Source organism: Notechis scutatus, chromosome 1, assembly GCF_049901735.1.
Source record: "Notechis scutatus isolate UNSWTSFEM ecotype Mainland chromosome 1, rNotScu1.2, whole genome shotgun sequence".
Lineage (NCBI taxonomy): Eukaryota > Metazoa > Chordata > Lepidosauria > Squamata > Elapidae > Notechis > Notechis scutatus.
In genome coordinates, this window is record NC_142009.1 from 277,765,326 (window position 1) to 277,909,504 (window position 144,179).

The following is a 144,179-nucleotide window of genomic DNA, read 5'->3' on the forward strand; positions in this document are numbered from 1 at the left end:
ATTTTTGAATCCCACCCCTGCACAAAGGACACTTTAACAATGCTCCCATAGTGAAATATCTCCTCCCACTATCAAATACAAGCTACATCTACTTTTCAGGAACAAATGAGGACACTCCAGATTATTAGTTACAAGGTAGGTATCAAGCACCCAAACACTCAAAGGTACAGATGAAGTCATGGTGAGATAAACATACATGTTAGAAATGCTAGTAGAAAAAAATGTGCTAAGCAGTTTCTTATCACTACTGTGTGAGGTGTCAGATTTTATCAAGTGCACAAGCTACTGTCTTTTCCTGCTTATGCTAGATACAGGTGTTAGGAATTGTAGTCCCAATACAACAGAAAGACACAAAAGTAGGAAGGGCCGCTGAGTTATATTAGCATTCCAACCAAGAGAAATCAACCTTAATATATTTGGAAGAGCTTTGTGTGTCAATTATTAGAATGTTAAAGCTTTACCATTCTAATATACAAATCAAAATGCATTTCACTAACAATCCTATACATACTTAGCAGAAACTGAGCTTCTTGGAATTCTATGGAACTGGTTCAGAAGTTTACATTGATGGATTTGGTCCCAGAAATTGCATATCAAATGATATATTCCTATTTAAGAATTAATCCTCTGGAATTTAAGGAAATGATGGGTTTACATTTATATCTTAAGGCTGTAGATCTTAATATATTGAGCATAGTAGCACTCCCTGTTGCAGAAATGGGCACAGATTGCTTAGCAAAGAAGGTCCCTGGTATTGAACTGTATGTAGCTGTGGAAAGCTGGGTAGATGCCAATTTTGGACAATTACAGTAAGTGGAAGTTCAAACCAATTCATTTCCTAGGAAACATTATACCGTTCTGCAAATATATTGCATATAGTATGTGGCAGCTGGTTAGCAGGAAATATCTGAAAAGGGAAAATGCAGTATTACCCCTACATATATTGTTTTCTCTTGCAGGAAATTCTTCTGAGTGCAGAGATTATTACATCTTGACAAATGATTGTCACATGTAGGGAGAGAGCTGAATAGTTAGTTTTCTACTACAGATATTTCAAAGTGTACAGAATGGTATCTACTCTAGGAATGGTACTCTCTCAAAGCTGTGTAGTGCTACGTAGGGGACTGTCAGTGAAACTGAACAAAGTCAACTGTTCTACTTTCTAAATATATTTATGTTTTGAATGCAGAGGAATGGCTATCAGTGCAATCCTGCACATCCCTTTGATTTAAGTGGTTTTTACTTCTAAAAAGGTATAAGATTTTAAAAAAAATCTTTTCTTTCTCTACCTCTTACTACCACCAATCAACATTTTTCTCTTTCCTATCAGTTGTCCCATTTTTCTTTATGAAGAGTTGTACATGAACTTTGTGAGTGCAATACTACATACCGGTAGTCCTCAGCTTACTTTAGTTCGTTTAGCGACTGTTCAAAATTACAACAGCACTGAAAAATCTGACTTATGACCATTTTTCACAGTTACGACCTTTGTAGCATCCCCATAATCACGTGATCAAAATTCAGACGCTTGGCAACTGACTCATATTTATGATAGTTGCAGTGTTCCAGGGCCATGTGATCACCTTTTACGACCTTCTGACAAGCAACGTCAATGGGAAAGCCATTAACTGGCTTAACAACCAAGTTATCAACTTTTCAACTGCCGAGTTTCGCTTAACAATTGTGGCAAGAAAGGTCATAAAATGGGGCAAAACTCACTTAACAAATGTCTTGCTTAACAACAGAATTTTTGGGGCTCATTTGTGGACATAAGTCGAGGACTACCTGTATAAGGAGCTGACTGGATTCTGATTATTTTGCTACAGTCTTAGAAATAAAAGAAATACCTGGATTGTTATGTCTAGAAGATAAAGCAATCATGTTAGCTACCTATTTCTAATTATATTGTAGGCTATACCTGGGATAGACAAGAACCCCCCACCCACACCCACCCCGTTTATAACTACAGGTTTTTCTATAGTTGTTTTATGACAACCAAAATTCTTGACACAGCATCATTTATTTCCATGGGGACATACCCAACTCTTATAAAACATGTGCAAAGGTTATTTCACAATGAAGATCTGATTAATGATTGACATACGAATAATAACTATTAGCTCATATGCTTGCATAGAAAGTCACCTTTAATAAAGTTATGCTCTAGAAATATTAACAAGTGAAAGCAAAAGATTTCTATCAAATCATGCAGAGAGTATCTTCACATAATTTTGTAAGCAACAAACTAAAGGACTCAAGATCCATCCCACCCCTGAAAGGACCTAATGGTAAAGACTGTAACGATGACACTATTAAAGCCAACCTCTTTAACACATTCTTTGGCTCAGTATTTTTAAACAGCAATGGATCATGCCCAGTATTTCCTAGTCGAACCACAGACAACTACAATGATCTAATAAATAGCAATTGTACAGAAGATAATGTTGAAAAAGCACTGTCTATTGGACTGGACGGAATATGTGCCTACTTCTTAAAAAAGCTATCCACTGCCATAGCCGAACCTCTAAGCATAATCTTTGAAAAATCTTTCAGGACCAGCTCCTTGCCAAAACTATGGTCACAAGCCACTGTCATCCCCATCTTCAAAAAGGAAGACTCCAGCCTTGTTGAAAATTACAGACCAATCTCCTTATGCTGCATCACCTGTAAAGTCATGGAATCAATTATTAACCAATCCATTATCCTCCACTTAGAGACAAATAACCTACTCTCTAATAAACAATTTGGTTTCAGAAAAAAACTATCCTGTAATCTGCAACTCTTACACTGCAAAAACATATGGACTACACAACTTGATCAGGGCAAAACAATCTACATAGACTTCTGTAAAGCCTTTGATTCAGTGGTACACGACAAACTACTATTAAAGCTAAAATCTTATGGTATCTTATGGTATCTCTGGACACCTGCATAACTGGATAGAAGCATTCCAGTCAAACAGACAACAAATGGTCAAAATTGGAAATGCCCTATGAAATTCTGTACCTGTCAACAGTAGTGTCCCTCAAGGCAGTGTTCTAGGATCAACTCTCTTCATACTCTACATAAATGACCTCTGTGATCATATTAAGAGCAATTACGTTCTCTTCGCTGATGATGTAAAGCTATTCAACACCACAGATAAATCTGCTACCCTTCAAAAAGACCTCAACTATGTATCAGAATGGTCAAACAAATGGCAACTTCAAATCTGAACAAATAAATGCTCTGTCTTATGTATTGGCAAAAAAATCAGAAAATAAAACACAAGCTGAATAGTCAAGACCTTGTTGATGATCCAAACTCTGTCGAGGACCTTGGAGTACTCATCTCTAATGATCTAAGTGCTAGAGCCTACTGTAACTACATAGCCAAAAAGGCATTAAGCGTTGTTAACCTAATCCTACGTAGCTTTTTCTCTGGTAATATCACACCACTAACTAGAGCATACAAAACATTTGCTAGACCAATACTTGAGTACAGCTCATCAGTCTGGAACCCACATTACATGTGTGATATTAACACAGTTGAGAAAGTCCAGAAATATTTCACAAGAAGAGTTCTCCACTCCTCTACTCATTGTAGAATACCTTATGCCACCAGACTTGAAATTCTAGACCTAGAAAACCTAGAACTACGCCGCCTTCGGTCCGATCTAAGTATAGTATATAAAATCATACATTGCAATGTCCTACCTGTCAATGAATACTTCAGCTTCAGCCATAACAATACAAGAGCACACAATAGATACAAACTCAAGGTTAACCGCACCAAACTTGATTGCAGGAAATATGACTTAAGCAACAGAGTGGTCAATGTCTGGAATACTCTACCTGACTCTGTGGTTTCTTCCCCAAACCCCAAAAACTTTAACCTTAGACTGTCTACTATTGACCTCACCCCTTTCCTAAGATGTCTGTAGGGGGCGTGCATAAGCGCACAAACGTGACTACCATCCCTGTCCTATTGTTTTTTTTATTTTTCTTATATGTATCCATGTATTCATAACTATGCTTATACTTATACCTATTATCTTGTAAGCAGTTGACAAATCAAAATAAATAAAAAATAAAAATAAATAAAAAGTTAATTCCTAATTTCTGTGACAATGTATGACATAGTCCCCATAGTCCTAAACCATAATTGAAGCTTCTGTAATGTATCTCTTCTGTACCTAAAATCATTTTTCTCCTAATGATCTGCTAGCAGGATCCTTCAGAAAACCAGATTTCCCTGAGAGCTTCAAGGGGATGGTTTTTTTTGGTTGAGTGAGGTCTAGTGAGCCTTTGTGTTCTTCAACTTTCTCCACAGATTCACAATGTCTTGGCTCTGTTCTTAATCTCCACTGAGATAATTCCTCATATCAGGGTGAAGCTTTTTACTTTTTTCATTTTCACTTCTCTCTAACACCAAAGGATCTGCAGTCTCCTCCCCACTATCTAGCCAGGTTGCCCTACTTGCAAAAGATGGGAGTTGCAAAGTCCTTGGGGTTCTCTGAGCTTGGTTGTTTGCTTGCAGATCTTTCATTACCTAAAGAGGTAACATCACCATTAACATTGATGATGTTAACTAGTTGGGGAATGAAATGTGTGCAAGCAAACAACCAAGCTCAGAGAGCCCCAAAGTCTCCACAATTCAACTCTGAACTACGAATATAATATAATAAATATTTGCAGTTGATGAACAAACGAGGAGCAGGTGTTCTATGCAAGCACAAAATACTGTGTCTCCTGGCTCAGCCCCAAACTATTTCAGAAAACTTTGCAAAAAGCTACGTAGTTACCAAGGTACACATTTGTATTTTTCTATATACTAAAAATGAACATAAAATGTAGTATGTATAATAAACAGCTTGAACTAACATCATGCCTGATGAATTTTTGAGAGCAAAAGAAACTTCTTGAGAACAATTCTTTGAGAAGGTATTACTGAGCTATGGATTTTCTCTGAATTACAACTTATTTTTAAATATATAACTTTGTTACAAAGCTACACAATTGGCTGAAAAGTTTCAGGAGACTTGTTAGTCCTCCAAAGAAGTGAGTCATAAAGACTCATCACACAAAGAAAGTTTCACACAAAGAAGTGAATCATAAAGACTCATCACACACTGTGTGCTCCTGCAGTATGGAACTGTCCTGAGCAGTGGCAACTTCTGATAAAGCATCAACCCTCACAGTATTAAGGGGATTTCTGCCTATAGATAACAAGTGTGAAAAGAGACCCTAAATATATGACTGGTCAGTGCTTGACTTACTAAGAATTATAGGTTGCTTTCCACAGTCTGCTGTTCTGGGAATCAGATGAGCCAAAATTTTGAGCCAGTATAGGCCAGGGGTGTCAAACTCATGGCATCACATTGTTGTCATGTGACGTATCATGACTTTTCCCCCTTTACTAAAATGGGGGTGGGCATGGCCAGCATGTGATGCATCCGACCCATGGGCCATAAGTTTGACACACCTGGTATAGGAGGACTATGTCCAACAAGGTGGCTCTTTTTAGGCTGAAAAAAATATATATAATTTTTGAACTTATTTTATTCATGCCTCAAATTCCACTTGAATAATGTACCTTACTTACTTTCTCACAAAGAAAATGATTGAAGATTATTATATAATAAAAGGATGAAGGAGTTGACAACATAATTGGAGGAAGGGCTCATTACCACGCTTCTCACTTCTGGATTTCAAATTATAGCCTTCCTTTCTACCTGCTAGACCTGCCCTCCTAAAAAAATACAACTATTATGTGATATCTAGGTTAGAGAAGCTTTGTGTTCTACTTTACAATGAGCAGTCCTCTACTGGATCGTTTTCATTGACAAAAGGAGTATATTTTTTAACAGAAAAATATGTGTTGGAAAGCATAAATATTAATGATGAAGAGAAAGGGAGTAGAAATTGTCCATCAAGAGTCATTAGTTCAGAATATTCATATATATATATATATATATATATATATATATATATATATATATATATATATATATATATATATATATATATATTCTAGCTATCATTTTTTCAGTGTTGTATTTATTTTTTGTGGCAGTGATGACCACCAATTGAATACTGTTCATCTACTTCTCTACCTTGAAATTAAACTTCTTTGATCAATATTGAATTTTATATTTCTATCAGTTAATAGCAAAAGAGCTTTTTCTTCAATTTATCTGCATCTTAATTTCTAGCTTATCCTCATTATCTCTATTTGTCCTGCATATTTCTGTTGAGCATTCTATAATGAAAGTATCTTTTTTGCACTTGAAATGTCTCTTATAGGTAAAAGACAGAAATATAATTTAGACCAGTGTTCTTCAAAGTTGGCAACTATGGACTTCTATTCCCAGAATGTTTCAGTCAACATATTATTAAGCATACTATTAAGAAATAGATTTCTGAGGCCTGATGATATTGTCATCCTCAGACTTTACCCAGTTTAAATTTTACACCTGATGCTAAAATCAATGAGAGTCAATGGGGAAACTTAACAACTCTGTTGCTAATTTAAGAACTGCAGTGATTCACTTAAAAACTGTGTTAAGAAATGTCATAAAATAGGGCAAAATTCACTTAACATATGCCTCATTTAACAACAGAAAATTGGGGCTCAATTGTGGTCATAAGTCGAGGACTACTGATATTTAAAACCCAGATTAAACTATTTCAAGAAGGTTGTTGATTGATTACTAAAAATATTGCTAAAATCTGTTTTCAGCAGATCTAGAAAAATATTCACACTGCTTGCATTTTTGCACCACAGAGGAACTGGAGTTTAGAATTCAAAAACACTATGCTGTAGCAATTCCTAACAGCTAAAAATGAAAAACAAAGGGTAACAAAAGCAAGGTATAGAACTGTGAATTTCCTTTAGCTATGCATGTCTCTTCATGTAATTATAGGGTGAGGCTTCCGGTCCCTTTTTCCTACCAAAGGGAGCAGGTCATGAGTTCTTCTGAGTAAGAGGATTGACTTCATCTGAAAAACAGTGTTTCATCTCATTTCAGTTCTGGGTCTTCCAATTGCTCTTTCAGTCTCCACAAAGGAGGCATATTTATTTATTTATTTATTTTATTTGGTTTGTTAATTGCTTACAAGATAATACCCTGTTTCTCCAACAATACGGCCTCCCCCAATAGGAAGTCCCAGCATGTTTTATAGGCATGAAATGAAATTAAGCCCCTCCCCCCAAATTAAGTCCTATATTAAAACATGTAAAATGGGGGGAATGGTGGGGGGGCTTGCCATTAGGAAGTACTTTTGTTGCACACCCGGATATGGTGCTGCCTGCATTGACCCCGATACGAAGTGCCCCACCAATGCCGAGGTCAACATCCAAGCGGTTGCCACCTGCCCGAAGATGCAAGGGGGGGGGAATTAAGTCACCCCCAAAAAGATGGCCTAGCCATTTTTTCGGGGCTCAAAAAAAAATAAGACCCAGCCTTATTATATGAGAAACACGGTAGGTATAAGTAAAAACATAGTTATGAATACACGGATACATATAAGAAAAATAAAAGAAACAATAGGACAGGGACAGTAGGCACGTTGGTGCGCTTATGCACGCCCCCTACAGACCTCTTAGGAAAGGGGTGAGGTCAATAGTAGACAGTCTTAAGGTTAAAGTTTTTGCGGTTTGGGGAAGAAACCACAGAGTCAGGTAGAGTATTCCAGACATTGACCACTCTGTTGCTGAAGTCGTATTTCCTGCAATCAAGTTTGGTGCGGTTTACCTTGAGTTTGTATCTATTGTGTGCTCTTGTATTGTTATGGTTGAAACTGAAGTATTCATTGACAGGTAGGACATTGCAATGTATGATTTTATATACTATACTTAGATCGGACCGAAGGTGGCGTAGTTCTAGGTTTCTAGGTCTAGAATTTCAGGTCTGGTGGCAAAAGGTATTCTACGAGTAGAGGAGTGGAAAACTCTTCTTGTGAAATATTTCTGGACTTTCTCAACTGTGTTAATATCACATATGTAATGTGGGTTCCTGACTGATGAGCTATATTCGAGTATAGGTCTAGCAAATGTTTTGTATGCTCTAGTTAGTAGTGTAATATTACCAGAGAAAAAGCTATGTAAGATTAGGTTAACAACTCTTAATGCCTTTTTGGCTATGTAGTTACAGTGGGCTCTAGCACTTAGATCATTAGAGATGAGTGCTCCAAGATCCTTGACAGAGTTTGGATCATCAACAAGGTCTTGACTATTCAGCCTGTATTTTATTTTCTGATTTTTTTTGTCAATATGTAAGACAGAGCATTTATTTATTGAGATTTGAAGTTGCCATTTGTTTGAGCATTCTGATACATAGTTGAGGTCTTTTTGAAGGATAACAGTATTGTCTGTGGTGTTGAATAGCTTTACATCGTCACCAAAGAGAATGCAGTTGCTCTTAATATGATCGCAGAGGTCATTTATGTAGAGAATGAAGAGAGTTGGTCCTAGAACACTGCCTTGGGGGACACCACTGTTGACAGGTACAGAATTTGATAGGACGTTTCCAATTTTGACCATTTGTTGTCTGTTTGACTGGAATGCTTCTACCCAGTTATGCAGGTGTCCAGAGATACCATATGATTTTATTTTTAGGAGTAGTTTGTCATGTACCACTGAATCAAAAGCTTTACATACATACATACATACATACATATGTATGTATGTATGTATGTATATATGTATATATGTATATGTATATGTATATGTATATGTATATGTATATATATGTATATATGTATATATATATGTATATGTATGTATGTATGTATGTATGTATGTATGTGTATGTGTATGTGTATGTGTATGTGTATGTGTATGTGTATATATATATATATATATATATATATATATATATATGTATATATGTATATATGTATATATGTATATATGTATGTATGTATGTATGTATGTATGTATGTATGTATGTATGTATGTATGGCATTCAGCTTTGTTCGGGTATTTTTCCACGTCATAGCAGTTGTGCTTTTAAAGTTGTAGCGACGTTTCAGCAGAATCTCATCTGCCATCATCAGGCTTCTGTATAGTGAAGCCTGATGATGGCAGATGAGATTCTACCGAAACGTTAAAATTCGATCTCTGGTATCTCACCTGAATAATTTCTCACAATCACAAATGTAATTCTTTCCACCAGAGATTATTCAAAAGTCAGATGCCCTCTCCAGATTAATGATTACCTTCAACAAGTTGTTATTAATTTTTGCTCTGTCCTCAAACCAGCATAAGCACAGGCCATTTGAACAAGGACGATTTCATATTTTTTGTGACATGGTTGACAATAGTACAGGAGGACATGTGCATCAACTTTTGTTATGAGAACACAAGCAGTGCACTGCTGGATTGGATCCCTGGCCCATTCCAGTCCAGCAGTCTGTCCTTGTAATGACCAACTGCACAAGAAACCCAAAAGACAGTCAAGGCTTAAAGGATTGATTCCCATGACTTCAGTGAGTTGGTCCAATCCTTTGCCTTAACCACTAGACCAAACTAGCTCTCTTAGGAATGGACCTTTTTGTATATCTTTCTAAATCACTCTCCCAGTAGAAATGCTTGGTACTGATGTTATCTTTTTTTGGAGACCAGAAAAAAAATGTTTTTATCATCTTAAATCTTTTAATATAATGATTATATGCTTTATAATGCTATATGCTTTGTTCTAGTTTTTCTTTGATGAAAGATCACAAAGTACAGCATACCCAAAAAGTCAAACTGAAGAAGAAAAGTTTAAAAAAAAAGGGAAGATAATCCTAAACGATAACATACAGGCTCAACTTGCACAAATAGTTCTGGCTATGCAATCTTTATAAAATGTCTGTGGAGATTCTCAGTCATACGCGTCATACTTGTCTCAAAGCTGCTTTTTCAAAAGACAACTGGACTGTTTTTTCTGTTGAGGAGGAAGAAGACGACATTTCACTTCTCATCAAAGAAGCATCATCAGTTTTGGCAGGATGGTGAGGCAATGGAAGGATTAGTTCTGACAGGATGGGGGAGGGGTTGGAAGGATCATATTTCTTTGCAGTCATCTGGTTGTGCTATCCATTTTGTCAGAACTAATCCTTCCAATCCTGTCAGAACTAATCCTTCCATTGCCCCCACCATCCTGCCAGAACGGATGAAACTTCTTCGTTGAGAAGCAAAACATTTTCAGTCTAATTGCCTTTTGAAAAAGCATCTTTGAGACAGAGGTGGTATTCAGCAGGTTCTGACCAGTTCTGGAGAACCGGTAGTGGAAATTTTGAGTAGTTCGGAGAACTGGCAAATACCACCTCTGACTGGAGATTTTACAGCATCCTTCCACTGCCACGCCCACCAAGCCACGCCCACAGAACCGGTAGTAAAAAAATTTGAATCCCACCACTGCTTTGAGACTATTGGAATAAAAATTTTGAGATTCCCCTGGTGATCTCAAGACACTGACTTTAAAATAAAAGGCTGATAATGTACCTTTCCTCTGATCTAGCCGGTTGATTACATCCTTTTATTCTGTTGAGGACAGAACATTTAAGAGAAAAAAATTCTCTGGTAAATAGATATTTAGGGGGAATGAGCAACTTGTATTAATCCCCAATCCACAGACACAAACGGAAGATCCTTGACTTTTTTCGAGGTTTCTATCTAGAGCAGTTTTTTTAAAAATGCCTGAATAGTCCCAGAATTAACAGAAATGGCCACAAATAGTCACACTGGCATCTGTATATTATCTTGCTTCAGGATGGTATATTCTGCACTGAAACTTTTAAAGGATTTGGCGCTGTTTTTTACTCATTTTATACATTTTCATTCATCTGGCTGTTTATTTTTTTCACTTTATTATGGAAACTGTTGCGGTTTAAATCTATTATAATCTATTAAATCTATTATATATATATATCGTAAACTTAAATATTGATCTTTCTTCATCATTGATCTCTCTTGCATTCTGTTATGAGCCTGTTCTCTATCAGACAACTATGATTGTGATTATCACCTGTTGCTTCAGTGGTGGGATTCAAATTTTTTTACTACCAGTTCTTGATGGGCGTGGCAGGGGAAGGATACTGTAAAATCTCCAGTCAGAGGTGGTATTTGCCACCTCTCCGAACTACTCAAAATTTCTGCTACCGGTTCTCCAGAACTGGTCAGAACCTGCTGAATACCACCTCTGTGTTGCTTGTATGTACATTGAGAACTTATGCACCAGAGACAAATCCCTTGTGTGTGTCCAATCACACTTGGCCAATAAAAAAATTCTATCTGTGAAAGTTATCAGAGACTCTGCTCCAGATGTTCCTGATAATTTAGGGATTTCTTAGGAAGACATTTAGGAGGACTACCACCCTCTTGTGGTAGTGTCTGAGCTGTGAATTCAAGGTATTTGCAAGGCTTCTTATTACTGGACCTACATTACAGCTTCAAGTAAAATTCATTTCTTTTTTATTTCCATACAAACCTCTTCCTGCTCTCTGACAGGCAGTCTTATTTTCGCAAAGCTGAAAACCTGGTGTTGTGAAGTTATATTTCACTTTGTTATCTTTTAATTATTTTTTTTAATGTTGTGGCCAGCCATTTCGAAAATGTATATTGGTGTATGCATATAACTGTCAGAAGTGACTTGTTGCTGCTGAAGGAAATGAAGAGACATTTGCGGTTTAAAACAACTATGGAACATGTACTGCTTATTCACAAGTGGGTTATAAGTGTGCAAATGCTAATAAGTTTCTTAAATTGTTTTCTACTGTGCATTTTCTATCATACTTGTTTGACCAGTTCTTCAAGGCTGTAAAACTTTTTATTTTGACACAAAGGGTCAAAAAGAGGTTGGGACTTGAGGATAAGATTTGATGTGATTGGAGAAATAGTGTAGACTGACAAAAGAAGTTGAAAGAGACTTTAGATCTGAATATGAGCCTGGAAGTGTTTTTCTCCTGAGAATGTCTTTCTTCTACATTTTTCTGGCTACATATTGTAAACCAAACTCATAACTGAATTCTGAGTCTGAAAGAAACAAAATCTCTATTAATCCTAACCTCTACTTTTCCTATTTTATCATTATGTACATTCTCATGTAACAGTGTTCGGTGTACCTTCAGCGTTTAGTCATGCTGGCCACATGACCACGGAGACATCTTCGGACAGCACTGGCTCTTTGGCTTTGTAACGGAGATGAGGACTGCCCCCTAGAGCTGGAAATGACTAGCACATATGTGCGAGCGGAACCTTTACATTTTCAAAATAAGGTTTCACGGGCAGACTAACCTGAACAATAGCAAAACCATCAAAGCAAGGATAGAACATATAAGTTAAAACAACAACAAACACTATTATGGAAAAATTCAAGAATCTGTATGATATCAGATCTTCTGCCACTCTTTGGAAGGAATTGTCAAATTGGGCAATGCAGTTCACAATTGCCAAAGTAAATGTGTCTGCAAAATTGATAAAGCCAACTTCACTTAGTTATCTTCACTATCTTAATCTAAGCCCATGTTTTTTCATACTTGGCAACTGAAAGATGTCTGGGCTTAAACTCACACAATAGGAATTGGGTGGAAATTCTGGGAATTGATATCCATACGTCTTAGAATGAGAAAAACACTCTTCTAAGCTGTAACAATTATAGGTAGTCCTCATCTTATGACTACAAATGAGCCCAATATTTCTGTTACTAAGTGAGACACTTATTAAGTGAATTTTATGACCTTTCTTGACACAATTGTTAGGTGAATCACTGCAGTTAAGTTAGTAACACAGTCTTTAAGTGAATCTGGCTTCCCTAATAACTTTGCTTGTCAGAAGGTAGCAATGTCCCCGGGTCACTGCAACCGTCATGAATATGAATCAGTTGCCAAGTGTCTGAATTTTGATCATGTGAGCATGGGGATGCTGCAACAGTTGTAAAACGGTGAAAAACAGTCATAAGGCTTTTTTTCAAACAACCATTTGTAAATTCAAATGGTCACTAAATGAACTGTTGTAAGTTGAGGGCTACCTGTAACTGACTTGTCCAATTTTGAAAAATTAAGTAGGGCTAGATTTGGTTAGTACTTCCGGAAAGATTGCTAGGCAATATCAAGTCTCGATAGAAGAGAGTATTTGTAGCTGAGGAGTGAACTGCAGCCTGTGCTCTATGAGCTTGGTTGTTTTCTTACAGATGTTTCATTACCAAATTAGGTAATATCATCAGTTGTAGTACAGAGTTGGGTTTGCTTTCATTTTATATACTAATGACTTGCCCTGTCAGTGTTGGTGGTTCCTTTATTAGATAGTTGTTTACTATTAGCTTGTTTGTCTGAGTTGGTGGTTCCTTAATTGGGGCATTGTGTACTTCTTGATTGCTAGTCTAATGTTAATCTTAGTGATAATCTCCTTTTTTGGCTTTTAGATTGTCTCTTTTGAATGGCATGTAGATGTTGTTTATCTCCATGTGCTATGGATGGCCTATATGTCTACTGTGTCAGGCTTCCAGGAATTCTCTGGTGCTTTTGGACTTGGCTTGATCTTGAATGCATACTGTTTCCCAAGTGAAACTATGTTTGAATCTGTCCATGTGTTAAATATTAAGGTTTCAAAATGTCTACTGTTTGCTAGTTGATATTCATGAATGTTCTCTGCTAGTCTTCTCCCTGTTTGTCCTACATAGTGGCTATTTACAGTTCTTACCCTGTATGTTGTAGATGATTCATGCTTTTTGGGGGGGGTGCTGGTGGGTTTTTTGTTTACTTAGGATATTTCTGAGGGCTTTAGTTGGTTTGTGTTCTATGCTGATAATAGTTTGTAGATTGAAATAGACTGTTGGTGTTTTCTGAGATGTTTTTGACGGATGGCAGTGATATCCTTTTCAGAGTTTATATTGGTTGTGCTATATTGGATTGAGTGGTCAGGTACTTTGTGATAAAGTTGTGTGGAAATCCATTTTGTTGGAAGATGTTGTTTCTTTCCTGTTTCATATTTCTGATGTTCAGGGTTGTTGCAATGTGTTTGTGTTTGTTTAGTGTTCTTGCATAGCTTCCCTTATGGGAAGCTGGGTTGTTACTTTGGTAGAACAGCACTTGGTTGGTGTCAGTAATTTTACAATAGACTTGTGTTTCTAATTTGCCATCATTACCTCTGTTGTTGATGATATCCAGGAACAGTAGTGTGTTGTTGGTTTCTTCTCCCTTGTGAATTTTATTGTTCTATTTTAATATGAAACCATGCCTGTGTTATCTTTCCAAAATAGAATAGAATAGAATTCTTTATTGGCCAAGTGTGATTGGACACAAGGAAATTGTCTTGGTGCAAAGTATACATAAAAGAAAAGATACATACATAAACTCAGTGTAATTACTGTTGATTCTTTTGAAGGTTTATTTATTGGTTTCCTGGGGGATTTCAATGATTTGCTCTTTGATTTAATTTTTGGATATACTTTTAGTGTTGTAATGTGCTTAAATGTGTAAGTAAATGATTAACTTTCAAAATAGTTTCCACAAGCATTATAAAAAGTTTCCATTATTTCCCAATACAGAACCATCTATTAAATATTTGCCATTTTCATGTGAAACTTAAAACTTGCTGCCTTTTGAAATATTTATTGTACCTTTGAAAGGTATCCAAACTTGGTAATATGTACATTGCTACAATGCTAGAAATTGTGCAGGAATTACTGGATTTTTTATCCTGCAATTACCATAGAATTTGGGACAATTTCAATGAATCTCTTTGTCTGTTCATATCTGATTGTATTGAGATTCTTGCCAAATTAATGACTTGGCATAGAAGGTTGTCCTTTAATTCACCCGTCACAATTACATCAGCCCGCTTAGAGAGGGCTGTAAAGCACTATAAAGCAGTATATAATAAGTCTACATGCAATGAACAAAAGTTTCAGTGAGGAAATTATTACCAGATCAGCTACTGATAGACATAAATTAATGCCAGAGTGGGTTTTTTGTTTGTTTGTTAGCCCTTTAATTTGCTTAACACAATCCTAATTTCTTAAAACAGATAAGAAATTTAGTTTCTGCAGACCTGTCAATCTGGGGACAAAAGCCATTTTATTGCCCTAAAGTCAGATATGTAGAATAATTTGGCCATGTGGGTTCATGTATTCAAGACTAAGTTAATTTGGAGAAAAGCAGAACAATAAAGGAGAATGTAAACTCTAACATTTATTATTTTGAGTGATTATCATCTGAACAATCCTTTTTAAGGGCTGCTTTAACTTTTGAGGAACATATTGAAGACCTTACCATAAGAGGGGAGAGGGTAAAGAAAATTTAAAAATAGATAAAACAATGAAATTTAAATAATTGAAAAAGAATATGACTTAATTTAATTATTTCAATTGCAAATGTATTGTATATTGGAAGTCATACACTTATGGAGATCATTTATGTAGTTTCCCAAGTTTAAAACAAGAAACAAATCAATAACAAAACATATATCCCATTCTGTTCCATAAGCTATACCAGGCATGATATTCCCCTCTGAAAAAAAAATCGGGGCCGGCCAAAAGAGACCCCCCACCGCGCGCCAAGAAATCGCTGCCCAGCTCCCTTTTCCCAGCTCAGCGGCCTCCGCTCGCACCACCCGCCCGCCCAGGCTCTGCTCGCACCTCCCACCGCCCACCCGCCTGGGCTCTGCTTGCACCGCCCGCCGCTCACACCGCCCGCCGCCCGCCCGGGCTCCGCTCGCACCGCCCGCCGCTCGCACCGCCCGCCCAGGCTCCGCTCGCACCGCCTGCCGCCCGCCCGCCTGGGCTCCGCCACACCGCCCGCCGCCCGCCCGCCCGGGCTCCGCCGCACCGCCCGCCGCCGCACCGCCGCCTCGCCCCCCGCCGCACCGCCCGCCGCCGCCGCGCCCGCCCGCCCGCCCCGCACCGCCCGGGCGATTCCCAAAAAAATCGGAATTCCGATTTTAATCGGAAGAATATCATGTCTGCTATACCTACAGAGAGAACCTCTCATACAGAAGTGATGACAAGATGAGGGAAGAACAACAGCAGTGTGAGGTTTATGTTTGATTGTCAAGAGAATTTGGAAGGGTATCAACAGCCATCTTGGCCTCTCCCACCCCATCCCAGGGAAAAATGAATCTATCCCATATATTGTGTATGCAACATAAGGCCAACACTGAACATCAATGAGGTAGCAGTGGGATGAATTAATACCGTGTTTCCCCAAAAATAAATCCAATCGGAAAATAAACCCCAGCATGATGTTTCCGGATGCTCATAATATACGCCCTATCCCCAAAATAAGCCCCAGTTAAGATTATCAGCCAGACACATTTAATATCGTATTTCCCCCAAAATAAGACCTAACTGGAAAATAAGCCCTAATACGTCTTTTGGAGCAAAAATTAATATAAGACACAGTTTTATTTTGGGGGAAACATGGTAGCTAGTTGCTCATTCCACCTGAAGCCTGAAACCTGGAGGAGAAAGGCAAGTGGACACAATTCTCTCCGCCAGGTGCTCCAGGAGGAACAATTCCAATGAAATCTGACAGTGAGGAGAGGAATGACATACACCTGAAATGAAAAAAACGATGCCTCAGGAATGAAGTATCTAAAAAGTCTCAATTTCATAGTTTCTTAAGTACCCACATTTCAATTGCCTTGCCCCCATGTGTATTTCAACAGACTACTGGTATAACTGAAAGAAAAATTAGTGAATGGGCATAGTTGGATTATGAGATCAGCATAAGGCCACAGAAGCCCTTCTGCAGATATCAACCTGAAATGGTACCTTCACTGACTGCTTGGCTTGGTCTCTGCAAAGACTTTTCCATATGCTTCATGATCCCCAAACCCTTCATGATCTTAGGAAGGAGCGACAACGGGAGGCATACTGGAATGTACATGATGCAGGTGTGAACCTCCATCCAATTAGACACCCTTAGGAATGTCCATGGACTGCATAAAGCAACCGTTTTTTTCCTGAGGACAGAATATAATTTTTAAATTATGACTTACATTTTTTGATAAGCTGCTAATAATCAGAAATATAAGGCCCTAATTTTTTTGTAGCAAAGAAACAGAGTACAAGTTCATTGCGCTATTTTCTTTGTATCTTTTATTATCTTTTTAAAATATTCATATTATATTTTTCCACTAATCATAGTCCTCAGGAGCACAATAACCTTCCTATTTAACCGTATCATTCTTCATGGCTTATTCACAAAACAAACCAGCTTCAGTGTCTCATTTAATTTCATTGCAACTTCTTGTTCTTGCCAAGTATAGGTTTCTCTTTCCTCGGTATCCAGAATTGATTTTTATGCCCAGCTGATGCCCAGTGGAAAACATTTCTGGCCGATGCCTTTTTTCAAACCTTTCCCATCCTGCTCTTTGGGCTCATTTTTGCTGGCGGGGAGGACGATAGCCAGATGTTCTGTGCTCCTTCCAATCATACTCGTCGTGGCTTTCCCTAAAACCAAAACAGGAAATTTAGCCAAGGTTAAGCAAAAGTTAGCTATGCCAATCAGGAGAATCGAGCACTATAAGCAAGTAACCAAGTTTTGACATAGGAGATAGACATATGAAGGTATTTTCCGGCAACTTCCCTTTTCAACTGCACCTCTTCTTTTCCTCACAGTGCTTACCTGGGAGATTCCCCATCTCTTGGGAAAACCATTTTAGTGCTACAGGAGACTTGTCATGCCCAAACAGTCTTTATATACTGTTGTTGCTCTCTAGCCCCATCTAGTGGCCTGATGGACAAATATACCCTAACATATGACCTTTATATATTGTTGTTGCTCTCTAGCCCCATCTCCTGGCCAGAGGAACAAATGCCAAGTATATTGTTTGAAGCTGAACCCATCCCACTACCCAGCAGCCTGAACTTTCAAAGCAAATGCATGCTGGGAAGCCAGACTCCATTTCCTTTAGCATTTGGAGAAAGGCAGAAACACAAAGAAAAATCCATCTTAATCTGTGGCACATGGTCATCCAAGGACAACTCACATCCCCCACACAAGAGCATCACTGGTGAGATTTAGATTGCTTGCATTTATTAATTGTTGTGTTCAGCAGGAACTCAATACTGCCTATCTTGTACTTCGCTCTCATTTTATGTATCCCTATTTTCCCCAGTTTCACCATATCCTGTTCTTTTAACAAAGCATTCAGGTCTATGCAACACGGTCTGTTTTATTGGAGGTTAGGTGGTTTTAGCTGCATGTCAAGCTGCACAGAGACTAAGGCGTAGTGAGGACAGAACAAGGCTGCTATCCAAAAGGGAATTCCTCATAGGATCCAAGACCTAGGGTCTATAGCTTTAATACTATATATTCTACCAATTATGCTGATTCATTTATGGTGTCTTCGGTTCAAAAGGTTTGCTTCAGACTTTCTGTTTCCTAAAGAAATAGCAAGGGAAGTTGCGTCTTACCCAATGACATTTTGTCTTTTACCTGAAGCAGCGCTGACAATAGAGGTCATCATCACAGCTGTGGCAGCGCACACTGGCATCTTCATTGCAGATACAGCACCAGGGTAATTCTTCTTCATCGCTGTTTGATGTTCTGGCAGGCCAGATTAGATGTTTAGCAACAACTGGAGCTTGTGCCTAGTGGAGGAGATACAAACATGCAACCACATTATGAAAAATCCATAGTAAGAGTTCCAATGCAGTTGTAGGATTACTAAAATACCTATAATAATTCTTTGAATAACTGAAATGTACTTGTTTTTAATGCCTGAAAATTCAAGAATGTATTCCCATTCAATTTCCCTTGTTTATGTGAACATCACCTCTACTGTCCAAACCTGGCAGGTTGCTACCAATTTTGCATAAAAAACTGGCCAGCCCTGTGCAAAATTATGGGTAAGTATTAAGTTTGGGGCAAACTGACCCCGGAGAAACCATTTGTCTTTTAGTTTCAGGATAAGATCCACAGGTATTTGCTTTTTGGCCTGGCATCTGGGAGCAGTTGATAAATCCTAAGGGAACACAGTTTGAGGGATCTGACTTTTTGTTGGGCCTTAGCTGCAGCCCTGAAGATACAAGCTTCACAATGCCGTGCATGCATGTATCCAGGGGTGTTGCTCACCTTGGTTTTCTTAGTGGAATTCGACTGCACAGTTGCAGACTGATTTGGGGAAATATTGAAGCCACTTGCTTCATCCAAAGCTGCTTCTTCAGTAAGCTGGTAACAAAAAATAAAATAAAATATACAATAAACTTATTTATTAAATAGATTTGCTGTTCGTCTCTCTTTCAAGCAACAAGTACCCTCACAGGCTGCTTTCTTCTACTCTCTTAATTTTCAGTTTAGCAAGCATCCATCTAAATAAAGCATTTCAAATTTCCAACCCTTACTCAGCTACAAAACTTACAAAGCCACATTTTATCCTCTGAACCCACTCAGAAGGTTAAAAAGTTTAATCCATGGGGAAAACCAGGCTTGGGTGTGAAGTAAAAGGTATCAATCAGATTAACTCTGCATAAGTAACATCAGCTGCAAGAGACCTGTTTCAAAACTCTCTGGATGGCTTCCTCCTCTTCTTCATCACTATTGGGGAGTTTGTAATCATCCAAAGTAACTGTTGAAGAAAGAAAAAGAAAACTGAACATGTAATAACGATTTCATAAAGGGAGCTTTTCATCATTTCAAGTTACTACAAATAACCACAGATCATGCTGTACCACATGCAGTCTTGCTGTCAACTTCAAAATGGCTACAGCCGAGGCCGTATTTATTTTTGCTTCGTTTCTTAGTTGCCACTCTTTGGGAGGAAGGAGGGGGAGTTAGAAGGAACTGGAATGCAGTGCCTGAGTCCACTGGACAAAACATCCACCAGATCAGTGGTGGGATTCAATTTTTTTTTACTACAGGTTCTGTAGGCATGGCTTGGTGGGCGTGGCAGGGGAAGGATGCTGTAAAATCTCCAGTCAGAGGTGGTATTTGCCGGTTCTCCAAACTGCTCAAAATTTACGCTACTGCAACTGCTCAGAACCGGCTGAATACCACCTCTGGTATCTAAAAACCCAGAAAACCCTAAAGTAGAGATCCATGGTTTTTAAAATGTAACTATGACGTGAGGACGGCAGGAATTAAGCCCTCTTTGAGGCAATAGTGTATATTTATTAGTCTAATTAAACATTTAAAAATACTTATACATGGCAATGAACATCTGCTGAGACTGAGGGGGAAGATCCTGGTGACCCAAGACACCTGAGGGGTGGGTGGGAAGTTTCTATTCTTTTTATTACTCTGAAGGGTGGGAATTACCCAGAGTTAGCTTCAACTTTCTAAGTGCCGATAGGATGTCTCAATAAAAGGTCTTCCAAGCCTGAATGGAGCTTCTGAGTCCTGATTCAATTGGGTTCATTGCTTGGAACCATGATATTTGCCTTCCTTAAGTTCTCCCATACAGTGGAATTAATTTGACCATTAATCTTTCAAGTCCTTAACAAAGCAGAAGAGAGGATAAGTGACAATCCAACTTCTATCACTTTTGATATGGAAGGTCCTGAAAGACGGCCAAGTAATCTCCACCCCATCCTTTGATATGCATATTCTTTGGTCTCAAGGCAGCCAGTAGGCCATCCTCCTCATCTTTGTTCTCCTTGGTCCTTTTCTCAAAGACATTCGTTTCTCTTCTCAGTAACAAAGATCTGTTCGGATTCATCCTCCAATGTGTTAAGTTCTCTTTCTGGGAGGATTCGGAGCTGTTCATCACTTCTGACACCACCTTCTCAAAGCCAGCGTGATTTCTAAGCATCAGAAGTTTGTCTTTTTCCATTGCCAGGGCTAATCTAACCTATTAATGCTGGCAGCTCACTGTGCATGTGCCACTCGCAGCAGTTTACCTGCAATATCACAATTCATTTTAGCTCTGTATTAATAATAAAAAACCCATTATATACTGATTTCTACATATTAAGTTTCTACTAAAAGGGCCAGCTTTGGTTTTCTTTCGTTCCTTTGCTTCGTGAGAGGCATGAGTGTGTTAGTGTGCTGCTGATATGCCATGAGCAATACTAGGGGTTAATACTGAAGTGGGGCTATTTTAAAAGAAAGTATACTCGAGATATAAAAATGGATAAACTTTAAAGTGGAGAAGGCCTCTACAAAACCTCCTGTGGAGGATTAACCCACGGTCAGAACCTCCCATCTGGAAGCCCTAGGGACTCATCCTACAGACAACAACAGCAGTGAACCAATCAGTTGTGCCATCATTATCACTATGCCCCAGACTGATACTACATCAAGATGACTGCAAAAATCATCACCCAAATCAAGAAAAGCAAAAACAAAAGAACCCAGCGGCCCATCAGCTGCTCAGCGGTGTCATATGCTGGTGCCAGGCTTGGAGAAACCCCATGAATGTACCCTGTTTGTCTAGCCTGTTGGGACAAAGAGAGCTTTGGTTTCACAGCTTTGCTTATGAAACAAACGAAGTATTTCCGTTCACATTTCTTCCCAGCTATCAATCCCTATTAATTACCCGCTTTTAAACGAATCAAAATCCTAGCCCCAGGAAATAGAAGTTCTTCTGAGAATTATGACTTGGGCTTTTTCCTATTAGTCAACCAAGATTCGTTGTCAAATAAACTAAAGTTTTCCTGAGATGGCCTGAATACTTTTTGTTACATACTGTACCTGTCTGAGGATCTTTGCCTTTCAAAACTGCCAATCGCTTGGCCACTTCCAAAATCTTTTCCTCCCTGGTGTTTTCCTCCCTGAGTTCAGCCGCCGCCTGTGCCAATAGTTTCGTTTTCTCCTCCTCCAACTGCCTGAGAGACAGATCGGAAATGCCTGCAGTGGCATCTGTTTGATTCAAATCATTCCAGTTCTGTGTCCTCACTTCTGAAACAGCAAAAACCTAGAGTGAATTCACAGCTGGCACCACAATCACTCAGCCATTAGAATAATTTGCCAAAAATAAAACAGGTCCCAGCCTAAACACTCTTAATTATGCCACAGTGTCTGGAGTCAGTTTATCCATTCAAATTGCTGGTTGTCCTATAATAAAGAAGTTTGAATAGAAGATTTTAAAAGATGTGAGATAATTCAAAGGTTTGTTGCTGGTTCACAAGTCTCTTCTGTCTTTCCCATGCAAATTTGAGTAGTGTTTTTTTGATCTTCAATCAGCCTCTGATCTAAGAGGTTTCCTCCGGTCAGCACTCAACACTCAAAAAGGCTGTGTCAAACAAGGCAGGAAACAAGAATCCCTAGAGCCTACAGCAGGGGTCCCCAAACTTGGCAACTTTAAGACTTGTGGACTTCAACTCCCAGAATTCTGGAAATTGAAGTCCACAAGTCTTAAAGTTGCCAAGTTTGGAGACTGTTGAGGTATTCCCCGTTAGGAGAATGAGTGCACTCAGGGAAATGCAGTGAGAGTGGTGCTGAATAACACACAGCCAGCAAACAGATACACTGAATAGTAAAATGTAGGTTTTACTTCCAGTAAACGGGTAAACAAAGTCCAACAAACAGTCCAAATCATACATGGTTAAAGCAGTTAGTATTCAATACAATCAGTCCAGGGATAATCCAAAAACGAAGCCCAGTATCATAAACAAAGTTCAGTTAATGGAGTTTGTTAATAGTTGCAAGACTCACAGCAATTCCAGCAGAATGATGATCAGGCAAAAGGCAATAGAGAAATGCAAGAGAGAACAAACCAGGTTTTTGGCTCCATCTTATGGCTGTTGGAGGAACCTCAGCCAATCACAATTACAGCATTCTCTTAAAGATACAACAGTATTATATGACTATCCTGGTTTATATATAGCCAACCCAACTGTTAGGTGACTATCATTCCTAACAGAGACCTCTGGCCTACAGAAAGATTTTGTCTTGATTGGGGAATAAGAGTATTAATATGATACCTCTTTTCAAATATCTGACAGGGTGTCACACACTGAAGAAAGTAATAATCTACTCACTACCTTTCCTGAAGGCAAGCACCAAATAATAACCATGTTAGGGAAATGCAGATTTCAGATGAACCAAAAGTTTTTGACCGTGAAGTGCTCTTTGATAATGGAGCACAAGATGATAGATTATTTTCTTGCTGGATCTCTTAAAGCAGAGACCGAATAGACAATTATTTGATTCATCCATTAATAAATAATGACATTATGTCAATACAATCAGAAGACAAATAGAAACTACAGGATTTTAGTGGCAATTTTTCACCAAAATTGAACTGGGTGCTAAGGAGGAGGGTTTGGAAGCAACGCAAGGTCTCTGGAACGGGCATCCTTGCAGCCCCTTGATCAAGAACAGTAGATAACAGATAATCAGAATTGGAAGGGATCTTGTAAGTCATCTAGTCCAATCCCCCCCACCCTAACGGGAGACCCTATACCACTTCTAATAAATGGCAATCCAATCTCTTCTTGAAAGTCTCAAGTGATGATGCTCCCACAACTTCCGAGGGAAAAGTGTTCCACTGGTTGATTGTTTTCACTGTCAAAAAGTTTCTCCTTATTTCCAGGTTAAATCTCTCCTTGTTCAGTTTCCATCCATTATTCCTTGTCTGGCCTGCAGGCGCTTTAGAAAATAGCTTGACCCCTTCCTCTCTGTGGCAGCCCCTCAAATATTGGAAGACTGCTATCATGTCTCCCCACATTGCTATCATGTAGTGGGGGCTCACTTTGTTGCATGAGATTTCAGGACCTACTTGCTTCCATTTCTACGTCAAAACTAAGAATGCGTATTAAAGCTAAAGAGAAACCTTGAGATGTAATTGTGAAGCCTCCACTCTCATCAATGGCAACTTCTTCAGCCATCTGGTTCAGCAAGTCATCTGACTGCTCCACCTGAGTCTTGCTGCTGGGGACCTGGTGTACCTGACCAAAACAAGAGAGGTACAGGTAATTAAATTTAATTCAGCTAAATTAAATACAGTTAAAATAATGACTGCCTGTATATTAATGATTTTCCTTTCTGTCCCATTTAAACATTGCAATCTGGGGGCAAATCAGAAGAGTCAGGTAATGTTCAAATATTTTCTCTAGCTGGAAAAACTCTGGGAAAAGTCTGTTTTTAAGCAAAGGTAGCTTACGGGTCTGGGGGCTGCAGATGGAAGTGTTCTGCCTTGCAAGGCTGCCAAACGGTCTTCCATCTCTTGGGTTGTCGGAATGGCTCTTCCAGAGTCTCCTTTCAGTGCCGCCAGCCTAGATTCTATCTCCGCCTGGGATGGAATAGACTCTGTGCAATTTAAAAGCAGATTTATTTGCTAATAGTGACCAAAAGAAGCATAAAACTATTTCCATACATATAAACCAATGGCAAAATGGCACATTTTCAAATGCAGAAACTGGTAGTGTTGATTCAGGGTTATGGAACCGTCAGTATTGGCCTCACCATGCACCCATCGAAAATCATCTCTGTTAAATAGCAAATTGCTCAGAAAAGGGCATCTAATCTTTTCCTCGTGAGCAGAAAAACTACTGCATTGTTCTCTTCCACTCCCCCTGCACCGATGATGTTACTCAGCCCGGTAATAAAAGATCTGCAGAACGAAATGCAAACTTGGAGAATAGCAACGACCCAGCATTAAGCACTTGTAAGCCAGAGTTTGGGGAGGGGAGGGGAGGGGAGGGGAAGGAAGAGAATATATGTATCTATTTTAACATGCTCAATGTTAATCTACTATGGAAACAAAAATCGAGGCATTTGGTGCTCACGTTGCCTTCTTTTAGAAACCGTTTCAAGAGCGTTGCATGTATAAATGGAACATTAAGAATTCTGTTCTTGAATTCTGATTTGTTTTCTATTTTCAGCAGACCCCAGCATGAAAATATGAGCAACTCACTAGGCTTTGCTGCCTTCTTGAGCCTCTCCAGTCTCTCTGTTAGAATCTTATCCTCTTTTGATAACCCTCGATATCTGGAGTCCGTCTGACTCTGAGATTTCACCAAGCCCTTCTGAGGACTCTGCGTCTGGTTCTGCTTAGCTTCAAGAGCTGCAATCCGCCTGCAAAAGCAAGTCCTGGGTGAATTAACAGGATTATCGTAAGTGCTTCTCTAAGACTTGATTCGCATACTACACAGTTTAATCACTGAGGCACCAAGTGACAATGTGAGCCTTGCAAGACACAGAAACAGAGAGAGGTTTGCCAAATTCATCCACACGTTTCGCTGAAATAAAACAGCACTGATTCATCCAGCAACCTACAAGCACAAGTGAATGGACCAGTCCTTACAGATAGCAACAGCAATTGCACTTAAAATTATAGACCGCTCCATCATGCTTTACAGAATTCTTTGAGCATTTACAATGTCAGGCAACAATCTGGGTCCTCATTTTACTGACCTCGGAAGGGTGGAAGGCTGAGTCAACCTTGAGCTGGTCAGGATCAAACTCCTGACTGTGGGCTGGAGTTAGCCTGCAATACTGCACTCTAACCACTGCACCACCATATCACCACAGAAGTTCAGAGGAAGATTATATCAGGATTGGCAAACACTTTTGATACCCTCATTATCCTGGATGTATAGATTGGCCAGAGTTTAAAATTTGACTCTTACGCTGAAATCTCTTAGTTATTGAACTCTGTTCCACTGCCATTAGAAACCAATGGGTTTAACCTTGCTTAGGGCAGAAGCAGTTGCTTGTTTATAAAGGTACTGTTTCCTGTTTTACTATTATTTTAGAAGGAGAGTAGGAGGGAATAAATATACGAGAATTACATTTACAAAGGCAGACAGGCAAAAGACAGGGGGTCAAATGACTTCAGTTAAGCATCCCTAACATATTCATCCTAGGTGACATCACAAATAATGATTTTAATGCACCATTTTTCAGTATCACAATATTAAACTGTCATGCACATCCTAGATATATATACTCCTCAGTGTATGCATATTATTCTTAGTTTTTCATATTATTGGCAATTTTTTATCTCTGGTGCTTGCTTCCTGATCAGGGGTTCTTGGATTATTATTTTTTTAAATTAACAAGATCTATAGTGAGAAAATTGTTGAAAAGTCCTGCTGTGGTTATTTTGAGAAAGAAATTACATTTTTGGGATTGTTAATATAAAGAAGTGAAATCCTGCAACAAGTAAAGGAATTTGAAAAATGGCTAAGGCCATTGGTGATTCATCATAACACATATATATACTTTGCTTTACAGATATATAAAGATCATGAAGGAAAACTAGTTTTGTGATTATTGGAACTCACTTCCTATAGTTCTCTGGTGGAGACCATCTAGCTGAATTTGACTGAGATGGTGCACTGAAAAGAAAAATAAGAATGTCACAAAATAGAGACTCAAACTGCTACACTATAAAACGAATAAATTGATTTGGGACTAATTATCAATGTTTTATTTGACTGAATCTATCCCTCTAACATTTGGAAGTCAGAATATATGCAAAATAAATATATTTATAATCAGTTTCATAGTGCATTAGTATCGTATGTAGCACAACCCTGTCTACATTCCTTATGTGACACTTTTAAGTGTCGTGAGAGAAAGAAACTCTGGGCCAATAAGGTCAGAACTTAATAGTAATAGCACTTAGACTTACATACCGCTTCACAGTGCTTTTACAGCCCTCTCTAAGTGGTTTACAAAGTCAGCATATTGCCCCCAACAATCTGGGTCCTTAATGCCAGAATTCATCTCCCAGAAAAATCTTTTAGCATTGTAGAATAATGAATATGGTGGTACATTTCCTAAATAATTATGTGGATTTCAGCTAATACACAAAATGCTAAAATAGCAACTCGCTGTTTATTGAGCTCTGCAATTTTACCGTGTTTCTCCAACAATACGCCCCACCAATAGGAAGACCCAGCATGTTTTCTAGGCATAAAATGAAATTAAGCCCCTCCTCCCAAATTTAGGCCTAGTTTAAAACATGCGAAATTGGGGGGGGAAGGCGGGGGGAACTTGCCATTAGGAGTGTCCAGCAGGTAGCTATGCCTCACCATCAGCTGCTCTTAACACCATGTTGGAGCACGGAGGGCTCCCTTACCCCTCCCTTACCCGGGTCAGCAGGTGGGCGGCGTCAGCGTGGATGTCTGGCAGCGTTTCAGCCGCTTCTCAGGCCTCTGTAGCTTTCATGGTTCCGACCAGTGCTGGCGCCTCTCTTGCCAGCGCCGTCTCCAACAACAGCATCTGAGTCGCTCCAGCTTTCCCCCCGTCCCCGTAACAACAGGAAAAAAAAAACATTTTGAGGTACCTGGGAGTGCCACGCGCTGAGTTTTGGTTTAATCCCGGCGGATGGGTGGGCGTGAGAAGAGCCAAGCGGCGTCTCTGCTGCTGCTACCCTTGGTGCTCCAGCCTCGGGCTCTGCAAGTTTGCAAAGTCCGGTGCGCAGCCCGTTCCTGCATTCCAAGCGCCCAGGCTGAGCTGCAGCTGTCCCTCTCTCGCCAGCGCTGTCTCCAATAACAGCAGCAGCAGCGGCGGGAACTATGGAAGCGTTTCAGCCACTTCTCGGGTGGGGGAGCCGCCTCCGTAACTTCCACGGTTCCCGCCGCTGCTGCCGCTGTTATTGGAGACGGGCGCTGGCAGAGAGGGACAGCTGCAGCTCGGCCTGGGTGCTTGGAATGCAGGAACGGGCTGCGCACCGGGACTTTGCAAACCTGCAAAGCCCGAGGCTGGAGCACCAAGGGTAGCAGCAGCAGAGACGCTCGCTCCGCTCTTCTCACACCCACCCAGTCGCTCGGGATTAAACCAAATGCAGCACGCGGCACTCCCAGGTACCTCAAAATGTTTTTTTCCTGTTGTTATGGGGACGGGGTAAAGCGGAGCGACTCAGACGCTGTTGTTGGAGACGGCGCTGGTGCACGGGGGGAGAAATTAATTTACCCCGAAAAACTTCCTAGCCGTTTTTTCGGGGCTCAAAAAAAAGGCCCGGCCTTATTTTGTGAGAAACACGGTATCAATCCATCACTTAGATCAGAATTCAGTTCTGTTCTTACCTTAACTCTCCATGACACTGCTTGCAAACCTTCTGCTGAGTGTCCCCACAACGAGGAACAGTGGCACTGAATCCAAGGCAGCTTGAGCAAAATCCTCGACCACAACCCTTGCAACCATACTGAGAGGGGGGGGAAAAAATCAACGGAGGAAAACACGCTTAGCAGACAACTGCAGGACAGCTGGAAGATTCCTTCTTCTATAAGATTCATAAGGGAGATAGTTCCATACTGTGGTGGTTACTGGGGCTGGGTCTAGCTTGGTTATCTGGGGAGAGTTTGATCCTATTTGATCCTGAGAAAGTGGCCAGGGTCCTCAGGACTGATAGGACCTTCACATCACTCCTGGCTGCTTAAAATCTCCTGGGGAAGAAAGTGTGGGTCTTTGTGCCTGAGCCAGGGGGCCTGGGCAAGGGTTAGAGCTCATTTGCTGGTTGTGTGGGGTGATTGGTTAGATCAGGGGTGTCCAACCTTGGCAACTTTAAGACTTGTGGACTTCAACTCCCAGAATTCCTCAGCCAGCATTGCTGGCTGAGGAATTCTGGGAGTTGAAGTCCACAAGTCTTAAAGTTGCCAAGGTTGGACACCCCTGGGTTAGATTATGCCCGACTGCTTATGTTGTACTCTTATTTTTTACATTGCGTATTTTACACATTTTATTTTGATTTATTGTAAACTGCCTAGACCATGTAAAAGTGAGATGGACACGTATAATAAACAAACAAACAAATAAGCAAGCCAGCCAGCTTGAAATTGAATTCTCTTGTTATAGAAAGCCAATATGAAAACAAGGTTTTTATCTCTAGGCTCCTTCAAAACACACGTATGACATGCAAGAGCACAGAATATAACACCTGTATACTATATCATTTATTCTGTTCATATCCTACTATTTTTTAAAACAAATAATGGCAAGAAATATTGAAACAGCAATGCAAACAATAAACAAAGAGTAGGGAAAACAAGAGTTTAGGTGCCATAGCATATATTATAGTGATCATTAATTAATCAAAGTTCCCCAAGACTTAAGACATTTTTGGGCAAAAGCCTCTTCATATTTTCCTTAGGAAGAAGTTGGTGTCATATGCTATTTTTTTAAATTATTTCCCCCCACCATTGGTGAGTTCCTCCCATCCAGTTTTAAGATTGATAAAACATCATCAGTGATGCACTGGCAGATAAAACATCAATATCTACTGGATAACTTCTTAAAAGCAGTAATGTGCTTTCAAACACTTCTCAAAATCTAAGTTATTTTCATCCATGTAACATAAAAAAATGACATGGAATCATGCATCAGCATCACACATTTTCCACATTTTAGCATTAATGTATGAGTTTATCATTATATTTCATGTAACCTGTTTAATTCATTTTATGTGAATTCTCCACTCACTATGCATCAAAATAGACAGATCACTCTTCAAAGTGAAACCATCTTCTGAGACCTTTTAAGAAAAAATCCCTTATGGGTTATTTAATTATAGAAAAACGAAACAATCAAACAACTGAAACTGAAAGGCAGAGACTTGCTTAGCATCCATCATTTATATATTTATTCAAATTTGTTACAGCTGCACAACTCCAACATACTCTGGGTATTATACAGGACCAAAAATAATCAATAAAAACAAATAAAATGTACACTATTAAAGTAACGGATATATTAAAAGATCTAAAACTGATTACAGGAATCAAAAGCATGAATCTAAAACATGAAATCTGAATGAATTCTACCAGAAGAGAATTTCACATTTTACTGTATGAGATCACATTTCTCTCAACACAGATTTATCAGGTTCAGTTTTTGTAAGTGCTGACACTGAGTAGTGAAGAAAAACTTACCTGTTTCTTGAAGACAGTAAACTTTGATGCACAGCCATAACACCTTTTATCCATGATGCCAGCTGAGTTGGTTCTTAGAGTTTTCACAAAAAATACTAGTGGGGACAACGTGATTCTATTTTGTCTGCAAGCAGCTATCCCATGGTTTGCTTTTCAGGGGTAGAACAAAGAATTAGAGTGAAGTATAAAATGCTGATAATGATTCAATGAAAACATGATCTACTAAAGAGGTGACAGTGGTACTTGACTTTGCTTTCATAATAATAAAAAAACTATACATTTGGTTACCTAATAACAATTAAAATCATAGAGAAAGAAACAAAAATTCAAAGATTAAGCTTTCCCAACCCAGTATCTTTCAAATGTGTTAATCCCAAATTCCCTAATTCTTAACTAGAACAATTCTTATAATTCATTTTATCTTTACAATATTCAGAAGCAGACCCACAGCAGATCAACATACAATAGTTTCTTCCAAAAAGTAGGTTCTATTCACAACAGAATAAAACAGCGCAAAACTTTATTGAATGGGGAAAAATTTATGACAGTTATATTAATTATTTTGAAAAGATACCAGTTTACTTTTGGATATTTTTTCTCTCCCTTCCTTTCTTCATTGACTGCCATGGTGAATTAGGGAAATAAATCAGCATACTCCCCTATAAACACTTTTTCAAACCTGTCACCCCTTAAAGATGCAAACCAAACCCCCACCGTGTCCAGCTAGGTATGGAAAACTACAATCCCATTGGGAATTATCCGAGTTGTAGTACAACACATCAGGAGGGCATTGGATTGGGAAAGGTTACCCCAAGATGCTTACGAAAAAAGGAAAAGGTTAAGGAAACTTTATGAAAGGAAGGCTAGTCTATCTTGATAATCTGATATTCTAGTCTAATCCAGTAGGCCTTTTCTGCCTTTTTCAAAGTCTGACTACTGCTCCTTTTACCGCAAGCGACGACCAGGTGTATATACTTACAGCCCTTCTACGACCCTGATGTATAACTGGTACAGTACTGTTCTGTAACTACCTTTCCGAGAGACTCTTCCCCGCCCACTATCCCTGACGCAGCCCTTGCTGGCGTTTCGGCGATTTGTCCAATCACGGCTCCGGAAAGCTGGCGATTGTCCAATCACGGCTCCGGAAACCACGATGACGAGCGCCGATCTGGCATGCTGGGAACTGTAGTTCGCTCGACTTCCATCTTCCGTCCGGAGAAGAGAGGTTCCTAAAGAGAAAAGTCCACGTTTCCCAGAAGCCAAATCGCTGTCGGGGGAAACGAAGGAGTGGAGGGAAGGGAGGAAAAAAAAAAAAAAAAAAAAGCTCGAGCGAGAATCATCCCGGTGGGGAATTGTCTGAAGAAGCGAGTCTTGAGGGAAATGGCGGTCGATAAAGAACTGCTGGAGTTGGACCTCTACGCGCTTTTGGGAGTGGTCGAGAAAGCGACGGATAAAGAGGTTAGGGAGGCCTGAGCTGGGGAAAAGGAAACCGTACTTCTCAAGCCCGTTTGATAGACGTTAGAGGCGGTCCGGGTTTCGTTTCCCAAGCCATGCATAAAACCAGGCGTATTAATCTCTCTCTCTCTCTCGAGGTCCCGCTGATAAGTGAGCTCCGGGGCCCGGTGTCTGAGGTTGGGGCCCTCCCGATGTATTGGATTCCAAGTCCCATCGTTCTCAGTTGTGATGGGGGTCGCGGTCCAATGCATGTGGAAACGGTCCACGGGGTGAAAAGCGGCCCTGAATGGGTTTTACTACAGGAGTAAATGGGGCTATTCTGCAAACTTGTTTAAAACGTGCCAGGACTCATGGCCTGTCCATTAACCAGGGTAGGGATTGTTCGTTGGTTATTAGTTTCGTCGTTTGCTGGTGGTTTTCCTGTCTTCGCTAAATGGAGATTCTCAGTCATCCAGGTCATGGTTGTCCCAAAGGTGCTTTTCCAAGAGGCAACTGGACTTTCTGGTTTTTATTTTTCTTTGAAGACGTTTCGCTTCTCATCCAAGAAGCTCCGACTGGATATAAAACTTTCCCCGCCATCCAGTCAGAGCTGAAGAAGCTTCTTGGATGAGAAGTGAAATGCCTTACAAGAAAAGAAAAAAACAAGAAAGTCCACTTGCCTCTTGAAAAAGCACCTTTGGGTTTTCCTGTCTTCCTGGGCCAATATTTGGTTGTGCCTTAGAAGGCTTGAAGAACAAGAGCCAGGACAAGCTTTGCGGAGAAGGTGTTAGCGGTTGGTGGGCGTATGGGTACAGGGCTAAATCCAATATTTACTTGGTCAAAACTGCAGGGTGATGGCCTCGTGTTCCTATGATGCCCTGCACTTGAGATTATGATGCCCTGCGCTTGAAATAAGTATTCCTGCAAAGCTGTGGTCGATCCAGATTTCAGTGGAAAACATTTATTTAGCAAATTTATATACCCCTCCCCATCTCATTGAACATGGCTCTGGGGCGCATACAACCCTCACTGACAATTAGAACAATAGAACAATGATTAAAACAATTGAACACATTTTTAAAAAAAGATTAAAACTAAGCAGAATAACAACAGTCACTAAACAAAGTACAGTCACCTCACCAGGCTCCCTGTGGGATCCCTAAAGGTGTAGGAGAAAACTCCCATTTTAAGAAAAGTTGGGTGGCATCAGATCAAAAATCTCTGTGGTCCAACATCCTGTTACCACAATGATTGATGATGATTGATAAAAAGACTGTAGGAAATTTAACCTTGTGTCCTGTAGAAATTGTGTCCTGCGGTATGTTTCTTGACGTACTTATAAAACTGGCAAATTAATGTAAATTGGAATATCTAACAGTCATTACCATTAGATGTTGTACAGTGTTGGTGGTTTAATGAAATGAAGTAGATCTGCAAAAATATATTTGTTTGGGTTTAAATTTGCTTTAGGATGGGGAAATCAATTTTTATTGAGTTATTCATTAGGAAAAGCTGTCTGTTTTTCTTATCTCCTTTTTCACTAACTATATTCCATGGATATATCATTAAAAATAAGCTTTACTGAACATTGAAATATTAAAATCTAAGAATTATTTTACTAATTTCATCTTTTAAGCATCAAAACAAATGCAGGAGAGATAGATGAATGGACAAACTTTTTAATTCTTTTTGCCATGTTAGTTTTTTAAATCCAATTTCTCCTGTTTCTAGCAGCCCTGAAAATTTTATATTTGGGGGGGAAACCATGTAAGATACCTGTTCGTTTTATCTTCCATAAAATATGATTCTATTATTTTATCTCATCAGTTCATTGAGTCCTCATCAGATACATCTCAGAGCTCAGCTGCCTCTTTTTTGGATTTCACTAAATTGGAATACGTCTGTCTGCAATCACATTTTGTTCCACTACTCAGTTCTGTCACTCCCATTTGGAGGTTTTTGCACTTGCAAGAGCTTCTGTTCTAATAATAATCTGGACATAAAATGGTGATATGCTGTCTTCACTATTTCTACGGTAGTACAGAGCTGGAAATCTCGATTGTTCTCTGATTTAGGCTTCTCCCTCTGTCCTGTTGCAAGTTACTAAAGTGATGGAGATTATGCAAAAGATTTTGGCTTGTAGCTGACTTTCTCCTGAACCTTTCGCCAGGGTTCTTTTACCTCTGAACATGTAGGAGAAGAACAGTAGTGTGATTGATGGAGTTTGAAAGAGAGGATGTATATGACTGTACAAAAGAGATTCACATTCACTCCAATATTAAATGCTTGCTTTGAATTGTTACAACATATCATGATCATACAAGTAGTCTTTGTTTACTGACTATTGAGTTGACCATTGCAGTTACAATGGTGCTGCAGAAGTAATTTCGTGATCCATTTACGACCTATGATACTTATGTTGTCCGCTAGATGGTGCTAAATTACCATAAACATTTGGATAGTATATTGGTAGCTGGGTATTAATATGCCATTTCTGAATAATTTAATTTCCTTTCCTGTTAGCTGTTACATTAGAGAATATTACAGGTAATAAAATAAATAGAAGTAAAATTTTTAATTTATATCTATATTTTAAAAATCATAGTTTTTAATGTCAGAGAAGCGTAATGCTGGAATTTATTTGATTTGTCAATCACTTACAAGGTAATAGATATAAGAATAAACATGAATATGAATACAGGAAATAGGTACAAATAAATGGGGACAATCGGACAGGGACGGTAGGCACGATTGTTCACTTATGCACATCCCTTACAGACCTCTTAGGAATGGGGTGAGGTCAATAGTGGATAGTTTGAGGGTAAAGGAGTTGGGGGTGGGTGGGTTTGAGGATGTAACAACAGAGTCAGGTAGTGCATTCCAGGCATTGACCACTCTTGCTGAAGTCGTACTTTCTGCAGTCAAGTTTGGAATAGTTTACATTGAGTTTGTATCTGTCGTGTGCTCTTGTATTGTTGCGGTTGAAACTGAAGTAGTCATTGACTGGTAGGACATTGTAGCAGATAATTTTATGTGCTATGCTTAAGTCCAACTGTAGGCGGCATAGTTCTAGGTTGTCCAAGCCCAAAATCTCAGGCCTGGTGGTGTAGGGCATTCTGTTGCAAGCAGAGAAGTGTAGTACTCTTCTCATGAAATACTTCTGAATTTGCTCAATTGTATTAATGTCTGATACACAGTGTGGATTCCAGCTGAGCTGTATTCGAGTATTCGTCTAGCAAAAGTTTTTCATGCCCTTAGTTAGCAATTCAGTATTACCGGCGGAGAAGCTTTGTAAGATTAGATTTACAGCCTTAAAGCCTTTTTGGCAATGCTGTTGCAGTGAGCTCTGGCACAGGTCATTTGATATGAGTACTCCAAGGTCCTTGACAGGGTGTCAACGAGGTCATATCTGCCTAGCTTGTATTTGGTGTACTGATTTTTTACCATTGAATTGAGATGAAAAATACAATCAGATCTATCAGCCTAAATTGAGACACAATTCTGGACAGACATAGAAATTCTAAATTCTTCTGTATATTTCTTTTATAATTCTTTAAGCTGCAGTCATGGCCTTTGCTTGTGGATTAGGAAACTTGAGAGTATCTCTCTTATAAAAATCAATAAAATAAACCTGATGTTGAACACTTCCTGATTTGCCCACAGATGTGTAACTGCAATTTTTAATTTATTTACAACAATTAGATTCAAAGAGCTGATCCATTATTTGCCAAATATATATTGCAAAACACTTCCTAAATTTCTTTTCAGCAGATACAGTAATTCTAAAAAGATATGTTGAAAGCAGAATAGATTGAAAATTATTCATACAAGTATAGTGAGCCTTCATTATTCACAAAAGCTGTTCCAGACAAATATGAAATGAAACTTATCAAATATAGTACCAGATAAGAAAGTTGCCTTGTCAAATATTTTATGTATTTTCCTAAACAATTACAGTCTGCATGGTTACAGCTCAGTTATGCCCCTTTGCTCTCTCTGCAAGAAACATTTATATAAGATAAATAAGTCATACCTTCACAAATATTCAGTGATATTTATCATAGATACTTAGTTGATTCCATGTGCCAAAGACGTATTTTCTAAAGAACAGATTAGTACAGTTTTGCCTTCCCTCCCTCTCAGGGATACTGTTTGAAACATTAAGAAAAAATGTTAAGTAACCTTTATGGAGATTGACATGCATGTGATTTGTCCACCTTGATTCATCCTATTGTCTCTCTTTAAGGAGTAAGAGTAAATATTAAATGTTTCAGTTTATCCTAAATATTGTAATGAATCTAAATACTAATCCATTTCAAAAGTAGATTTTCCATTGCAATGAAATCAGATATTTGTAAAATGTTGGTACTTTTTTAAAATTATGCAGATATACTTGGGCAACAACAATACATATTTGCCAATTTTTGAAATTATATCATTTTTCTGTGAGTTGATATTATTTACCATTACTTTGAAAGCTGATACAGTTAGCTGCTCACACTGTTCACTCTATCTTCTTTCTGCTACAGATTAAGAAAGCCTACAGACAGAAGGCCTTGACCTGTCATCCAGATAAACATCCAGATAATCCTAAAGCAGGTATGGAGACTTGTGATAAAAATCTGTCTGGCTGTTTATCATGTCCATCAGAAGAGAATAGATTTTTTTCCCTCCAAACATATAATGATATGTAACAAATCTGAAATCAGTTACAGTTAGGCAAGATGGCAGTTTCTGTGAGACAGGTTGCAAGATATAAACTGGATATAAACTAGTTTTCCCATAGCATTACAGATCCGGTACTAATCTCTCTCTTAGAATTAGAATTCTTTTATTGGCCAAGTGTGATTGGACACCCAAGGAATTTGTCATGGTGCAAGGGCTCTCAGTATACATAAAAGAAAAGATATGTTCGTCAAGAATCATAAGCTACAACACTTAATAATGGTCATAGGGTACAATAAGCAATCAAACCTTACTCAACACCATCATTTAGGTGTTTACATTCTCCACATGTGGACAATAGGCAACCTAGGGTTGTTGACACTTTTGCTACAAGTTTACTCTGAAAGGAGAGAAACTTCCACTGTTAAGAGCAGAGCCCGTCTCACTGTTGCTGCAGTGAAACTGTTGAGCAGCAGCAATTATCTTCGTAAGTGCCCTGAGTCAAAGTGAATTGGGCAGCCATATAATTTTTCATAAATTAATAAAATTAATCTGCATTGCTGAACAATTGATTGTCAATAGTTTAGTTGATGTAGCTCCATAGCTTCCTTTATTTATGAGGGAGATCCAGTTTGGTCCTTAGAGTAGGTCTTCCTAATAGATTGCCTCAAAGGCCTACCTTACCAATGATCTTTACCACAGATACTGCCATCATCATTACCAAGGAGCCCATCACTGCCAAGGAGCCTGTCAGATTAGTCTTTAATCTAGCAGTACACATACTTGTATTATCACTAATGTACCCATATCTTTTCAAATGGCCTGTCATAAAGGCAACTCTGGCCTCAGAGCCATGCTGGGGGAACAAAAGGTTATGGATTAGAGGACCTCCTGTATTTCATTGGGGGCAGGATTAGTTTTCCTCCCACTCTCTGCCTTCTACCTGCAAAGTGTAGTGCTTTTAACCTTCTAGTTCAGAGATCAGCCAAGGCAGTCTTGAATTGTTCATACCTGTGAAGGATGATCCTTTTGGTCCTTTTAAGTGAGAATTGAATTATTATCTTTATTTTTGAAAAATAACTGCAATATTTAAGGATGTAGAACTTTGGAATCTTTGTCTTTAATTAGATATAAACCAATAATACCAAATTGATTTTTAAAAGATAGGGCAAGTTTAAATTTTAAAATAAGCTTAATTTCTGATGTTATATGATGCTTGGTCCTATTGTGTTAAATCTTTTATCCAAGTAAAGTGAATAAATGATACGTACCTAAAATGATACAAATTTCCCTATGTTTTTTTTTTTTTAATGTTCTGTAGCTGAACTCTTCCATCAGTTGTCTCAGGCATTAACAGTTCTAACAGATGCAGCAGCAAGGGTAAGGACTTTGGTTCTGTGTTACTAATGCAAACAAATTTTGGTTTTGTCATTGCAAATTAGTGCTTGAACAAGCAAATACCTTTATATGCACATTTTTCAGCTGCTGAAAATCTACCTACCTATTGCTATTATACAGGAATATCCATTTTCCTATAGACATTTCAGGAAAGAATATTAGTTAGAGAAAGGCTCAGAAAAATATAAAACAGGTAGACAATTTTGTTTACATCTCTTCCCTCCACCAAGCTTTCCATATTTAATGTTTTCATATGTGTAATACTTGACATTCAGTTCTGTGTCAACTCCCATAGATGTCTAAAACTAAATTTATTAGTGAATCAAATATGTACTTAAACACCGTATAAAAATAACATTGTGATTTTACTTCTCTGTGCAGAGAATACATCTACTTCCCTCACTAATATATTCTGGATCACTTCCTTTTTCTTCTTCTTTTGTCTTTGGTAATGAAAGATACCGAAATATATAGAACTATCACAATTCAAATAGATAAATTTAATATTTTAAATAGATGATTTATCTTACCTTCTTTCAGTATGTTTTGTCCTGTTACTTTTTTTGTAGGTAGCCTATGATAGAGTGAGGAAAGCAAAGAAACAAGCAGCAGAAAGGACCCAGAAACTTGATGAAAGAAGGAAGAAAGTTAAACTTGGTATGTTATATTAGACTGTTTTTATTGAGAAAATAAATTCCAAGGTTACAGGATCTTTATAATAATATCAGATGTACAGTTCATTTACAGACTGCATATTTATATATCATTAAGGCTATAGGTGCAGTGAAATATACTTACAATCAAAATAGTTTTATCTTATTCCATTTTTTTAAAAAGGTAAGTTAATTTTCTATACATTTTGAAAATATTGTTATTGAACTTATTGAGATTATTAAAAGATAAATATATCCATATAAAGAGAAAGTAGAAAAGATAAAAGTGCTAGATACACGTAAGGAGAAAATAAAGTTAAACTTATGACTTCTAATCTTTACCACAGATACAAAACAATTTTTTTATCATATCTCTCCCTTTAGAATTATATGAGTCCCATGTTCAACACTTTTTAATCCAGAAATCATCACTACCATTTTTGTCCATTTTCGGCAAAAAGGTTTCCAATCTTTTATAAAAGTACAAACTGTTTTGTCCCTAAACAAACTGTTCAATTTTGCCATTTCTGCAAATTCTGCCATCTTCACAGCCTATTCCTCCGCTGTTTATACTTCTATATTTTCTCATCTTTGTGGTATAATAACCTGCTATCGTTATAATATAGAAAACTGATTGTCCATGAATCTTTTCTAATTGTGTATTAAGAAATCATAGTAAAGTTTTTACTCGGTTTTATGATCTGAATATTAAATTTTAAAAAATTGCATCATATGCATGTGTTTCCAGTACCTTTTCATTTTTTCGCAAGTCCGCCATGTTTTTTCATGCTTTTCACATTTTCAACTGTAATTAAAATTACTGTTATCTGTCCTACACAATTTGTCTGGTGACATATAGCAACAGAATATCATTTCAAATTATAAGATACTGAATTTCAAACCTTTTTGACTACATTCTCTTTCATTGATCCATTGTAACTCAAGTTCTTTGCCCATTTTATCATACACTCTTTAATTTGTACTTTTTCAGTTTCAAATCTTAATAAAAGTTTATGCATTTTAGCAATTACATGTTCATCATTTATATAGTATATAATTCATCTTTAAATTCTGTTTTATGGTCTATATCTGGTACATATCTGTATTGAATTTTTCTCTTAATTATATTAAAACCATTGAAACTAAATCCCTCTGCAATTAATTCTTCTACTTTGCTGTAGATCTTGAAACTCGGGAAAAAGAAGCTAACTCCCAGGTTAGCAGGGCAGAGGAGATTGAGATAACTAAAACATTAGAGCAAGAGGTAAGGTTATTGTGGTAAACAGATATTATTTTATATGAGAGGCTTCAATGCACAGGCAAACAAGCACAGTATTTAATTCAGTGGAAAGCACTTGCTTTGCATAGATAACATTTCAGGTGTCAGTTTTTGCATCTTCCAATATAACTTTTGTTTGCAACAATCTAGGAATTCTCCAGTAAATGTAGAGATTGTTAAGCAATATTATAAAATAATATGGTATAGACAGTTTTCTATGTTCATACTTCACACATTAAAAAAACTTTTAGTTGGTTTAATTTGATCGATAAATAGAATGTGGAGCTAGAGAAATGATAGGTCAACTTCTTATGACAGTTCCCCCCAAAATTGTAAGTATATTTTTTTATTAGAGACAGTTCTTAAAGCAATATTGCCAGGATTTTTCTTTTCTGCTACTCATCCCAGATCCAAAGGTTACGTGAAGAGGGATCTCGGCAACTGGAGGAACAACAAAAACTCATCCAGGAACAAATCCGGCTTGAGAAAGAGCGAATACGAAGTAAGGCCAAGCAATATTTTGCTTGCTTTTTAGAGATTGAATGTTTTACGCTAATTCTGACATGGAGCTTTTTTTAAAAAAGAGTTAAACTGAATTCACTAAAACGTTTTCCAAACTAAATGCACAGGATTGCATCTTATCTTGTAACATGACTTTAGACAGTTGTTTATTTTCCAAGAACTTTATACCTATCATAAAAGTGAGGAAATGAAAATTAGTTTCATGAATGTTAATCAACAGCTTTGTGATTAACTGTTTGTTGCAATATCTTCAGTGCCGACTGACATGACAGATTTGCTTTTCAGTCTTTCTACCAAGGGTTTATTTTTCTTTATTCTTACTGACTATGATGCTTTATCTCTGGGAGTACAGAGTAAATTAAGACACCTGTTGATTTGTATATCAGGATAGTATAAATTTTGTCTGTAATAGAATACTTTAGATTGGGAGATCAAACAGTGTAAACTGAACTAGAACACTGGACTTTGTTCAGCCAAAAGTTAATCTTTTTTAAGTTCAAAACTATTGCAACCATAATTTCATTTTATTTGATTTCTTTGAGGTAAACAAGATGGGTATGGAGGGCATGGCACAGGAACACCCAAGCTCAAAGTAAGACATCCCCAAAAATTTGAGCTATGAAGAAAGATGAACAACTAATTTATCATTCCATCAGTAGAAGCCACATGGATCGCCTGCAGCCTCCCACACACAGTTGGACTGCCCTTGGCATCCTCGCTCCTTATGGGAATTGTCACTTACTTCACCTTAATGTGTTCCTTGCACTTTAATCTAGAATCTAGGCTCTAGGATAAAGGTAATTAGAAGTTAAGTCTCTGTCACTTGGAATATTGACAGATTTCCAGATGCTACTTGGTGTATGTAATAAGTTTTCGTTATTCTAAAATGTTATTTATTATGCTTCCATATGCCTCAAAGTGAAAGTTCATTCAACATTCTAATTCATTACACAGTATTTATAGTAACATTAGACAACCTGTAACCTATTGTGTCATTGTTTTCTCATTCTGTGGCTTTTGTTGTCGTTCTGGAGATGTCCAGCCCTTTCATCCTTGATTTCTTCATCTCCTTTGCGCTTTGCTTTTTGTCTCTGTTCCTGAAGATATGCATTTTTTTTACTCCTTTGTCTCTTTCTTCTGTGCCTTTTGTTAACATTCTGAAGACATGCATGCCTCTCGCCCTCTGACTCTCCCTCCTTCTCTCATGTTATTTGTGATGACTGATCCTGGAGACATACAGCCCTGCCCCATCCATTTTTGTACGCTCCTTCTTACAGTTTCTCAATGACATTTGATGTCATCTGTTGACCATGTTGTTCTCCCTCTTTCCACATGGCATAATGAAACTGACAATATTTAAAACAAAATATTTTATTTTTTAACCACAATGCTATATGGTACCCATCATCACCTCAGAAGAGTTCCAACATTGTGCTGGCTTGCAAAAAGCCAGCAGGGAGTTTTGGAAATGACAGTCATATGACTTTGCCTGATTGTGGCAGTGCAGCAGCACAGCTGACTACAGCAGTGTTGCAGTACTGAAGTGACCACAACCTTGCCAAATTTCATTCCCATGGGTCCCGGATTTTGGATACATTTCTTTAAGTTAACCTGTTTGAAGTACATTGGTCCAAAAATTGTTGCTCTTACGATGCACCGTTTTCCCCAATTGAGGGTTGAAACAGACAAACAGGAGAGTTTTTGGAATATGTAGATAGAAATGAAAATAAATTGCGAGTTTGATATATAGTAGGCCTTGGACCTTGTACTATGTGAAACTAATGGTGGCTTTTCTCCATCAGCTTCGATGGAAGTGCAAGAAAGAAGATGAAACTAATGGAGGTTACTCAAAAGAAATTCTACTGCAAATTCTACAAAAGGTCCTGTCTAAAATGCCTTACCATAATTGGCATTGCTTAATATTATTCAAATTCATATGGAACAATAAAGTAAGCTTGTGGTACATTCTACTTTGGCTTGAATGAGCTATATGCAAGTGCATTCAGTTTGACCTATCATTTGAACTAAAAATCCTGGTTTATTTTCTTCTACAGCTGAAGTCCATGATTTGGTCTTGTATTTTGAATTATAGTTTTTTTGGTATCTTGATTAGAACAGCACTGAGCAATCTGGGGATTATTTAACTATATATGCAGTAGTAGGAATAAACAAATGAAAGCAGACAGACTAAATTCCTTAGCCTGTGTCTATTCATTGTAGAAGAGTCACCAGAATGCCACGTTCTTACTCTGTATAATTATGGCCCTTTTGTAGGAATGAGCAAATATTTTTATATAAATTATTTCATAAACCAATGAGATTATACCATGAGCATTATAAATCTTTTCCAGATAAGTTAACAAAGGAAGGTATTGCTTAATATGTATTAATATCTAATGTCACTTTGGTTAATACAAATTCATGATAGGCCTGCTCCATAGAATCCTTTGCTTAATCTAGCAATTTCTCTTTAACCAAATATTCTAGCTGTTGATACATAAGATTTTTTTTGTTTTAAAAGCATTAATAAAAACATGATCTCATATATAGGCTTTATAACTGTCCCATTCAGTATGTAGAGTGGGTGAATCATGATTAATCTCAAAAAATTAAGTTTAATTATGTAATATAACTCAAAAAGCTATTCTGTTATAACAAAGAAGACCTAAAATACCACCTTCCTTGAACTGACTTTACCTTTTTTAAATTGAAGGGTTAATATGACCATATATACAGTAAGAAGAGGATGAATAGAAAAACTTAAAACATTCCAATCATCAAGAGGAAATAAATAATAATTTAGTCTAGGACACATCCTATGAATAAGAAATAAACGTAAATCTCCTTCCCCAAGGGTAAAATCAAACATATAAATTACGCAATATGATATGGACTGTTAGTGAAGCAGAATTATCAAACATTAAGGTAAATAAAACTTTATTTACATAATATCTTGCTTTGTTCTTATTAATACTTAAGGAGCAACTGCTCAGACAACTTATAGTCTTCCTGATAATATATGACTGTCCCTCTGCCCTAGCTAGAATGATCAGTAGGAGTTGCTGTCCATTCATTTTTGAAAGGCCACTTATTGCCTATCCTTTCATTAGAATAATTTGGCTGGTGCCTTTTTTTCTTAGAGTCTGTATCATTTCTGGAATATTGCCTGTGTGAATCAGTGTCCCCTATAATAAAATCTCTGAAAAACTCAGCCTACATCTTACATTACATTTCTTCTTGATTCTGATAGTATGGTGAAGTTCTTAATTTGCTGATCTCTAACAAGAAGTCTGGAAGTGCAGTTGTGGAATTTGCTACAGTGAAAGCTGCTGTAAGTTATTTTTGTTTGCATTTTAACTTAGAAATATGGAGGTGTATTATAATGGCTACACTAATGCAAGAGGTTCTGCAGGCAATTATTGAAGAAGGTAGCATTATAAAATACGGATAGTTCATGTTTAACAACCACTCATTCAGCAAACATCCAAAGTTACAATACACTGAATGAGACTTACGACTAGTCCTCAAAGTTGCAGCTATCGCAGTGATTCTATGGTCATGTGATTGCAATTTGGATCTTGATGACTGGCCTCTAATTATGATAGCTACAGCATCCCATAGTTATCATCATTTGTGATCTTCACCAGCAAAGTCAATGGGAAAGCCAGCATGAGGTCACAAATGGTGATCATGTGACATCACACACCTATCAGAAGAATATAATGCCAAACGTTGAAGAAGGTTTTCAGAACTCAATTCACAAGGAATCTGGTTAAAAGAGCAAATCCTATAGCTCTTTCCCCCCTCACTTCCCCATCTTTTGGTATGTTTATTCTGCTGCTAGAATAATTAGCAAGAAGAGAATTAATGTTTGCATTTACATTCATTGGAGAGGAAGATATTATAACAGACGGGCACTCAGGAATATACATTGAAAGGAATGTACTAGCACTGTTGTTTGCATAGTGTGCTGATGGCTACAAGCAGTGAGTTGCTTAGGAGGCAATCGAAAGCATTTTGTAAAACTGATTAAAGGGTCCCCCTCTGTATCAGACAGCTGTGCAAGCTAGCTGGAGGGTTCTAATCAACTAATTAAGGTCACAGCTGAGCTTATTAATTTGTCTTTAGTGCAGTTTAGTTATGCACTACACAGAGAAAAGCAGCTCTGGGGGAGAGATAGCTTGCTTAGGCAATCTCTGTTATGCCAGAGAGGACAAGAAAAAAATGAGTCAGGCACAGGACAAGGCCTCCTAACTGACTGTAAGGGTGAACACTTGATTGAGAGAGAGATATTGCAATGGTTGTAAATATAGACATTGGTTGCAAAGTTTCCTCAGTGTTGTAATTGCCAGTAGTCACTGTCTGAGGTAATTGCTAATTGAAGACTGTGTATAGGACTGGTCTTTGGTAAAGATACTGCATGTAAAATACAAAATGTTTACAATAGTTGAGAAACCACTCTCCAGTTCCTATGGGGGTGAATGTCATTATTATTATTGTTGTTGTTGTTGTCATTTTGTTGTTGTTGTTATTGTTATTCTATGTAAAATGCCATTTTTGGTATGGGTATCTATTGATATTTAAATGATAGATATTGAGGTCTATTGAAAGAATTACAATATATTGTAAAATGATGCAATCAACTATATCAGGGGTCCTCAACCACCAGGCCGCGGACCGGTCCCGGTCCATGGAGCACTCTGTACCGGGCCGCAAAGAAAAAAAAATTAAAAAAAATGGCGGCTTTCTTCGCCTTCGGTGAATGCTGCTGGGATCAAGGACACAAATGAAAGAAGGGGAGGGAGGAAGCAACCGAAGCCTGTCCTGCTCTCTGGTCAGCAGCTTCGGTTTCCTCCCGCCTCGTTCCTCTCTCAGTCGCTCTCTCGCTGCTCCACCAGCCCAGGAAGAAATTGCTTCAAAGAAGCCGGGGGTGTGGCTTTTCCTGTCGCCGCAGCTCCTCCGAAGTGCCCATTTACCCCCACCCCCGTCAGCTGCTTCAGTTCAGTGCCCGTTCTGCCTGCCTGCCTGCCTTCTTCGCTTCGGAGCAGCTTCGGCTGAGAATAATAACTATTCGCCTCTTTTTATCAGCGAAGCTGCTCCAAACGAAGAAGGCAGGCAGGCAGGCAGAATGGAGCACTGTGGATTGAACCGCGGGTGGGCGGGGTGGGGGTAAACGGGCGCTTTGGAGGAGCTGCGGCGACAGGAAAAGTCACCCCCGGCTTCTTTTGAAGCAGTTTCTTCCTGGGCTGGTGGAGCAGCGAGAAAGCGACTGAGAGAGGAACGAGGCAGACACCTGAGGGAGGGAGGGAGACACCTGAGGGATGGGGCTGAGGGAGGCAGGGCCGAGGCGCCCCTGAACTTGGTGGTTTGCTGGCAGACGTTTTATTACCCGACTAGATAACAACATCAGATGTTACCTAGTCAGGTAATGAAACGTCTGCAAGCAAACCACCAAACTCGATTCTCCCCCCGGTCCTTGAAAAAGGTGTTTGTGCTTGAAACTGGTCCCTGGCACAAAAAAGGTTGGGGACCACTGAACTATATTATTCTCCTTCTACTATCAGTTGATATGCTATATCAAGCGATATGAATTAATTTGGCAACTTGGGAGGGAAGTCAAAACAAGCCTGGACTGAACTTCTCAGTTCCTTTGCACACAGCTATTCAATTATTTGCCTGCAGCTATTCTTCTTTTTGCTCAAGTTAATTACTGAAGCAGGGATCAATGAAATACAGATGATCACACAATGTTGTTTGATTTTATCTGTTAGGAGATGGCAGTGAAGAATGAAGTTGGCCTAACATACAATCCTTTAAAAATCACCTGGCTGGAAGGTCAACCACAGACTAGTACAGTGTTTGCTGATGGCACTATTCACCCACATATATCCCAGGTAACAACAATACAAACTGCTTTTATTCTGTTTTAAAGTATAATTTTATTTTACATGTATTTGAGTGCTGCCAACGTATTTCTCACATTTCTGATTTGGAAGCCACATGTTTTTCTTTTCAAATTTATTCTAACTGAAATAAATATAAGTTTGTTTTTAGTTTGAGATTCATGTATACTCATTAGGCTAGAATTAATACAATTGCTGCTAATTAGGAATGTGGAATGAAATATCCACAGCATTTACTTCGTTGGGGTTGGTTACAGAAGAAATATTATTAGCAGCTGAAGAAATGGGAGCCTTGGAAATAGATAAATGTGATAGTTTTTTTCTGGTAAGGAAATTAGGATAAACAAGTAACCCTCAAAGGTTCCTTATACTGGGAACTCATGCTTTAGGCAGAGGTTGGGCAATCTATTTAATGCTGAGAGCTGCTCATGTTCTCAGATTCAGAGCTGCATGCACGTGCATGTGGATTGCAGATTTACCTCCCCCTCCCTTCCCAGCTATCTCAAGCAGAATTGCCAGAAGGGAAACAACACAGCTTCTCTATCTTCTATGGACCACACCTTTTGCAACTATGGACCATAGTTACCTTGTCCCTACGCTCAAAATAAAAATTATGCCTCTAATTATTGGGAACGCTCAATATTTTTAAGCAGCTCATTAATTTAATACGTAATTTTTGCAAATATGCAGTATAAAATATCTCAGATACAATCTCTCTGAAATGTAATTTCTCTTAAATATCTTAACTATACTTTCAAATCTCCAATTAGGCTAGGTAGACTTGTAGACTTTTAAATAATATTTAAAAAGACACTTTTGTTCTGTGGTTTATAATGTGATCATTTTTTTTTCTGTTTGTTGATAGCAAAAATGTGTTTTTGTGAAATATGAATATATCTGCAAATAGAATATTTTTAAAGTGTTCATTTATTTTGATTTTATGTCTTCCATCTATTTGACACAATTAGAAAATAATCTGTTAAATAATTTACAGACACAAAGCCACATGGATGGATCTAGGTGATGGTAGGAAAACTGAGGAAAATCTGTAGATACATTGTAAATGTGATATTTGTTATATTATTGTAAGCCGCCTAGATCAACCACACAGCGGGATAGGTAGCAAAATAAATAAATAAAAATAATTCTACAGTAGTCTCCCCTCCCCCGCCCCATCTTGACCCTTCCTTGAGTACAACTCCCATCATTTCCAACAATTATTGTACATATGTGAACTGGAAATATGTTCCTGTCCCCATTTCCCACCCGAAGTGTTGTGGCCTCAACTCAAACGTAAATAAACAAAATTAAGAGACTTTGGCCTTAGGTTGGCCTCATTTTTCCTTTGCACTTGTCCTGAATACAGTTTTCTGGCAATATGTGGGTGAAAAAAAATAGCTGTTGTGTACTTAATGAGCAGGTATATTGCCAGCTTTTTTAAAAGAAGCATTTGTTATGTGTGATAATAAGTAATAATTACTTACTACTTTGCTAATAGGGAATTCGATAATTTGGGCTTAATTCACAGTGGCTGGTCCTGAGAAACTGCTTTGCAGTAACTCTGATGTTTATTGCGCCTGTGTAGCTCCACCTTGGACATATTTAGAGTTCTTTAGAGCAATTGCCTTTCCACTCCTATTCCACAGGGCTGCGTTTACTGACATAGTTTATGTCGACCAGAATGCATTAGAGAAAAATGCTATAGCCGGCAATACTCAACTGGATAGAATCCATCAGAAAACCCAGGTTATATGGGTTATTTGTTACTAACTTAACAACTGTAGTTATTCACTTAACAATTGTGACAAGAGAGATTGTAAAATGGGGCAAAACTCAACAACTACACTCCTTTGCTGATCAATGGAAATTTTGGGCTCAATTTTTTTTTAAATGCTCACGAGATTGGTAGAGCTATTGCAAGCAGTCCCAATATATATTATTGGTACTAAATCCCGTTCCTAAGAGTGAAAGAGAATCAACTGACTACAATTAAAAGTTGTTGCTCATGTTTTGGTAACAGAACCCTGGTGTTAAGTAGAGATAGTCCTTGACCTATGACCACAATTGAGCCCAAAGTTTCCATTGATTAACAAAGTAGTTGTTGAGTTTTGCCCCATTTTATAATCTTCCTTGCCACAATTGTTAAATTAATAACTGCAGTTGTTAAGGTAGTAGTATGCATATGCACCAAAGACAAATCCTTTGTGTGTCCAATCACACTTGGCTAATAAATAAATTATTCTATTCTATTAAGTAAATCTGGCTTTCCCATTGACTTTGCTTGTCAGAAGGTCGCAAAAGGCGATCACATTATCCTGGGGCATGTAACTGTCATAAATACATGCCAATTGTCTAGCATCCGAATTATGATCATGTGGCCATGGGGGTGTTGCAATGGTCATAAGTGTGAAAACTGGTCATAAGTCACTTTTTTCAGTGCCTTTATAACTTCCAGTGGCCATTAAAGAAATGGTTGTAAGTCAAGTACTACCTATATTGCTTATTATGTCATTGAAGATGGCAACATCTAGCTAAATTGGCCTGATTTCAAAAAGCTAAGCAAATCAAACTTGATTAATATTTGAATGAGATTTTACCAGGATATCAAGAGTACAGTTTAAAATGACAAATTAAAAAAAAAACAGTACGGAAGAACACAGAGGCAGATCTCTTCCGTATGTTGCCAAAAAACATGGGTGTCACCAGGAGTCAAGAATGATTCAGGAGAGACATTACCTGTTGCTTCTTATGAAATATTTTCTTTCTTACTTATTTTGTCTTTTCTTCTTTTCAAGGGGCCATTTGACATGTCTTTGCTAAAGGGTTAAAAAAGAAATAGGTGCTCCAATTAAGTATATAGCTTATAGTGGTGAGGTAGTTGTACTAAATAAATGAAGTCCTTATTAGATTGCAGAGTTTGGGCTGTTGTGTTCCAATATTAATAGGTGATCCATTGCTGAATTATGTTTTTGACTACACAGCAGCAATTTAATGCAATTATATTGCAATTTATATCAGGTCATGTACTTAGTGTTCATAGTAGATTTCCTGCTAAAAAATAGGAAATAAATGTATTTTATATCAGTATATTTTTAGATTAAAAGGATAAGAGAAAGGTATTTTATCCTGAAGGAATATCTTGCAACTGAACCAACTGAGAATAATTAAAGAGATAAGCATCTATTCAGTACGCAGTTAGTCTGAAAGAAGATTGTGGGTCACTTAAAATTGCAGAATGGCTCTACATTCAAGGAAAACATCCGTTCATCACATAATACGGACTATACGTGCGAGCAGTTTCTGAAATCCTTAAATTACAGGTAGACCTCAACTTACAACGTCTCATTTAGTGATCAAAGTTACAACAGCACTGAACAAAAGAGGCTTATAACCAGTTTTCACACTTGCAGGATCCCCAAAGCCAGATTCGCTTAATAACTGCATGATTTGCTTAACAGCTACAGTGACTCACTTAACAGTTGTGGCAAAAAGATCATACAGTGGGATAAAATTCACTTAACAACTGCCTTGCTTAGCAACAGAAATTTTGGGCTCAGTTGTGATCATAACCCAAGGATTATCAATATTAGAATAATTGAAAAATGTCTTGGAAGACTCGATACCTATTGTTTATTTTTCCAGATAATTGAAGAATATTATCTTGGTAGGAATTAGTTTTGCAAGAATTTAGGAAGAAATAGCTAACCCATTCTAACAAATTACATAAAATCGATAAAATAATTAAAGACTAAAAGGTGGCAACTGTGACTAACCAGATGGAATTAAGTGAGGGGGTCTCAGTTTCTTTCACCAAAGGCCTGGATGAACAGCCGAGTCTTCGTGGCTCTTTTGAACAATCACAGAATGAGGCCATCTGGATCTTGGGAGGAATCTTTTTCCAGAGGACAGATGCTGCTACAGGGGAGGTGTCCCTTCTAGATCCTGATATAGGACTTAGTTTAATTGAAGGAACTCATCACCTCTGCTTTGCAGAATTGAGTTGGCTGGGCAGATGCTATGAGTGACAGATAATGTAATAGCCAGATACTATGTCATACAGGGTTTTATAGGTAACTAACACCTTGAATGACACCCAGAAGTAAATGGCAACCAATGCAACTTGAAAAGCAGAGGTATTACATGGGTATATCAAGGCATTACTGCCCATATCATTGCATTCTGGACCAGTGGAAGCTTCAAGGGCAGTTCCATGTAGAACATGTAGTAGTCAAGTTCTGAAGAGATTAGAGCATCTGAAGGGCCCTGTGATATATAAATACGTATATTTTTTCTTTTGTGTTGTTTTGTCTCGTTTGTGTTTTGCTTTTTATATTTACCCTGCTTTGTATGTTGCAAGTTTTTCCTTCAGTCTGTTAAGTATAATGGCAAAAAAGAATGAAAACTAAAATAAAGAGAGGGCAACAGAAGTCACCAATTGGTTTGGACTAAACCGCATTTAGTCGTGTTTATGATAATCAGTTTTGTGGAATAGGTGAACATCCCCTATGGATTTATTGTGATCACATGCCACACAATATGTTAAAAGAGCTCAGTAGCTAAAAATAATACCTGCCCCCAAGTCTGTCATTTCTCCTCTGGGCCTGCAATTTACATTGTGCTCGGAACTGGAGCAGTTTGTTCTATCTCATTGATTTAATGAGAGGAAAATGTTTTACAATTACACTGCTCAAAGAAACCAGTGGGAAAGTACCTTCCTACAACTTCCTATTCTAGATTTTGTGAAGTAGTTTCTCTTCAGATTCCTCCTATGTACCTCCCCTTTTCTTGTCACCCATTGGGTTGATTTATCCATTTGATGGTAATTATAGGCCTATATTGTACAAATGTTGTCATTCTTATGCATCTAGGAGCAAACATCTTGTGGTTTGAACCTGTTTGTGGGCAATCCCCTTGAAGTATGTAATGCTATAGATTTTTTTGTGTGTGTGTGTTAGAAAAATGAGATAATTACAAAGTCTGGCTATATTTGTTCTCATCCTGAGGAAATAAACATGAGCTCATTTTTGACACTAACATACTCATCTGACTCTGAAGTTAAAACAACAATGGAAGCCCTTCTTATATCAAGAATTCATGTCACAATTAAACTTTAAGTATGCAGCAATAGGTGGAGTTCAGAATTCAGTAGAAGTATGAATAGCATTAGTCATGTTTGCATCTGTCTAATGCAGCTGCTTTAATTTGGCAATAAAAGTGCTGTGGGACTCTGATCCAATTTGGATGAAGTCCCTTGCTACTCTCTACTGAAACTACGGTTTCCTCATCGCAGTTTTTTTTAATTGATGTGACTATAAATCACAATGATGTCTGCAAATGATTGTTAGTAGTAGATACATTACTTGATATAATAGGGTAGCCTTTCCCCCCTCCCAAATTCAACATCTTTCAGGTGTGTTTTCATCACAGCAATGATCAAATTGATTGGAACTAGTACAATACTTTTGAAGATGCCAGCCTGGAAAGGGTAATATACTAAGGCTTTTCCGTTTACCTATTAGATGAATACAGGTCACTGGAAATTGAAAAATGTGCAAAGGAAATAAAGCAAATTGGTTTAATAAAGAGTAGCATATACATTCCCATTTTATATTCATAGTATGACATAAATGCAGTTATTAATTCCCCTAATCAGTTCCCCCAAATGAAAGGAAGAAATTAGAAAAATTCTGTACTGGCACAAAAGAAGATAACCTTCATATTTTATAATTCCTATTTCATTATTGGTAGACTAGCACTCTTGCCCTCTGTGTCCTATCAAAATCTTATGTATAACAGTTGAGCTCTGAGATATTTTAAGATTATTTTACCCAAACAAATCCATACATTCCATATGACACAGAGCTTCCTCTAACCATCTTCCTCTTACACATACAAATATTGTCTAGAATTTCTGATTGGTTAAGTATAGAAAGTCTATTGCCTGCTTATCAAAATGAGATAGAAAACATAATTTACTTAATATCAACTTATAAGAGATGGCATAAACTTCTTTGGGAACAAATTTATTTTAAAAAGAACCAAAAATAACTTAGTCTATTAATCAGAACAGTCACTATGAGTAACTTTTTATTTTAATGAGAATTCTAGCTAATTTAATAATGAATTCTGTTTTCTGAGTGTTTGTAAAACATCATCCAGGAGTGAGGGTCCCAAATCTAGTGTGAAGGAAAGGAAGGGATCTGATGGATCAAAAGGAGGTTTATTGTTCCTGGAGAAAGTTTCAGAGTTCATGGTTTGGGCTTTGTATAGATCGGTTGGTGTTTGAGTAGCCTTATGAAAATGACAGGAAGTGCTTAAAAAGGAGATATCTGTAGAGGAAGATCCTCTGTGGTCTATTATATCGGGGCAGCTGGCAGTGTCCAGATATAAGCGAGGTGGTTTGGGAGGTGGTTGTGTTTTAATGGTAAGATTTTGTTCACTTTGACATGAAAGATAGTCTGGCTTTTCTTTGAAATTTCTTAGGAACCTCTTTTTGTCATACTGTTCATTGGAGTCTAATGATTGGCTGTTCTGGTTCAAGATAATAGCCTGGTTGCCCAATTTCTTGTTCCTCCTGAATGAGAGCCGCTTAAAGAAACCTGAGGACCTAATAGATCCTCTCCTCCATGTGTCCATGTTGAGAGAAGTCGTAAAGTGATGTTTGCTAAGTAATCAATAGTCTTCAGGTAAACTGAGGCTCCTGGAGTAGAGAACTTCTTTCTTGTTTGCTAGAAGAAGAAAAGAGATATTAACAAGCAGGTCTGTGTATTCAAAGTTAGGACTTGCATGCATTCTTAAAAAAAAGAATGTAAGGAATGCCGCAAAAGTAATTTTCACAATAATTCTCATTGCTAGAATTCTGCAACCCTACAAGTAACTAAGATTTTGAGAAGAATACCGAGTAAATGTAGTTTTTTTCCCCATTTTTTTTATTTCAATCTACATATAACAACAATACATTAACAGTGTGGCATCAATATATCATACATCTCTCATTGCATTATATTCATATTAATTCATATTTCTTCAATATTTATTTTCAGCCTTACTCTCTCCAAATGCCTACCACCATATCAATTAAACATACCTAATAATTCCATTATTCAATTTTCTCCCTGTTTTCATTTTATTTTTTTGAAATGAAAAATTCTCATTTGGCAAGCAGTGTGGTTCCAGGTTTCACATCTCAGTACAAATATGACCATAGTTACCTATTCATTTTATTCGTTTAATTTCATATTGCATCATCCTTGTCATTATTAAATATTAAGCTTATCTTATCCAATCCCAATTAATGTTCTCGTATCTTATTTTCCAATATTATCTAAAATTCTTATCTTAATTCTATGTTCATTTATTCAATTCCAAATCCTAATATACCGTATTTATCGGCGTATAACACGCACTTTTTTCCCCCTCAAAATAGGGGGCAAATGATGTATGCGTGTTATAATGTTAAGAAGCCTTCGGTGAATGCTGCTGGGATCGGGGATCAAGGACACAAATGAAAGAAGGGGAGGGAGGAAGCAACCGAAGCCTGTCCTTCTCTCTGGGTCAGCTCTCTCAGTCGCTCTCTCGCTCCTCCACCAGCACAGGAAGAAACTGCTTCAAAGAAGCGGGGGGGGGGCTTTTCCTGTCGCCGCAGCTTCCCTGAAGCGCCCGTTTCTCCCCCACCCCCACCCCGTCCGCCCGCCCGCCCGCCCGCAGTGCTCCGTTCTGCCTGCCTGCCTGCCTTCGTTAATGGTTGAATCGGAACAGCTTCGGCTGAGTAAAAGAGGCGAATAGTTATTATTCTCAGCCGAAGCTGCTCCCAAACAACCAGAAACTAAGGCAGGCAGGCAGGCAGGCAGAATGGGACACTGTGGATTGAAGCGCGCGCGGGTGGGAGTGGGGGTGAAACGGGCGCTCGGAATAGCTGCGGCGACAGGAAAAGCCCCCGCTCTTTGAAGCAGTTTCTTCCTTGGATGGTGGAGCAGCGAGAGAGCGAAGCCTCCTTCTCTTCTCTTCCCCCGGTCCTTGCAAAATTTTCTGCTTGAAACCGGTCCCTGGTACAAAAAGGTTGGGGACCACTGATTTACCTTATAAGTGGTAATAATATTAATAAAAAAAAAGTTCTGAGCTACCCTTATTTTGCTTCAAAGTTTTTATTTAGAAATTTAATTTTTTTTCCTGAAATTTCCCTCTTAAAATGAAGATGCGTGTTATACGCCTGTGCGTGTTATACGCCGATAAATACGGTATCTCCTTCCATTTTTCTTAGTATATTCTCAAATCTTATTTTACAATGTTATCTAAAATTCTCATCTTCTTTCTATTATCATTTCTCATGTTATTATTATTATTTTTCCTGTCACATTTGTCATTTTCTCAATCCTTATCCATAAATATAGTTGTCCCCTCTAGTTAATAACTTGAGTTAACCACCTTCATTCTTCCTTAATATCAATCTCCCTATCTAGTATAAAACAGAAATATATATATTTTTCTCAGATTCTGCATTATATTTTCTCTATGAATCATCCATACATTACAAAATACTATTTTCAATACATTCTTATACATCCCAACATATTAGCTTGCGAAATCCCCTTCCTTATCCCTTTTCTTTCACCCATTATCTCTCACTCTTTGAACAATGTACCTTCTTTTCATCCTTGTTTGTTTCCTGTTCCTCTTTATTTTCTGGTCCTTTCCCTTAATTCCCTTTTTCCCCATTCTTATTCCCCTCCTTTTCTCATTCCAGTTATTAAACTTTTCTGTCTCCCTCTTTTGATTTTTTCCTTTGCACTTTCTTTTTCTGCTTTTCCATTGTCTCTTTATCCATTTTCCGAACCATTCTCCCTTTTATCATAAATTTTTAATTCTAATTCCTTTTCCCCCCGCTTAAATAATTGTTGTTCATTTTGTTCTTCTAAGTTGGCTTCTTCTTTATAGAACTCCTCCCCCTCTGGTTTATTGTGTTCTTGTGTATGCTGAGTTACCATTTCTAATTTCTGTAATACATAATTACACATTTAAAGTTTGATTTTTATCATGTCCGTTGTATCTTGCATATCCGATCTTATGTCTTGTGAGTCCAGTCTTATATCAACAAGTAGCTCCTCCATTATATATTCTCCTTTTTTCTTTTTCTTTCCTCTTCCTTAATAGTTGAAATCCTCTTCGATAGATATATTCAATCCCAGAGTCCAGTATCTTCAGCCAATATCTTTTGAGTTTATTCTCAGCAATTCATACTCTTGAGTCTTTATTCTAATTGGCCTCCCAACTCTTTCCCAAATTACCGGGTGGTTCTATGACAATAATAAAGTTCCTTTTATTTTCTTTCAAGTTACAAGATCCAAACTCTTTAAAAGACCAGACACTCGTTTTAAAACAGACTAAAGTTTTCCTGTACCATCAGGTGGTGCTCTTGAGTCTTTTTCTTTTTAACTTTCTTAATTGAATATAATATTTTTATTAAGTTTGTTAATTTCAATCATTAGCTATTCTTTTCAACACACTCAATTCCAGCATTTAGTTATGCCCTTTAAGTGCCCACAGTTCAATATATGTCCAGTTTAATTTTTAATCCTTTGTTGTGTTAATGTATTTTCCTTTAAATTTCTCCTCCAAATTAGTCCAATAGAATAATCAAATCCAAATTTAAAAAACAATTTCTTTCTCACTTTCTCTGGCCGCTGCTTCCACATACTTTCCTCCAAAATAGCCCTTTAATTTGATACCGGGATACCTTAAAAGCGATGTCCTTTGCCTGGTTCATACTCTGCTCGCTACTTCTCTCTCCAGCACAAAACTTAGTTTCCTGGAGTGTTCTTCATCTTCGTGGTGGCCATTTTCGGACCAATGCGGCAGCTTGTCTTTGGGAGGAATTTTCCTGTCAGGGAGGGGAGTTGCAGCTCCCCTCAACCCTCCAGGCGATTTCCCCCTTCTTCACCACCCCACCAGGGTGGCTCTGGTCCCGATTGGGACCCTCCAGCAAGTGAGCTCGGGTGAAACCACGCACAATCGCGGATTCGCACCGACTCCGACGAGGAACAAACTGGAAGTCAGTAAGTGTAGTTTCTGATATCAAAGCCCAAATGTAAGAAAATGCTCTGCATCTTAAACAGAAATTTATTTCGGAATTAAAAGTTTTATTACTGGTATTTTTATTATGCATCTTTACATACCTAAGCACAGTACAAGACCTACAAAATATTTACAATTAATAAATTCCAGATTCTTTTTTTTTAATACCCCTGAATGCTTATTCCAAGTCCAAATTCACAGAAGTACAATAGAGGTGCTTTCAAATCAAACTTATTATTATTAGGGTATGGTATTGTTACATTAGCCAGGAGTAGTAGTTTGGCTGCCAGTTTACTAACTGTGTTGTGGTACATACACGTTTCCCAAGATGCGCCATAGGAGGGCAAGCTGGCTTCACACCAGAAAGACAAGCGGCTCCTGCAGGTCATCCAAGGTGCCCCTCCCTCCACTGGAGCCGCCTCACAAATGGTGTTGCAACCAGGAAGGTTCAAAGCCTGTAGAAATCTGATGGCCTACATTAAGCACCAGCTTGTCTCCCCACTAAAGTGGTATCTATTTATCTACTTGCATAGAACATGCTTTCAAACTCCTAGGTGAGTAGAAGCTGAGGCAAGTGACAGGATTTCTCCCCATAATGCAGTGCTAGGACTTGAACTGCTGGAACAGAGACCACCTCCAACATCATTAAATCACTATATCACACACACACACACACACACGTAATTTTCTTAGCAGCAGTACAAAAGTGATATGCTATTAATTTCTTCTGGGATATTTTCCTACTTTCCCGTTCAGCCGTATTCAATCTGACGGTCTCTCATCTAATATTAACTAGGTTCAACTCTAATTGACCAGCTGCTGCCATCTAGCTAGATATTTATAGTTAGCCCAGCTGTTACAAACTTCAGATAAACATCATAGTTTTAAATTCTACCTGCAGTGGTAAAAAGTATGCCATTCTTTGGGAGTGAGCTGATTCCCCAGTCTATACCCCATTGTTATAAATCCCTTTGCATTACTTTGCATCATCTTTCTGTTTCATTACATTATACCCCCCCATTCTACATCCAAGCCTCCTCCTCTGTTATTCCTGTTTCCACAGTCTCTTCCACATCTTTCAGTAAATGTCTGCCTCTCTTTTCACTTCCTCACACTCAATTCAGTTCTTATTTCCTCTTTCGTTGCTCCATAAACTTGCAATAGCTTTCCTTGTTCTTCTCATCAGGCCTTTTGCATTTATTCACATTTCCTTTTTGGGTCAAGAACTAATACATAACCTGGGCTTGCTCCATTTGATCAACCTTTCAGTAAGCAGTCTTCCCCGTTTTCTGCTTCTTAGTCTGTGATGTAGAACTTCATTCACACATTGACCAGATGATGCCTATTGCATAGGTGTTAGGCAGATAAGGAAGATATGGAAATTTCCATTGTTTCTTATTTGTAGCCTGCCATCCTTACATTACCCATCTTTACTATAGGAAGGTGTTCTGTATCTTGGCTTCCAAACTGTGCTGATATATTGAATTTGAATGAAGGTTTAAATACTTGTAGAACACTACACCTGGATCACAAGTTGAACTGTCACAATAATGAAAAGTATCCAACTTCCTACTGTGAAAAGTTCACTATGGCCCCCCGAGAGAGAGGCATCTATTACCAAAAAATACCAGAAGGATTTATAAATTAAGTAATTATGGCTTTATTTTATTTAAACAAAATAAAATTTAGAATTAATACTTACAGTGAGATGAACCAGTAGAGAAGCAGCCAAGTGGGGAATACAGAAGGAAGCCCATCCAGTTCAGTGCACATTGTGGTTTCATTCCTTGGCAGTCTTTGAAAGATCATAGCATGTTTTCAGATTCCTTTGTTTCAAGCACCTTTTCTTCAGCACCTACTTTTCACTTCTTGCTCAGCCACTCATATGTTCTGTGGGTGGTAATTCCTTTGTGTGTTTTCTATGCCAAGCCCTTGCTGACTCAGTCACATCAGAAACTGGGATTTATACTATTACCTAATTGCCTAGGTTGCAGGAAATAGGTGTGTATGGGCGTTGGTAGAAGTTACCATGAATGCCCTTTCTATCTATGCTGCGAGAGAGCCCAGGATGGGTTGACTCCTTCCTATGACATCATAGCTGAGTCTGTACTAAGATATAAAAGCCAGCCTCCAGGAGAGACCCCAGCTTTGGCGAAGATACTTGACAGACTGAAAGGTGTCTCTGAAAGCCCAAAATAAATACAGAAATATGTCTTACCCTCTCCAGACGAATCAAGGGAGGGGCTGGGCTCTCTCGCAGCATAGATAGAAAGGGCGTTCACGGTAACTTCTACCAATGCCAATTCTCCTCCATGCTGCATCGAAAGCCCAGGATGGGACATACCAAAGCTTGCATGTCCACGGGCGGGTCCTCATCTGGCTCATCACACCGACTGTGGAACCACTCGTTGAAGCACCCGTCTGGAGAGGTTCGAGGCCTGGAGGGAGGGGGAGGAGCATAGGGCACAGAAGCCTGTTGGAAATAAGGCCCAGATCTGCTTAAATCCTGAGGATCTGACTGTACAGCAAGAGCCTCAGGAGACCAGGATAGAGGATGGAAAGGCTCATAGATAACTTCTCCTCCCCTGGGAGGGCTTGTTTGGGGCCCACGAGTATCACATGCTGTAGTTGCACTCCCTTCTGTTGAATAGTTCTATTGAACTGCCTCTCTAGAGCTGCATGTCTGCGCTTCTCTGCCCTCAATTCAGCCTGAGTTGCCTTCTTAAGGGCTAGAGCCTTAGCTTTGATTTTTGCAGCCACCTCCCTCTGGACTGATTGGGTGCGTTGCCTACGTCTTTTTCTCCTATTGGGCTTAAGAGACTGTTCCACTGGCGGGGGGAAAGCTCTGCCAGAGCCTTATCTTGCTCCATTTGTAAAATAAAGGCTCTTGCGTTGGAAAGAAGCTGTTTAGAAATTTTTCTATTAAGCCCCTTAGGGCAGGGATCCCCAACCACTGGGCCCCGGACCGGGACCGGTCCGTGGATCATTTTCTACCGGGTCACCGGTTTGCTGGGCGCCGCCATCTTGTTTGACGAGAAAGTGCTTCCGGGTGAGGTTTTCCGGTTGGAAAGCGGCGTTTGGGTCCTGAAGGAATCCTCGCGCCTTAATTTCATCGAAGGGGGGGGCGGCTTCGAACGAAGAGCTGTCCCGATGGCGGAAGAGATTAAGAAAGCACAAAAAAGGTACAAAAAAGGTACAAAGAAGGAGTTGAAGGTGGCGGGGAGAAGCGGGGGATGGCTGGCTGGCCGGTCGCTCAGCTCGCCTTGCCTTGTCATGCGTGCTGATGCCGGTACCGGGCCGCGGATCATTTTGTGATGCCGGTACCGGGCCGTGGCACAAAAAAGGTTGGGGGCCACTGCCTTAGGGTATAAATGGCCCCCGGGCTTACAGAATGGCCGCTCACCTCGTGGTGGAAGGCTTGAATCCAAGATGGCTGCTGACTACAGAAAACAGGCTCCAAGATTGAAGAATCGCTCCTTAGGCTATACAGAGCCCCGAGCGAAGTCAGCAAGGGAAAAACACAGCAACCAGCTACACGATCAGCTGGCTTGAGCTCTTATCAGTTTGCCGATCGTGTTTACCATCGCTCCAAACTGCAGGCGTGGGGGAGGTCTGCAGACGCTGCCCAGCTTGCCTGCACAGAGCTCTGTGACGCTGCTCCCAACGTTGTAGGGCTCTCCTGAAAGAGCAGCTGCCCAGATCCCTGGGAGCTGCTTGAAGAGAGGAAAAAAGGTACTGAAGATCGCTGGTGATTGCTATCTAACAGAACGCTTTCAGAGACACAGCTACTGACTGAAAGGAGCTGAGTCAAAAGCTGGGGCCTCTCCCGGGGGCTGGTTTTTATATCTTAGTACAGACTCAGCTATGACGTCATAGGAAGGAGTCAACCCATCCTGGGCTCTCGATGGAGCATGGAGGAGAATGACTCTGAAGCATCAGCCCATGTTACTTTACCTCAAGAGAAACTAGAGCTTCTTTGGAACCACAGATTGTTATTCTTCAGGAGTGTTACTGGAAGGTACAGATAAGGAAATAAAAAAGGATCTAGCAAATTTAGTTCTTTTGGCCAAGCCCCAAATAAAAGAGATTTGTGTAATTCCACATATGGTTTCAAATAGAATCTCTCTTCCTCCCTTCTCCCCTGTATTGAAATGAGGATGGTGCAATAAAACATAGAATTCTAGTGCTGGCAACTTACATAAAATAACATGGCAAATGGTTCAGAAAAAATTGGTGGCCTGAGATAGTTTAAATTGACTTTGCCCGTGTTTTGTCTAACACTTTTGCTTCTCCATTGAACTTGATCTTATCTTTGTGGAATTAAAAAGCTTTTTTTTTTTTTTGTAGATTCTATAACAATTTCCCAGCTATTTCTCCAAGTATTTCCTTTCCTCTGGTTACATGGCTCTTTTTAATATTATCTTTTTCGTAAGAATATTAGCTTATTTTCCTAAAAGGTTATTCTTTTATCCTTCTTTTATTGTCAACATCAATCAAAATAAGACGAGTCAACATTGTTGACCTATCAAGAAGATAAATTCTAATTTATTTTTCTGTTCATGTAATCACTCTTGCCTTCATTAACTTATGCAAAAAATATTTTTCCAGACATCCTAATGTGAGTCAGTATGATATAGTATTGATATAGATATGATATTTGGGTAGAGGTGCTCTGAAGTCTGTTTCAGTTCCTGCTTATGTATGAAACTTGCTGTGCTACAGTCAAGGTAAAATCAGGAGTGTCTGCAGTGTAGTGTTGTGTATAAAGGTCTAATTTCCTTGGAGCCAGGAGGAACTTTGTGTTACTGCAGTATAATAGGAAATGCTAATGCAGTTTCTAAATAAGCTGTAGGAGCAGAGGATTCAGTACGTTAAATTTAACAAATATCAGATCACTTTCATTTATCATAGCTAAAATGGCTGTTATAAATATTCATATAAAGACAACCTCCTTTATATGAATGTTATAACTGCTTCTTTAGATAACAAGGACAAGATAAATTGTACCAATATCTTTCGATCTTGGAAATAATGTTCCTGCATTAAAATTTCCTAAGTCATATTTAATATTCAATGAAACTACTTATAATTCCATTACTGAGAGATGTAGAAGCCTACAAGTCTACTCAGACTTCTTCACTTTATAATTTCTATAGTAATACATTCTTACAAGGCCATGTGACTAAATTTGGAACTGATACAACCCAATTGTTTCTCTGTATAGAGCTTTCTAACTAATTTGATTGGCCAGATAATTTTTAAAAAATCTTACAAAACTATATATGTATACTTTCGCTTATGTAGCATGTGCAGATGATAAGACAATAAAACACTTCACCTATCTTTAAAGATTTAGGTCAGGTTCAGTCTGCAAGAGAGGCCAGGTAGATGCCTCTGGACAATATGTGATAGCCATTTACTGCTGCGTTTTGCATAGCATCTGATATTGAGAAAATTACTGCTTGCAAAGTATCATTTAAATCATTATTAATATCTGTTATGTTAGCCTTCCTGCCTTAATCTTCTTAATCCTAAAAATATATGATTTAATCTGTCAATCCAATTTCCTTTGGTAATGTGTTCCATCATAGAAGAAAGCTAACCTAAATGTAATACGTTTATGCCAGCGTGACATTTTTAAAATGCTAGCAGGGTTAAAGCATACAACCTCACAGCATTTTACATACATATATGAGCTTTAAGGCAAATTGCTTTGGGTAGCCACGTTAGACTTACTTTGGCATTTTGTTTCTTTTAGCCTTTCTGTTTGTGCAATGGCACTTTGTACCACACTCCAGACCCAGTCCACAAGGAAAACCAAAGTCCTTTTTTTAGATTAGAGCAGATTAGATTATTCAAACTTGTTTTCATTTTTGTTGGGGGGGAGGAGGGTTATCGTCTTAATGAGGGTGTGCCTGGTATCCTAATTTTGTGAAATGAAGTGTAGGTTTGCCAAAAAACAGATTCCATTCCCTTGTATTTATTTTATTTACATCCCGCCATTATTGTCTTTATAAATAACTTAGGATGGCACACATACTTCGTACCTGTCCCTACTCATATTTTTTCCACCACAACCCTGTGAGAGGTAGGTGTGTGTGTGTGTGTGTGTGTTTTGAGAGAGAGGAGAGAGAGAGAGACCAGTCACTCAGCCAGTTTGTATGCCTAAGGCAGGATTAGAACTCACCTCTGATGTCTAACCTGGTGTCCTAACCACTAGACCAAACTGGCTATATAACACTAGAGTGTCTCCAAAATCTTCTCTGAAAGCAAACAGAATATAGCCTTGGCTCTCCCATCCTACCATTTCCAAATTGCCAATTTTTCTATGGGTTCTTTGTCTTTTTCAAGTTTAGCAGTATTAAGATTTATGGACATTAATTCTGGGAGGTGAAGTCCACATGCCTTAAAAGCTACAAACGTTTGAGAAGCACTAATTTTAGACTATAGTTTGGTATTGTATTAGCCTATCAGCCGGGTGTTTCTTTTCTACAGCTCTCTCAGAAATTTTCCAAAAACTTGTTAGACTTGGAGGCATGCATACAGGTCGGTCTTGACTTATGACGGCAATTGAGACTGAAATTTCCATCGCCAAGCAATGCAGTCCTAAGATGTGACTACATCGCTTAGTGACAGCAATCCCTGCAGTCTCAGTTGCTGATTTTAACCGATTCCCACATTTTAGCCAAGGTAACTTCTTTGCCAGCTTCCCACACCCAAAATTAGTGGGGAACTCTGCAAGTTCCAAAGCAGCAGGCTGGTAAGGGGAGGGAGCGAGGGGATGTGCAAGAGAGGCTGCTCAGGGAAAGTGGATGTAAGGTGCATGGGAGAGTGCATGAGTCAGGCAAGATACCTGAGAATCACCACATGGATCAGGGCGTGGCCAAGAGCTGCTGTGTAGGTGAGGGAAGGTCAGGGATAAGGTCCGAGAGGAGCAGCACAGGGTTGGGAAGCTCTTTCTGAGGAAGCTGGCAAGAAAGGTTTCAAATGGTGATCAGTTGATGCTTGGCATCCAGTCCTAAATGTGAACAGGTCGCCCAGCACCCATATGGCCATGGAGGTTCTGGGATGGCAAAACACTTGAGGACTGGTTATAGCCACCATTTGCTCAATGCTTAACTTCAAATGGTCACTGAAGGAATGTAGTAGATCAAGGACTACTGTACATACAAGAAATATGTTTTAACGAACTTCTGTTCTTTGGACCAACTGCAAGCTTTTCTAAAAAGAAATATAGCTTGTAAATAGAATATTTAGAACGTGATCTATAATAATTTGTTCTAAGCCACATTTTAATGTGTGGGATCTTAAACTACTTAATTTTGAATAAGTTGTATGACGACTAAGTATATTGGGATATAAAACATTTATCTTTTTAAGCACTTTCCAGCCTGATGAATAATGCTATGTACTGTGCAAAGTCTGTTTTGTTTGTAAAGAGTAATTTTAAAATCTAAGCTCAGCTGAAAATGTCAAGAATATTACTTTCTGAGAGCCAATTAAATTGCCAGTATACAGTAATTAGTAATATATCTTGTGCTAACTGTAAATTCTGTATTTATATAGACATTTGACAGGTCCTTTTGTGTGGTGATGGTGATGCTTTCAATAGTTCATCCAGAATAACATAATTATGTATGAAAGACCTAATGGAGCTTCTGAAACTGACTTGCAGTCATTTCTTTCCACAGGATTCAGTGGTTTCTGAGAGGGATTATGAAAGCCTTGTGATGATGCGCATGCGGCAAGCTTCTGAGAGGCAGAAGCTAATTGAAAAGATGAAACAGGAAGATGAAGAAGAGTCTTGTACATAGTAGAAGGGGAAATGGCATTATGATGCATTTTTGCTTATAATTCTTAAATCAATAAAAACTATTGAAGGAAAAACTTCAAAACTACAGTAGATTTCTTGGAAGAATAACTGATCACCCCAGTTAAGGGGATATATAAAGTGAAAATCTATTTCAAGTATTTCAGTGTATGACTTAAATTACTCTGACATGTGGAATGTATACAGCAGTGGCAAATCTGCCTTTTGGAAAACCATATCCTTTCTTGTTGATCACGTTTCCCGATTCATTGAACCAATATGAGCTCTACAGCATATTTCCTATGATAAAAAATGTTTTCTACTGATCGCAACTCATGGCAAATCTGACTTTAAAGGATCACCGTGCTCTTCTCTCTAACATATTCTTTATAAATCCACATATTTGTTAGATGTAACATACCCTTTTATTTGAAAGAGTTCTATAGTTACCTTATTTTTATCTTTCTAATAAATCTGTGAAATTCATTTGGTTGAAAGCCGGTTACAAGCTCAATTTCATGGCTATATTGTGATCTCACCCATTTTCTCAATTCTTATCTAGGACTCTAAATATCACTGGTGGTCATTCATAGCCACCTACATCACAAGGAAACTGAACCACCTATCCCAGTATTGACAGTGCAATCTAAACCAAAATAAATTGTTCCAAAGAGGATTAATTATTTGGCACTTCCAGTTCAGCAATAAAACAATGTGAAACTAACACAGCTCCTTGAATGAGGGAGAATCGCTGCAGTAGATCAGTGTATTAGTCCCATTACCAGCCAATATACAAGTTGTATATATTAGTGTACTCTTTGGGATACTCATCATTTCAGACTTTTGTTCAAGATTGTCAAGTGGTATGTTACAGGCTTTTGTGGCATTTTAAAACTGCCTGATAACAAACAATTTGAGATATGTTAAATTGATTTTACTATTTTTTTTTTACTATTTTATGAGCTACTTAGGAATGGTTTTCAGCAGACAGAGTGTAAATAATCCTAACAATGAAAAGGCAAATTGGTACAATTAAAAACTATATGGAACTATTTAAATATTTTCTGTACTATTTTAAGACATACCATCTAGAGATAATAGAAAAACCACATATCACAATCTCAAGATTCTAGTCACACTCTTGAATTGGGGACACTAATATACTTTAAGCACATCATGTAATTTATAGAGGTAAATTTGTATGGTAACAATGTCCCTATCAATATTGACAACCATTTTGTGCATGAGCATTCTTCTCTGCTATGTCACACCTAATCTAACCTGAGACTGTTACTGATTTAATGGATTTAATGCCAAGTTGTCATCGTTAATAGAGTGGAGATAAGAAGTTAATACTGCCAGGTTCAGATTGGCACCTGAAAATAATGGCATCTCTTTAGGAAAGTTCCAGGCAAAGAGCTGTGAAGCTTCTTAGAATGATGCTTCTCATAATGATGTAGCGGTGCTTATGATTTTAAAGCCAGGTTTTGATCAAGTCTCACTTTACAATGCCTGAAGATGCCATCTCAAGCTTATGCTGGGTGGTTTACAGCAATGCTTTGGGAAGGGAGAAAAGCACAATTCTCTGTCATTTCTTTGTGAAGACACCACACCAGGGTCTGCCCCACTCCTGTCATGCTGATCACTCGATAACCATACTTCTCCAGCTTGTCCAAGACGATCCGTGGAGCATCATTCACATAATATTCCCAGCTGTTGTAAACAAGACATAAAAAAATGGAAAGATTTTTTAAAAAACAATTTCAAATAATTTGTGTCCATATTGATGAGAACGTAAATTGAATGTTGCAGTTCTAAGAACAAAGTTGTAAAACTAGAAAGTCAATTGAAAGGAAGCTAAACAGAAATTTAATACCATGATCAAAGTTTAAGGTTAATCTTCTGGGTCTTTGCTGCCTTACATTTCTGAAAGCTTGAGGGAATACAAGATCTACACTCAAGTTTTGAAAAGTAGCAATGTAGCCCAGCAACAGCTTTATTCACAAATCCTTACGAAGATTCCTGGAGAATTAAAAGTTTTCCCATTTTTATACACTTGGTACCAATAAACAAATTAGTCATCAACAGATTATAATATTATTTATTACAGTTCAAATGTTATGGCATTGTTATAAATACAGCTCTACCGTGATCTGCTTTTATACTTTACAGGGCTCTATTGGATTTGTACTTCTATTTTCATCTGTGAACTGACCCTTCTGGCTAGTATTTTTAAAATGCAAAGTTTGTAGCCACAATGTTAGGTTCCCCTGAGACTCTGTTCATTTTTCCTCCTCTTCTGGTTATTTATGTGAAAAAGGAGGTGGTCACCCCTGCAAAGCAAGAAGGGAAAGGAGAACAAGTAGCAGAAAATTAGGAAAGGGCGGGAATGACAAAAAGCACTGTATCTGTATCTTTGCCTCTTCTATAATTTTTATATACAGTTTTTATGTTTTAATATTTTATTTTCCCATTGCCCAGAGTCCCTCTGTGTGGGAGATAGGCAGTTTCTAAATTAGATAGATAAATAAAAAAATGTAACATTAAAATAGAACCTATTTTGCCCCAGTAGCAGGAAAAATCCCATGGGCCTATTTAAACTGCTATCCAGGGATATATTCATGGCACTTTGCCCTTCCCCTGACTGGCCTGCATAACCCTTCAAAGAGCAGATACCCTCAAAGAGATATTCATCTGACAATCTTCCAAATAGAAGAGTCATCTTCAAAGTAAGACCTATCATTATTTGCACATCAACTTCACACTTGAGCTTTTAAGCTTGCTTGCGTGTAAAAGCTCTGAAATCACTAACAATGGAAAGTCAAAGGATGCAAACATCAACATGATGAAAAGCTTAGAACGACTTATACAATTGCATGCTTTGCCACATGTTAAATAAATTAAAAATTACGTAAGTAAATAGGCCTGTGGTTTCTTTTCCTCGCCACATTTTATTTATGATGTCTTAAGCCAAAACAACTGTATTGTAACTTTAAAAGATGCATATCTATATTCACATTTATTTATGGTGTCTCAAAGGATAACATTTTGCATTTCAATCTCTAAAGTTGCATAAACATAGAGAAAACAGATGGCATACAATTGGCGGGAGGCCAACATTAGGCTGGAAGACAGGCCCAATTTGGGCTAATGATGGGAGTTGAAGCAAGAAAAGAACTGAGGGAAAATTGCTTGGTCACTGCACCTGGATGAAATTTTCTGTGATATATCATTAGAGTAAATAGGATTCCAGTATTTGGGCTTTAATTTAAATGATGAATGAAAAGCTCAAGAAATGTTTTAGATGCATCAGAATTATCCATCCCTCCTGAAGAATGCACACAATTTTCCAGAGCAAAGGAATAAAGATGACTAGCAAAGGAAAAGTGATGACTAGGAATATATAGTTTGTTAATAAAAGGTTTCCACCCAACTGGGCACCAGATTTGGGAAAGCTCTCGTGTTGTCAAAATTACTCATTAACAAACAGTGATGTAAGTAAGAAGCAAAAAGAGGAATACTTACAAATGATTTCCCAGCATGTTTCTTTTAATGGCCCCTAGATAGTTCATCAAGTTTACATCTGAATGTTCATCACCAACCATTGTAGGTCCAACTTCCTGCAGAGAGAAATGGCCACTTCTGTATTGAAAACAATATTAGCACCATCCCATTATTTCATTATACCTCTTATCCATTTGCAAACTTTGAACACCAGATAATAATGATACTTGGCAGAAACCACAGTTCAAGATACTTTATGAAAACCTTTAATACTATACATTTGTCCTCATGTTGAGATGGGTATATTACCACTCAGCTTTGCATACTTGCCCATATTAGTATATCCAAATTTACTACAATGCATTTTTTCCTTTTTATTGTGTTGTTGTAAGACATATTAATATTATATATTATATTATATAAGACTTATATATTAGGGACGCGGTGGCTCAGTGGCTGAGACTCTGAGGTTGTTGATCGGAACGGTCGGCAGTTCGGTGGTTCAAATCCCTAGTGCCGCATAACAGAGTGAGCTCCCGTTACTTGTCCCAGCTTCTGCCAACCTAGCGGTTTGAAAGCATGTAAAAATGCAAGTAGAAAAATAAGGACCACTTTGGTGGGAAGGTAATAGTGTTCCGTGTGCCTTCGGCATTTAGTCATGCCGGCCACATGACCACAGAGATGTCTTGAGACAGCGCTAGCTCTTCGGCTTTATAATGGAGGAGCAATGCCCCCTAGAGCTGGAAACGACTAGCATGTGTGTGCAGGGGGTCCATTACCTTTTAAGACATATTATTCCATTGTATTATTTCAATATAGTGAAGTTTATATAAAATAAAATTTTATTTATTTAACATGTGGAAATGTTACACTATAGCGTTAATACAAAATAATTGTTTGGCTGTTGACAACTGCTAGTCTGGTTCAGTTCATATTTTTACACTATCCAGAGTGTACCCCAGGGGCGGACTAGTTCCACACTCAGAAAGGTTCAACAGCATTCTGCAGTGACATCTGGTGTTTCTCCCTCCATTGATGTCACCTTGCATTGGGGCGTTGCATTGGGGAAGGTCCGGTACTGGCTGGATTCATACAACTGCACGAAACACCATTATTTGATCAAGATTGATTTAGCGTTCCATCCTTCCATCCATCCCTCTGAGGTCGGTAAAATGAGGACCCAGATTATTGGGGGCAATATACTGACTCTGCAAACTGTTTAGAGAGGGCTGTAAAGCACTGTATTTACTTATTGAATTTATATTGAATTTATATTGCACATGGCTACTCAAGGCGGCTTACAGAATATAAAACCTCATTTAAAACAATAAAACTAATAAAAAATAATCAAATTAATAAATATAATAAAATCAGCCCCACCCCGGCGACAGCAGATCACATGAGCCATTTAATAGGCTCCATCCAGCTCTGGGTTCCCCAGGCCCGCTGGCATAACCAGGACTTCAGTGTCTTCCGGAAGAGTGTTAGAGTGGGGGGCATTCTAATCACTGGAAGAATGATGTTCCAGAAAGAGGAAGCCACCACGGAGAAGGCCCTTCTTCGGGGTCCCACCAGGTGTATCTCCCTAAGGGATGGGACTAGCAGCATTCCCTGTAAAATGATATATAAGTCTAAGTGCTGTTACTATTTTCCCATCAAAGTGGTACCTATTTATCTACACGCATTAGCATGCTTTGAATTGTTAGATTGGCAGAAGCTGAAGCCAGTGAGGGAAGCTCACTGCACCACGCAGTGCTAGGACTTGAATCATTGGAGGAAAGACCATCTCCAGATCTTTACAACACTGAGCCATTGTGCCTCTATATAAAATAATTAAAAATTACTGACATTCTATTACTTAGGTGAAGTATTGAAAGTAGAGAAGAAACAAAATATTCTATCAAAATTAGGTACACTTTATGATGTCAACATCACAAGCATTAAAATTTAGCTTTTTCATTCAAAGTTCATATAACATTGAAAAAGCAAACCAATGCAACTCAAATCAACATATTTGTTATATAACAAAAGTTTTCATTATTGTACACACACATACATACAGAGTGCATACGCAAATGCATAGGCATGTTTAAAAAACAGGTGAATGGAGCAGGTTTAATGCCATAATACATTAGTCAGACATTATTCAGAACATGACAGCAACTTCTAACATATTTGCCAAAGGTCTCCACTAACATCCAGTTTGATGGAGTTTCTGATCTCAGTGTATTAAGGACACACTATATGTTTTAGAATCAAGATGTGTGATCAGTTGACCTCATCTAGAGCAGGGCTGTCAAACTGGCGGCCCATGGGCCAGATGCATCACGTGCTGGCCACGCCCACGCCTGGTTTAGCAAAGGGGAAAGAAGTCACAATATGTCATGTGACAACACCGTGATGATGTGAGTTTTGACACCTCGACCTAGAGGAATTTGTCTGTTCATTAAAATCAGACCTGGGGCTGCTTCTGGTAGATAGATGGGGACATAAGTATGCATTTATTCGGTACATAAATGAAAGCAAAGCAATACATATGCAGTTTACTAACACTTTAATATTACACTACCATTTGGCAGCAAAGAGGCCAATTTATGGTAGCAATTTTGTTTTTCTCACTCTAAATGAGGATAAGGAGGAGCCCCTGTGGCGCAGTGGTTAGAGTGCAGTACTGCAAGCTACTTCTGCTGCAACCAGCTGCCTACAATTTGGCAGGTTCAAGGTTGACTCAGCCTTCCACATCCTTCTGAGGTGGGTAAAATGAGGACTCAAATTGTTGGGGGCAATATGCTGACTCCGTAAACCGCTTAGAGAGGGCTGTAAAACACTATAAAGCGGTATACAAGTCTAAGTGCTATTGCTATTGCTATAAGGGTGGGACCCTGTCTTCCCATTCCATTCTTCATACCTACATATTCCACAAATGTCCTAAAAACCATACCCATAAAAACCAACATGTTTGCTGTCAAATTTTCATGATACAATTTTAGGTCATTTTCCCACAGAACCAAACGGTACTAAATGGTACTAAACAAACGGTAGTTATGACCAGTCTTTGAGGTTATGGCTCTTGCAGTACCCTTGTAGTCACATGATCAAAATTCAGGCACTTGACAGCCCACCTTTTTTAAAGAGTTATTTTAATTTCTGAAAGACAAAACTTCACTTTTAGGACACAAGGAATGATTTTTCCTTTACATAAAATCAAAGTAAAATCATTGGCAAAAGGTTAGCAACAATACGGTAGTCACTTTTACCTACTTAGAGCTATGTGTCATATAATATATGTGGGTATATGCATAATTTTTATTTATTTATATTTTTGTCATGTTTATGTAGTGTATATTGGTGGTGGTGACCCTTCGAGACCTGTATGAAATGAAATTTCATTTTAATGTATGCTGATTAGTGTACATTTCAAGTGACAAAGTTATTCTAAGTCTAGCTATGTGTGTGCAAGACTCTACACAGATACATATAATTACACATTGTTATTTCTCCCCCTACAGGCTGAACATGAGACAGCATGGAATGTTTTCCATTAATCTTTTTGAACTAATTTGGGGTTTTTTTTCTGGCTTTTGTTCTTTTCTAAACATGCATTTCAAACCAATGTTCAAGATAGGCTGGCACAGATCCCTCTATAGCAGGGGAAGGACTTTTTGCAATTGGGAGCACCATCTTCTTTGAAAAAAATTATTTTCAGTAGCTGAGAGTGGCAGTGGATGTAAATATAATAGTTCAACATTCAGCCTATTGCCAGAAAAAAGGGGAAAGTGTCAGATGGAGATGGAGAGGAAACTAAATGCATCTATTTCACTTGCTCCCTTCACTGGTTGCTAGCTTGCTGAAAATCCACAGAAATTCAGTTTTTGTGCATACTTTTGAAAGGCAATAAAGGGTTCTTGAAGGGGACATGATTTATGCCTATGGATGCTTAGGGAATTGTGGGAACTGAAGTCCACACAAATTAAAATTTCCAAATTTGAAAAGTAATTAGCTATATCATGCATCCACTGGAGAAAAAGGACTTTTGTTTAGCTTAGCAATTTTCCTCTAAGAATGGGACAATGAGTCTCCACAGCCTCTGTATCCCTTTCCCCAAAATAACGTCTAAAGTTAAAATTTCTGGACTTGCAGCTTTTTCTATGTATTGATCAGATAATCTATATAAGCATGGCTAGTCACATCCAAAATGTACGTACAAGTAAATTCCACTATGATCAGATTCTTGGTTCCCAAAAAATGGATAGGTTCACACAACAATGGCAAATCTAACAAATGTATTGTCACATAATTGTGTCATAATCCAGTCAGATCCATGATTTCATGGTCTGTGAGCCACAAAAACATACCCCAAAACACATAAGCACTGTGTAAAATGCCCAGCGACTTTTGATCATTTTTCTTGCAAGAGATCAACCAAATTAGAAGTTGCAAACTCTGACACTTTCTCTAGAGCAATCTTTCCCAAACTCATTCCCACCAGAGGTGTTGGAAATATATTCCAAAAATCCCAGCCAACTCCATTTCTGGAAGTTGTAGTCTATACATATCTCGAAGGCATCACATTGGAAAAGACATTGCTCTAGAAGCAGTTACAGGTGGATCCTGCCAACATAGAAGGAGCAGCATCAGGAATCTATTGCTATGAGTGGCATTCATATATCTCTGCACAACCAAGCAAATGGCAACTGAGAAAACAAAACAATATCCAGCTGCAGAATCGCATGCAGACTGTACAAAGTGTCTTCAGATATTTCATCATCCCCAAAGTCTCTAGTACTAAACCAGGCATGAAGGGGGTTAGACCAACATGTATCAAAACATATCTGCATACATGTGATCAAGGAAAGAAGCGGGTGCCCATATATTTCAGCCAGGTGAATATTTCCGGAAATCAATGAATTCTTTCATTCTTTCTTTTACCCAAATAAAGATATCAGCTTCCACCCCGTCTGGATATCTTTTCCTACACACACATACACTGGGTTTCTTGATAGGGAGGGAGGCGGGGGGAGCCAATCAGCAAAAGTTCAACACTCCCAAAATAACTGCAAGCTTGATCTCTTGCGCTCTTTTTTCTCCCCGCACTTGGCAGCCCCCAGCCTCGAATTGCTCACCATGCGGATCTGAGTGCTGATGAGAACGTACGGCATGGTCCTTTCAGCGCCCAACAGGATGTTGAAGGTGCCCGCTGCAGCTCCAGAAGATTGTTTTGCCAGTCCAGTCCCACACGTGACATCCTGCCTAACCAGGTTAACGCCCTCCTCCGGCACCGCCAATCGAAGAGCGAGCTACTTAAGGGCGGGGCCGGCACGGGACTGTTGGCCGTAAGGTAAGCTTTTCGGCTGGGCGCAGGTGAGGCTGCCTTAGTTTGTGGGAATGCTGGACTGCGGCCAGAAAAGACTGCGCCAAGATGTACAGTAACCAACCGTCTCTTTTTCCACTGTTTGTAGAGCTGACTTACCAGAACAAGGAACACTTCGACAGGGGATCAGCAAATAAAAAATTATTATCTGCATTTCTGCACGTTATTCATCTTTCTGTGAACATCCACAGAATGTTTGTAAAGGGATGAGTGGATATTACTTGCATTTATATTCTTTTATAGCACCTTTTTATCATCCCCTATCAAATTTGTTTACCATCATTATGCACTTCAGTACCTAACAGATTATGTTCCTGAATGCTTACTGCATTTATTTCCAAGTGATTGTAATTAAAAGGATTTATGCATCTCATTTTATAATCCTAATTAGGATATGAGTAATACCTGATTCTGAGAAACGTGGCAGATACATGATGGTTACCAAATTTGGGGGCTGGGGAAAAATTCAGTGGTATAAAAGCAGATAGAGGGATCTTGTTAGGATAGCAATAGCACTTACAATAGTGTCATAGTGCTTTTACAGCCCTCTCTAAGTGGTTTACAAAGTCAGCTTATTTCTCCCAACAATCCGGTCCTCATTTTATCCACCTCTGAAGGATGGAAGGCAGAGCCAAGCTTGATCCTACATTTTAGTTAAATTAATAAAAACGGGATCATGCTGTTTCACTGTAAGCTTCACTCTCTTCATGCTGGTCCATTCAATATTCTGGTCCATGCAACATCATGATGCATGGACCAGAGTGGAACTTGTAGCTTTGCTTTCATCGTTTGTTTCCATTTCTCTCATATCTTTACAAACACTTCTATGCCCCTACCCAGGTGGTAGCACTTAGTTGGTGTTGGCTGACCTCTAAAAACTAAGAAGGAGAATACCTGGTTATATTTGGATGGGAGATCAGCACAAATAATAAGCCCTGTAGGTTAAATTGAAGTAGAAAAAAAAATGCCAGAAGAAAAATTATAAAGGTCTTCTGTACTATTGCAAAGAAATGTGCCCGTGATAAGAACTAAAGTCAAATGAGTCTTAGAGATTATGTTGTGGACATACAATGTAAGGAACCAAGTCTGAAAGAAAGGATTAGAAGCTAGGAGACTGTGAGTTCTAATCCTCTCTTACGCCATGGAGTTGTTGTGGGGAAAATAAAACATGGGAGTATAAAGTATGTATGCTGTCTTGAGATGACAAATAATACAAGCAAAATATATCAAATAAAAAGGAAATCTATAATGCTGGAAAAGGTGGAATGAAATAAAAGGGGATAATGAACAGCAAACTGGATGAGCTTGATTACAGAAGCAATGAATGACAAATAAGAGACCTAAAAGGCCAGGATGAAGATAGGTCATCCTGTTTACACCTTGACAGCACTTAATCAAAGATCAATCAATGTTTTTTTTCCCCAGATGGAGGTGAATTGCAATATTAAATACTCTGAGCCTTCTATTGATTCAGAGCCAATTTGATATAATGGTTAAGGCATCAGGCTAGAAACCTGGAGACTGAGTTCTAGTTACCATCTGGGTGACTTTCTCTCAGTTCTAGGAAAGGCAGTAGCAAATCACTTCCAAAATCTTGCCAAGAAAACTGCAGGAACTAGTTCAGGTAGTTGCCAGGAGTCCTCAAAAACACACCCTTCCCATTAATGAATGAAGACTGTCAGTGGGTGCTTAGTGTCATCTTTTGATTTGGCTTCTTCCTGATATTGTCATTATTTTTTGTTGTAGAAGCTAACTTTGTTTAATGTCATTGCAGAAGGACAGTGTTACATCAGTTTAGAGAAAAAAAATTTGGACAGTGTTAGTTTAGAGGAAATAATTTTGCAGTGTTACATCAATTTAGAGGAAATAATTTTGCAGTGTTACATCAGTTTAGAGGAAATAATCCTTAACTGAGTCTGCCTTCTTGTTCATGATACCCTGGCTTTGTGATGGCATATGATAAGAGACTACAATGGATAGGGTTAGCGGCTTCCTGAAAAGTCTCAACATGGCTGTTTTTGTTTTTATTTCATTTTTTTATAGTGGGTAAAACAAAACAATCTTAGCTCAAGAAAGAGGAATAAATCATCTGATGCTTTTAAGAAAAACACTGGCCTAAGAAACCCATCCTGATATTTGTGTACAAGTCCACAGAAGTTTGCAAAGGAATTTATGGTGATTGCTATGAGGTCACAATGATTTATCTACCACAGAGGTGTCAAACTCACGGCCTGCAGGCTGGATGCATCATGTGCTGGCTATGACCACCTCTGGTTTAGCGAAGATGAAAAAAGTCACAATACGTCACGTGAAAAAGTGATGCCATGGGTTTTACCCTGATCTTCCAGAAAGGAAAATTAAAATACCAATAAAGGTCTTACTTACTTGGAAAAAAAATGCTACAAAAAGCAGATCATCTAAGAACAAGTTATTTTTTCATATTTTTATGTTTATTTGCATTTCAAATACTTTTAAATTAAAATTCAATATGTAAATACTCAAACTTAAATTTGTTTTGTTTTCAGAGGCTTCTCATAATATGAGGCTCTAAGCTGTAGCTTGCTTACTTACCTTTCTCTAAATCTAGTGCTGCAGGCAAGTAAGCAAATGCTAAGTCTAGTATTATGAGAAAGTCTGGTAACTAAGTCTTTGGACAAAGAAGGGTGTGGTTTCCAAATCTAACAATGCTTAGAGCAGATTTAATGTTGTCTATAGTTGCTTTCAAGTTGCTTGCAGAGAACTTTTTAAACAGTAAAAATATCTTAGTTTGGAAGCATGGGCATTTGTCTGCAAGAATATAGGAAACATTTTCAACTTGTTCTCCAGGACATATTGACTAATAAAGTAGTAAACATGCTCATTCCAGTAACATCCTGTAAGATTTAAATACTGGAATTCTGCTGTACCTCGGAAATAATTTGAAAAAGATGCTTCAGGATATGCAAATGTAGTACCTCTATATGTGTCTTTAAAGCAATCGCATCTTTTCTTAGTAATGCATGTTGGTCTTTGTAGCTCTCATATGAAAATAGCTTCTGTTTGGCAATATGAGATATTGGAGTTCTTAAAAAATTGGGGACAAATAGCTAACCAATCTATCCATCATATATAATCCCATTCATTTCTCCAAAAGTCCTGCATGAATAAAGTTACAAAGTTAGGATGGAAAATAACCATTTGCAACCCAAAAACTAAAGTTCAAAAATTCCAGTAATGGTAGATGTCAATCCTGAGATGCACCTTATTGTGGCTAATTAAAATATTGCAATGTCCTCTTTGACCTGTCCAATGGATATGGAACATCATGTTACTTAATAAGCACACAAACCAATTAAGTACTTACATTTAAACCAAACAATGAAAACTTAACCATTAGCACCTCTCCAAGTGGCCTTCTTGGTCTTTACAAATTGCCTACTGGAGAGGAAGGGGCACACATATGTGCAGGCATAGCTGACCAGGAACTTGCAATTACAAAAAGCTAAATGGAGGGCAAGGGAACCTGTGCGCACACCTTGCCTGACAAGTCACTTGCAAAGAAGTGCATACTAGGTAACATCAGCAGTGCTATTGAATGTAGAGTTTGATTCTGGTTTATTTATAGTAGTTTGCATTGCCAGCGTTGGTTGGGAGTGTGGTTTGCTCTGTAGTAGTTCCTTGATTGGAATATTTTTTCCTGTTTGATTATTTCCTTCATATTAATCCCTCTTTATCTGGGCATTGGCTGCTGAAGGGGATGTGTTCTGGTCTTTTTTTTATTAACAAATGCTAGTGTTACTTCATTGGGTAATAAAACAAACAAACAAGCAAACAATCAAGCTCAGAGAACACCAAGGACACCACAATTCAACCCTGAGCCACATACAGTCTCTTCTATTGAAAGAATTTTCAAGCAGTTATTTGGTACTTGCATAAGGGCAACTGCAAACGAAATGTTACAGATGAAGAATTGCTGTTGTTATGTCTGTGGAGATTCTCAGTCATCCAGGTCATGGCAGCTGAAGAAGCTCCTTGGATGAGAAGCGAAAACATCTTCAAAGAAAAACCAGAAAGTCCAGTTGCCTCTTGAAAAAAGCACTTTTGGGACTGCTGTTACTATATGTAGCGTCACAACGGGTAACAGATCTGGGAAGCAAAGATTTGCTGCCTTGCAAGCTGGAAGCAAGGATAGTGTCTCACCCCAACCAGTCCTGTCACACTAATGTTCAGAGGTGTATGAGTTCTCAATTATAAAGACATTGTGACAAGAATAATTTAACCTCTTAACTAATCTTAACTAATTGTATCCCATGTAATTGCAGATTTTTTTTTGCTTTGGTAACATTTGCATATGAAACAAATAACAAAGAAAAGGACGAAACATGCTCTAGGGCCTAGGCCAAGGACCTTTGCTGGCTGAGGAATTCTGGGAGTTGAAGTCCTCAAGTCTTAAAGTTGCCAAGGTTGGAGACCCCTGCCACACCCACCAAGCCACACCCACAGAACCAGTAGTAAAAAAAATTGAATCCCACCACTGGGTAAACAGCTTTACCATGCCCAATTGCAGTACCACTCTTAGTTCCAAATTAAGCCAGAAACAGGAACTATCTTGTTTATTTTATAGAAACATAGCCATTTGTGGATCTGACTGAAGCAACAGCAAGGAAAGTATTATTTAAAACTTGTGCACAGTCCATACTTTTAAGGTACATAACACATTATTCAATAGAGATGTCACACAGTGTTAAACCATCTTGATTTTGTTGGAAAAAGTACAAGATCAAAAAAATGTGATCAGAAAAAGGCCTATGAGGAAGAGATAAGGACTGATCACCCAGAATGCTACAATTAAATTTTAATGACGTCTCATTTCCAGAGTTACAGGATTAAAAAATAGCAGAGTGTGAAATATTCATAAATGTTAGCACAAGGTTATTCTTAGTATACATGTTTTGTCTCACTTTATGAGAATTCTTTGACGTCATAATGCCACCCCTCAAATTTTAGAATAATTTAAAGCTAACTTTATGCAAATTTATCTGCAAAACACACTTTATTTACTAGAAATTCTGTGTTCTAATGGCAAGAATTTTATAAGAAATCCACAAGGATCATGAAAACAGGGATATGGTTTAATTTTATGTATGTTTTGATATTACTTTCACAAAGGCAGATGTGCTAGCAAGTCTACCCAAATTCTAGCAGTACAATCCGAGCTATGATTTATTGCACTAGATACAATCTTTAATATCCTTTAAGGCCTAACTGTAAACTCCCACAGCCTTGATCCTCTATTATTCCTGCACTGATAACAAAAGGACAACAAATAACAATCTGAAGCCTTGGCCTTAGAATCATTTCCTTTTCTCATTCAGCTGTACAGGTCTATCTAATGAAATCTATTATACTTGCTTTCACCAAATGATCCTGCGTCACCAGCTGGACCTGACAGACTAAAACAAGATTTCTAATAGCACTAAATGGAATGCTCAGTCTTAAGCTGTGGTTTTGAGCATGAAACAAAACCACTTTTAAAGAAAGCATTATGTGGTAATGAGAATTTTTTTCCATTAATTAAAACATGTAGCATAAGTAGAAAGTCAAAAAATCGTACCTCATGACATGTGTTTTATTTGTCTCAGTCATATCTAAATCAGTGCTTCTCAAACCTGGATAAATTACCCAAAATAAGATGAACGTGGTTTTTGGGGGGAGGGGGGAATAATGACACACAAAATCATTATCCAATTACAATGACTTAAAGTGTTTTACCTATATTGGGTAAAAAGTGGTTTTGGGTAATGAAGAAAAAGTTTTGGAAAGCATTGAACATGAACATTAAAAAGGAAATTTATTATTCAGATATATTACAATAAAAATGTAAGTACAACTTTTGTTGCCTTTCACCAAATATTTCAAAAAATATGCAGGTTGGTATATGTATATCCAATCAGGATCTCTGAAACAATTACACACTGCTTAACATAAGCAATAAAATTGTACAGTGGTATCATGCCAGGAGGGGGATTCAACTGGCGTTACTGGTTCGGTGATTATGTTTTGCACATGCATGCGCGTCTGACACGCATTCTGCGTGTGTGTAAAATAACCTTAGGCTGTGCCGCCCGGACAGCTGAAAAGTGCTGCGCACAGGTGCGCAGCATTCAAAAAGCCTCTTTTCCCCTGCTTTTTCAACCTCAGCTGTGCCGCGGAAAGCAGCTGAGGTTGAAAAACAGGAAATAAAGGACAGGTAAGAGCCCGGGCAGGTGGGTGGGACAAACAGCAGCAAACACAGAACCAGTTCTGTGTCTGCTGCTCTTCAAAGCGACTGGCTCTATAGAACTGGGCAGAACCGTTAGCATCCCACCTTGTATCATGCACAACCTGCTTTACTATTCTATGGCCAAAACAAAGGTGGAAAAAATACATTATTGCCTGTCTATAAAACACATTCTAGCTGTGTTTTGAATGAATAAACATGCTATGTTTGCCAATCAATATGTATCGGGCTCTGTGTGTGTGCACACACACTCTCCATCAATCGATAGGGTTAGGTTGGAAGATAGAAGACACAAGTGGTAATAAACGTAGCAGTGTCAATTTGGTGCAGTGATTTAAGGGGCTGGCCTAGAAAGCAGAAAACTTGAGCTTTAATTCTGCCTTAGGCATGAAAACCAGCTGGGTAACTTTGGACCGGTCACTCTCTAAGCTCAGCCCACCTCATAGGGTTGTTTTAGGGAAAATAGTAGAAGGAACATTATGTATGTTTACCACCTTGAGTTACTTATAATATGGGATAAAAAAATCTTATAATAAATAAACATCAGGAAGAAAAAGTATGAGAAGCTGGAAAAGTACCATGGCCTGAAGGAGGAACTAGAAAGGATGTGGAAAATAAAGGTCAGTGGCAGCAGGAGCACTTGGGGCTATGACTCCTTAGATGGGAAAGTGGCTCCAACTGATGCAAGGAGTGCTAGAAACAGCGAAGGTACTATGCAGAATCCTCAAACTCCCAGGCCTCTGGTAGAAGACCCAAAGTTAAGGGAAGATACAACTCATACAGGGGAGAATATAATGAAACCATTGCCGTAAGGCAGATCACCTTGCATAAGGTAATATTATTTAAGGTTTCCCAATTTGGGGGTACCATATTATTTAATTAAACTTGAAGTGGGTATCTGATGTGATCAAATAGTCTTATGTAAAAACTCTTCATCTTTCAAATATAGGAATCTGGTAGCACCTTTTCTGACTTAAATTTTATGAAAAGAGCTATGCTTTCATTAGCTGCAGACCTGCTGTTCAAATTCAACATAGGCCTTCATAAATCTGTGGGTATTAAGTTCGCCCTAAATACAGGTATAGTAATGCAAACGTGTAAGGCAGAGGTCTCCAAACTTGGCAACTTTTAAGACTTGTGGACTTCAACTCCCAGAATTCTCCTTTGAAGTCCACAAGTCTTAAAGTTGCCAAGTTTTAGGGACCCCTGGGTAAGGTATAAAACCTACAAAGCGAACGCAAAGGCTCTGAGTTTAGATTTGGCACATTCACTTCCTCCGCCCATCCCACTTTCCCCTTTCTTCCTCATTGGCTCCTTAGGCACGTGCTTTGAAACAAACGGATTTACGAAATAGAGGCGTGGCCTTGCGTCAATTCTCCGCGTCATTAATTTTTTTTTTTTTTAAACCCAGGCGAAAAAAACTGGCTTGTCAAGAGCCGGGCAAAATTGAAAGGCGAAGCCCAACAGCAGAGCAGGGCAATGATATCATTGTAACGCGACTATGGGGAAGTGGGCGGCGCGGCTTCAGAGCAGGAAGGTGAAGGGGGGAAAAACGCGGTGGACGGTGGCCGCTTGAGAACGTACCACGCAGGAAGCGAAGCGGTGTTGGGAATACTTAAATTACGCGGTGAGAATTCCGCTTGTTTTGCCTTGGTAGCTTCCCTTCTTTGGTTTGACTATGCCGGCTTTATTTCTCCACGAGGCCCTTTTTATGCGGCTCTGCCTTCGGACGTAAATCTCACTGAGGTTCATGGAGATTGCACTCCGATAAACCGTTTCTACGTTTGTTGTGCAGAAAGGCAGGTGTTCTGGGGGTGGGCGAATAACGCGATCCGTCTCGAGGGCGACATGGGACACCTTGTCTATGGAGACTCTCAGTCATCCACGGTCATGGTTGTCCCAAAGGTGCTTTTTCAAGAGGCCACTTTCAAAGAAAAAGTCCAGTTGCCTCTTGAAAAAGCACCTTTGGGATTAGACACCTTGCTTTGCAGCGTGTGAACCGGCTGACACGGCTCCTCCCTCTGAAATGCAGAACCGAACGCTTTGGAGAGGCGCTGGGTGCCAGCGATTCCCCCGACACGTGTGCGCTTCGCTTGCCTCGAAAGCGGGGGCCACGCCGCGCTATTTCCCACTATCTCTTAAGTCATCGCGTGGGTGTGGTGGGTGTTGGCAGGTTTCCTTTAAATCTAAGAAGCGAAAGGTGATTCCATGCTGTAGCGGCTTCTTTGAGTTTCATTTCTCCTAAGCCGCGTGGGCAAGATCTGAATTTCCATCTCAAAGCATATTCGGTGACTGGGCTGTTCACATTTTGTTCCCTGCCACTCCAGAAGCAAGGAATCCAATTGTTGAGATTGTATTGTATTATTGAGCATGATTGATTGTGTGTCATCAAGTCGTTGTCGGCGCCAAGTGACAACGTAGATAGATTTTGTCTATGAGCATTGACCATAGAAAAGGGCAATATAACATGTGACAGTTGTACCGTTGGTTTCATTAAGAAAACTTGGCCTGAAAAGAAAAATATGGATACTGCTGTTTAAAACAGTTGCAAACTCTGAAAATAGGTCTTGCATCCTGTTTTGAAGTGGAAATATTAGAGTAGTTGCTCAGCTTGTCATTTTGTACTGTAGAGAAGTGCATACAACTTTTTAATTGGATGGTCCCATTCTTGTACAGAGGCTTCCAAGGTTGTATATAAGACCTGACATAAATTGGGCTTCATGCAACTGTTTCTATAAGACATATACTTTTTAAGGTATGGAAAATAATTGTGTTTATGCATGGATCCAAAGCAATAGGGGATATAGATGAATATAACTGTCTGGTTTGGTTCTGCAACCCAACAGGACAGACACAGACTACATTAGGACTGCAGAAAAAACAATTACTACCCACCTGCCTTCAATTGAGGACCTGTATACTGCACGAGTCAAAAAGAGGGCTGTGGAAATATTTACAGGCCCCTCACATCCCAGACATAAACTGTTTCAACTCCTTCCCTCAAAACGACACTATAGAGCACTGCACACCAGAACAACTAGACACAAGAACAGTTTTCCCCCGAAAGCCATCACTCTGCTAAACAAATAATTCTCTCAACACAGTTCAACTATTTACAAAGTGTACACCACTATTACTGTTAATCTTCTCATCACTCCTTATCACCCATCACCTCCCACTTGTGATTGTAGGACTGTAACTTTGTTGTTTGTATCCTTACGATTTATATTGACTGTTTTCTAGTATGATTTGATTGTTGATTGTACCCTATGACTATCATTAAGTGTTGTACCTTATGATTCTTGATTCTTAACGAATATACCTTTTCTTTATGTATACTGAGAGTATTTACACCAAGACAAATTCCTTGTGTGTCTAATCACACTTAGCCAATAAAGTATTCTATTCTATTCTATTCTATTCTATTCTATTCTATTCTATAGCAGAGTTTACCTTATTCTATTCTATAGCAGAGTTAACCTTAAGATGGGCAGCAAAACCCACTAGAGCCTTTTAAATGGAGGCTTTCATTTTTATCCATTTTTCAGCCATCCCTTGAGAAATGTCAGGTAATATAAAACTTTCTAGAAGTGGTACATGTTGGGGAATGCCTTGTCACATTATTTTCAGTATCCAGGGTCTTTAAACCACCTCTGTGTCTTCGAACAAGTATGTAAGTGAAGTCTACATTTTAAAGAAATGTTCTGATAAAAAAAATCTAACTCTAGTGAAATTAAGCAAGGAATTGCTACTGAGTCCACAAAGCATTGTTGTACTTACTATTGTACTTATTTTTAAAGCAATAGTTGAGACAGTGACATTTATGTTGCCATGTACTGTCCTTGAAAATATTTAAGGGTAATTTTAGTTTCACATGGTTTACTGTTAATATGATATGATATGTAGGTCTTTGTCCTGCTTTGGCTAATTTATTTCTATTTAATTTACTTCAGATGAATCATGTCCAAAGCAGGGGTCATTCGTGTGGGACTTGGTATAGTTCTTGGAGCAGCTGCAGGATTAGGTCTCATCTTTTATTTCTATAAACAGAAGAGAAAGAAGCCCAGTCAGAAAAACAATTCAAGATATCCAGTTGTACATTGTCAGCAAAATGCTATGCATGTTCATGAACAGGCAGAAACACTTCAGCCTTATAATCAGGGTAAGTTAATGATTAATTTATTTTGCATTTTTAGTTATTCAAGATTGTACTTATGCAGAGTAGTAGGATATATTTTTCTTCCTAGCATTTTTCCCACAAGTGCAGGGGCTGCTTTTTTTTTTTTTTTTAGAGATCAACTATATGTTGATCAGGGGTGGGATTCAACCGGTGTTACTCCTGGTTCATTGACTTCGTTTTGCGCACGATACATTCCAAAAGATAAATTTGGGCTCTGATTTCTCAATTCAGGCCCATTTCTCTGGGTTTCTGTGTGAGATTTCTGTATCTATCTGTGAAATCGGTCCCTTTCTTGCTGCTTGAATGAGTTCCAAGACTTTTGGTAATTAGTATGCCTAAAAGCATAAAATTGTATAACTGAAACATAATAAAAATATTGTAAAAATAAGCAAAATAGATAAAAGAACTCATTTTAGATAAAATAATGATTTTGACTAATTTCTGAAGTGAAGCTAATTATTGCTAATCTGGTCTTTAGAAGAAGGTCCTCCATAAGGCAGTGCCCACTAGTTATGAAACAGCTTCTCCGGGCTCCTTAGCTCATATGAACAGCAACTCACAGCATTCCTTCTTGGACAAACATGTAGGACAGTTCAGGTCAGTTGTACCTGTAGAAAGTGGCGGTACTAGAACCTAGGAACCAAGCCATTTAGGAATTTATTAGCAATCAGTGTGGTACTCACAATATCAGTGTAATGACTCTCAATGCCCAACACAAATCCTCCTAAATAAAGAGAAGATTCAATAGCTTTCAGCTGTGTGTATGGCATCAGAGGACTGCTTAGGATAGTCCATGGGCCACTGTGGAAAACCTGAACCTTGCCAGATAGATGCCCTTCCTAAGGCATGAAAATTAAGGCTCTGCAACAAGATCCATTAGCATGCCAAGAGATCTTCCTCAGAATACGGCAGTCAGTATATGAACAGGAACCCTATGCTGTCCCTACACTGATCTAACACAGATATTCGTACCCCATCAGCCCCAGAAGTATGTCACACAGAAATTTAAATTGATATTTGTTTACAGTACCGGTAGATTAAAAATAACTGGATGTAAAGTTAGGATTTGGGGCCAATTGATCAAATGCATATGTGCAGCTTTGTGTTTTGTCTACATACCTAAAAATTTTAAAAGTAACTACTAGCCACAGTTTTGTGCAGTATAAATGAAGTAACTTTATGCTAATTATTTTTCTCATACTAGTTCCCTGGATGAGACCAGAACCAGTGGAGGGTGGTGACAGCGTTCCATATACATCTCTTCTAACACATGAAGAGCAGGCTGAAGTATTAAACCGTCTTGATTTTGTGCTCCGAAGCCTTATAGAGTTGCGACATGAGGTGAAAGAATTACGGGACAGCCTACAGAGTTTAGCTGGAGAAATTATTGGCGAAGTCAGGTGTGTATCTGTTTTTCCCAGATTCGGAGCTACAGAAGATTCCAGGTAGCAGAATCCAGAGACTATTGGTCAAGATTTATGTGAGATTACTGGGATTACTCTTGCTGGTATCTGCAGAACAGCTGGTTTCTTAGTGTAACCTTATTAATGCTCCCTTCGTATATAGCTTCATTTTTATTTTTTAGCTGAAGAAAGAACAACCTAATAATTCTGAATGTCAGAATAGTTGTATCAGTTACAATTATTGCTTCATTTTGTAACAGTGTAAGAAATGGGACACTCTTTTCTAAAAGAAAGGATGTTTAAAAGAGGCAAAGTTTTTCTTTTAAAGCTGTACATGCTATTTTAATCTGAAACAAGAAGTTTCCAAATAATGTTGGGTTTAATAGCTTTTTGCTGAATTCAGCTTTTTGTTCATATCCTTTCTTTTATTTTGAAGTCTCCCTGCTTCTTTCCTTCTTATGCTTCATTCATTTAAAATTTTAGGGTCAAAACCATGAAGTAATACTTCCCATTTTCCTGTTGCAATCATCCTTTGGGAAGTTATTGGATAATGTTTATTTCTCTGGAGAAATTTGAATAAGTTGTTTCCCTCATTTTTTTTCTGCTCAGAAAAGTGTAGAATTGCAAATGACTTGCTTTATTTAAATTAACTAACTTTTGATGGCCAGCAGATGATGACATGTGTATAAAATGCAGAGCATGAACTCCAGGGAGTTTCTAACTCATGATACAAGTATAACATGTCACAGAGTCTGAGCAAAAGCTAGATTTTTACCCCATGTTTATCTAATACTGAAGAGGCTCAGAGAACAGATGACATGCTTTTAATCCATGATCAGCATTTTTGGGGAGCAACTGTTTCCCTAGTATGAGAATACAGTCATGAAGGCAAGTTAGTATTTAAAAAAATATTCTGAGAATATTTTCCTAGAATATTTGAAGGTTTTTCTCAGTGGTAGCCACCTGTCCCAGCAGGTTAGATCATGTTCCTGTATTTGTTTTCTGCCAATTGAAGATTTTTCTTTTTATATAAGCATGTGCCCTTTCTGTTTAATTTTATTTGCTGACTATGGCATCTTAACTTTTATAAATGTGTTTTAATAATTTACATTTTGTAAGTTATGTTCCAATTTTTAAAGGGTAAAAGCAAAGCATACATTTTGAGTGTGTGTGTGTGTGTGTATATATATATATATAAAATGAGTTGGGAAAATAAAATGAGTTGGGACGCATTTTGAATTGTATTAAACAGAACAACAAAAATTGTTTTGATAGGCAAAACGAAATAGACTATCGATTATTATAAGGTTTCATAGTGTCATTCCATGCCAATCTGTAACTTTGCAGGTCTCATCTAGAAGAAAGCCAAAAGGTTATTCGGCGGAGGCGTTTTATATATCCCAGAGAAAGAAGTGATTCCACAGGATCCAGCTCAATATATTTCACAACCAGTTCAGGAGCTGGCAACACCGACGATGGAGAAAGTGAGGGGGGGTAAGGAACATTTCGTTTAGAGCAAGGAATAGTTAAATGTAATTTGGCTGATCAGGAGATAAAGGTAGTAGTAGACAATTTAATTTGCATTTGCAGTCAAAACATCAAGGGTAAGGATGAAAATGAGAATTATGTTTTTTCTCTCTCATTGACTCAATGTGGACAACTTAAGCAGCATTTCTGGAAGTGATTTGCCCTTGCCTCCTTCCTAGGATTGAGAAAAAGTGATCAGCTGGCTTAGTGCTTAAGGGAGGACTAGAACTCCTAGTTTCCCAGTTTCTACTTTACTGTCTCTAACCTACATCAAACTTTCTTTGGATTAATTAATGTTAATATAAACATTTAACATTAAGGAAGGAACCCTAATATTTTAGGTGTGTTTTTCTGATACATCTTTGTCATATGTTCAGTGGTATCAGAATGGTAATCAGGTATGCATGTTGTGGCTAAAAAATAATAGTTCCCAGTCAGGTTTTGAGGTAATTAGTACTTAATATTTTTAGGTTTACTTTTGACATATTAGCTACATTTCCATACAGGGTAAGCTATGAGTTTCCAGAAGACTTGATGACTGAAACAGTTACATGTTTCTATATGCCACACATTTGTGCCCATTAGGCTATTTCTGCTTTGGCCAACATCTGAAAATGAACTGGATTTTCAAACTGGGTTACTCACTTGCTCTTTAAGAAGCCAGGATTCATAAGTCAGGAGCATGTCTTGGTTTGCCACCTTTAAGAAATACAAAATAATCTTAGAAAATATGAAACAATGTATGATTAAAATGTCTGATAAAATAGCTATCGTAATTCAGTGGAATGCTTGTCAATAAATAAATGTAACAAAATGAATATTTAATGATTTACAAAACATGTGAAGAGAAATAAGGGAAAAATTAATGATGGAGATTATATGTGTTTTTAAGGAAGTATGATATTTAATTGAAAAGAAGTATTAAAGATGTTAAGATTTTAATGATTATTAATGATAGAACTGAACTGGAATGGGATGAGGGTTTATAATTACATATATTTACAATCTTTTTTTAAAAAAAGAATATAGCGTGTATTATAAGAATGTACCAAGCAGAATTCGATTGGAAGTTATGTATTATGTATTATATTGAAGGACATAACCTTAAGGTATATATTGAAGTTTAAATAAGAGTTGAATGGATGTAATTAAAAGATACAAAGGTGTCATACTCCAATTAGTAACTACAGGAGAAAATTTGTTTAATGAGAAAAGATAATATGAAATTGAAACAGAACAGACAAAAGTATAAATATAATGACTTGAATTGAGATGAGATAATCAAAATAAAATTGAGAAAATTAAAAGAGGGGAAAAACTATATAGAAAATGTAAAATAGTATAAGATATGGAATAGAATACAAAAAGGAGCATGAAATTGAGTTTTGTGTCTGTATAAAGAAGTTCAACCCGGGACCATGCTATTTTCAAAAAAGATGTTTTCTTTGTACTTTGTATGTGTGAAAACCCAAATAAAACTTTATTAAGAAAAAAGGAGAAATACAAAAAGCCAAGAACCAAAATTCAAATGATATTGACTTACTTGTTAGTTTAGTGGTTATATTAAAATAGTAGAAGCCAGTTAGAATGAGTGGGACACACTGCTTGCTGTGAATTCCCCAAGTTCTGGCTTATAGTTGAATATGAATTTAGATATTGGTTACTTGATATTTAAATTCTGCATGCGCTTGACATGGAAGTATAAATACTGTGTTTTCTTTAAAGATATACTACGGCCAATGCAGAATCGGATTATGATAGGGAATCTGATAAAGAGAGTGATGAAGGAGAAGATGAAATCAGTTGTGAAACAGTTAGAACTGGAAGAAGAGATTCCTTGGACCTTGTCAATGAAGATGAAGCAACACTGAATTTGGACACTGTTTCAGAAGAAGAACTTGCTCAGTTACTGCACCAAGCCGATAGCTCACACAGAGGGACTGACCAGGAGAAGAGAGAAGGTTTCCAACTACTGCTTAACAATAAACTTGTGGTAACTCTTAATTGATTTTTTTCTGGAGGAAAAATGTGTGTGAATTAACATGCAGAGAAGAATACAGGAGTTGTGCAAAGTCCTATCTAAACCATATCAATAATGAGACCAAGCAACTAAATGCAAACTAACGATTGCTCTTGTAAGCAATTAGAATCTTCAATGTGGCTGAGACTTGGCTTAATTGAAGTACATTTGTTTCCTGTATATTAAATAATTTAATAGTAAATATTCTAAGGCTGATAAAAGTGAAATTCGAACTTCTCTATGTCAATAGCAAAGCTGTCATCAGACTTTTTTCCCACTAAAGATTATTCTGCAAAGTTATATATCCAAGCTTGTTTTATGTTTCCAAAAAGGTTATATCTTAGATTTTATAATATAAACAAGAAAAATAGTTAAATACTTAGGATAAAAATCCCAAATTTGTTTATAGAGAAGGAATCTCACCTTGAGTTTCTTTTCTTCCTCTATGGAATTTCCTTAAGTGCAATTACATCTGTATTATCCTTATCTTTTTCTTTTATAAAATGCACAAATTATTTATTGTCCTTAATAAACGAACAGCATTCCCACAAAGGGGTCTGGTCTTTAAGCCTAATTAATTTTGCTATTTTAAAAGATACTTTGTCAGAAAAAATAATTTTTTAAATTACATTTTAAAATGTGTTTTTTAAATTTTTTTTTAAAAAATTATCCGTTTAAAACTTACTTGGATCACAAACTTGTTAAGCTTTTTGTTTTTAAATCAAAATCCACTAAATATGTTTCCCATTCGTTATTTCAAAAATAAGGTGTTCACTGAGAGTCTCATCTTCCACTTGCCTTTTGGAATCTTTATCTTAGGTTGTAAAATAATTAATTATTAAGATGCTTAAGAAAATGGGGCTTTTGCTGGTCAAATAACTATTAAGGCCTCATAGAGCTTAAGGGCACATTGTAGTTCCCTCATTTTTCAACCTGCTCAATTAGTGTTTGATCATGAGAAACTAAATTCCTGTGATTGCCTCATGAGGAACAGTTCTTCCATTGAACAAGTAGGTGATCCCCAGATCTCTCCTTCTCTTTGAAGAGATTTTCATCAGCCAGAACCTGACTCCTGGTTGGCAGTTTCACCACAGTGCTATCCTTGCTGGCGGACAGGGAGTTTCAACTGCCATCATTCCTTATCTAAAAAGCCAATCCTCACCCAGAAACTGGAATAATTCTACTTTTCTCTTATATTTGATATAAAAGAAGCCAAAACATTTTTGTACTTCAAACAAGTGGAAGAGGGTTTTATTTAATTATTGATTTTACAAAGTCTATCTTTTAATGCAAATCTTTGCAAGCATAATTTAGCCCTGAAACAATGTGCTATATGGTATAAGTGCCATTTACCTTAATCTAGAATAAATGAAATGCAAACATACAAATTGGTATTCATTCTGTCTATACAGTATAGTGACAAGCAGGATTTCCTTTGGCGTCTGGCCCGAGCTTACAGTGATATGTATGAGATCACCGAAGACATAGAGGAGAAGAAATCATATGCATGTGACGGTAAGAAGAAACTTTAATGGATTTTTTTTTTACCAGTTAAATTCAACGAGACAGTTATTCACCTAATCTGGAAAACATTTTCTGGAAATAACATTTTACTGAAATTTATTCATGTTGTTACAAAAACAATAACCTTAAAAATGGGTAGATTGAAAAGAGTTCAGATGAACAGAAAACAATATTGCTTCACAATGCTGCTGTTATCTTTACTCAAATATATTGTATATTTGTGCTAGCTCACACTTCTGATTTTTGGCCGATCTGTAGGCAGCTTTTCAGATTTCTGAACATACAATTATCTCATAGTCATCCAGCTACCTTTGCCTCTTATGCTGTCTCCTCCAGTAATTGGCCAATTGTTTCTTATATTAGAAATTGTATATATTTTATACTTAAATCAAAATTCCAGCTTTGATTGGCTTTGATATGGCTTTGACAGTTATAATGATAGTTAAATTCTTATATGGTAGATAGTATTTGCTAAAGTAGCACATTGCAAAACGTACAGATTTTTAGGCATTTTATATGACACCCCCACCCCCAGCATTAGATAATAAATATGTAAGATTTCATATAGTGTTAAATCTTCCTTTGACAAAAATGGAAAAATTGGGTTATATTTGCAGGCAAAGAAGAGGCCGAAATGGCTCTGCAATTAGGAGATCAAAATGCTGACTGTCACCAATGGTATGTAATTATTTACTTTATATAGATAAGGGAAGAGAAAAGTTATTTAGAAAAAAACACACCCTTTAACAGGAAAGCTGCCCAGATCAAGAGTCTAAATTATGCAAGATGAAATTACCCTCCTCCAGTGAATATTTGTTCATTTGGCAGGAGAGTGAGTTCACTGATAGTCCTGATTATTATTACTGATAGTCCTCTACCTACAACCATTCAATCAGGGACCATTTGAAGTTACACTGGCATTGAATAAATGATGGTTACTCAGTCCTCAGTTCTGGCCATCCCAGCATCCTTACAGTCATGTGATTGCGATCTGGGCACTGGCAACCAATCGTAAGCCCCAGAATCACATGATCTCCATTTGCAACTTTGGGCTCGGAGTCACACATTACTTTAGTATTCCCCATTGTGTGCCTGCTTACTCTGTTGTAATTCCTGCTTCTTCTTCAGTGAATGTAATATTAATACATTAATTCCCCTCTTACTGATTATCCCAGTATCCAAGTGAGCTTTCCAGAGGACGGAGGAGTGAGAGTAAGGAAAGGTGAAGAAAAATTAAACCAGGTCATTTAGTGATTGAAGTTGCTGATCCCAATTGTCAGTAAACAAGAACTACCTGTACCAGATATTATTTCTAAAGGCAATGTTCCTTTTTGGCAGTGTAACGCATGAAAAATGTGTCTTCAAACAAGTCTGGTACCTGATTTATATATAAGACACTATATTAGTTATACTGTTTAATCACATACTTTAGAAACATGCAAAAGGGGTCAAAACTCTGGGACAACTCTGAAATACATAGCGGTTGCCTAATTTGCTGAATTGTCAATATGTAAATTCTCAAAGCTAGCAAGAGAAAGAAAATAGAATTCCCTTTCTATGTTAGGATGTCTGTAGCCTTTGCATTCCTTAAAAACTTGTCTGATTTAAAAACCAAGATGGGAGGTTGCATATTTGCTTTGGCTTCAGAAATAGATGTTTTAAGAAGAGTTGGAAGTTCAGCTGGAACATTATGGGATTTTAGTAATCTCTTGAGAAAAAAAATGCAGATGTAACAACATCAGGTTATTCATTTTATTTTCAAAATATTTACTGAAAGCTTACAAAGCTGTCTGCAGTACAAAAAGACTGAAGACTGGCCTTCAGGCTAAATGGAGTTCTTGTATGGGGATATATTGCTTTAGAGTCTTAGAAGGATAGAGATGTTTATTTAGAAACACTGCAGCACTTTAAGCCTTCCAAGGCTGAATTGCTTCTAAATAATATCTTTATATTTTTGTGAATTTGAATTTAAAATATATTAATATTTTTCTTAAATATTTTAACAACTGTAAACTGCTCAGAGTTGCTGAGAAAGGCAACGTGTAGGTTTAGTACAGTGGTGCATTTCAAAATAGTTTACCACCAGTTTGGTGGGCATGGCTTGGTGGGCGCGCACTTTGCGCAGGTGCAGAGGTTTTCCGACTCACCTCCTGCAATCATGCACTCTCCCTGTTGCTTCAGCAGCTGATACATAGCAATCTGATATGCTACGCAAAGCAGCTGTGCTCCAAAAGCAGGGAATAAAGGCCAGTATGGGAGCCTGGGCTGGCGGGTGGGCCCAACAGCAGCTCCTCAGAGAGAACCGGTTCGGTCTCTGCTGATCTTCGGCACTACTGGTACGTCAGAACCAGGCCGAAACGGTAGAATACCACCACTGGTTTAGATAGTGATGATGATGATGATGATGATGATGATGATGATGATTTTGATTCCGGGGATGTTGATGTTTTAAGAAGAACTGGAAGTTCAGCTAGAACATTATGGGATTTTAATAAACTCTTGAGAGAAGAAGATGCAGATGTAACAACTGATTATGCTATCAGTTTTTATTACTGTTGACATATTTCAAAATCATCTTGCTTGTTTTTCATCATCTGAACTTTAATATATAGATAGAAACTTTTCTGTTTAAGCTCATGATACTTTGGCTAAGGACAGTTTTTTACCATCTTACTGAAGTACAAATAGCATCCCACGGGTCCATCATGTAGTACCTTTTCCATAGCCGATCATTCATTTGCTCTTCCTACTCTTTTTAGTCATATTCAATTCACTGGAAGATGGATGAGAACACACCTTAAACAAGGTCTTCTGCCTATGGTTTCCTATACTCTTAATCATTATGTCATTCTGCGCTCCATGTTGGAATTGGGTGTTGGTTCTGGTGTCCTTGTAGGTGCTTAGAAATTACTATCCTTGACACATCTACACAAACAAGGAGGTTGGAAAACCATGTTTCTCATTCATCTGAAGCTTGTCACTCCATTTTATAATGTCCACTGCATTAAAAAGTGACTGGCTTCATGGAAAAACAATTAAATGTGATGATGAAATGTGGACGATGAAAAGAGTGAGATAAGAAAAGATAGAGCTTGCATCACAATGCATGTTTCATGATTCTGATAAAACCTCCAGACAGACTATAGACATCTGTGTTGGTTCCTGCATAGGAAATGTCATACAGAGAGACAGAGAAAAAATAAATAACATAACAAAGTAAATGGGCTGGAAACTTTTGTGATTTTTCCCCAATGGGTTCTTCTATTCACTGCTGTTTTATTTGTTTTATCTGTGCCATTTTTATAGTGGGTTGTTCTGCTGAGATTTTCAGACTTTGTGTCATTGTTGATCTTCAACGATCAAAAGCCTACTGTGATGTACTTACAAAGAATGTAAAAGAAATAAGCCTTCTCTAACAGATGTTGCAGTTTCATAGGTTCAGTCACTCTGTGGTCTGCTTTGGGTGTTAAAGTTCCAATCTTCTGAAGCAAGTGATAAGCCCTCCTGCTTCTAACTATAGTCCTCAGCACTGGCTTTCCTATGAAAATCCAGGGTTATTTAAAATCAGTGTTCTCTTTATGTTCCAAACAAGAATCTCTTGCTGAAACCCAGTGTATAACCACTTTTCTACCCTTGGAGCTCTTGAGATGTTAACAGTCTGAAATAAAATATTAACAAATTTTAGACATGAATGAAAACAAATTATTATTATTCTAACTCTGGAAATCTGGTTGAATCACAAATGGAAAAGTTCTCAAGGTGTATCTTCCATAACTTTCAATTGTTGATTCTTCGAGCACTATATTTTCTGGGGAAAATTAAAAAATATGATACTAAATATGGGAACAAAAAGGGAGGACATCTCAAAATTGTATAAATTATGACTTATAGTCCAAAAGCGTCATAAAAGCTAATTTGGTTTCTCTGTGTACTGAGCCAGTTACTTCAGAAAATGATTTATAGTACTCAGTACACATTAGAAAAGTATTTTGTGCATTTTGGAGAGCTGTTCAGATGGGTAATGAATAAAAATAGAGACTAAAAATCAGTCATTTAAATTTGGAATATCCTCATGATTAATATATTTTTGGCTAGCTAAGAAGTAGCCAGATAAGATCAGCTATATTTGTTCATGGCCTTCTAACTTGCATTATGTTGCTTTAACTGCCAAAACCTGGTTTGGGGGTTGCTAATTCTGCATTTGAATAGTCTTGCTTTGTCTTATTCGAATAAGAACTTCTATAATTTTATTTTGCAATTTAATATTTTGCTTTATTTTAAATACTTCTAGGTGGTTAGCCAGCCACCTGTTGGCTAAATGAATGGAATGTAAATATTCTGTTTTGTTAAAAAAAACCACCAAACTAAATAGTTCACCATGAGGTCTGTTCTAGACAAGACTGTGTATCTCCTTACAGTCCTAGGTGACTGATTCTGTTTTTTCAGCTGGCCAAAGTTCATGAGAATCTGTTCACTTTGGAGACACACGGCATTGCTCCAAGATCTGAACCATCAGTCTTATGCTGTGGGATAGCAGCAGGGGAGGAAAGAAAGACAAGACTAATGAAACTTTAAATATCTTTCCAGCTTATTTCTCAAGAAGTGAAATTTTATCTGAACCAGTGGGAGAATGTGTGGTATTGACTTTGTTAGCCCATGAGGCTGATTCATTTGGTTGTCCCAGATATTCCTTGCTGTTGCTATGCAGAGTATGGGTTTTGCTTTTGTTTGACACTCCCTGATTTCCTGGCTTGGCCTGGTACCTCAAGCAGGAATAGAAAAAGAAAGAAAAAGTGAGTCGCAGCCTGATCCTACGGTTGAACCTGACTGAGTTTCACTGGGCTTACTCCTGAATACATCTAAGATTGTAGCTTTGAGGTAGAAAATACTTACAGGACTACCGCTATTGAAGAAGCACTGTTGACAGTCACACTAGGTGGATCAAACCAGAAAATAGCTCAATAGGAAACAGCTCCATAGGAAGACCAGAACTACACTTTGAGATTGGCTTTAGCTACAGACTCTTGCAAGTCTAATTGTGCTTCATATTTCTGTTTCTTATACTTCCTCCAAACTTTACTTTTTTTTCCAGGATTTAAATAATGTTTCACACACATTCCTTTGTCTAGCTAACAATTCTTGTGTATTTTTGTCAGTGTTATTTCCCTTACTCTTTATACTGTTCAATTCTTCTTGCTTATTTATTTAGTTGTGTATTTATGATTGGCAAAGCACCATATGCCAGAATGCTAAGACATGTTTAGATAAGTTCATAAAGCACTATAGCTAATAATACAATAAAATAAACCATAAAGCAGTAAAATAGCAATGCCATCACTGCCGCAAAGTTTCAGTTGTTCATCTCAGAGGTCTCTGGGAAATAGCCAGTATTCAATCATTCTCTGGAATGTGTGAGCTATTCTAGCATCTGAGATAAGCTTTCCTAAATGAGGGAAGTATTGCAATCTCCAAGAATGTCTGCTTCTGTGTCTCAGTAGTGGCAAGAGCTGTCTCTTCATCCACACATCGGGTGGACTGAATTTACTTGGGATGGGCAGTCTCTAAGATATCCAGCCATATGGAGTTTTTAGGTGATGGCCGTGAAAAAACAAAATGGTAGCCACTGCAGCGTCAGTAGCCAGGTTGTTATGTTTCAGGCTCCAAAAACCAAGAAAGACACGCTGAATGATTTCAAAGCAGCTTCCTTTTATTGTTCTTCACCTATAGACAGAAAGCTTGCCAGACTAAAGCTAACTATTATCCTTAAAGGTATACCCTGAGAATTTGTATGGAGGATTATCTTGGCCCTCTTCCTCCCAACCAAACTATCTAAATGTAGCTGCTTCTTGTTCCTCTGGAATGCAGCTCCTCCCTCTTGACAATCCAAACAATATTCTACAATTTCATGTGACAATACTCTGTGTGCAATGAGTACCTTTGCAGCCATATTCTGCACCAACTAAAGTTTTCAGGTGTGTTCAAGGGCATCTCCACGCACGGTGAATTGCAGTAAAGAGTGATTGTCTTGGCATATTGCTGTATAGTAAGATTTGTCAGACTATTATTATTGGGAATAGACTTTTCCTTGTCTTGGATCCACAGCAAGTGTGACAGTAACGAACTATTGTTTTGGAGGTGCTAAGAGTTCATGTAGGGTTCACCTGGCATTCTCTTTTCTAAACTATTTAGTAAAAAGGTTATTTTTAGTGGCCGTATTAAATTTCAGTATTATTCTAATCATCTTTATTACATCAGCTTAGAAATATTTGAGTTCTTGCAAAAGGAGCTAAAATCTAACATGATTTCTTGAATTTTCGGACCTTTTGTCTCAGTTTGGTTTTCAATGTTATTTAGTTGCTATAAGGGATTAGGGTTAGGTCAGTATTAAAAGGGAAGATTTTTTCTTCCAGTCCAACTATAAAAGGAATAATGGTTAATTGTAAGTGTCTATTCTGGCACTGCCCCATTTGAACTGAATGCTGTTGACTTACCTTGTTGAACCAATTGTCACTTTACCTTCAGATACGACATTTATATTTCCTTCAGCCACATTGATCAAAAGTATTAGTGATTATAGAGATTATAGAAATAGAGATTATTTTTTCATATAAAAGAAATGACAAAAATCATTCTGGAAGGGTATTAAAATGTGGCTTTGTCGGTTGGCCTGGGGCTCTGAGGGGGCCACTCACCACTGGAGGGAGTTGACAGAGTAAAAAAATCTCATCCCCATCCAGTCTCTTAGTTCTGGTTTCAGTATAGTTTTAAAAATTATAATCTGTAGTTTTAATGTTTTAGTATTGTTATTATTTTTATATTTGTTTTATAACCTGTAAGCTGCCCAGAGTCATCATACAGGGCGGCATAAAAATTTAATAAATATATAAATAAATAAACATTGAAGGTTGTATGTAATATAGCTACTTCTATCCATTTTCTGTTATATTTTTCCACCAAAATGATAGAATGTCTCTGTTTCTGTAGAGGGGATATTAGGTTTAGATTAAGTACTTCACCTCTATACCAGAAAAATAAATACAAAACATAACTGTACTAATGATGAAGTTTGTTGTAATTACTAGGTATGCTATTCTGTGTGGTCAGTGTTCAGAACATGAAAGCATACAAAAGCGCATTCAAGCCGGACATGCCTTTAAGGTAGGTTGGACTGCCTTTTTTTTATCCAAAGGGCTTTTTACTGCATAATTCAAGGAACTTTTTACTTCAGGGAAGAAAGAAAGAGTACATTTTGACCAAAGCTTGGGGGGCTTGTAGGAAAGACACCAAGAGTGGAATAAGAATATGTTGCCAATATTACTGATTGATTGTAACCATGCTTTACTTGCAAAATTAATGTATGTGATTATTTTGATTTACAAGTGTAGTCAATATTTACACCAAAAAGCTCCGACATCCATTCCACCCTGTTCTTGCCCCAAGTTTGGAGAGAAATTATTGAAGAAAGAGCCAGTGTACTTAGCAACTCTTCATTCTGTCATAGCCTTAAGCTCTATTATTCATGGAGCCTTTTTCAGTCCAACATTTCTTCCCTGGCAGTCGGAAAATATCTTCCTTTCTCTAAAGGATGATAAAATACAATTTAAGGCAATTGAGAAAGATGTTTATATTTCATCTTCAGTGTAGACTAGGGTATTAGCAAGTGCTATAGTACTATATTTTCTAGCACAATTGCTTTAATTTAGTAATTACTTATGCATGAAATTCTTGAATGCTTGTACTGAATTTAAGCTTTTGAATGTTATTTCCTAATTTAATGCAAATGAAACAACTCTTTTGCCTGTGTGATTTTGTTTTGCTTTTTCTTTAGAAACATATAGATGAAGCCATTGCTCTGAAACCAGATGATCCCATGTCTTATTATCTCCTAGGCCGGTGGTGTTACCAGGTAGATTATTTTCATCGCTGTGGTTTTTTTAAAAAATCCTGAGCCATCTTACTAAATAATTTTGCCTGCATGCAGAAAATAAAAGATTGAATGCCTTAGAGAAGTTTTGTATTTAAAAGTCTGGAATTGGTCATCAATTGTTAGCTACTGATAGAATTATCAGAGAAATGCTTAGCTTCATTGACTGGTTCAATGATTTGAATTTGCCATGCTATAGATATGGGTAGATCTGTACTGATAGTGCGTCAGTGTCAGAAACTATGCAACCTAGTTCTGACATATAAAGGAAAAACCATCATGTAGTGTCTTTTTAAAAAATCTTCTTTATCTTGTAATTGGCCATGTGATGCAACACTGAAGTGATGCAACATAGCAAACAGTTTAAGAAAAGTTAAATTGCAGCCTTTGCAATGTGCAGCATGAATGTTCAATGCTTCATGATGATGAGACAACACACACTTGTCTCCTAATTTGTCAATGTTCAGGGTTCCAAAAATGTCTAAGTCACTTAATTTTTTTTAAATAAAATCTTAATTGTTGACAAAAACAGGCTTCACTTAGTAACGATACATGATTTAAAGTTTGCTGACTTTAACCAGTTTAAGAGCCAAATTCATATTCTGGAATTTTTTGTATTATGTGTGTTGAAATTGATGCAGGCCATAAGCAGATAAACATTTTAGTAGTTCTTATTTGCCATGTTTAAGAATTAAAAAAATATTTGTGAAAGTTGGGTGGAGGGTTTTTGGCCACTGTGGATGGTTTTGTAATACTTTTTATTCCTATGTATTATTTGAATTAGCAATATTTCTGATAATCGATTACTTTTTTAGTATAATTTATTTTCTTTTTGCCAATTAAATGCAAAAAGAGTAAAACAATATTTGATGGAAGCAAGTCAAGTGACGACAAAGCAAAAATCCTAGACAGTTTTGAGTTTCAATCTTTTGATCATTGAAAAAGTTTTTAAAATACTCTTTACGACTTTTTCCTTTACGACTTTTTGCTCCATAAAGACAATCACCTCCTGTCTTTTGAGAACATATGGATATGATTAGGATCCTGCCGAGAACTCCAGGGCTTTTGCATACAGTGTATTTGTAAAATCCTTTACATGCATTTTTCTTTTGCCCTTTTATTGCAAATAAATATGGCATTTATTACATTAAAGCATATATCATCTTTATATTGTTCAATGGAATAAAAAATAAAAATAACTACTGTCATTTTCAGTTCTGGACATGTATATAAAAAGCAAAAATTCAGTATGTCTTTAACCTTGATTAAAAGGAGCATATATTCCCCACATATTTCCTTTATAATATGTTACAGAAGGAAGGGTAGTCTTGATATTTAACCTCTTGAACAAAGGATTGTTAGCAGGAGGAAGTAGTGGCCCCATCCATTCTTACACATGTGGCAGTACTTGTTAAGTATTGAGACATAGGTGTCTACTGCTATACATTTAAAGAAATATATGACTTGAAGAAATACTTTGAACACTTTGTTAAATGTGCTGGCATACTTCCCAATAAACTTGTCATCACCTTTAGAATTTTTTGATGATTAAAAAAATATGCAAATTGTGTTCATTGATTTCATGAGGAACCCTCTGCTAAATAAAAGTGAACCAGTTTGCTTGCCAAGTTTTATGAAATTTGCTTAATTGTTTTTCTGTAGGTTGCTCATTTGGGATGGCTGGAAAGGAAAACTGCTTCTGCTTTATATGAAGAACCTCCCTTAGCCACTGTCGAAGATGCACTGCAAAACTTCTTAAAGGTATTTAGGCTGAACAAAAACTCAAACTGATTAGTTACAATAGTTTTGCAGAAGCCTTAAGTAAAAGGTACCATACTAAAGTTGGACATTGTCATTATATGCCAGTGACAATCATTGGCTCATTATATGTGTGTGCCAGGCTTATGTGAACAAAAGTAAGATAAGGTATGACACTATGTTCTTGTGTAAATAACTTGATTGTACATAGCTTTAACTTAAGGTATTTCATATTATGACATATTGACAAGTTGAAATATTTTGTTCTAGTTTTCAGTAAGGCCTAATGAAAGGCTTAAAAAAGCCAACTCTTGTAATATTTTTCTTCTATCCCTTATTTTTTATTTTCAAGGTACTCACACTAATTCAGTCAAAGTTCTTAAATTGTAGGTGTTGTAGATAATGTAGATGATATTACAAATTAGTTAATATGTGGATTGAGTTGATTCATTTTTATATTTTATGAGTGGATGAATGGATTCATGTTTATATTTTATGTAGATTGTCATTCTTTCTTTTTTAATGACATTGCCAAAAATCTAGCTGACTATAATTTGCTACATTGCTTGATGTATCACTCCTTATTTACTTACAACCATCTCTGGAGTCTTATATATTCTTTCTGGGTAGACTACAAGGGCCTCTGTTACGGTTATTGCTCTTCCTTTCTGAGTTTCTTTTTCTTCTCTGTTGTCTATTGCTTGAAATGTTTTCTGGCTTATCTTTTTGCATTCCTCTGCTTTCCTGGGCTCATTTCTTAAAGCCCATTATTTATCCTAGGTCTCCTTTCATTTTTCTTTTCTTTTCTGTAACATGTTTTGTTTGATTATTAAAGTTATACATCATAGACAGGACACAGGGGACCTTAAATTTGTAGGGTTTGGCAGTGTTAGCCCATTGATACTTATACACATTTAAATTAATGTACCATGCAATTAATATATAGCAAAAATATGCAAGCAGTGTGTAGTATATTTCTTTTATTTATTGATTACAATAGTAAAACAAACATACAAAACTAATTGTAAAAAAGCACATTTCTGACTAAATTCAGAAAAAAATAAAGAATAACATATGCAAGGAAAGGAAAAGGAGAAAAATACATATTTTTAAAAGGTGACTTCTAATTTTCATCACAAGTATAAACAAATAACACTTCAGCCCCTGAAAGGTTGCAAACAAATGTTTCTTCTTCCCATAACCTATTCCTGGTGTCAGCAAAATATCTATAGTGGGTTACTAGAGATTTATAGAAACATGTCTTATTTTAGCCTTGGTCAGACAAACCAAATCCTGGAGTATTTCAAATGTCATAATGTTTTGTGTTATTTTTAAAGATTCTAGCACTAACCAAAAATCAACAGCAAGATTGGTTCTCCCCCCCCCCCCCCCCTTTTCTGCTTGGAATCTTTAAGTCCCCTCTAGGGAGAAATTTCTGAGATGATTTAGAATAGACAAAACAATTTAGTTCACATGAAAAGCTATTTATTTATATAATTATTTTTAAGATCTTATAGTGAAAATCCAAATAGTCCAAATTTGTCTAGTCTCTATTTTGTTTATAACTTTATTAGATCAAAATCTTATTATTTTTTTGCCATTTATTTCCAAGTCTATAAATTATTAAGCTTATGGTTATTTTTTCTTTTATTCAAGAATGAAGGAAAATTCAACAGGTGGTTTTTCAAACTCATTTTAAAGATCTTTGTTAGCCTTAAGATAATTAAACCAGTAATTTCCAAAAGTATTTAGGAAGAGAGGTTAGCAAATGCGGAGCCCACTTTAAAAGGCTCTGCTGCATGATGGCTAATCTCTTCATCTCCCAGCACTCCTGAGGTTTCCTCATGAGGGGCAGCCATCTGGTGCATATGTGGGTAATCTCCCATCCTTTCCTTATCTGGAGAGGTTGGTCTGCTTGCCATTTTTTCTGTGTTTACCGTAGTAGTTTTCTCCGCTCACTTGCCAATGTGCTAATTCTACATTCTTCCTATGGAAGTCCATAGCAAATAATGTATTTCTGTGCACATCAGCTGGTATGTTGCTCATTTGTGTCTCTATAATGATATGGTTTTGGCAGATAGAGTTCTGGCTTCAAAATTGGTATGACACAAATGAAAGTTTACAAGATCTTTCTTTTCTACTACAATAGGCCTACATGATTTCCACTCCTGAAACGGTATCATACTATTCAGACTTTGCATTCTATATATAGGAAAAGGGAATTAAATAAGAAGAGCTGTATATCGAAAGTTTTAACATATTTTAGTGATGATTTTGACTCTTTTTATTTTCTTTTTGCCTGTCTTATAGGCTGAAGACCTAAACTCTGGTTTTTCAAAAGTGGGAAGAATATATATTGCCAAGGTAGGTGATGTGTGTGTCTAGTAATGTGTTGATGTGCATCCACTTTAAATGCATCAGACAACCTTATACTCAACAAACTTACTTCACTAGGATTATCACCAAGCCATTGGTTCATTATTCACATTATTTCTGGCTGTGTAATAATATCAGGTATTTTTAAATCATACTACTGAATATCTGTTTAAACTGACCTGTTAAAAATTAAACTTGAAACCTATTTCATGCAAACTTTGTCCAAATGGTGTACAGCTGTAATTTCTATGGCATGGAAAATAACTATCAAATGCAAATTGCTTAAATATAGGTAAAGCTCAATTATTGACTGCTCTGTTTAGAAATTATTCAGAGTTACGACTGGGCACTGAAAAAATGTTTATGACTGGTCCTCAGACTTACAACTGTTGCAATATCCCTGCAGTTACATGATAAAGATTTGGCCATTTTGCAACTAGTGGGCTTTTATGACTGTTGGCAACATCCCAGAGTCACATGATCATCATTTGTGTTCTTTACAATTGGCTTCTGACTAGCAGAGTCAATGGAGAAGCTGGCAATAAGATTATAACTATATAAATATATCACAATTTTGCTTTCTTGCTTAACAGTCACAAGTAATTTGCTTAATGACGATAGCAGAAGTCAAGGCATGAATCTGTCAGAGGAACATGATGTCTCATCATGTTGCTTAATGATGGAATTGTCAGTCCCAGTTGTTAAGTGAGGACCATCTCTACAAGTAGCTAAATATTCAGGGAACTAACCCCTAAAGTATCCAAAAGGAAAAGATGACTATGATCAGTATATAAAACATTAATGTAAGATTGAGGTGATTTTAGTGTTGAGACATATTAAAATAAATGTAGTAGTAATAGATAAACATATTTCTTAAACTTTCATATTTGTTGAAATTCATTGAATTAAATGTATTTGAGAAGGTGCTTGTATTTTTGTCACAAATGACTGATATGCACAGAGGATTTGAGAAATATTCTTGGTTACACAAATGGAACCATTATTTTTCAAGTGTTAAAATTTGAAGTGTTAAAATTTAAAATCAGTTTGAATTTACACAAATGAAAGCCAAATAACGTATGAGAGAATAATCTCGTATATGTAGAGAATAATCCAGGAGAATATGAGAGAATATCTTCTATCCTATAGTAATAACAGTTTCTTGTAAAATCATTCTGCCCTCAAATCCTAATCAGTACAAATTTCAACATTTTCTGCAATAATTATTTTATAATAAAAATTGACTAAAAATATGGTATATATTTTTAATTTTAAGAATACTGTTAATCAATCTATTTTCAGTATTGAAAAGAAATCAACATATAAGTACCCTTTGTACTTCATTTCTTCGCGGTGTCACATTTTGAGCGGCTTATGTTCCAAGCTCTAGCATCATCTTTAATTTGAATCGGGGATTACAATAATTTTTCTGTTTGTTATAACACTTTATTTTTTTCAAAAGCTACAGTCTATGTACATTGCAGTTATCGTGGCTGTTTCATTCAAAGGAGAAAATTGGTTTTTAATTGACTTCAGTAAATGGGGACAACTTACTGCATGTTTCATCCAGTTAGCAGGAGAGTATCCAATTAGCAGGAGTGTATACGTTACACCCAATATCTAAAGTGGGATTTAATTAACACTATTGGTGTGTGCAATTAATTGGGAATAAGGGCCCATTGAGCACAATGGGGCTGTTGCTGTTGTTATATCCTGCCTTTATTTGTCACAATTCAAGGTAGCATGCTTAATGTTCCCGTTCCTGTTTTTCCCACAGTAATAAATCTGAGGTGTGTTGGGCTGAGGGAGAGTGAACTTGCCTATAGTTATATTCTATGCTGTACAGTAGAATGTACCTGTTCAGGAAGGCATTTATGGTTTGTATTTTATAGCTTTGAGGTGAATTACAACAAATATAATCTTTTTAACAGTGTATTATTAATCACATTCTTCTGTAGCCATTGATGGTATGCTACAAGCAGATAGTAAATATGGTCTCAACAAAATTCATCAGATTGAATTCTCCCTTTTTTATATATACTTAATGGGGCATGTAAACGAGGACGTCAGGCTGTAAGGTCTCATAAATATCTATATGCCTATCTTATAGGCATACAGTATAGACATGCCTATAGGGTAACTGCAGAGATACACCCTGAGTTGTGGTAGACTGTTGGTGCATGTGAATTGCATCTTGAAGCACTTTATAAATAGTCAGATATATACAAAATATCTGCAGGATATAATTAGTCAGATATTTACAAAATATCTGCAGGAAAATATTACTTATTCTGAATGACACTAGTATATTTCTTCGAACAAGGAGTCTATCATCTAGACATCTTAATGTAGTTTCTTCATCGAACAAGCTTTTTTCCCACCCCTTTTTAATTCTTCCCCCCCCCCCTTCAACCTATTGAAGGAGTTATCATTTAATTAAAAAATGTCTTGGTAGACACATTCCTGAAATTCTCAGGTATAAACTTCTAAATAATAAACCCAAATATTAACATTTCGTAAGGCTGGTCTTGTAATTCAAGTATGACTCACGTATAAATCTGAAAGATGCTTTCGATATTTTTTTTTTCTACATGTAACTTGTAAGCTACAATCCAAACAAGTCTGTCACTGCTGAAGCATCACTCTTTTCTTAAAACTTCTGTTTCTTCGGCTGAAATTCAAAATGTCTCTATTCTATAAAAACGTATGATAAATGTGCTTATCTATGTGTGTGAATGCAACAGGGGGTTTCAGTCTTTTTAGTGTTAGGATTCCTAAAAGAATCAGATTTGTATGAATGTATTTATTGTTGACGGTGTTAGCCTGTGAATAAAGCAGAATGCCTAACATGGTTTATGCTCTGTCTGGACAAGGCAGCTGTTGATTTACCAGGCAGAGTGGGAGCCTGGTGTGGCAGTGACCCAGCTGGGAATACATGAGAACAGTGCCTCCCGATGGGAGATCAGCACTCTTAGGCTTCCTGAAATGGGACTGCAGACTAAACCTAGCCTGATGCCTCCCTCAGGAAGAAGCCAAGGAAGAGGTGTCCTTAAAAGAAGGGGAAGTTCAGACTAGGCAAAAGTGCCTCAGTCCCATATGGCCCATATGGCCTTGGGTAGCATGCAGGTGGAACTAAGGGCTGCAGCAGCAGCAGTTGCTGCAAATGCCATCAAAGGGAGCTTTGGTGTTATCTATGCCATTGCAGTGAAATCACACAACAAACATGGCCAATCACCTTCACTCCGCCACCCCAGTTTTTATGCATCTTCCCAGGGGGTCATGATCCATTATTTCAGAATCTGTGCAATAAAGTATGTGGATAAAGAAGTGACATGTTTCATAAAGAAAAGCTGGCCCTAAAAAGGATTGAAAATTAAACCTCTTTGTGACAAACTTGGGCTTGTTGTGAAAGTCAATACACTACCCTGGGCATGCTTTATTTCAGGGTTATCCAACTGGCTGGGGAATTCTGGGAGTTGAAGTCCACAAGTTTTAAAGTTTAAAGGTTGAACAAACTTGCTTTATTTTACTCAGTGGTCTGTATCTAGGCAAAATGTATATTAGATAAAGGCGTTGCCTAACTGCTCTGTACTGCAATGATCAGGAAAGGCTACCATTCTTCCATTTGCACAATGTTAATTTTTGAAACAAGCAAACATGTTTCTTATTAGTTGCAAAAAAAGGAAAATATTCTGTTGTTTTGATTTTCTCTTTTCCTCTTTTTTACAGTGCTACAAGGAACTAGGGGATAATTCTAAAGCTGCTCATTGGTTGACTCTGGCTTCAGAGTTGCCAGTTATCACAAAAGAGGTAGCGGTTTTAATCTGTTTTTGAAAATAGTTAAGGGTTTACAGAGCAATCCACTGGGATGAGAGGGGGTGAGGAAAAGAAAAGAAAGGAAACCGTAGGAAAAATACTACGCCCTTTGGCCTGATTACTTCATGTCAGTGGAGGTCCTTCCCCTATTCTCCACTTGGCTGAATGTTTTCTTTTTAATTGTAGTTTTTTTCTCTTCCTATTGCTCTCTCTCTCTCTGAGAAAAACAAAACCTTCTAGGTCTAAGAAAATTTTTCTTCTGGAAAAAGGGCAAATGAGATGCTGTAACTGAAATATTTTTCAGGAAAAGATTTCTTATTTCTCCTGAATATCTGCAGTGGACTTTTTCACTTCCGCCTTAAAAGCACTGTCAGCAAAATTTATCTCCTTGTGGACAGTCTTTCTTCATAGGTGGGAGAGAGGGGGCCCTACAAAATCTTATCATCCCTGAGATGGTCTTCCATGAATTATAAATTGCCCTTTTCAGTTCTAGTCTGTCCCTGCCTTACTTGGGACAGCTGGTGACATTTTAGTCTTTTTTTTCTCTTATAACAATCCGGTCACTTCTGCAATATTTCCAAAGTTTGGCTCTTCTTAGACTACTGTATGTTACTGTAGATATTCTTGTCTTTTCCATCTCGATCAGCTTTCCCTGAAGTGTCTGGGTAACGCTTGAGATCCTTCTCTCCCTGCATCTGTGGAAAGCTCTGCGGAGGCGGGGAGAGGAAGATTTTAAGCTCCATGCCTGTTTGTATTTCTGCTGAGGATTGGCAGGAAGCTCTTTCAGCCAGCTCTCTGAAACCAGAGGGAGTCCTCTTGGCAAGTGGCGGGAGCTCACAACCTTTCCTGCCAGTTTCCCCACCAACTTTCTAGGGAGGCCAAAAGAGAAGATTGCAAATGGCAATTGGAGGGAATTTGGCAACAGTGTGAACAAGCTGCCAAGCACCCCGTTCGAAATCATGTGACTGTGGATGCGCTAGTGTGAGATTTTGCGACTTTCAGAAGTGTTTCACAAGCTGTGAAGCAGTCTTTCTGAGGTAACTTTGTAACTTTGGTCGTTAAACAACTGGTCATTAAGCAAGGACTATCTGTACACATGTATTTAAAAAAAAAGATAAAGACTGAACATATAATAAGAAAACTGCTGTGCATTTTGTAAATTGTTATCATGAAAACAAAAAAAATCTGAATTTGATAGATACCAAATAAAATAATTATTGGAATTAGTATTTCCTCATATGTGATGTGCTACATTTTTGAAGATTTCTTAAATTAATCAATTTGCAAGATCTAAAGTTTAGACTAGATAAAGTCAATGGCCAAAAGGCTTTTCCTCTTGCATTACGTAAAAGATTAAGAAAGAAATAGAATTCAGCTATTCAGGATTCGTCTACATCAAAGTTCCTAAATCATCTGCCATCACTCTTCCCTTTAATGTAAGTTTGATGCACGCACCTTCTCTAAAAACTCCAAACATGAACATAAATGAACAATGAAACTTCGTTGATCAGCAACAAACAATCAAAAGTTATATTCCCCATCTCTGAACTCTGTCTGCACCATCTCAAGGGAGATACAGTTCTTAGATTGGGAAACCCTGTTCTTTCTACCTGGTATTTAATTAGGAAGCTGGAGAAAGAAGTCTAATCCTCAGGACTGTATGGCTCATAAAATTAATCATAAATGACTTTCTAGCATTGATTCATGAATGTTTCTCTCCCATTCTTCAGGATGCAGAAGGCAGCAGAGAAATGGAAGAGATGCAAGCAATTTCTGCTGACGAAGGAATCTTAAATACTCCCTCCTACAATGAGCAGTGAAGAAAATTCCAGTATAAAAAAAAATCTCACCATGGTTCTCACTAGGCTTCAAAACAAACCACACAGCGGGGGGGAAAAGGAAACTACTATTTCACCACTTCTTTGTCCAAGATTGTAGCCGGCAATACCAAATAGTTAAAGAAATGTAATTCAGCTGCCTCCCTTATCACAAAATAAGATAATCCTAATTAACGCCTGTGTTTACCTGTTTGTAGAAGAGATGCTGGCAAATCCATTAGTATTATTTCCATGCTGCCTTTGGAGTAATACCCATCCAGAAATGTCCACTACATACATTTTTTTCAACAATTTCTGAGGAAATTGAGATAGCATCATAAAACATGTAGAATTGTTTATAGCAATATAGCATCCCTGTCACTTGTTTTTATTTTTGATCAAATTACTCCTTATAGGGGCTCTTAAGTGCTTTGTTCATGTCATTTGAAACATCTGCTGGGTGCTTATACTATATTTTGCTCTTAGAGAGCAAAGAGTAGTTTGGAATGCCACTGACTTAAGAAAAAAAAAATAGCGCGGGAAATCTTTTATTTTTTCCCCTTCTCCTAGTATCACAGCTCTGAGTTTCTTCAGTGATTGTTTCAACCTAAAGAAATATCAGGAAAAATTGTTAATATATTGCCTGAGTTGCATCTCATGGGGGATGAACCAATAGATCATGGCCTTTTGGGAAAATTGATTATCTTTGCTGAATAATATATTAATTCCTATGTTTGCTATTTATTTAAGATGTTTGTTGGTTTTATGGATAAGAATATATGTGGCATATGACACAAATATTTGAAAAGTTGAGGGAGAGACATAGTAAAATCTACCAACGCTGTTCCATGTGATTTATAAAATGCAAATTTAGGTGTGGTTTAATATTATAAACGTAAGAATGCAAAGTAAATTAGGTTACTATTCAGGAAATTAGAGTTATTATCCATCATAACAAATAATGGAAAATATTCACTTAAAGTGCAAACCTATTAATCTTTTTATGTTCAAATACTTTTTTAATGTTTGTTTACTAGTTGGCAGGGTAAAGGATGGGGCCTGGAGTGCTGTCCTTTCTTGGAATAGCACAGAGCGCCCATCTGCAGCATGTCCAGAGACGTCCTCCTAGTTCTTAAATATTTTTTGAAAGAAATAACATTACTGCCAGAAAGAACAATTAAACGCTGTTAAGCACAACACAAAAAAGAATTTGCTTCAATTGCAGGGCTTAAAAAATACATAGCAATGCATTTCCCCCCCGGGATTGCAGAGAAAGTACATTCTCTGCAATTCTGGGAATCATATGTCTATTTCAGTGTATAGCATGGAAAGAAAATTATATTGAAAAAAATATTTAAAAGAGAGGGACCACATATATATGAAGAGATTCTATAGGCTAATAAGCTGAATTGTATCAGAGATATATGTTACATAGATAACATCAGTGAATATGAGATGGAATGAAATAACCAGTGAGTTTCCACTTGTTGTAAACCAAACACTTTTCCAGAATTCAGTGTAACTGTTTTCTATGTGTACTTTGATTTTTGGCAGATATTTTTGAAACCATCATTTCATAATAACGATAGCTATATTATTACAGTGAGGTTTAATACACTGCCATGTTGGACATTTCTGTACAATAAGATCAGAAGCAACTTGCAAGAATTTGATCCCTTCTCATAAAGATGGATATTTCATTGCTCTTATATTGCTTTTTTAATTTTACAAAATAATGTGGAACAAAAAGCAATATTTCAGTCCAAAATAATGTTTCTTCAGTTTGTAACCAAAAACATCTAGAACCTATCTTGAAGTGTTTTATGCTTCCAAACCAACAATGTAAAGCCCAAGTTTCATTTAGATTACAAAGAAATGTGATGCTGCTAAGATTATAAAATCTTACAAACATTTTTGCAGAGGGAGTAGTGTATAATGTTTATAGGACCAGGTGCTAAAAATATATGCTACTAGCTTCTTAGCGAGTGGACTTCCTTACATATCTTCAATAACAATCTATACATTGTTTAGTGGAGCTCCCAAAGTTAAACTGAAGAAGTAAAATATAGAAATATTTTTATTAGACATATGAATCCTTAATGTAATAATTCATATTTTAAAAATACATATTTACTAGCACTGTTAATATTTTACTCTGGTAATGTGAGACCAAACTCCCCCAGTTTCATTTCCCATGCAGGCTTCTATATAGCAAGCTATTGTTGATTTCCTCATTTTGTTGGGTGGAAGAGAAATTCCTTGTGGAACATACCATGTTTTTGTACCTTGTTTTATATTACAGTGAGGTGTAGAGTATATTCAGTTTGAAGTCTTACAACATTAAATGGGTGGCATGTTCTAAGGGCAAAGAAAAATACCTATACTCTCTTGCTTTTTCATGCAAATAATTTCAGTATTAGGTTCAAAATGTGCAGAAGCAAATTTGATGCAGAAATTTTATTCTGATTGAAGCAGTCACCTGTTCATCTGAAGCAATGTTTCTCCACCTTGGAAGTTTTAAAAGGTATTTCTAGAATTCCCCAGCCCAACATGGTGCCTGGGGAATTCTGGCAGTTGAAGTCCACAAAGTCTCTGAGATTAAGGAACACCAATATGAAGAGTCTCTTGTGAAATCTGTGGCCTTGTTTGCAGAGAAGAAGTAGCCTGTGCCAACGTCAACTAGCTTGGTTAATATTTGATTTCAGAACTCTGCATTTATTTAGCATTTTTTATTCTCTGTTAGAATTGAGTTTTGAAATGTAACTTCGTCACTTCCATAATTTCCAAAGCTGCTTTTTCTGTTTTGACTTAGGAGAATTTATATCTCATTGTGTAAGTTGATGTTTTATATAATTGACTGGTTTGTGATTGCAGTTAAGTAATTGTTCCTTCTCTGCTTTAAAGATTGTAGCCAAAGTGAACATGCAGAACATTCGTAAGAAGTTGACCAGTCTACTGGTACATGTTTGTGCACTGAAAATTAATGGATTTGCAAGTTGTGTAAATATTTTATGTCAACTAATCAAAGCATCAGCTGCCTATTTTAATACCATTTTAGAACCAGGCTCATTATCAACATTAATATGACATTGTCTCAAGTCATGATTTGGGACAAAGCGCCTGTGAAAACCTTATGTAGCAGGCAAACATTTAGAGAAAAATAATGTTGTATTGGTCAGAGACTTACAACCTGGTTTGATAAACAGACTCAATCCTCAGAAATCATTATTGGCTATCTTTGCCTTTAAGCCAAAAGATTCCAGGACTAGCTGCAGGCTGCAGACTAGAACTAAAGAATTCCTGATTTCACCTTAAAAATTTTCATATAGATTTTCTTTGTTCTGCAGTCTCTGAGTTACGTTTTGTCTTTATTAAGGCAGTCAAACATTCCCAGGTTAGTTCTTATTGGAATCAAAACAATGGATGAATTGTGGTTGCTTTTCTAATTCATGGAAATACAGTTTACATTTTAAGTATAAAAATTTGAGAATTTAGCTAATGACCAAAAGTGTTGCCTTTGAGTACTTTTTAGAAAAGACTAAAAAGAATTTATAAAAAATGAAAAAAAAACCAACTAGATTGCTGCGGTGCTATATCCTATTATCCATGTGTAGACTCAGACTTCCCACTGAGTTAATATATAGGGGTTTGCACTGCACTAAAGTATACTTTGCTGGTTTTGCCTCATTTTCACATTCCATATGAATTCTTCTGAATTAGGACCTTGAATGATTTCATATTTGTTGACATTATTAATTTACAAATGTGTGAAAGCATTTGTGTTATATGATAGTCTTGGACTGCCTTACACATATTTTAACATTGCATACAACCAAATTAATGTGGGATGGATTCTAAAGTAACTGTCACAAAGAATAAAGAATTAAGAAATTAAAAGTATCAGTCTTCTTTATAAGTGTCAACTTCTAGATCTAGTCAACAATGAATGGATGATATTTTTGATTAAGACATTTGGAACGACTAAATTCAACAGTAGTTGTTGGCTGGGCTGTCAAACTTGCGGCCTGTGGGCCAGATGCATCATGCACTGGCCATCTCCACCCCAGGTTTAATGAAGGGGAAGAAGTCGCAATACATCACGTGACGTGATGCCGTGAGTTTAACACCCCTGTTGTAGGCAGAATATTGCCCACTGATTGCTTTCTCTATGTAGTTAAGACTCCAACAGCCTTTCCTCTAAAGATGTATTGGAGAAGATGTAATCAGGTAGAATTAGTTTAGAGTTTTGAAGGCTGTAAGAAGGCTACACAGTGTCTACATAATTTGCATTAATGCAAGGAAACTTTTTCTTATAATTCTCTCCACTCCTTTGCTTTGACAATAATGTTTTAGTTAGTGTTCCAAATCTCAAAGGATGCCTGTGTAATTATTTTGAATGAGATGCAATTACAGAGGAAAGTGACCTTTGTTCAAAGGTGCTTGGTTCTTTTTCTTTGGAAGCAGCAGCCTTATGTCAGGAAAAAAAACATATGGATGTGTGACTAATTTTGCTGATTATCTGAAATTAAGGGAGGGAGTATTTTACAAATGTACTTCCTCCCCACTGAAGGCACTGAAAAATTAAGGTGAAAATGATAATAGAAAAGGACATATAGAATAACTGACATTAAGATATTTACTTTGAGACTCTTTAAAGGCAGCAAAAAAGTCTCCATAAAAATTTCCTGATTGTACTTTTGTGCTTTAAAAAAAGCTAATACATGAATTGACTGAAATTTAAATTTCAACTCAATTTTATTTGAAATAAAAGTAAAAAACACTAAAAGTATGTGCGTTGTTTATTCTATATGCCTCTTTGGTTAGATTCAAATTCTTAAGTTCTCCACTGTGAAAAGGACACAGATGTTCTCTCCAGTGGTAACTCCAGAGAGTTGACTCAAAACACATCATCATCGAAGAGAAACACCCATAGGAAGCATCAATGTCTCTGCAACTGCCTGAAAAAAAAAAGACATTGGCAGGTGGCTTCCAGAGTTAGGCAGATCCAATTGCTCAGAGGATTGTAATTGGACTAGCTCCCAAAAACAAGAGTCCTTCTGTGGTTTTCTGCTAGTTCATTGCAACATCTAACACCATGTTACTCCCACCAGTACTCTGAATAATGATAAAACTGGAATGGTAAAACAACTTTAGTGAAGTTAGATTTGTTAGGTTTCTTTATTGACATCTATTACTGGAAGAAAAGGATACACTTTTATCTGGTAGTATTTCTATCACAATTTTATACTTAATTCTTTATTGTAAGCTGCCTCAGTAAGGCTTCTTCTAAAACTGAAGGGGAGGGATTAATATATTTGTGTTTGGACTCTAAATAAAATTCTTACATTGGTAATTTACAAATTGCACATTTCCATTTGAATAAGTTTCACTTGAAGCATTAGGACTTGTTCCAGAATCTTAAGTATTTCCTCTAACAGACAAATGCTTTTAGTGTTTACTTCACTTACTTGTAAATATATGTAAGAAAGACAGCAGTAAAGACAGGGGTCCCCAACCACCAGTCCGCGGACGGCACAGTCCGCGGAACAACTCCTACCGCGGCTTGCTGGCGCCGCCATCTTTTTCATGAGAAAGTGCTTCCGGTGAGCTTTTCCGGGTAGAAAGCTCACCGGAAGCACATTTTCATCAAAAAGATGGCGGCGCCCAGCTGATGCTGGTACCGGGCCATGGCGCCCGGCTGATGCCAGGCCGCGGCGTCAAAAAGGTTGCGGATCACTGAGTAAAGAGACAGCAGAATCCCTGTAAAAAATTTTAGTGGGTTGCATATTTAAACATGGAACATCCCAAATGTTGAATTAGTACTCTTGGCATCATGAGGGCAAGCACAGCAAGTATAATGTTTGTGTGTGCATGTGCATTTTAGCTTTGAGACTAGAACAGTTCTCCAAGTGCAGTAAGACAGATAATAAATAATGGTCTAACTAGTCTAAAATAATTCCTAACTCCTTTGCATCTCAACTTTGTAACCGAGTTTGCTCATGATATACCATGATTTAACCATAGTTTGAATAAACCATGTTCTGCTGGTTCTCACAGCATGCTAAACCAAAATAAAACAAACCAATGTGTGATGTATGATATATGAATTGGGGTAAAATCTTGGATATATTCTACCCATAGTCCTTTCCCCAGTCTGTACAGCACTAGCAATAGCACTTAGACTTACATACTGCTTTACAATGCTTTACAGCCCTCTCTAAGCGGTTTACAGAGTCAGCATATTGCCCCCAACAATCTGAGTCCCCATTTTCCCCACCTCGGAAGGATGGAGATCTACCTTTCTGCAATCTGCTGCCTGAGTCTTCACTGAAAAATAGAAGCTTCAGTCCTAAGGAAGGTTCAGCTCTGCTTTTAGATTAGCTAGAAAGCAAGAAATCCAACAATTTCCTGCTTTCTAGCTAATCTAAATCTCCTGGCACAACAGAACAGCTGAGGGTCGCAGGGAAAAAAAAAGGAAAAATAGCAACTTAACAGGCAAGTTTTCCAGGTAAGGAGTGAGTGGGCAGGGAGGGCTCCCCTGGGCTATGTGGGTGGCACAGCCTTGTGTTCCCCGCGCAGCCTGGATTAATTGCTTTGGGGGGTGCTTTGGGGGTGACATTTCTCTGCGGACCACCAAAATTTTCTCGCGGACCGCCAGTGGGCCGCAACCCACCGGTTGGTAACCACTGCTTTAAGATTCAATTGTTTTGGGTTTTTAAAAAAATGTATTCAAGTTTAAAAGCTGCTATTATACAAAACTGTTAAATGTTTGGCTAACAAAAAAAAATAGATGTACATATAGTCCTCAACTTACAACCATAATTTAGTTCCAAATTCATGTTGCTTCTTCTGCTTATTTTAATTCTTTACCGCAGCATCTAGCTTTGAATTCTGAAACCTTTATTTTGCCTTTAGTCATGCATAGTATCTTATTTTTTGGCATGAGAAAGGAAATAGAAATAACAAAAAACATTTAGTTGTCATGAGAATATTTCCATATTGAGGTATAATAGGTTGGATATCTAGTTTCAAATCAAAGTTTGTTAATTTTATTAACTATCTGGCAACACTGGGAAGCAGTCAAGGTGCAAAGCCATTAATAGACAACAGGTCTTATTCTGAAGAAAGTTAGAGCACTCTGCACAGATGCTGCTGATCTCTTCAGGTGGAGGCTGCTGTTTTTCTTCTTCACCATCATAAATTAAAACTGCTCCAGACCTAACAATTATTCACTGCAAAGGCATAAGGATGTACAAAAGGTGACAAGAAGACCACACTTTTTCTAGGCAAAGTGTGTGCCGTGGCTATAAAGAAATACACATTCAAAGGGAAAAAGGTGATTCCAAATAGATAGGGGAAAGGAGGGAGCACCTGTGGACACATTATTAAAGCTGTTTTGCCCCCCCATTTCGATGTGAGCCCAAGAATAACACAACTTCTTCAAGAAGTGATAAACTTAACTCTACACTAATTGGATCACTACACAATCATATGTACAAATGTATTGAGCACTCCCTGCTAAGCCCATGTATATAATAACTAAGTATGTTTATTGTCACTGTGGTCAACCACACATTTTATGTTACTTCCTCCATAAGTGCTTCCCATTAAAGTAGTTAAATCACAGCTTGCAACCCTTCTCTCTTTCTCTCCCTCCTTCTCTCTCTTGCACACATACTACAACTCCTGAGTGACAACTAACTTGACAGAATTGGAAAGGTGGATGGGTGGGTGAGGGGAAGACACTAGGGCATTTTTCTCCATTTCACACAGCTGCCGAGAGTAATAAAATAGGCATGTGCTTAAAACAGGACAAGACTGCCCAAACGTTCTTGAATGCTGACACCAAAATACCAGATCCATCATTCTGATGGAAATGTAGAACAATACTTTTTTTCTAATATACACGTTAGCAACTGACCACCTTAGCTGAGCCTAAGGCAGCTGCAGTTGAGCACAGCAAGAAGGCATCAGACCCAGAAGGCTTTTTGTAGGATATGGAGAAGGGGACCCCAATTCAATTGCTTTGATCACCTTCAGAGTTAATTGGGGGGACGGGACGGACGGGCCCAGTTGAAATTTCCTTTGACAGGGGACTTCCTATGTCTGAGTTCCCGCTGCTGGTAAAAGCACAGAAATAAGTAAAGGCGCTGATTTCCGACAGGTAAGTCAAGGCAACCGTTCGCCCGCCTCTCCCGCCAGGGCGCTTATTGCAGAGTTCAAGATAGTTCTGCAAAACAGGTCGCGGCTGACGCTAAGAAGGGCAGGAGGTGTCGGTGTTCCTCCGGCTCCCGTCCTCCTCGGCCGGGGAAGTGCTTCGCCTGGACACCGACAAAGTGTAGGGCCGGGGCCTGAGAACCAGCCCGTGCTCGCTGTCCACGCTCATCTGTTCGGCTGGGTTGGCCGTCAGGTCGCACTGGTGCAAAAGGATGGCCGTGAAGAGGAAGAGCTGCAGCTTGGCGAGCTGATCGCCGATGCAGCGCCTTTTGCCCATGGAGAATATCAAGACGCGGCAAGCGAGGTCCCGGTCGAGGGTCTCCTGCCGATCGTCCAAGAAACGACCCGGGTCAAAAACGTGCGGGTCTTTCCAGCGGAGCCGATCGTGGTTGGCAGACCACTGGTTGACGAAGATCACGGTGCCCTCGGGGATGTGGAAGCCGTCCAGGCACACGTCGGCGGTGGTGGCGTGCGGGATGGTGACCGGAACGAAACTGCAGTAGCGGAGCGTCTCATAGAGGAAGGCTTCCAGGCGAGGCAGGGAGGCGCGATCGTCAGCCGTCGGAAGCCGCTCGCGACCCACCACGCGGTCCAGGTCCGCCTGCAACTGCTCTCGCAGCTGCGGGTGTTTCAGAAGCAGCAGCACCAGCCAAGCTAGACCAGCAGACATGGTGTCCTGGCCGGCGCCGAAGAGATCGCTCAGCGTGCCTTCCGCGTAGTCCCCGAGGGGTCCTTCTTTCCCCCCGGGCCCGTGCTCCATGCGGTCCAGGATGGCATCGCTAATGTGACGGGCAGGGGAGCCGGGCTGGAAAGTCAAGCGATGCTGCGCCACCTTGGCGCGCACGAACTCCAGCATCTCCAGGTTGATCGCCTGGAAGTCGCGGAAGACGCTGCGCACCGGGTTGGGGAAGGAGAGCAGCCAGGGCAGCACGTCCACCAGGCTGCCCGCCGCCACCGTTTGTCCGAAGCGGTCGTTTCTGCCCAGCAGCGCGCGGAACTCGGCGTCGGCGTGGCTGTAGCGCTGCCCGAAGCAAAGGGCGCACATCACGTTGGCGTTGGCCACGGTCAGCAGCGGCAGCGGGTTGACGTAAAGGCCGCCCTCGCTCAGCTTCGCCAGCCCGTCGATGAGCTCCTGCACCTCGGCCGTCACGTGCTGCTCCAAGAGCCGCTTGTTGGGCGCCTTGGCCGTCGAGAAAGCGCGCAGGGTGGCCTGCGCCACCCGCCGTTGGGCTCGCCAGAGCTCCGTGTAGCGTCCGAAAGCCACGCTCTTCCCGCCGGAGACCATCCGGAAGGAGGGGAAATCGGGTCTGCCCGCGAAGGGCCCGCCTTGCTGCACCAGCGCCTGCCGGATGGTCGCCTCGCCGTTGAGCACCACGATGGAGCGCAAGCCCAGCCGGAGCTGGAAGACGTCGCCGTAGCGCTCGGCCAGCTCGCAAAAGGTGAGGTGAGGCAGGCGACCCAGCTGCAGAGCGTTGCCGACCAGCGGCCACCCGACGGGGCCGGGAAGACGCTTGGCCGGAGCCGCCGCCGAGCGCTTGGGCGCCCACAAGTACAGCAGGAGGGCGCAAGAAAGCAGCAGCGCCGGCTGCAAGGCGCTCTGGAAGAGGGCGGCGAGCTCCCCGCCCCGTCTGTCCGCGCTTTGCGCCATCGTTGTGGCCCTTTGGGTTTCGAAGGGGGAGAGGAACCCTCGGCTCCCGCCTTTTCTTCTCTACGCCTGAGGTGCCTGTGGGAGAAGCAGCGACTCTCAGCCCGAGGGCGCGCGGGCCCTCCTTTTGCCCACCCGCCCCCGGGCCGGTCCGTCGCGATTTTATAAGCCGTCTAAGGGGGTGTGTGCCGAGGCGAGCCTGTCTCCCTCTCCTCCTTCCCCCTCCTCTCCCCCCTCTGTGATGGTCCCAGAGCCCCCTGTGCGCAACCATGCCCTGCTTCCCTTCCAGAGAGAATAGAGCAAGAGCAGTCGGAACCAGCAACTTAGGAATGCGTGCAGCTTTCCAAAGCCCGCTTCCTGCCAGACAGGCCTCATCCCGCAAGAACGAGGAGAAGGGCGGGCGGGTGGTTGGACGCTGCCAGGCACCTTTGGCTGCCTTGGAAGGCTGCTGCTTTCGTGACTGGAGGGAAAGAAAACAATGACCAAAACAGGCAAAGGAAGAAGAGGGTTTGAAGCTTGGCCAAGAGTCATTTCTTTGCTGCTGAGGTTCCTACAGTTCTTTTGACAGACAGCCTCATTTTTCTATGTGATCACCTTTTGTGACCTAACAATGGGGGGAGAGCCAGATTTACTTAACACCCATTAACTTAACAATTGCAGCAATTCACTTAACAATTGTGGCAGGAAAGGTCACAAAATGGGGCAAAACTCGCTTAACAAGGGTCTCACTTGGCTACAGAAATTTTGGTCTCATTGTGGTCATAAGTCGAGAACTATCTGTATGCTAATGCGATGGGTAAGTGGAGATAGATATTCTCTTTTTTCTTCTTCTCAGTGGTGTTTACACTGAGCACAGGGTCCTCTATTTTTTTCAGATCAATCAATCCATTAGTTGTGAGAAGACATACAACTTTGATTGCAACATTGACTGATTAGCTAGTTGCCAGAGTCTGAAGTTGTGGGTTGAGGGATCGTGTCTGGCCCAAAGGCACTTTTTCAGCTGTCATGATTAAGGCTGGATTAGAACTCATACTCTCCTGGTTTCTAGCCTGTGCCTTAATCATTGCACCAAACTAGATGTGTAAGAGCCCATTTCCTTATAATTCAAATTGTAAATGTCTTGGTATCTCCATTAGTTTTCCCCAACTTGTGCTGTAATTCCCATAATTCCTACCAAAATGGTTGGAAAGTAGCAGGCTGGGGAGGTTGTCCAAGCATTTTGTTTTCATTAAAATGTCCTGAGGGTTTTCTTCCAAATGATTAGAGAGGAATGATACTATACTGTCTGTAAATAAAAAATAATAATTACATATGACATCAAAACTTATTTTCAAAAAGGAACGGAGGGGGGCATTTTTAAATACCAAAGTGTGGGTAACAACATTTTGCCCTCTGCCATCTATTATTTTTATGTCTACAATCTCCGGCAAATTTTCAAATAAAAAAAGTTAGAAGGTAAGACCATCTTCTGAGTTGCTCTCAAAGTTTTCACTGAAGTGAAGATGCGTGAGATGTAAATTTGAGTAAAAAAACAGTGCTTGGTCTGTGTTAAGACATAGGCTAGAAATCTCCTGGGTTATGGTCCTGCCTTAGGCATGAAGCCAGCTGGGAGAGTTTGTACCAGTCACTCAAATACTGTGAAGAAAATTGCAGAGACTTGCCCAGGCCATTGCCAGAAGTCAGGCAGGCAGGCAGGCAGGCGGGCGGGCGGAAGGAAGGAAGGAAGGAAGGAAGGAAGGAAGGAAGGAAGGAAGGAAGGAAAGAAAGAAAGAAGAAAGAAAGAAAGAAAGAAAGAAAGAAAGAAAGAAAGAAAGAAAGAAAAAAAGAAAAAGAAAGAAAGGCATGAGTCAGCAAAGGATTTGTTGGAAGTCAAGCAGCATGCAAGTATAGTATAAATAAATAAAGCAAGCTTTTATGGATCAGGTGGAAGATAGATGTTGTCACTCTATAGCGTGCAGAATTGACTACAACATTTTCTGCAAATCCTTGCGATTACTGTTACTGTCTAAAATGGGGGGGAAACAGTTTAATATTTTACAGCTTCAGATATTTTCCCATCATTTCTTTCTGCTAACCTTCCTCACAAAGAAAGAAAGAATATTATTTGATAATTGCCTGCCAGTTTTATAATTTGTTGATCACAGCTGTTTTGCCAAGTGGAGACAATTGCTCAAGTGTTCTGATAGGCTTATTTTTGGCAGAGTAATTACAGACAAGCAGTGTTTTGCGTAAATTTCTGAGAATTTGGTGGGGGTTTTTTGTTGCTTTTAAGCAAGATTTTGAGCTAAAACAAAAGTATGATTCATATCATACTATTTGCTTGTTTTTTTTAAAGAGAGACTATGTTCTATTACCAGTTGTGTGTATAATTTGAGGATGTGCCTGCTAATAAGGGCTTTTGCTATGCTGATCTTCATTAGACCTTTTCCTCACTGTTGAGTTGAATTGTTCTCATAGCCATCACTGAATCAGCAAAAAAAAATTAAAAATTCACGGGCATGACAATTGCTGTTCCCTTTGCTATTTTGCCCCTTTTATTATTTCAAGCCACTGCTAGACTGCTTGACTTCTTTCTATCAGCCTCTAGGATTTCATGGGCATTAGTAGATTGCATACTTAGAGGCTGCCTTTGGAGGGTGTGGGAATAAAAAGGTAAACATGATTACAGGTCGTCCTTGTTTAACAACCACAAATGAAACCAACAACTCAGCCATTAAACAATGCAATCATTAACTGAAACTGTAACTATGCTTATGATCTTCAGCTCTGCTTTACTTTGCAGACATGTGGTTTCTTTTCCGTGAAGAGGGAGTGATTCTGCAGTCTGTGTATACTCCCTCCTCAAGGGAACATTGTTCAACCTAGCTAATCTAACTAATCTGGATGGCTTCTATCCAGTCTCCAACCTTCCCTTTCTGAGGAAGATTGTAGAGAAAGTGGTTACACAACAGCTTCAGAGGGCCTTTGGCGAAGCAGATTACCTGGAACTCTTTCAGCTAGAATTCAGGCCAGAGTATGGGGCTGAGATAGCATTGATCATGTTCTTGGATGAGCTGTCAGGAGTGGGGCGGACAAGTATATTCATCCTTTTCTGTAATTGATTTTATTATTGTTCATGCCCAGACTCACTTTTTTCAGATAGGCAGCCCTATAACTTGAATAAATGAAAAATAAATAAAAAATAATGTGGAAGGGATAAGATGATGAGAAGAGAAGAGAAGAGAAAAGAAGAGAAGAGAAGAGAAGAGAAGAGAAGAGAAGAGAAGAGAAGAGCTGTAGTGGTGCGGTGGTTAGAATGCAGTATTGCAGGCTAATTCTGCTGGCTGCCAATCGCCAACAGTTCGGCAGTTCGAATCTCACCAGCTAAGGTTGACTCAGCCTTCCATCCTTCTGAGATCGGTAAAATGAAGACCCAGATTGTTGGGGGCAATATGCTGACTCTGTAAACTGCTTAGGGCTGTAGAGCACTGTAAAGCAATATATAAGTCTAAATGCTATTGCTATGTAGGCAACTTTATGGGATCATTCCATTAAAATATGTTGCTAGGTTACAAACTAGCAGTACAACGGGAAACCCCTTTATTCTGCATTTAATAACGTGTATTGTGGCCTTCTCAAACGTCTGTCCTCCAAATTTATGAACTCCCATAATGTCAGCTAACAGGGCACCCACTTTTGGAAGATTACTTTAAAAACTGGCACAGATTATCTATGGGATAACTTTTAATAATAACCACTATGTAGAAGCATTGGGGTGCAGGTGGCAGAGAGCCAAGATGCTGGATGTGAGTTCTTCCATGAGATTACACTTGGAGGCAAGAATGCTATGTACACCAATATGAATCCCTGGAAGAAAGCTGGGGTATAAATCTAAAAAATACATATACCTTGAGAAGATATCATTCATCAGAGGTAAGCAGATTTTAAACTTGTAAATCTTTTCAGAATCCTGAGATCACTGGGCAGTTCCAAATGAAAAATAGTAGATGAAGGTGAGTCAGAAGCAAAAGGCTACTTCTTAAAATCTTCAGCATCTCACAGACCATAAATTAAATGAGGGAATCTGTATATACACATCTATGATAGATGAGGGGTTCAACTATAAAGTTAATAAGTAAGGATGCAGAAACACTTGGTCAAAAGCAACCACTACGTATTTGAGAAACATTGAAGAAATAGTGTTATGTATAAGACTAGCCACTTGAGGGAGAACTTTGTAGTATTTGTATGTTTACTTGTTACTATTATTATGATACTATTGGGAGCTGAATTCTCTTGCAACTCTATTGCAAATTATATAGCAATCTATCAGTAGATCCTGATCTACTTTCTGTTTGCTGTTGGATTGGAATATAAGGATAATATAGCTAGAAAAAGATCCCACAGATATTGAAGTAATTTTTAATGAAAATATCTTAGTTATTGATACCTGGGACATTGGGGTGACTCAGTAGTTAAGATGTCGGGTTTGTTGGCTGGAAAGCCAGCAGCCCAGGTTCGAGACCCAAGCGACATACACTGGGGTTAGCTCCCGTCCTCGCCCCACCTAGCAGTTCAAATGCAGGCAAATGCGAGTAGATAAATAGGCACCACTTTGGTGGGAAGGTAACAGAGCTCCATGATGTCATTCTGGTCACATGATCACAGAAATGTCTTGGGACAGCGCTGGCTCAATGGCCTTGAAATGGAGATGACCAAATGAAGGTAAATATACATGTTGATGTTGCAAGTTCCAATCTGGGCTGATCACCAGGTTAACCTCTGTCTTGGTGACCGACCCAGACTGGATCTATGAGCACTATATCCAGTATAGTCGGCAATGACTAACTGAGTAAAATCTGCAGGGGACTCTTATTAATACCTGATACTTCATGTAAAGCAGAAAATGAGTGACAAATGTTTTACTGAAGATAGAAAGTAAGGAGGGGAACCATTAAAGATAAAGCTGAAATCCTTAAAATTGTATTTCACCACTAGCAAAGCAATAAAAACAATGGTTGTACAATATTAGAAACAGTATTGTGTACATAGTGCCTTCAGTGTGTTGGGTTACAGCTTCAAACAAAGGGGATAGTCTTGGAGTTTAGTTCATCGTATCTGCAGAGCCCCAGGTAGATGAAGTTTGCATTAAAGGATGCAAGTAATTTTCCAGTAATTACTATTGTTGGAGAAAGATGAAGACAAAACCATGACTTCTGAAATAGATGTGAGGAACTTATAGCCACAAGTTTTATTGAAATCCCATATCCCACCACATTATCATTTTTGCATTTTATAGGAAAGAGGAACTATTTTCATTCCAACCTTAACCTCAGCCCACAAAAGGCCAAAATTGCCTAATCACCAAAAGGCCTCCTAAGCAGTCTGGAATTCAGTATTATAGCCCTTAGCTTTCTACTAAGCTTGTGTACAATTCAAACACAATTAATGGCTAAGTTATTATAGATATCTTCTGATCACAGAATTAATATTGTGCAGAGCAATAATACTGCCATTTCATATTTTGTTGTTCCGATGTGCAGCAGATAAATAACTGCTGCTTATTTAAATTGCATTGCTGGTACTCGTTTGGTTTTATTTTTGGTTGGGTTTATCAAATTGTTTTATTAAATATTATTTGTAATGCTATTGTATACTATATGGATTCCTGCAGGAGTAATAATAGCTATTACATCTGAGAGATCCATGTATCCATTAATATTTTATCCCTGTTCTCATTCTGTTTGCCTTTTTTAATCTTCCTATTGTGGACTTTTTACATCTAAGCGAGGTGCCAACCTAAGTCCCTGGGTTTATGCCATTTAGGGACAGGATATCTGTGTTGGCATACATTGTGAGCCAATTTGATGTAATGGTTTAAGGCAGGGATCCCCAACCACCGGTCCCCGGACCGGTACCGGTCCGTGGATCATTTTTTACCGGGCCGCCATCTTCTTTCGACGGCGCTTCCGGGTTTTCGGTTGCTTCTGGGTTTTCGGTTGGAAAGCGGCGTTTGGGTGCTCGCGCCTTAGTTTCGTCGAAGAGGGTGGGGCGGCTTCGAATGAAGAGCCGTCCCGATGGCGGTGGAGTCTCGCGTTACTCAGGTACCGGTCGGTGGAAGAATAAATAATCGTGAAACCGGTCCCTGGTTCAAAAAAGGTTGGGGGCCACTGGTTTAAGGCATCAGGCTGTGACCTTCCGTCACTCTCTCAGCCCTAGGAAAAAGGCAATGGCAAACCACTTCCAAAGAACCCTGCCAAAAAACTGCAGGCATTTGTCCAGCCAATCACCAGGAGTCAAGACAGACTCAAAGGCACAAAAACAGTGAAGGAGAAAGGCATGAAATTGGAATAGATACATACATGATACGATTGTGCTGAACTTTCAAAAAAGTGGCTCACTTTATCAACGCAAGTTATTCTTTCCGCCTGTAAGATTACACAGCCTGGTAAAAACAGTAAGTAAGTATATTTGTTACTGGAGCGATGCCCATCATCTGGAAATGGTAAAGGAAAACCATGTCAGCATATTGGCCAGGGATTAGACTGGATAATGATTCTTGCTCTAAGTGTAATTATTTTCAGAATGTATATGGCTTTCTCTTAAAAAAACATTAAAAAAAAAAGTTGTGTTTAGTTATAATTAATTGACCATTATATAAAAGAGACAGATTTATTTTCTAAAAATTGGAAGATCATGTGTAAATATGTTGATAGTATTTCTCGTCCTGGATGTATATATTTTGCAGATCTCTATTTGTCTGCGTAGAAGTCATCCCTGCACTGAGTTACTGTATCTCGAAGTAAACATGAATAAAGTTAAACCGGTGAAATATATAATTTGAGTCAATACTCAGAGCTGCACTGGATAATTTTACCATTTTCTCTCAGCTCAATTTAGAGTCATTGTGTGAAAAAATGTAGGATGTCCACCTAAGCTATGTCCCACATCCTGACGTTCTGGAAAAATGCAGGATATAAATCTAATGAACAATTGTCGACTGAATGGCCTTTTAAAGCATGAGGACTCCCAAGAGTTTACATTAAATTAGGGCTGCCAGATCTAGGTTGCAAAAATCAGAATACTCACCAAATAGTATTAAAATAATATTTTTTCCCCTGTGTTTCTTTGCCACCGTATAGTGGTCATCTGGATTTCTGCAGCTCAGTTCTAAGAGCTTTATTTAATGTAAAGTAAATAGGTAATATTATTAGGCTGTGATAAGTTGCACCTTTTGAAGAGGTGGCTGTACTTGTTCTGTGGTTTGTAAGAAACAAGTTAATATATATTAGACATACGTTATTCTGTGTCTGAGAGGAAGCCCTTTTTTGTTTGTTTGTTTACTAGATCTTACCTACACTTTGCCATAGGGATTTTTAAGCTATAGTCAGAATCGAACTGCTGGCAGTTGGTACTCGGTAGAGTTAGTCTGCAATACTGCATTCTAACCATTGTATCATCTTGACTCATATACTTGGCCAGTATACATATACATGCATATATTTGCAATATAAACACTTCTACAAAATGTCCCTGTGAGAGTTGGTAGTATGGAATGGAAATTACTAACTGTATTCCTAACAGGCTTATACTTATTTAATGTATGTTTATTACACAGTTCTCTGTAAATGCCCAGAATTTTTAGGCAAATATGCAAAGTTATATCAAGCAAGTTAGTACTCATCTTACCTGCTTGCTTCCTGATGTTTTCCCCCCTTTTTCAAATTAAACCCACAGGGCTTTTATGGGTTTTTGAGGCCCATGAGCTTCATATTGGAGACAGTCAAAGAAACAGTTGAACACAGTAGTGTTTTCTATGGACAAGCAACAGTTTCTTCCTGGTGTTTTGCATCTCACATCTGTTAGCCCCAGTGAGCATGGCCAGTAGCAAAGGATTATGGGAATTTAAAGAAGAGTCCTTGATTTTTGGTAAAATAGTAGAATATGAGCTGCTGTATTCATTTATGAATGCTCCTTAGCAGTGCCATCTTTCTTAAAGCCATGTCACCCATGACATTTTTACTATTGGAATGAAAGAAATCTTGTGCTTCATCTGTACATATTGTTGGTATTTGGAAAGTGCAGCACTGCTTATTTATGAATTTTGCTTAGGACTGACACTTAGTACTGCGTATTATAAGAGAACTAGGATATTCTGTGGCGGCAAAAAACTAGGAGCCTGGTAACACCTTTCGTGACTGACAAATGTATTAAAAAACATATGCTTACGAAAGCAAATATATGTACAGAATTCTACAAGCATTCTATAAATGTATAAGGTCTCTTCTTTACTCACAATAAAATTTTGCTTTCTCTGAGCTGCCAGCAAAATCAAATCTGAAATGCCTCACATAAAACCATAGATGGAGTAAATCAGAGGTGGTATTCAGCGGGTTCTGATCAGTTCTGGAGAACCGGTAGTGGAAATTTTGAGTAGTTCAGAGAACCGGCAAATACCACCTCTGACTGGAGATTTTACAGTATCCTTCCCCTGCCGCGCCCACCAAGCCACGCCCACAGAAACGTTAGTAAAAAAAACACTGAATCCCACCACTTGGGTAAATGCTATGTTTTCATCATCCATGACCAATGTCTAAAATTGCACATGCACAAAAAGATACTGTGTTCAATATTTTACACTATTCCAAAAACAAAAATCTAACTACATGTAACAAATTTTCCTGTTTGTGCCTTTTTTTTTTGTTTCTTTGTTTTAATGCTTTGTGCCTTTTAATAACAAAACACAAAACACAAAAAAATGTGACCAGACTCCCAATTTTTTCATACTAGGCAAGTTTTTTAACAAAATAGCCTTCCCGTGTGGAAGGTAAAGTTTCAGATGTACCAGGAACAAGTTGCTATTGAATGAATCCAGACTGGTCTTGATGGCTAGTGTGGGTGGGCTGGTCTAAATTGCTGGAATCCAGTATATTTAGTATGATTATCCTTTCTTCATTGTGGTGTGTGTGTAAATACAAATTTTTCAAAGCCATGCTGGAATAATTTCAAAGGTTCCATATTTTTCATGAATTAGAGAAAATTCTGAGACGAGTGCTATTTAACTGGCAGTACTGTTTGTGTACAAAGTTTCTTCATTTAATGGGATTGATGTAGGAAAATGTCATTTTAGGCATATTTATATGAATTTAAAACAATAAATGCATATTTTGTTTATTCAATGAATTTTTTTTCTTTTTTCCTACAAGTTGCAAGTTTTCTTCAGCGATGCTGTTGGTATTGCTTGTAATTAAAATCTTGTAAGCTGACATTTGCCAGTTTGTACATCTGTTAGAATTTGTACTGAAAATAATTTAAGTAGCCCTGTTTATGCTACCTACATGTAATTTTTTTAGATGTGGTTGCTCAACCTATCTTCCTTTAAACTCAGAGAGATGGATTCCATTAACATAGTGTTAAACCACGGTATGGTAGATAAGTCACCATGGCTACGTCATAAGCTATAATTTATAAACCACAATATCTAGATTCACACCACGTGTTGTTCTATAACTAAACAACTTTCCGCACTGTGCAAACATGTCTAAAACTAGATTTCTTTCACTTCAACTGTATCATATGATTCTATCCAGAGAGGTGAGATGCAAAATATATGCAAAGTATGGAAAACATACAAGACCTGAAAGTTGTGAAGGTGATCCGGAGAAATTTTAAGTTGGTTTGAAACTTTACTTCCCAGTCTCACAGCGTGGCATATCTCATTGATCAATTTATTATGTGCCATCAGGTTGTTATAATCTCTTAGCAAAGATAAATTATAGGTGTATCTCAGTCTGTCACACATATTGATATTTATCTGAAAGCCATCCATTCAGCAGCTTATAAGATATGCAGTAAACCTTTTGCTGCCTGCTTGCAGCTGCAAAACCAGCAATAATAGGAGAGGCCATACCTGTGTAATGTTATTACAATGCTGGACGGTTGCTTTTGGTTCAGTGAATCAAATTGTGCAGAATGGTTTTAGCGAAACTTCATATTGATGAGGATGTGAAGCTTGTAAATATGTTTAGCCTTGCATCTATACCCCACTATTCCCAATACTAGTTTTCAGATTTTGGATTTGGAAAGAAGAGTCCAACCAGGTTGACTCCAGTCCATATGATTTAAGGTAGCTTGCTTTCTCCATACAAGAGAATTGAAAAGTTGTTTGGTGAAATGATATTATTCTCACTGTATGGAAGGAAAAAGATTCTGGCCAGCTTATACAATGGATTATGTAGAAAATGCTTGCTGTTCCATGTTTATCATTAAGATTCATTTGCTTGCTTGTTTGCTAAGTTATAATGAATTGAGTTTGCACATGGCACTAAGCACAGAATAAAGCTCTACCATTGGCTTAAAGAGTATACTGAGTTGTGTGTGGAATTGTCAAAAGTTATACTCGGGTGGGATTCAACCAGCATTACCTACCAGTTGGTTATTTGCGTTTTGTGTGCACGTGTATTACACCATTAGCGAGCCACCGGGACAGCTGATAAGTGCTTTTATACTGCTTTTTCAACCTCAGTTGTGCCGCGCAAAGCAGCTGAGGTTGAAAAAGCAGGAAATAAAGGTCAGGTAAGAGCCCGGGCGGGTGGGTGGGCCAAACAGCAGCAGACATGGAACCAGTTCGGTGTCTGCTGCTCTTCAGAGCTACCGGTTCTATAGAGCTGGGCAGAACTGGTAGCATCCCACCCCTGGTTATACTCCAAAAATGGATGAAGAACATGTGAAAGATCACCACTTAAACTTCTACTAAAAAAATGTTTGGGATCCAATTGCCTAGAAGGTGGAGTATTCCATGAGCTTCAAACAATATGCTGGTTGGCTACCATAAACCATGGCTTAATTATACATACAACGCTGTGAGGTAAAAGTAAAATCCCATAATGTAGCACAATAACCCTGCCTAAAAATCTATTCGTCTTCACATGGGTAACCAGGAACTTTGATTAGACAAAACAAGGAAGAAGCTATGACATATAGAAGAATCGAAGGTACAAATCGCATTTAGAATAGAATAACAGAATTGGAAGGGACCTTGGAGGTCTTCTAATTTAACCCCTTGCTCAGGCAGGAAACCCTATACTGCTATCATTTCAGACAAATGGTGTCATGGAGTTGGAGTCTGATTCTGAGGGGGAGATTGAACAGCCGACAGGGACTGGGAGTGTGGCACTGGTGGCTGTGGAGGAAATGGGGGAAGGGTACAGTCTGGTTGGGCATTCAGAGGAAGACCTAAGGCCATCCCCTCTTCACCCTAGGGCACGCAGGGAGGAACGGGGAAGGGAACAACATGGCTTGCGAGAGAGAAGAAGGCCCTGATCCCTTTCATTGGTTGCAGCTGGGAGGACAGGGTATAAGTGGGGCGTTTGCACACGGCTCCTTGCTGGAAGCAAAGCATGCATTATCTTGGTCGAGCCTTATCAGGGTTTTGGCGTCTTCCCAACTGTGGGTGCTGCATTATCCTTTGAAAGTCTGCAATTTATCATCCTGGCCTGCCGTGTTAATTACTTCAGTGTGGTTTGTGTTGGTTTTTTTTATTTCTAATTATCTTTACTTTGGGTTCAGACTGCATTTCTGCCCTTTGTAGACTGTTTTTTGAAGAGTTTGTTATCCAGCCAAGGATAATTGGACATTGGGGCCAAGTTGGAGGCATTAAAGGGAATTTATTCTACTTTTGTGACTGTTATTTTTCTGTCACGCCTCGGGTCATCACAAATGGTTGTCCAATCTCTTAAAAACTTCCAGTGTTGAAGCATTCACACCTTCTGGATGCATGTTGTTTCACTGATTAATTGTTCTCTGTCAGGAAAAAATTTTCTTAGTTCTAAGTGGCTTCTCTCCTTGATTAGTTTCCATCCATTTACAGAATCTCAACACTACTATCAAATGCAGTTAAATCTACAATGTGACTGAAGATGCATATCTATAATAATGTAAGAGATCAATTGATTTGATGTAGCCAAGGCTAGGCACAGAGTTTTAGAGTTCATTTTTCTAATGAGCAAAAAAGGCTTTTGCTTAGGGAGGGAGAACTCAAAGCAACACAGAAGTTAATTTTAGGTTTTATATTAATAAAAAAATAAAATAAATTTTAAAAAATGTTTTGGTCCAGAAATTGTGGCTACTTATTGACTGGTGTTATTATTTTGTAGAAATAAACTTAAAATATTGGTGGCCTTTATTCCTGAGATCTTTCCCTAATATAGTTTCTTCACATAAGAGACTATATTAGGGTTTGTTTATAGTTCAGGTAGTGCTGTAAAAAATTTTAAAAAGTAAGAATAATAGCATGGTGCAGAATTCTCCATGAATATTGAGATTCCTGCCTGGAGACCTTCAACAGGTCTTGCTCTCAATTGTGCACTCTTCACTTATATACTGATTCATTCAGTTAATTTCACAGCCTTGCTCTTAGTCTTTATAATTGCAACCTCTCACGGCAGTCACTTGAATGGATAGTTATTAACTTGGAACAACCCATTAGAAATGGCCCCAGAGAACCTTTTCATGACAGCTGTTTAATAAACTGGAGTGTTTCAGTATGCACTCTTTTCTTCTGCTGCCCCTCTATAAAAATAAAATTAGAACAAAACTGATGGAAACCAGTCATTTGCATGGTTTAGTGATGACAGTAGTAAAATGAATGGCTATATATATTTAAATGTAAGATAACAGTTCTGCAATATAAGTACATGAGTCAGATTTATTGGCCTGAAAATTTCATTTCCCAGAATAATAAAACATTGTTGAAATAATGAATATAGCAATGCTAAGCTTGTCGGTTGTTTTCTTGTTTTCAAGTTTTTGGGAAGAAGAAATCAGTTATGCTGTGCTAATTTTGATTGTAATAGACCAGTTTATGGCTTTGTAAAGCAAAGATTTTTCGACAATATTTACAGAGAAAGCTAAATGAACTCCCCATGTATAGGGATACTGTACCTTTCAATCAATAAATAAGAACAAATAACAGAAGTGGCATTCATCACTGTACATTGCCTCTGAGCTTCATACAGTGTGAACCCTATTTTAAGACAAAGCAAAATATGTGTTCAGAGTCTCTTCTGCATTTATATAGCCATTCCAGTAGCCTAGTTTTAAATAAATGTAAATTAAAGCATTTTTAAAACAAAACATGCTTGGATATATCTCTGAATAAAGATACAGTGTAGAAATTCTCTTTAAACATTCTATGTTCTGGAAATCAAAAAGTAAATTTTAATTATTTAAAATGTAATTATTTGCCCTCTTCCACAAGTATCTCTCTCTTCCGTACAGTTTTGCCCACTTATGAGAAAACATTTTTCCCTTCTCTTTTCTTTGGTTTTTTATTTTTTATTTTTGGCCAGTCCAGAGAGAGAGAATGAGGAAGACTGACGGAAAGATAGAAAGGCTAACTCACTTACTTCACTTGCATTTTATACTCAGAACATAGTTTTTAAGTACAAGGTATTGATAACAGCAGATCAATAAATAGCAGAAGATAAAAATATCACTATGAAAGTGTAACAATGATGTTTTCCAGTAAAAAGAAGAAGGAAAAAGCTTTTTTAAATTAAAAGTGGGGGGGCAGCAATTTGGTTACTTCCTCTGGAACTCTGGGAAAAAATGGTATAGACACTCAATTTAATTAAACAGTTTCCAGAAGGACAATCATGTGAAATTAGTTCTGGCTGAAATAACAAATTTGTGGCACTTTAAAGATTAATAAATGCATTATGCCCAAGGCTTTATGGAAACCAATATAGTTAAACAAAAGGAACAAATTAATTGCCAATTATTTAACTTTTTATTGCAAGGGAAGCGCAATGTCTGGATTATAATCATGAGAGCAGTTCTGGCCTCTTCCAACAAGAGGCAGTCTGCTCCTGATATGCATCCATTCATAGGGTGTAAGTAAAGTTCAGACAGTGTGCGTTGTTTGCAGCTTTTATCTTTTATCTTTTATGAGTTATTTCCACTTTGGTTTCTCTCAGCTGGCTTTAGCTACGTTGCTAAACGTAAGTTGCTAAACGTACCTACGTTGCTCTTTGAGACATATTGGATAAAGCCTTCTTCTAAATTCTTCAAAATCTGATCTCACGTTTTTATTCTCCAAAACAGCTTATTTCATGTATTACAAATAACGTCCTGGAATTTATGTGAATGAGCCTTTAATGAACGTGCTAAATCAGAATACCACAGGGCCCTGGCACCAGAAGGATTGGTCTTAATTACATTGGATATAGGTTCACCCTATTATTCTAGAAAGATGTTTGCCAACAAAGCTACCTTAAGAGTTTGAATAGTTTGACAGCTCCAAGATTTAAGTTACAAGTTCTCAAACTTGTAACAAGTGTTGGAGCTGTTTTCTCTTTCTTTTTCAATTCTCTCCAGTGCAATAGCAGAATGTGGGGAAAGAGGCATCCAATTTGTCTGTCTGTCTGTCAGTCAATCCATCAGTCAGCAGGATACATCTCTGTAAACCTGATAAGATGTAGTATAGAAGTGGCACAAGCAAAACAAAAACTGAGTATGAAAATGGCTGGATATGACTGCAGCTGTGGAGAAAAAGAAAATCCAGAGTAATATTTCTTACAAGAAGGGCAACTGGGCAGTGCCTACTCCATTTTTAATTCCCTTTCCTCCTGGTCATGCACCCAGAGTAGAGCACATGTATCTTGAAATGATACATAAAACGCAATAAAAGTGTATGTCATCAGCCTCTTCCTCATAACTAATAAACATGTCAAGCATTAGCATTTTAAAGCAGGGGTCCCCAACCACCGGTCCGTGGACCGTACCGATCCGTGGAACAAGTCCTACCGGGCCGCTGGTTTGCTGGCGCCGCCATCTTTTGATGAAAAAGTGCTTCCGGTGAGCTTTTCCGGTAGAAAGCTCACCGGAAGCACTTTTTCATCAAAAGATGGCGCGCCCAGCTGATGCCGCACCGGGCGGCGCCAGCTTATGCGGTGCCGGGCCGCGGCATAAAAAGGTTGGGGATCACTGTTTTAAAGGAACTGAAGGGAGATCGGATTCTTGTGTCAGGGTCATGCATGCCAACTAGTATCCCAGCTCTGCGGGAAGTGTTCCCCTTGCTAACTGTCTGTTACAGTGTAATCCAATCCATTTCAGGCTGCAATGCATCGCTATTCTTAATTCCTGCCAGCCCTGCCTGGGAGCAAGTGTGTGTGTGTGTGTGTGTGAGAGAGAGAGAGAGAGAGGGGGGGTTGGACTTCTGCCCCCATGTATTTCTCTTTTGAGAGCGTGCGTGCATTGGGGGAATTCTCCTGCTTCCAAGCATTGCGTGCAGAACTGGCTGTGAAAAAGTACCCTGACCCAGGAGGGACTCTAGCTGAAATTGGCCAGGAGAGGTGATCAGGCAGGCAGTCAAGAAGCCAATGGTAATTCATCATGGTCTGGATTTGTCAGGAATTGGTCCAAAACATTTTTCTGCCTGAGACAAACAAGCTCCGCTTGCATCTCATTGACAGAAGCCAAGAAGGCTGGGAACGGAATTTCAATCAATTGCGCCCAGGGCAGTGGGCTGCTTTACAGAATGAAGGTGAGGCTGACATTGCACTCATCCCATGGCTACCCTGCCTATTCCGTGCCATCTTCTGCTTCCTGGAAGGGCTGTTCTTGCCGTTTGGTACTGGTGACTCTGTAAAGTCAAATGCATAGACTCTTCTTGAAACAAGCTGCAGGGAATTGAAATCAGAACAAGGAAGGCAAGGGAAAAAAACAGGTGGAGGCACAGAAGGGGAGCAAGATAATTGAGGGTAAAGTAATGAAAGATATTGTTTGAAGAGGAGAACTGACTGAAGGAAATATAAAGAAATTTAGATTGGAAAGAATAACAGAATAACAGGGTTGGAAGGGACCTTGGAGGTCTTTTAGTCTGACCTTTGACTCAGGCAGGAAACCCTATACCATTTCAGACAAACGTCCAGTGTTGGAACAACCACAACTTCTGGTGGCGAACTGTTCCACTGATTAATTATTCTGTCAGGAAATTTCTCCTTAGTTCTAGGCCGGCTCTTTCCTTGATTAGTTTCCATCTGTTCCTTCTTGTCCTGCCTTCAGGTGCTTTGGAGAATAAACTGACCCCCTCTTCTTTGTGGCAGCCACTTAAATTCTTTTCATTAAACTAGATTAGAGGAATGACCCAGTGGTGGGATTCAAAACTTTTTACTACCGGTTCTGTGGGCATGGCTTGGTGGGTGTGGCATTGTTTGGTGGCCATGGCAGGGGAAGGTTGCTGCAAAATCTCATTCCCTCCCCATCCCACTAACCTGGTTTTCAGCTCCGTTCTCCTGTACAGGGCAACATAATAAGACCCAGCCAATCAGCTGGGACTCGGGAGGCAGAGAATAGATGGGGAAGGGCCAGTCAGAGGTGGGATTGGCTGGTTCTCTGAACTACTCAAAATTTCTGCTACCAGTTCTCCGAACTACTCAACATTTCTGCTACCAGTTCTCCAGAACTGGTCAGAACCTGCTGAATACCACCTCTGGAATGACCCTTCCAGAACATAATGTAATTGTTTCTGTACTGTACTGCTGGCACACTTCTTGGCAATTCAATAACTCTTGTTAACAGTCCACCAAAGCAAAACCAAAGGCATCCCTCCACTCCAGAGGCCACGAGGAAATCCTAGATCTGGCAACTACTTTGCATCATTGACTTGCACACTGCCACATGGTCCTTTGTCAATCCCCACAAAGCCTTAAGAGCCTCCCTTCACTGGCCCATGTTTCAGATGGTTCACCCACAAAGTCTTGGGGCATAGATAACACTGGGCAGATCTTCCCTTAGATGTCCCTTAACCTCTCCCAGAATAAAGTGGGATCTGGGCAACAGTAAGCCTCTTTATTTTTTCTATGTATAAACTTAATGTCAGCACGTGGCATTCTCAAGTCTGCAAGGTAGCCAGCCTGACAGCTTCTCTTCTGGTCATCTTTAACAGCCAGTAATAAAATCAGTAAAATAGTAATGATTTTTGATATTGGCAATATATTTCCAACTGCTACGTGGTGTTCCGGATTAGGAAGGAGCCTTTTAAAATCAACTTCTTTCCAGAACATATGGCTTTAATTTACCATTTTCTTTCCGGGATAACGTTTGCTATGCCTCCCATTAATCAACCAATAATCCCAAAGCTACCATATCTGGGCAGCAAAAAGTCACTCCAATTTTTTTTTCAGCCAGATGTTAGCATTAAATAAAGCCAAGTTTGTATTTAATGATCACACATTGAAATTCTGACTTGGATGTGCTTCCTCCGTTTTCTTCAAGAAACTCTTTTTGGTTAGATTTAATTTGGGGCAGGGGAAGTGAGGTGCTGTCAGTTTATGCTTCACAGAAGAGCCAATTCTACAACTGTCTAGAAGATTTTTTATTTTAAATAAATAGTTTTTTTTAAAAAAAAATCCATGCAAATTTAAAACACTGGGATTCTCCCGGGCCCATAGATGGAAGTGGCTTTATCTATTCAAGATAGTAAAATAAATATACAGTCAAAAGTAATTTCTATATTTTGGGGTTTTTTTTTCACACACATGTACTAGGTTATGTGCTATTATGGAAATTACATAATGCAGTATAGTCATAGCATTCAGAGAAAAAGTAGTGTCATTTAGGGTCTAGATTTTTGTTTTTCTCAAATCACGAGTATCTCTGCAAAGGAACCAGTTTATTAATAGGCATAGAATTAGGGCTTATTTCGATATCTTAAAATTATATAGAAGAGATGAAATAATGAAAAGCTAAGTATGACCCTTCCAGAAAAGAATCGGATGTCATCTTTATCTGGTTTAAATCAGTTCTTAGCTGCCACCTGTGCACCTGCAGGATCGTTCATTGACAGATGCAATCCTATTCATCTTGTATAATAGGCTCAGGGAATGAGATCATGCTTCTGCTAATGGCCCAGGGTGTGACCCCTTTTGTAGTTAAGGGTGTGGGGACAATGTTGCTTCTTGCTCCCATAAATTAGAGTGATTTTTCAGGAGGTTTGTTTATGAATTAAACTTTGGCCCTTTCAGCTGGAAGTGTTCAACGCTGAGTTCTGATGACAGAGAAGCTAAAAAGGAAAGATTGATGGCTGTTTCCAGGCCATCTCTCCCAGGAGAGGAAAAAAAAAAACCAGATGTGGGGGCATATTTTGATCTAAGACATTAGCATATTATCTGAGTAGATCCCTTGCATCTTATTTCTGAGTAAACACGCTGAGGGATGATGCTATCAAGCCATAAACAGGAAGGTTGAAGAATAAAACATCAATTACCACTTGCCTTTCTCTTTTTCCATTTTTCAAAGTAAGAAAAATTGTGTATTTGTGTGTATGTTTAAGAAACTGCTTTACACTCATTTATGCATTGACATGTGTTTGGTTAGGGGTACAGGGTGAGAGTATCGATGTTTGAATAGATGTCCTGCTTAAGGGCAAGCATTACCTTCTGAGAACCTCTCTGTGGCTTGGTTCACACAACTAAAGAAGCCCGAATGTTGTTTGCATATTGCTATATTGTGCAAGCTTGGTCATTTGTAACCAAAATACATGGTGCATTAAATGTGAACCCAGTCAGTGGTGGTTTTTCTTAATCAACTATGGTTAAGGAATCCAAGACTTGATATGTTATCAGAACACAGTCCAGGTAAACAGTTGCTGTTTTTAGTTGTTTTGTGCACCAGGCAGCATCTTTTGGCCAGAATTGTCTGCCGATAATTACTTCTTTGTCTTCTTAGATGTTCATGTTTTTGTCATCGTTAATATCTATCTAATTGTCAACAATAAAAGGATCTTATTTCCTTAAGATCCCCTTATCTTCTGTTGGCTTTTTTTCCAGTTGCTTTCAATTTTACCAATTATCAGGATATGTTTCAGTGAGTTCCTTCAAAGTGTTCCCCCAGTTTTAGCCAACACTGTATTTCAGAAGCATTACTACATTGTCTATGTGCACGCACAGAAACACACTAGAAAAAACAAGGCATACCATGGGGGCTTGCAAAAATCCAGGTGACTACTAAATGGCAGGAAAAGATGCATAACGCTCAAACTTTTTCCTGCCAGCTAATGGTCACCTTATTTTTTATTTTTTTTGCAACCTTGTTGATACATTCAAAAATTTGTTATACAGGAAGTCCTTGATGTGGGACCAGTTGTTCAGCAAGTCACCATATGACTGTGCTAGATTTTACGTACTCTTTTGTGATGGTTGTTAAGTGAACATTGTGGTCATTACACAAACCCATTTTTTTTTTCATTTTTGGCAAAAGAAATGCATTGGAAACCCATTGTACCTATAATGGCTAGATTGGACCACCATTTGTCTGAAATGGTACAGGGCTTCCTGCCTGAGCAGGAGTTTCGATTAGAAGACCTTTAAGATCCTTACAACTCTTTGTCATTCTATTATTCTGTTAGTCTGCTATTTTTGCTAGAAACCAGAAGTACATTTTGATCTTTGGTCAAAAAATAAATAAAAATAAATTCTCTTCCATGATGCTGTGAGAGCCCGGGATGGGTGGGTTAGACTCAGGGGTGGGATTCTACCAGTTCGCACCTGTTTGCTAAAACCAGTTGTTAACATTCTAAGCAGTTCGGAGAACCAGTTGTTAGAAGAAATTACTGGTCTAATCCTGTAAGGAAGGCAGGAAGGAAACTTTCTGGTGTTGCTTACAGAAACTGCCTTTCCATTAACTCTTATTACATTCTTGGCAGGACTAGACTTCCTGTCTCAGGAACTTCTCTGGAATTTTTTCCCCCTCCTTTGCTGGTACTTTGCTTGTGTGGAGTGACCATTCAAAGTTACAATGGCACTGAAAAAAGTGACTTATGACCATTTTTCACACTTACGACTGTTTCAGCATCGCCAGAGTCATGAGAGGCCAGGCGAGGAGGTGTGGGCCTCGATGTGAGTGATACTGAGTTGACCATGCCCAGCCAATAACATGACCACCAAGCCACGCCCACCAACTAAGCCACGCCCACAGAACCAGTTGTTAAAAAATTGGAATCCCACCCCTGGTTAGACTCCTCCTGATGACATCATCAAGCTGAGTCTGTCTTGTATAAAAGGAGCAGCCTGTGGGAGTGACCCCAGCTTTGACTCAGCTTCTTTCGATGACAATTAAGCTGGTGTCTCTGAAAGCAGTTTTAGTCAGCAGCAAAATCAACAGCGATCTTAGATCATTGGCACAGCTCCCGGGGACCCGGTGCAGCTGTGCCTTCAGGAAAGTAAAAATAAATTCTGGTCATGTGACTGTGGGACACTGCAACAGCCATAAATGTGGGCTGGTTACCAAATGACCAAACAGGATTATGTGAGTGTGGGGAGGCTTCAGAATTTCAAGGTAGGTCCATCATAACTTTGAATCGTCACCAAGTGGAGAACAACCTGCAGAAGGAGGTAGGATATCAATCAGGAAGTGTTTGCATAGGTTCGGTGATTTAAATACAGCTTCTTTGGTTCTGATAAACAAGGGGCATTGGAAAATACAGTGTCAAAACAAGCCTCTCTTTGATTACTCTGAACGGCCCTAAGGTCTCAATGTGCATTAAAAGTGACTCAATCCAGGTAGTATGACAAATAGTGAAGAAATACAGAATTGGCATAAGCATAATGAGCTATAAACATACCCATTTTTCTTCAGGAGAAAACTATACTTTTAGACAAAAATCACATGTCTGAAAAGAATACAGCCATGTGATTATAATTGGCTACAGACCTACATGTTAAATCGGCCAGGAAACCAGCATCTGGTGAGTAAACTAAAATGATGCCAGTCTTTTCACAGTTTTAAACATATGCCTCTTATACTAAATTATGATATATATTTTTTGCAACAGCTCATGGAGTGACAAGTTGGGTCTGCTGTTGTACTATCCACTGTGCTGCTCAGGAGAGTGTCCCTGTCTTCAGACCTGGCCTTTGCCCTGGGAACTACAGCCGAGTATCCAAGTAGTACTGGAGGACTTTCATTTAACTTCTCAGAGCAGGAGGATCAGCTTGAGGATCCAGAGCAGGATCCAGAGCAGGAGGATCAACTCAAGAATCAGCTTGAGTTCATAGCCACCATGACTACCATCAGCTTGTCCATGGTAATTGGGCCTCCATCACGTACAGGGCCACCTTTACAATTGGATTATACTCTTGAGTAGATGCAGTCTAAAAGTTGTAGGATGCTATCTTTTATCCTATGCTGGGGCAAGATTACTTTCTGGCTCCCTTGATCAGTGCAGCAAATATCCACAGGTAGTACTGACCTTGTAGATCAGTCTGCTCTAGGGATGTAATGGATCCTTCTGGTTTCCAGAGAGTGCTTGGATTTTTTTTTTCTTGAGGCTATAATGAACAGGGCTGCTGAGGTTTTAGTTGCACCCTGGAATACAAAATGGCTGAAGTCTTGGACAGGATTATACCTGTGTAGCATTTCTCTTCAAAAAACCCCAAAATACTGCTTTGCCAGAAACTTACTGTAAACTCACTAAGCATGCTGCCTGCCATTATTTTTCTTTCTTTCATATTTAACATTTGTAACCTTCTATTTTTTTTTACACTCGTCTCTTTTTTATTATCAACTAATAATATGGTATCATCTGCATATCTAAAACTGTTAAGGTCTTGAAAATTGGCTGTCTTTTTCAGTTGTGCCATTATTATACATTTGCTTGCATTATTACCATACAGCCCCTTATTCTGAATCACTGTTTCTCTAAACTCATCCCTTACAATAACTTCTTGTTTATCATACATTATTTTCAGAATAAGAATTCTGGTTCATCTCTTCATCTTAACATATATCCACATTCTACCGTGATCATGGCTTACCACAGCAGCCAGCAAGCTGATGCAGGTTATTGATAGTGGGGGGGTCACACAATTTTTGTTTTGGGTAGTGGTGCTGTGATCTGAAGTTGGGAATGTTACCATCGGTTCCTTGTCATGGACAGACAATTCTCTGTTAACCTTGATATTATCTCTGGTTGCTCCTGCCTCAAGGAGAAAAGGCTTATTTGATTAGTCAACTCCAGATTCCTGATGAACCAGATGCGTTTCAGAATTAGCTTGGAGTTGTTCCCATGCCCTGTTGCATGGCTTGACTGAGTTGGAAGAGCAAGTGACAATCACATTGGATTGGACTGTATCATGCCTGTGGGAAATCTCAGATGGGCATGGATACCAGAGGACCTCTTCGTTTTCAAGAGAACCATTTCAGAATCCTGCAAAGGTCACAAGTCCAGGCTGGTTGCCAAGTTTAATCACATGACTATGGGAGCTCTGATAGATGGAATGTTGTCAAAATCATAAGTTCAATCAGTGAATGGATGGTCATTAAACGAGGGCTACCCTTGTGAGCTCAGTCACCCAGGTCATGGTTGTTCCAAAGGTGCTTTTTCCAAAGGTAACTGGACTTTGTTTTTTCTTGAGACATTTTGCTTCTCAGATAAGAGGCTTCTTCAGTTCTGACTGACTGAACTAAAAAAAGCTTGGATGAGAAGCAAAACATCTTCAAGGAAAAACAGTCCAGTTGCCTTTGGAAAAAGCACCTTTGGGAAGGCCACCTATATTCTTTCAATATTTTCACATCTCTATATTCTCTCCTCTAAAACTGGTAATGATAGGCATGAATCAAACAGATACAAAACAAAAATCTGTATTCACCTCAGCAAAGCAAGTGGCAGGTTCCAAAAACTTCCACTTCACAAACTACTCAATGCAAAAGAATTCTATAGCTTTTTTTAAAATAAAGAAAAAAGATGGGCAATATATTTACAGAACCTTATAGATGATATCTATTAATAATTGTAAACACACAACTATAATTATTATAGAATAATAATTGACTGGAGGGTTAGTGTTTCCACCCTGTGAACTTTTTAAAAAATGCAAAGGGATAATGAATTAGTGTATATGGTATTGCTACTTGGAAATCTGGACAGATGAAAGTAATTTTTAACAAAGTGAGAAGGAATAACAAATTTTGTACATGACAAATTTAAGAGCAATCGTCACTGTTTCCAACACAAGGGAAAATAGAAGTTATATTTCATCCTTCTTATTCTCTGTAGACTTTGCCCAAAAGTGAACTCCATTAAAATGTTCATGAAATTAATGTCATGAGTGCTCAGAAACAAATGGAAGCAAGAAGATTTGTGATCAGGCTCCAACTTAGCTATGAAGTGGAATCATTAAAACACTGGTCTCTATAGCGACACTGAGAAAATGCAAGGGTTGGATGAAAAGTAATGCCTCTAAGTTTCCAACACATGGCAAAACTGATGATTTAGAAATTCTGACATTTTTTTCCTGCTTTTTAATTTCAGCTGTCATGCTACCAGAACTAAAGTAAGGGATTTCTTCATTGCTTTGTGACAACCAACAAAATGTGGGCTTATCATTATGAACGCAAACCAAGTGTCCATCTGTGGAATCATTAAAAAGATTCAGTTGTGTGTGGGGATGGGATGGGAGAGAGAATCAAAAGCCAGGATTAGGAAGAAAAATTCACGTATGTGCTTTGGGATACAGTATTACTCACATTGATATTCTTAAACTATTAACTCAGCACAATGTACTCAACACTCAAGACTTTGAAACAACATGAAATTCAGAAACACGGGGGAAATTAACAATACTAGTATTCATATATTATGGAGTCATCAAGAGACATCTGTGAATCACTTCCATCCACCATACATCCAGACTCGCTACCATGTGATTCCCAACCTTTCCCAAATAGAAGGAATTCGCCTTTTTGTGCATCTGTTTGTCTCGGATGAAGAAGTGGAAAAAGCTCTTAGGTTTCTGGTTAAAGCTTTAAGAAGCTTGTCCATTCATGGCAGAAGACAGTAAAGAATGGTGGTAAATACAGATAACAAAACAGCTAATTTCATGGATTATTTTTGTTTACTTTATTAAAATATCCCTTTAAATATAATTAAGTATAAAATATAAACTAAACTTATAGAAGTGGAAGAAGCATTACTTTTCATTCGACTCTCATAGTAATGCAGAGGCAAGGAATAATAAACCAATGAAGCTACTTAAAACTTAGCTAGTTATTAATTCAACTCAGAAATAACAGTTCCTCTCTCCCAAATCCCACCCCAGTTGATTTCTGAAAACCTTAGTAACCCTATAACAAAAGCTTTAGTTACAAAAAAGTTTGTTTTGCAAATCAATATTTTCCTTACTGGAGTTACCAGATGTTCAACCAAAAGACATAGTGTTCTTCTTTTTGACTTCTGCCTGGCTGGCATAGATTGTTTGCTTCAGTCCATAACTGCAGAGGCACAAGCAATGGTATGCTGATTCACAGATGCAGTCAACATTAAACATTAACGCTAAACAGCACTCAGCAATGGATCCTTCTGTTTCCTAGTCTTGCCCAGTAATGGCCGTCTCCAAGACTACAGCTGAATTCTAGTCTTTTGAGAGGTTTGCTTAGAGATCATGTGGCCTGTTCCACCCAAGAGGCTTCTCCAAGGGGCAACACTTCGAAAGCACAGTACATGTTCTCTCAAACCTTGATTAAAAAAAAAGTCACAATTGCCTTTACAAAATCTCATAAACTCTTCTGCCATCTTGGCTGCTTCCTTCTTACACTTTTCTCTTCCTCGTGACGCAGCCTTTCTTCAACTGGCACAATTAATGGTGGAACTTGTCAGCCTGTTATCCCCATTGGCCAAGTGTGTCAACCAATCCCAATTTCTCCCATCCTTCCAATCTGTTTCTTCTTGAAGCTGAAGGAAGCATGCCAGGCAAGCACATCTCTTCTTCCTTTTATCTCTTTTACATATAATGTTGCCATGTCCCATTATCTTCTTAAGCCTCTTACAGATGATTTTTCTGTCTCTCTTACTTGAAAGTTTTACTCTGTGTATCTTAGGTTACCTCTTAACTCCAGTTCTTTTTCTTTTTCCTACTTCCTTTGAGCAATTTCCTCTATCCTTTGTGTGTCTGGGTCAAGCTTATCTCAGTCTAGTGAGAACTCAGCCAAGTGCTTTGCACCTACAGTCTTTATACCACTTCCCCCTTTCAGATTATTTCTACCCTCTAGTCTTTGTAAAAACCTTTTTGTCACATGCGGTGTGTGTGTGCATGTGTGTGTTCACTTCTGATTTCCTTGCAGGTTCCATCCTGTTTGCTAAGCATCCCTTCATTTATCGAATACTGGCATTCCACAAGCAATTCCATCAATACAATGACCTACAACCAGCCTATGAACTCTGCAGATTCCAAATCAACCACATAGCCAAACAGAGACAGCACCGACCCTCAACCAATCACGCAACCCCCACCAGCAGTTCACCTCCCAATGACCCTGACCTGATGTAATCTCCTTATCACAAGACCCATTGATGACTCATACCTGACCCATCACAAGACCCTCACTTGACACACCCACAACCCACAACCCACAACCCACAAGCTTAGAGAATAAACCTTCACCCTCGTCCTACACCCGAACTACAGACATTCACCACTATTGCATCCGTTCATTTCTTCCCCATAAATCTATTCTTAGCACCCAAATTAATATCCTTGCTTATCATGGTGACCCCTGTCCAATTATCCATTTCCCAACTCAACTACAGCTTCCTCTGGGTTAACTCTGTCCCCAGCTGAAACAAATCAGCTTCTCTCTATTTTCCTTCTTGGCCCTTTAAGCCACAATTCACCCCAGTTGAATCTACTGGATAATTTCCTCACGGGAGAAAATTCCAGCTTCTCTGGTTCCAGATTGCCTTAATTACTAAAATGACAGCCCAGAATTTGTTTTAATTTTTTTCCTTTTCTGCTTTATTTCTTGCTCAGATGTAGATTTTTTTTTCTGCAGCAAAAGGGGTTGGGAGGAACATCATAGACTGGCGAGTCCAGAGTCTGTTCCTTTCTTATTTCCTTCTGCCTTCCACACCTAAAGTTGTGGCCTTATATGTACTTCAGAGCCAGCTCTCAGCTTCCACCATAACTCTAGCTTCTTTTCTCTCGGTTTGGTCCCCCCTCCCACAGCATGGCCTTTAAAGGGCTAGTTTAATGTTAATCTGGAGCCAGCAAGTCTAGGAAGAGCTTCCTATCTCTTCACAAAATCTATGCCTCTTATTTACCTACCATCTCTAGGGATTCTTTTTCCTGCATTCTTGCAGATTTTAGCTTAACAACGTTGCAATTTTTTTCTGCCTTCCAGCAACTTCCTGAATCACTGGTGTCACCCATATCATGTAAGTGGTGCTCTCACCATCATTTTTGTACTTGAAGCATTAATACAACAGACCACCAATCATTTCTAAACATTCCAGGCTGCTCTCATAAATAGTTGGATTCCTTCTTTCAAATTTGCCTCCTCAGATGCATATCCCTCCATCTTTTGTACCGCTGCTTGGCCTCCCACTAAAAAAGGAAAAGATGATACATAGCTATTAATTGATAATATCAATGTCCTGGTTCCGGTGATGGATTAGGTGCCATCAGGCTGTTTTCAGATCCCAGCAACCACATAGATTCCTGTGATGGTTACTTAAATCTTGCAGAGATACACTTATCTGCAGTAAAGATTGGATAGCTTTGCTAAATGTCTATGGAGATTATCAGTCGTCCAGGTCATCGTTATCCCAAAAGTGCTTTTTTTTCAAGAAGCAACTGGACTTTCTGGTTTTTCTTTGAAGATGTTACACTTCTCATCCAAGAAGCTTCTTCAGCTCTGATCTAATTCCCTCTGCTGCTATCTTGAGAACTTCTGCATTTTTGCAGCCTAATGTTGCAGAGTACATTCAAAATAAAAAAAAGGGTTACATTTCTCAAATATTGTTAAGACATAGAAATTCAAATCCAAATTTGATCAATTCCATACTTAACATATAGTTATTCGAGAAGTTGCCCTTCTTAGAGATGGGATAGGAGTCTATTCACTTATCTTCATCATTAAATAACTCCCGGACATAAAAAAAGAAAGGAAAACGTCCATCTGATCTGACCAAAAGATCCTAGGGGAAGAGAATATTCTCATCTTCTGAAAATTATTTTGGATATACTTTCTCAGTCCTAAGTTGACATACTTATTAAAGCTCTGCCTCTGTAATACAGGGTTTGCACCCTGTGGGTCCCTGGATTATTCCCTGACACTAGGGAACATGAAACCGCAAAATCAGCTGCAGTCTCCCACCATTTCCACGGGAAACCCCTAATCCTTTCCCATTGATCGTGCTGTTAAGCAGTGTTGGGATTTGTAGTCCAGGATGTCAAGAAGCACCAAATGTCCATATCCAAGCAAAGAATAATTTAGACACTTCGCTTAAAAGGCAACATCGTCCTATCATTCCAAATAGTTATAGAGAACAAGCTTTTCACTGGCTTGTTGAACACCTGCTGGTAACTTCCGGCTAAAAGGAATACCAGCTTGGCCCAAAAA

At 38.4% G+C, this 144,179-nt stretch overlaps 5 protein-coding genes, 1 long non-coding RNA gene and 1 pseudogene across 11 annotated transcripts; 3 read left to right on the forward strand and 4 right to left on the reverse strand.

Annotated features, from left to right (window-relative positions):
• Positions 1-17,047: 17,047 nt before the first annotated feature.
• ZFYVE19 (zinc finger FYVE-type containing 19) lies at positions 17,048-29,877 on the reverse strand. The gene is made up of 11 exons (XM_026664582.2): positions 29,729-29,877; positions 27,887-28,005; positions 26,138-26,191; positions 24,766-24,926; positions 24,013-24,158; positions 23,683-23,797; positions 21,600-21,806; positions 19,463-19,536; positions 19,044-19,139; positions 18,405-18,559; positions 17,048-17,416 (listed from the first exon to the last, which is right to left on the reverse strand). The coding sequence occupies exons 1-11, from the start codon at positions 29,780-29,782 to the stop codon at positions 17,344-17,346; spliced, it is 1,254 nt and encodes a 417-aa protein (XP_026520367.2). The 5' UTR covers positions 29,783-29,877; the 3' UTR covers positions 17,048-17,343.
• Positions 29,878-30,874: 997 nt separating this feature from the next.
• On the forward strand, positions 30,875-63,540 carry DNAJC17 (DnaJ heat shock protein family (Hsp40) member C17). Its single transcript, XM_026664578.2, has 11 exons — positions 30,875-31,186; positions 35,692-35,761; positions 37,149-37,207; positions 37,795-37,882; positions 39,060-39,142; positions 39,566-39,659; positions 40,222-40,271; positions 41,482-41,559; positions 42,930-43,010; positions 45,451-45,573; positions 63,345-63,540. Exons 1-11 carry the CDS (start codon positions 31,109-31,111, stop codon positions 63,465-63,467), a joined length of 927 nt encoding a protein of 308 aa, XP_026520363.1. The 5' UTR covers positions 30,875-31,108; the 3' UTR covers positions 63,468-63,540.
• C1H15orf62 (chromosome 1 C15orf62 homolog) lies at positions 51,657-57,491 on the reverse strand. Its single transcript, XM_026664579.2, has 2 exons — positions 57,356-57,491; positions 51,657-52,310 (listed from the first exon to the last, which is right to left on the reverse strand). Exon 2 carries the CDS (start codon positions 52,216-52,218, stop codon positions 51,691-51,693), a length of 528 nt encoding a protein of 175 aa, XP_026520364.1. The 5' UTR covers positions 52,219-52,310; positions 57,356-57,491; the 3' UTR covers positions 51,657-51,690.
• Positions 63,541-63,865: 325 nt separating the features above from the next.
• Positions 63,866-72,364, reverse strand: GCHFR (GTP cyclohydrolase I feedback regulator). The gene is made up of 3 exons (XM_026664580.2): positions 72,091-72,364; positions 66,989-67,083; positions 63,866-65,176 (listed from the first exon to the last, which is right to left on the reverse strand). Exons 1-3 carry the CDS (start codon positions 72,124-72,126, stop codon positions 64,996-64,998), a joined length of 312 nt encoding a protein of 103 aa, XP_026520365.1. The 5' UTR covers positions 72,127-72,364; the 3' UTR covers positions 63,866-64,995.
• LOC148133397 (uncharacterized) lies at positions 72,182-72,491 on the forward strand. The gene is made up of 2 exons (XR_015746741.1): positions 72,182-72,305; positions 72,427-72,491. It is a non-coding gene; the product is annotated as an uncharacterized LOC148133397 (long non-coding RNA).
• A 7,617-nt stretch (positions 72,492-80,108) lies between these two features.
• RMDN3 (regulator of microtubule dynamics 3) lies at positions 80,109-110,839 on the forward strand. Of its 5 annotated transcripts, none has more exons than XM_087951697.1 (14): positions 80,109-80,224; positions 82,071-82,166; positions 82,551-82,759; positions 83,982-84,177; positions 85,528-85,674; positions 87,433-87,700; positions 89,140-89,242; positions 89,869-89,929; positions 96,334-96,409; positions 97,080-97,157; positions 98,838-98,936; positions 101,244-101,297; positions 105,039-105,119; positions 106,856-110,839. In XM_087951697.1, the coding sequence occupies exons 3-14, from the start codon at positions 82,558-82,560 to the stop codon at positions 106,943-106,945; spliced, it is 1,455 nt and encodes a 484-aa protein (XP_087807823.1). In that variant the 5' UTR covers positions 80,109-80,224; positions 82,071-82,166; positions 82,551-82,557; the 3' UTR covers positions 106,946-110,839. The 5 variants fall into 5 exon arrangements, with proteins under 5 accessions (XP_087807823.1, XP_087807822.1, XP_026520361.2 ...); XM_087951698.1 differs by lacking the exon at positions 80,109-80,224 and adding an exon at positions 80,740-80,756; XM_087951696.1 differs by lacking the exon at positions 82,071-82,166 and having other exon boundaries at positions 80,109-80,396.
• Positions 110,840-113,825: 2,986 nt separating this feature from the next.
• LOC113410133 (cytochrome P450 1B1 pseudogene) lies at positions 113,826-118,497 on the reverse strand (annotated as a pseudogene). The gene has a single exon (XR_015746740.1). The product of XR_015746740.1 is annotated as a cytochrome P450 1B1 pseudogene (transcript).
• Between the last annotated feature and the right edge of the window lie 25,682 nt (positions 118,498-144,179).

Bases quoted from the DNA above. Each gene is read 5' to 3' on its own strand.
- ZFYVE19 (XM_026664582.2), bottom strand. From the start codon at position 29,782: ATGGATAAAAGGTGTTATGGCTGTGCATCAAAGTTTACTGTCTTCAAG. The intron at 21,807-23,682 runs GTTTCTCTTTAG...TTGCTGTTTCAG, and splicing joins CTTCACAATTACATCTCAAG to AAGTGAGGACACAGAACTGG. The intron at 18,560-19,043 runs GTGAGCAACACC...CTCCTCCACTAG, and splicing joins ATTCCACTAAGAAAACCAAG to GCACAAGCTCCAGTTGTTGC.
- DNAJC17 (XM_026664578.2), top strand. From the start codon at position 31,109: ATGGCGGTCGATAAAGAACTGCTGGAGTTGGACCTCTACGCGCTTTTG. The intron at 35,762-37,148 runs GTATGGAGACTT...AATGTTCTGTAG, and splicing joins TCCAGATAATCCTAAAGCAG to CTGAACTCTTCCATCAGTTG. The intron at 39,143-39,565 runs GTAAGGTTATTG...TACTCATCCCAG, and splicing joins CTAAAACATTAGAGCAAGAG to ATCCAAAGGTTACGTGAAGA.
- C1H15orf62 (XM_026664579.2), bottom strand. From the start codon at position 52,218: ATGGACACATGGAGGAGAGGATCTATTAGGTCCTCAGGTTTCTTTAAG.
- GCHFR (XM_026664580.2), bottom strand. From the start codon at position 72,126: ATGCCGTACGTTCTCATCAGCACTCAGATCCGCATG. The intron at 67,084-72,090 runs GTGAGCAATTCG...TTCTCTCTGCAG, and splicing joins TCAGCACTCAGATCCGCATG to GAAGTTGGACCTACAATGGT. The intron at 65,177-66,988 runs GTAAGTATTCCT...TGTTTACAACAG, and splicing joins AACATGCTGGGAAATCATTT to CTGGGAATATTATGTGAATG.
- RMDN3 (XM_087951696.1), top strand. From the start codon at position 82,558: ATGTCCAAAGCAGGGGTCATTCGTGTGGGACTTGGTATAGTTCTTGGA. The intron at 101,298-105,038 runs GTAGGTGATGTG...TCTTTTTTACAG, and splicing joins GAAGAATATATATTGCCAAG to TGCTACAAGGAACTAGGGGA. The intron at 105,120-106,855 runs GTAGCGGTTTTA...CCCATTCTTCAG, and splicing joins TGCCAGTTATCACAAAAGAG to GATGCAGAAGGCAGCAGAGA.